General features: G+C 56.4%; 9 protein-coding genes across 16 annotated transcripts in view; 6 read left to right on the top strand and 3 right to left on the bottom strand.

Annotated features, from left to right (window-relative positions):
* LOC128416747 (protein-glutamine gamma-glutamyltransferase E-like) overlaps positions 1-13105 on the top strand; it is a 14301-nt gene extending 1196 nt beyond the window's left edge. The window contains exons 2-13 of the mRNA XM_053394832.1: positions 699-872; positions 1496-1738; positions 3603-3721; positions 5600-5728; positions 5857-6037; positions 6118-6253; positions 7807-7910; positions 7985-8227; positions 10202-10522; positions 11774-11931; positions 12487-12611; positions 12856-13105. Coding sequence (XP_053250807.1) covers positions 699-872; positions 1496-1738; positions 3603-3721; positions 5600-5728; positions 5857-6037; positions 6118-6253; positions 7807-7910; positions 7985-8227; positions 10202-10522; positions 11774-11931; positions 12487-12611; positions 12856-13015 — 2093 coding nt within the window. The 3' untranslated portion in view covers positions 13016-13105. The remainder of the gene's footprint in view (positions 1-698; positions 873-1495; positions 1739-3602; positions 3722-5599; positions 5729-5856; positions 6038-6117; positions 6254-7806; positions 7911-7984; positions 8228-10201; positions 10523-11773; positions 11932-12486; positions 12612-12855) is intronic.
* A 37810-nt stretch (positions 13106-50915) lies between these two features.
* On the top strand, positions 50916-63188 carry LOC128416746 (protein-glutamine gamma-glutamyltransferase 5-like). 2 transcript variants are annotated; one of them, XM_053394831.1, is made up of 13 exons: positions 50916-51020; positions 51633-51809; positions 53172-53423; positions 54212-54330; positions 55001-55129; positions 55966-56143; positions 56922-57060; positions 57436-57539; positions 58094-58333; positions 60456-60803; positions 60898-61058; positions 61418-61551; positions 62927-63188. In XM_053394831.1, exons 1-13 carry the CDS (start codon positions 51011-51013, stop codon positions 63099-63101), a joined length of 2166 nt encoding a protein of 721 aa, XP_053250806.1. In that variant the 5' UTR covers positions 50916-51010; the 3' UTR covers positions 63102-63188. The 2 variants fall into 2 exon arrangements, with proteins under 2 accessions (XP_053250806.1, XP_053250805.1); XM_053394830.1 differs by lacking the exon at positions 50916-51020 and having other exon boundaries at positions 51364-51809.
* A 655-nt stretch (positions 63189-63843) lies between these two features.
* Positions 63844-72289, top strand: LOC128416744 (protein 4.2-like). 3 transcript variants are annotated; one of them, XM_053394827.1, is made up of 13 exons: positions 63869-63976; positions 64761-64943; positions 65969-66202; positions 66376-66494; positions 66675-66797; positions 67567-67744; positions 68050-68188; positions 68285-68388; positions 68783-69025; positions 69189-69521; positions 70290-70453; positions 70984-71117; positions 71825-72040. In XM_053394827.1, exons 1-13 carry the CDS (start codon positions 63967-63969, stop codon positions 71976-71978), a joined length of 2118 nt encoding a protein of 705 aa, XP_053250802.1. In that variant the 5' UTR covers positions 63869-63966; the 3' UTR covers positions 71979-72040. The 3 variants fall into 3 exon arrangements, with proteins under 3 accessions (XP_053250801.1, XP_053250802.1, XP_053250803.1); XM_053394826.1 differs by lacking the exon at positions 70984-71117 and having other exon boundaries at positions 63844-63976; positions 71825-72289; XM_053394828.1 differs by lacking the exons at positions 63869-63976; positions 64761-64943; positions 66376-66494; positions 70984-71117 and having other exon boundaries at positions 66045-66202; positions 71825-72289.
* A 45-nt stretch (positions 72290-72334) lies between these two features.
* Positions 72335-78304, bottom strand: CCNDBP1 (cyclin D1 binding protein 1). The gene is made up of 11 exons (XM_053394829.1): positions 78214-78304; positions 78069-78128; positions 77840-77919; positions 76862-76943; positions 76044-76140; positions 75788-75861; positions 75582-75658; positions 73930-74183; positions 73573-73633; positions 72836-72882; positions 72335-72615 (listed from the first exon to the last, which is right to left on the bottom strand). The coding sequence occupies exons 1-11, from the start codon at positions 78302-78304 to the stop codon at positions 72507-72509; spliced, it is 1032 nt and encodes a 343-aa protein (XP_053250804.1). The 3' UTR covers positions 72335-72506.
* A 1687-nt stretch (positions 78305-79991) lies between these two features.
* Positions 79992-92771, bottom strand: ZNFX1 (zinc finger NFX1-type containing 1). The gene is made up of 13 exons (XM_053394823.1): positions 92671-92771; positions 89812-91608; positions 88443-88562; positions 88058-88206; positions 87319-87462; positions 85651-85756; positions 85282-85523; positions 85016-85155; positions 84244-84398; positions 83818-83963; positions 83599-83709; positions 83026-83121; positions 79992-82913 (listed from the first exon to the last, which is right to left on the bottom strand). Exons 1-13 carry the CDS (start codon positions 92744-92746, stop codon positions 80466-80468), a joined length of 5730 nt encoding a protein of 1909 aa, XP_053250798.1. The 5' UTR covers positions 92747-92771; the 3' UTR covers positions 79992-80465.
* Positions 92772-92985: 214 nt separating this feature from the next.
* Positions 92986-107629, top strand: DDX27 (DEAD-box helicase 27). The gene is made up of 21 exons (XM_053394825.1): positions 92986-93119; positions 93324-93446; positions 93772-93831; positions 94988-95159; positions 95363-95412; positions 95530-95616; positions 97347-97452; positions 97533-97706; positions 97825-97975; positions 103826-103925; positions 104161-104302; positions 104832-104985; positions 105080-105161; positions 105298-105475; positions 105584-105690; positions 105989-106091; positions 106206-106303; positions 106410-106539; positions 106636-106726; positions 107107-107184; positions 107294-107629. The coding sequence occupies exons 1-21, from the start codon at positions 93030-93032 to the stop codon at positions 107310-107312; spliced, it is 2295 nt and encodes a 764-aa protein (XP_053250800.1). The 5' UTR covers positions 92986-93029; the 3' UTR covers positions 107313-107629.
* Positions 107630-109030: 1401 nt separating this feature from the next.
* On the bottom strand, positions 109031-112511 carry SNRPB (small nuclear ribonucleoprotein polypeptides B and B1). The gene is made up of 7 exons (XM_053394822.1): positions 112416-112511; positions 111533-111684; positions 110748-110859; positions 110017-110169; positions 109711-109849; positions 109404-109529; positions 109031-109216 (listed from the first exon to the last, which is right to left on the bottom strand). The coding sequence occupies exons 1-7, from the start codon at positions 112416-112418 to the stop codon at positions 109179-109181; spliced, it is 723 nt and encodes a 240-aa protein (XP_053250797.1). The 5' UTR covers positions 112419-112511; the 3' UTR covers positions 109031-109178.
* A 2259-nt stretch (positions 112512-114770) lies between these two features.
* On the top strand, positions 114771-127522 carry ELMO2 (engulfment and cell motility 2). 5 transcript variants are annotated; one of them, XM_053394817.1, is made up of 21 exons: positions 114772-114927; positions 115333-115373; positions 115587-115659; positions 115854-115904; positions 116095-116276; positions 117718-117817; positions 118766-118917; positions 119007-119085; positions 119356-119391; positions 120131-120181; positions 120458-120580; positions 120666-120800; positions 121417-121521; positions 121613-121721; positions 122285-122421; positions 123392-123555; positions 123650-123762; positions 124592-124699; positions 124927-125009; positions 125127-125204; positions 126735-127522. In XM_053394817.1, the coding sequence occupies exons 1-21, from the start codon at positions 114850-114852 to the stop codon at positions 126933-126935; spliced, it is 2199 nt and encodes a 732-aa protein (XP_053250792.1). In that variant the 5' UTR covers positions 114772-114849; the 3' UTR covers positions 126936-127522. The 5 variants fall into 5 exon arrangements, with proteins under 5 accessions (XP_053250794.1, XP_053250793.1, XP_053250795.1 ...); XM_053394819.1 differs by lacking the exon at positions 115854-115904 and having other exon boundaries at positions 114771-114927; XM_053394818.1 differs by lacking the exon at positions 119356-119391 and having other exon boundaries at positions 114771-114927.
* A 1395-nt stretch (positions 127523-128917) lies between these two features.
* Positions 128918-133122, top strand: SLC35C2 (solute carrier family 35 member C2). Its single transcript, XM_053394816.1, has 9 exons — positions 128918-129052; positions 129151-129292; positions 130155-130218; positions 130309-130381; positions 130471-130639; positions 130738-130821; positions 132046-132221; positions 132481-132610; positions 132736-133122. Exons 1-9 carry the CDS (start codon positions 128942-128944, stop codon positions 132843-132845), a joined length of 1059 nt encoding a protein of 352 aa, XP_053250791.1. The 5' UTR covers positions 128918-128941; the 3' UTR covers positions 132846-133122.
* The last annotated feature ends 382 nt before the right edge of the window (positions 133123-133504 follow it).

Genomic DNA, 133504 nt, shown 5'->3' with positions numbered 1-133504 from the left:
GTGGTGCTGGAAATCCCAAGGACGCAGCAGCAGCAGCCCCCTCCAGCCCCTCGGCTGGGTGGTCAGGATGTGCCTGAGGAGGATTGCAGGGAGCTGCCTTGGAAAGGGAGTCCCTCAGCTCTGCTGAGCTCCTCTGCACTTGGGTGGCAAGGGCTGCCCGCCATCAGGGTGTTTTGTCCTTGTTGCAAATTGTGTGTCTAATGAAGGCAAGGCCTCTTCCTCTTTGATGTCCCTGTCGGGAGACATGCAGCTCCTTCCCTGGCTGGCGCCCACGCCCATGCTGCTTCCTAATCTGTGATGATTGATTGATGTTATACATCCCGCCCCCCTTCATCACTTTCACACACAATCTTGACTTTTCATTTGATGCTGCCCTCTCCCCTTTTCCTTTTCTGTTGCAGTTTTCATATTTTGTGACATTGATTTAATTGGATATTGTAAGGTGGGTTGAAGAAACTTACCTGGAGAATGGGATGTAGGTGTGTTACTAAATAAAATGACGATAGCTGCTCTGGTCAGCATGGATATTGCACCCTGTCGCGGCCACCCAAGAAGCAGAGTCTGCTTAGGAGAAGGCTTGGAGACGTGAAGGTGGACGAGCAGCAGCTGCGTCTGGCTGGGTGGGGGAGAGCAGAGTCAGGCCAGGCTCCACTGGCCCAGGCAGGCCCCTTCCAGACTCACCTTTTGCTGTTCCACAGATCTGACACCAACACAGCTGAGCTGGCAAATCCCGGCCAATGGCCCGGCCCACCACACCAGCCGCTTTGCCTGCTCGGAGCTGGCTGTACGCCGGGGGCAGGGCTTCTTGCTGACCGTCTACTTCAATAGACCCCTTCAGTCCGGGGACAACTTTGCTTTCGTTGTAGAGACAGGTAAGGCCGCCCCCACCACTGTTTCCCCCCATCCTCCTCCATGGCCAGCTGGCATCACTCGCATGGGACCTCTTGGCCTGATCTCTGGCTGCAGGACAAAAAGGCGCCTCCGGGATGGCACCTCTGCTCCCCTTCGGTCCTTGCGCACCTTTGGCCTCTGCACATGGAAGCGGCAGATCTCCTGGGCCTCTTGCCTGCCAAGACCTTTTTGACCGCGGGGTTTCTCTTTCCCACCATCCTACCCCTGCATGCAAACATCTCTCTCCCACAAGAAGCTTGTCCATCTTTAAGGTGCTGCCAAAGACCCCTGGCTTGCCCTGTGTAATGTTATGCCCTCCACAGCGTTCTCTCTGGTGGGAAGCCAAGATGGCACCACCACCACAGGAGCTGTTCTGTGGCGCGGAAGAGACCGGGTCCAGTGCGGGCGCACACACGCACCAACACTCCTGTCCCAGGAGGTCTGTGCAGTGCCTGCGTCCAGAGGTTGGAATCAGGTTGGCCAGCTGGCTAGATCTTCATGCTGACCAAACCCTTCAGGGAGAACGTTGCCGCTTGGGTAGCCTCTCACAGGTATGAGTCACCTCCATTGACAGCTTTGCCTTTGCCTCTGTTCCCTCTGGCAGGGAGAGCCCCTTCGGAGTCCCAGCACACCCGGGCCGTCTTCCCCGTCTCCAGCGCCCTGACTGGAGGGTCCTGGAGTGCCATGCTCAGCTCCATCAATGGCAACTGCGCCAACTTCACCCTGGCCAGCCCCCCCACCGCTGCCATCGGCCGCTACAAGCTGAGCCTGCAGATGATGTGTGGCAACCAGGCCTATGCCCGCTTCCTGGGGCAGTTTGTCCTGCTCTTTAACCCTTGGTGCCAAGGTAAGATGCTCCTCCTGCCTGCCTGCGCAGGCCCTGCTGCCGCCCTTGGGATGGGCCTCTGCCCCACAGGGGTGTTTCTGCTGAGGGTTGACAGGCAGACACTGCAGTTGGTGCCACGTGACTCCCTTCCGCACCACAGCTCTGCGGTTTAGGACTCGTCCCTTAGGACAGCTTCCCAAGCGAGCAGGCAGGGAATCATAGACTCAGAGAATTGTAGGGGGCTTTGGGCTTATTTGTAGCTCAAAGCAGAAGCCGTGCACAGACCTCCTCCCCACCCCAGATGTTGGCATCTGGGCAATGAGATGCCTGACCCAGAAGCCCGACTGGGGCACAGCAATGCTCTACTGACCGGCTGGTGATGCTGCAAGAGTTTGTAATGGTGGTCCTGGAGACAGAGTCCCCCCCCCCCACAGCACATGGGGCCAAGTGTGCTTCACAACAGCAGCAGAAGGAGGAGAAGGAGGCCTCCCCTCTCCCTCCCTCCCTCCCTCCCTCCCTCCCTGCCTCCCAGGGACTCTCCTCCTGTTCTTCTGGTTGCATCACCCAGGGCCTCTGGGCTGCTCATCCATCATCCAGCTGGGCGGTGGAAACTCAGCACTCAGGACTAGCTAAAAATGGGAACGTGGCTGAAAGAAGAAGGGCAAGATCCAGCACAGCTGGGCAGGAGGCCAGATCCCTCTTTGCCCAGAAGAACGTTGGCCCAGTGAGCCTCCCAGAGGCACCTGCAGATCTGACTGCTGCTGCGTCCGACCGAGTCCTGACTTGCCCCTTCTATGTGTCAGCAGAGCAAGCAGCAGCCAGAGCCCTTTGCTACAGCAGCAGCTGCACAGGGGAGCCCCCCATTTCCATGGGCCCCTTTCAATGCCCCCCCACCAAGCAGCGGATCTAGACTAGTGGTTGCACTACCCCACCCCCAAAGGATAGGGAAGGGGGTAACATGGTCCCACTGGCTTTGCAAGGCCTAGCTGACAGCCCTCCCCTCCTAGGACAGATGCTGGGGGGGGTTGCCTCGAGCCAGGCCAAATCCCTGGCCTTGGAGGGCCCTGGAACTTGCCCACGCCAGGCTGGGAGACCCCAGAGGATGCCCGGTTTTTCTTGGAAGGGAGCCAAGGGCTAGGAAATCGCTTGCTGCAAAACGGCCGGCTTGGGAAGCTCCATGGCAGCTCCTTCTTTTGGCCCAAGGAGGCAGGAGCAATGATGGGGCTCAGCAAAAAAGCTCCTTGTGGGGCAGGGACATGGCAGGGAGGGGGCTCCCCTCTCACTGCCCAAGCAGAGCAGAGCAGGATGTGACCCTTTGCCCAGGCTCCTTTGCACTGCTCAGCTGGAAAGCTCTCCCTCTCAGTTGTCAAGACGAGTGTCCCCATCCCCTGGGGCAGGGTCTCTGACCTTCAGGGTCGCAGCCATGGTCTGCAGTGTCTATGCAAGAACCACAAAATAATAAAACTGTATTGTTGGAACAGACCGCAAGGGTCTACTAGTCCAACCCTCTGCAGTGCAGGAGCACAGTCAGAGCATCTGACTACCACCTTCCCAAGGAGTCTGTTCCACTCTTGAATAGCTCTTACCCCCAGAAAGTTCTTCTTAATGTTTTTTCTGGAATCTCCTCTCTTGCAATCCAGCTCTTTCATAAATTTACATTTGCAAGGATGTTCTATTCAGCAAAATAATTATTTTCCAAGCAACTGTTGCCCAGCACACACCAGAGGGAAACTGATTTATATGATCAAGTTCTAATTTTAGAGCAAAGCTGGAGGCCCCCAAAGACATTTGAGGGGGGCATTTACCCCTTGCCACTTGGTTGTTCAAAGTCCAATCCAGCTTTGCTTGAAGCACCCACTGCCAACCTCTTGCCTCCGCCCAACAGGAGACCTTGTCTACATGGCAGATGAAAGCGAGAGGCAAGAATACGTTCTGAACGAAAATGGGATCATCTTCGTGGGAAACGCCAACTATATCGAAGCGCGAGGATGGTACTACGGGCAGGTCAGTGTTAAGGTCTTGCTCCTGGCCTTCAAAGCACCAGCTCTGCTGCTGGCCCTATATCTCTGGGCTATGGGGCTGTGGCCCTATATCTCTGGGATTGGGGCTCCACCGCCCCTGCCAGGGGGACAGCAGCAGTGCCCTTGTAGCCTTAAGATGGAGAGGTGGCCAGGAGAGGAAGTGATGGTAAGGGAGGAGAGGCAGCATTTTCCTCTGCCTGGATCCTCAGAGCGATGGAAACATTCATGGGAGGATAAGCAGGGCAAGTAGTCCTGGGAAATGGGGTCATGGGGAGGTTGAGGAGAGCAGCTTCCTAGGCCATTGCTGTATGGCTGCACAGTCACCGTCGAGTGGGATGGGCCTTAATAGGTAGGAGAAGATATATTAATTGTAATTTATCCATCTAGGCACCCATGTGTGTGGGTTGAACAGGGTTTCAAAATATTCTTCTTCTTTGGCAGTAGCCAAGTAAGATTGTCTTCCATGAACACGGTCTTAACAGTGTGTCCGTAGGTGACTGTGGAGGCCAATTCTGGACCCACACCTCCTTCCACAGTGGGGACGTAGGTTTCTGGGTGGGAGTTGATCATGGTGATGGTTTGCCAAGCGTGCCTTCTTCTTAGCATGTTTCTCCCTTGTGTCCTGAGTTCGAGTGTCTTCAAAGCCCAGGACACCTTTGGTCAAGGCTGTTCTCCAACTGGAGCCCTCGCAGGCCAGTGTTTCCCAGTTGTCAGTGTTTATACTACATTTTTTAAAGATTTGCAGTGAGACAGTCTTTAAACCTCTTTTGTTGACCACCAACATTACGCTTTCCATTTTTAAGCAAAATCACCCCATGCGTGGCAGAAAATTTAAAAACATAGGAATTATAATAAATCAAATCAATTAGGCTGTAGAACCTTGCTTTGAGCAAGTCCAGCTATGAAGTAAGCTGGCTCCCCTTTCTTACCCTGCTTAATAAAGAACCAGGCAACAGCTTGGAAGGTAAGCTTAATAATAAGATTCACTTACTTTAGACAGGCATTGGTTCACAGCAACAGTAAAGACTATGCAACAGTAAAGACTATGCAAGCAAGTCACTTCTATTTACTTTTCTGAGCTGGAGCAAGGGAGGCAGGTCTGCACCCATTGCTGGTCAAAGAAAGAGAGAGAGAGGAGCAGGAAGTACTATATGCTCCTTCTTCTCTGGGAGAGGAGGGGAAATGACATCACACAAAGCCCTCTCTACCAATTGCATTTCTATGGTCTTGGTCCTTAGCTGCCAGCAATAGAGCTCTGTAGTCTTAGCCCCTTCTCCCGCTAGCTAGCAGGAACCTGCACTTTTTAGGTTGGGCTGCCAATTTCACACATGCTGAAGGCTGTCCACATGTTCTGTGACTGTGTGTGTAGCCCAAACTAGAGAGTGCATTGCATGATGGAAGGGAATGGTTCCTGCCACCACCAGGAGCAGAACAAGACAAGACTCTCTTGGGGTCAGCATTCTCGGGTATTCCCTCCCAGTGTCAGGGGCTGAAGGTAGAAAAGAGGGAGGCAGCCACTGAGCCCAGCTCCATCTGTGCCCCATGGCATGGAGATGGTTCTGCTCAGAGGATGCTGGGCTGAGGCCTGAGGTTATCTGTATCACAGAGAATGAGCAGAGGAGCGGCAGAGCTGGCTGCGGAGCGCTGGGGGTCCCCACTTGCCCTGGAACCAGTTGGTACTTCTGCATCTTCATGTGCATAAGAAGACCCTCTGGTTCTAACTTGCCCCGGTCTGAGGGCCCAACTGGAGTGCACCTTGGCTGGGTGCTGATCGGACCCTGGGTGACTGCGCGTATTTGTCTCTGTGTGGATGCTCCTCTGCTTCCTGGCGCTTTAGAGGACCTTCCCTTCTGCCTTGCAGTTCCAAGATAACATGCTCAACCTGGCCCTGATGCTGCTGGACCTGAGCCTCTACCATCGCCAGGACCCAGGTGGGGACACGTCGCGCAGGAGCGACCCTCGCTACGTGGGCCGAGTGATCAGCTCCATGGTAAGCGCAAGCCCTCTGCCACTTGATCCCAGGGGGGTGGGATCCTTCAGGGAGCCTGAAAGCCCTCCCCAGCTCCCAGGCCCCCCTCACCCGCCTGCTCCTCCCCTTCCGCCTCCCTGGCGCTTTAGGTCAACGGGAACGACAACGACAACGGGGTGCTGGAGGGCAAGTGGAGCGAGGAGTTTGCCCACCACGAGAACCCCTCTCGGTGGGACGGCAGCGTGGCCATCCTCAGAAAGTGGGCGCAGGACAACTTCCGGCCGGTCCAGTACGGCCAGTGCTGGGTCTTCGCCGGGGTGGGCGGCACAGGTAGGCTTCTGGTGGCAAATGGGGTCCGGGGCGCCCAGCAGAGCCCAGACCCACCGGCCCCTCTCCCCTCTCTTTCGCAGTCCTGAGGTGCCTGGGCATCCCGACCCGTTTGGTCACCAACTTCAACTCCGCCCACGACGCGGACACCAACTTCAGCATCGACAAATACTACGACCCCTCTGGGAAGAGCATCAAGAGGGGCCAAGACTCCGTTTGGTAAACGCGCCTCTGGTGGGCGGGGAGGAGGGGGGCCCTTCGGATGCTCGATCCCAGGATTCCCTTCATAGAATCACAGAACTGTAGAGCGAGAGGGGACCCTGAGGGTCATCTGTTCCAACCCTCCGCAATGCAGGAATCTCAACTAAAGCGCCCCCCCCCGGGGGGCCAGTCTTGCCAGGCCCTGGAGACAGACAACGGATATCTGGGGTTTCTCTCCATTTCTCACATTTCCAATCTTAAACTCAATTCTCCACCACCTTCATGGGAAGTTTTAAAGGAGGGGTTGGGTAGCCACCTGTCAGAGATGCTTTAGCTGAGATTCTTGCATTGCTGGGGAGTGGGTTGGTCTAGATGACCCTTACGATCCCTTCCAACTCTACACTTCTATGAGTCTATTCATGCCTGTGTTTGGCTCTGGGGATCAGCCCCCTACAGGCAATGGAACTGTCAGAGGAATGCCAGATCTTGGGCCAGGATTCTGGCAAAGCCCAACGTGGCCCTCCTCAGCCTGGGCTCCCGTCCGGGGGGCGGGGACTGTTCTGGCCCAGGGGCCATTTCTCCCTCCCCAGCTCTTCGGGGAAGAGGAGTCACTTTCCCAGGAGAGCTGGAAGGTGGAGGGAGCCAAGGCAAACAGCTGCCCCTTGGGTAATGCTGCTCACCGTCCTGTTTGCAGAGGCAGTTATGACTCAGGGAGCACCTCTTCGCTCATCCAGTCCAAGATCAACAAGGGCAGAGCCCAGGTCACTCGGCTTGGCTAGGCAGCCCATTATCATGCCAGGAGCAGCCATTGGTTTCATTCATCCCCATGTCTTTGCCCTGCTTCTTTGTCTATTTGGGGGACCCTTATGATAGCTAAATATGTCTCCATTATAAAGCAATATTAAAACATGGGAGGGGGAATAAACATCATGTTTACCAATAATCACCAACCAGCCAGGAAATATTCCCCCTAAAGGTCCCAGAGGAGCCATTGCTGACCAGTTTGAGCGGATTTGGCCAGAAGCCCCCGGACAGGACCTCCCTGCCTGCCTTTCTGCCTCTGAGCTCTGGGGAGCGTCGTCTTTGAGGAGCAAACTCCCAGGGGCCAAGATCCCTTCAGCCACCCTAGAACATATGGCATTGTCATTCAAATGGTGTCCACGAACCGCCTCATGTGATAATGTGGGGAAGGGCTTACTTGCCCCCCCCATATTTTATTCAAGTTGGCATCCCTGCCACCTCCCCCCTTGTGAGCTCAGCCCATTGGCTTGCCATCTGTGCATGAGGTTCGTGGGGAGAGCCCTGGCTCTGCCTCCTGCCGCCCCCTCTTCAGGCGAGCCTCCAGCGCCTTCAGGGGAAGGGACACAGCTCAGCAGGGCCAAAGCATCTGCCCCACATGCAGCAGGTGCCCAGTTCAATCCCCAGCACCTCCAGGGCGGGCAGGAGAACCTGGCCTGAAACCCGGGAGAGCTGCTGCCAGGAAGTGTGGACAGTGCTGAGCTAGATGAGCCAGTGGCCTGACTCTGTATGAGGCAGCTTCCTATCTTCTCCTCTGTTCCTTCCCCCTTCAGGGATTACCATGTCTGGAATGAATGCTGGTTCACTCGGAGGGATCTGGGGAATGCCTACTGCGGGTGGCAGGTGGTAGACGGAACCCCCCAGGAGAAAAGCCAAGGTAAGGCCCTCTCCTGCCCCCACCCCACCCTGGTCGCCTTCCAGAGCAGCTGCTGCATCCCGCTTTCCTTCCAGGGATCTACCAATGTGGACCAGCCTCTGTCCTGGCTGTCAAGCAAGGAGACGTGCGGCTGAACTACGACACGGGATTCGTCTTCTCCGAGGTGAATGCCGATATCAACCGATGGGTCCTCTATCCCGACGGGAGGCAAGTCAGGGTCTATTGCGACACGACGTCCATCGGCAGCCACATCAGCACCAAAGCCGTGGGCAGCAACTATCGGGTGGACATCACCAACAACTACAAGTACCCAGAAGGTGAGTCCCCTTCCCTCCTGGACCAGCCCCTTCCGGCTGGCTTCCCCCCTTTCCCCATTTCTGATCTCAGGGGACACACTAGGCGGGGAGAGGCAGAAGCCACCACCGGCCAGGCCAGCAAAGAGGCCACCAAATTAGCATACAGGTGGTCTCTCCAAACTGGGTGGCAGAATGGCAGGTTCAACAGAGTATCAATAAGGGCAAATCAATGCAGGGTGGGACAACTTGTCATCAGCTGTGACCCCCCAGGATGCAAACTTTGCCATTGTACTAGAAAGCAAGACCAAAAGATGATCAACTAGGAAAGGGAGTAAAAGGACAACCACCAAAATCACAATGCCAGTGTTTAAACTCCATTGCAGAATCGCAAATTTGGAAGGGACCTTGAAGGACATCTAGTCTGTCCACACACCCACACACCCCCGCTCCATATGGGAATGAGTGATACAATAAGAACTTAAAACTACCTTGCTGAAGCAGCCCTCCAAAAGGGGGGCACCTAGTCCAAATAGCCAAACAGATGCCCCATGGGAAACCCCCAAGCAGGACCTGAGCACAAGAGCCCTGTCCTCTCCCCTCCTGGGGTTCCCAGCAGCTGGTATTCAGAAGGCCAATCAGGGCCAGTAGGACCACCTTTGTGGAGGGGCTGGATCCTGCCAGTCTGAAGGAGGCCCCAGTTCTTGACCGTGGAGCAAAAGACAAGCAGGAGATGCACAGCAGGTGTGTAAAATTATGAATAGCTGCCAGCAGAGAGAACAGAGGGGAGTCTGTCTGCCTCGTGCCAGCCCACCGCCCTCCCCCAGCAATCCCTTTCCCTTCTAGAACAGAGCAAAGAGAGTCCGTTCTCAGAGGCAGCAATCATAGCAGAGGTGGCGAAACTCCCAGGGAGGAGGGGGTCTGTCAGTGGCCATGACGAGGAGGCGCAAAATGGAGGCAGAATGAGGGGCTGGGAGAGCCCACAGAGGCACCTGCACCCTTGGCCGCTCCCCCCCCCGCCAGAATGCCAGGGAGTGCTTGGGACACCCGCTGGCAGAGGCTCTTCCCCCGTCCCACATGGAAACCTTCCTGCCTGTGCTCTGCCTGCCTTCCCTCAGGATTTCTGGCTGGAAGCAGCATTTGGGAAGGAAGGAAGCACATGCTGTGTGCGCAGAAGGTGCTGCTGCTGGTCCTTGGCACTGGAGAGAACAGCTGGGGGTCCTGAGGCGCCCCCCACGCCCCTCCCCGAGGCCCCCTGTGGGTGCCAGCAGAGTCAACCGCCCTGTGCTGGGCTTTAACTCTGCAGAAGGCAACTTCTGGGGCTCTGCGTCTGACTCCGTGCGGCCCTCTCTGCATTCACAGCACCCCATACGTCCTCAGGCACACCCGCCCTCCCTGCCGCGGTGCAGCTGCTGCCTGGACTCTGGAATGCGCTCCGTGCACATTCTCTTGGGATGAGGAGCCCCAGCCCTTGGCTCCTGGCCCAGCTCCACGTGCTGGAAACCTGCCAGCGCTCCTTGGGCTTCTGCCAGATGATCACTCCCACCCTCACCTGTGTCCGCTGGACATCCTAAAGCAGCCCATGTGGGAGCTCTGGAAGGTGCTCTGTTCTGAGTTAGACCACTAGTCCATCTGAAGAGCATCAGAAGAGGGGCCACCTAGATACTCTCACAATAGGATGAACAAGCTTTTTAATTTTTGGCCAGTCAATTGGTCAACTGCTTTCAACTGCTCAAAGGGCCAGTGCTATTTGTCTCCCACTCGCCCGCCCAGCTAGACTAGGGAGGCTGTGTGCAGCAGGAAGCACCAGCCGAGTCAGGTCATTTCCCGCAACGCCATTCCTGCAGGTGTTCCTTCCATGTGCGCTGGCAGAAAAGGGGCACAGCAGGTGGGCAGTGTGTCAGACTAGACCTAAAGCTCTGGAGGTGAGCTGGAGGCCTGCATTTTGGCAGGGGGGCTTGGAACTGGGGGCTGACCACTCCCTTCCTTTCCTTGCAGGCTCTGCCGAGGAGAGAAACATCTACCGCAAGGCCTGCTCCCAGATGTATGGGTCCACGCCCAGCGAGAGCCGCATGAGCACCACCGACGACGCCTCCGCCTCCGAACTCATCACGCACCCCGGGCTCTTTGGGAAGTTCAAGCTGGCCCAGCCGCCCATCCTTGGCAAGGACATCAACCTCATCCTCACCCTGGCCAACTTGGCCCCGGAGCCCAAGACCATAACCGTCAACCTGAGCGTCTCGAGTGTCCTGTACACCCGGACGGCCATCAGAGAGATCCTGAAGGAAGTGATGACTGTCAGCCTTGGCAACAAGGAAGGTAAGTGGCCTCCCCTGCTCCGTGTCTCAAAGCCCATCCAGGCAGGGAGGGAGAACAGGGGTTGTCTGCTGGGTGGATCTACACAGCTTCTGCTGCCATCCAGGAGTGGAACTGACTGGGCTGCCCTTTGCGGGCACAGGGGCCCCCACCCGCTCCACCTTCTGGCACCCCCACCCCACTCTGCAATGGCCCCCTGGGGCTTCCAGACACAAGGCTCTTGCAAGGCTCCCCCTCGCTCAGGCTCCCACGAGAGGCAGCTGCGGAGAAATGCAGCCCAGCAGTAGAAATGCTGTGCAGGGCTCATCATGAGACCAGGGCCAAGAGCAGGTCTCCGGGCAGGAGCACCCACAGCCCCACTGTCAAAGCCAGAGCCCCCTGGACCAGGTGGGGGGGGTCCTCTGAGGCCCAGGCCTCCAAGCATCACCGTCAGGGAGCCAGCAAAGAAGGAAGCCCAGCTCAGGTGAGTCTGTACCTGCCCTTGGGGTCTGGAGTGGAGCAGGGAAGGGAAGCCAGCACAGGAAGGCAATGGCAGGGGCCAACTGGAGCAGCATGTCTGGAGGGAGCCCCAGCGCATGGGCCATCCCCCCCCCCCCAGCCGAGGAGGGCCAAGGCAGGCTGCTCTCACTTGGCAAGCTGGAGAGCTAAATTGGAGGCCCAGGATTTGTTTGTTTGCTTGTCTTGTCCATTTAAAAGCATTTATAAATCACTTGATGTTTCAAAATATCTAAGCGGTCTGCAGTTTTTTTAAATAAAAAAAAAACTAAGCAGTATCGTTAAATCAAAAATACAGTCTGAACTCTATAAAGCATAGAAGATCTTAGAAAGACAAACGAGATAGGGATTTGAGGTGTTTGGAGCCATAAACAAGGGTCTCGCTTTGTGGGTCAGGCAAAGAGGTCAGTCTTCAGCCGGCTGAGGGAGGTCTGCATCTTCTTTTATGCTCTAAGCTCTGGCCTTCCAGCCAAGGGGGTCCTGGCTGGGAATGTTCTGCCCTTTGGGGTCTCCCAAGGGAGAAGGAGGAGGAGGAGGAGGAGGGATGTCCTCCAAGCTGCTTCCCTCTGGAAGCTGCACCTTCCGCTGCAGAGGCGGCCCTGGAAAAGGGGCGGGAAGAGTTGTGGTCATCGCTGGGCTGAATCCATGGAGCAGGACCTCCCCTCTTGCAAGGAACAAGTTCAGGGGGCGGGAGGCCGGGTGGTGGTGGGTTGCCTCTGAGGAAAGGATCCTGACTCCCCCCACCCCTCTGCCTTTCAGAGAAGCACCTCCCACTGCGGATCACGTACGGCCACTATGGGGCATCCCTGACGGACGACAAGAAGCTCTTGGTCACGGCCTTATGTGACGTTGTGGACGGCGTGAAGCTGCTGGTGGAGAAGGCCATCACCCTGGAGACCCAGAACGTCTCCATCACGGTAAGGAGCCCCTCTGCACTCAAGGGCTGCAGCCAAGAAGGAACGCCCCACTCCCTGTTGGTCCCCCGTCCTGGAGCCGCAGCCCCCCACCCACAAATGATTTTATTTTTTTTATATATTTTTTTACTTTTTTATTTTCAATGTAGAATCATAACAAAAATTACAGACATTAAGTCCAAAATAGTACTATACAAACAAAAAAGAACGAAACATAAAAAAAAGAACGGGGCTGTTGGGTTCCCCCTGCAACTGGATCATGGGGGGGGGAGAGCCCAACCCTTTGCTCCTGCTGAGATCCTGATCCAATTTGGAATGTGGCTGTGAGTATCCTGTTTGCAACGATTCCAAGGCCTAAATAGGTACAACGTTTGACCGTATTTGAAAGAAGGGGGGGCTCTGGAGAGGTGGTGGCTGTGCCTGAGGAGGGGGTCCTGGCTCAGCAAGCCCCCTGGGTCTGTGGCTCTGCTCGGAATGAGGGAGCCCTGCACCTGCCAGGATAAGTGCTGGTGCAGAGTGCCTTCCCAGAGACTGAGCAGCTCCTCTCCTTGGCTGCAGGCCCCTCCAAGCGTTGTAGCCAACAAACCGGCCACCGTGGAGATCTTCTACGCCAACCCTCTCCCAGAGCCAGTGGACAACTGTGTGCTGCTGGTGACACTGATGGGCCAAGCTGTCAAGATCAAGTAAGTTTGGCGGGGGAGGAGCAACCAGCAAGTGGGAGGAGCTTGGCTGGCCCACTCTCCTGCCTGGCAAGGGGAAGGCGAGGAGACGTCCCACCCAAGCTACTCCTCTGAGAAGCCAAGCCAGCTGCAGGTGGAGCCAGTTCAGCCGTGGCCCTGTGGAGGACGTAACCCCTGCAGGCCTCTGGCTGGTCACTCCAGGGCTGCGTCCTTGCATGTGTGTGTGACTCTCTCTCTCTCCCTTCAGTGTGGCAGCGCTGGCACCTGGAGAGAAGTCCAAAATCTTCTTCGAGTTCACCCCACGCAGCGCGGGGGCCATGCAGCTCCACGTCGACTTCTCCTGCAACAAGTTCCAGCACATCAAGGGCTTTGTGCTCATGAACGTGGCCCCGGCCGGGTCCATGTGATCCGGGGCAAGGGCTGTGGTGGTGAAAGGGTGTGTGTGTGACTGTCCTGTTCCTGCACGATGATTAAAAGCTTTTTCCCCAGGCAGAAAAGTGGCAGCATTTCTTCTAGGGGGCTGTGGATGGCTAATGCACATCTCATGGGTGGGGCGGGGACCGTCTCCTGCTCCTTCAGTCATCAAATTATAGAGTTGGAAGGGGCCTCAAGGGTCATCCAGTCCAAGCCCCCGCAATGCCAGAATCTCCACTAAAGCATCCCTGACAGATGGCCAGCCAACCTCTGCTTAGCAGCCTCCAAGGCAGGAGAGGCCACCACCTTCCAGGGCTCTTGCCCTCTTCCTGATGTTGAACTGGAGTCTCCTTTCTTGCCATTTGTATCCCTTGGTTCTGGTCCTCCCCTCTGGAGCAGCAGGAAACAAGCTTGCTCCATCCTCCACATGACCTCTTGTAGGGATCTTTGGGCAGACTGGTATGCTTTGATGTGCTCAGAAACTGGGTCAAATTGCACCACTTGGGCCTCTCCAAGGCACAGAACCACCTCCTAGCAAATGGTCAGCTAAGAAGGCGCGCTAGGTGCATCTTGCAAAATCTGCTTGGTCACGGGGAGGAGGGGGCAGGGGGCATTCACACAGTGACCTCTTCCAGGGCTGGGGTGCTCTTCTTCCTGGCTGAATTGCAGCAGCTTTTGCCAAAGGGCAGGTCACACTAGCTGGGCCCTGGAAGCAGATGAAGAACCTCCAGGAGCCCCACTGGAGGGGCCTCCCTCTGGCTTCCGCTGCCCAGGCGTCAGGAGTGAACCCGGCCCCCTTTGTTCCCAGCGTGGTCTCCCCAGAGGCCAGACAGGCTCCTTGGTCTTGCCTCGCTCCAGCCGCCATCCAACTTCCTCCCCTCTCAGGGCCCTTGCTGGGACCACAATATTGCCACCCCACCCCACCCCACCCCTGATTCAGCCTAAGAGAAGAGGGTCCGCTTGCCTCAACCTTTCCCCCCAGGGCTGCCTGGGCCCAGCTCTACCCCCTGAAGAAGCCACCAACCCTCTCTCCCCCCCTCCTGCCCTAGCTGGCTCTGCCCACAGGCTCGCCCCCACCCTGCCCCAGACCGCTACTCAGAGCTTCCTTCTTGACGGTTGGGCCTGCCCTCCTCCCCTCCCCTCCACCTCATAATGAACATGCCTGAATATAATAACAATAATTAACCATAATAGATGTGGAAATGTGGTGACCCAGCTGACTGGTTCAACTGGATTTCAGCGGTTTTGAATCAGGGGGGTGTTGAAGTCCTGCCTTTAAACTAGGTCAGCCAGGACTGAGTGGGGGCACCTGGCTCTCGCCTTCATCCAGCAGCTGGCTCTACTCGGGAGGAGGGAGAGGAAGAAAAGGCCGGGTCAGAGCCATTCGCTCCCTCAGTCCCAGCTCAGGGAAGAGGGACTTCACGGATACAAAGTGGAAGGTTGAGGATGACAATGAGCATTGGACTAGATGATCCTTGGTGTCTCTTCCGGCTCTAGAATTCTATGACCCCCTCCAACTGGGTGGTTTTTCAAGGGATGGCTGAGCCCCTGCGTGGAGGATCCTCTGTGGCTTGCCACTGGCTACTCCCATGGTCAGAGAAGAGGTTCCTTTGAGTCCTGGCCTTAGGGGGGGTGCTGGCTGAGGAGGTGCTCTCCCTTCAAATCATCCTGGAATTGTAGGGGCCCAGAACTGGACACAGAATTCCAGGTGGCAGGGTGCCAACTTGAATAAAGTAGGGGGGCAGTTAAGCCCTGCATAATCGATCACATGATGCAGTGCACAGACACCATTTGAATGGCAATGCCCATCAACTTTGGGGGCGCCACCCCCCTCAAATATTTTATTGAGGGGACAAAGCCCCTCGGCCCCTAGGAATTGGCTCCTATGCCGGGGGGGGGGGTCTGACCAAGGCAGACTAGAGCAGGATGCTGGACTCGAGTCCCTCCCTCTGATTCCTCCTATTGTGCAGGCAACACAGCACAGAGGGCTGAAGGGGGGGTGGCTGGGGGGGGGTTGAAACAAGCAAGGAGTGGGGCCATTTAGATGAAGCACCAGGACCACTCCAGGGGAGCTATGGTTGCCCCATCAGCAAGACCAGCTTCCCGTCGGAGCCCAGGGCTCTTCTCCAAGTCTCTTGGGCCTCACAGCTCGCTTCCTGACAGGGGCAGCCAGCCCTGGGGGAGCTTCTGCTCTGCCTGCACTGCTGGAGGCAGCCAGTGCTTCTGAATCCCAGTTGCTGGACTGCTCTTGAGCTCAGGTCCTGCTTTGAGGCTTCCCCCTCTGGCATCTGGGTAGCCACTGGGAGACCGGGAGGCCAGACTGGCCTGATCCAGAAGGACTCTCATGTTAAACTTGAGGAAGGAAGGTGGATTGGCCTGGGTTGTCTCCCCCTTTATGATCATCCAAAATCATGGGAAAGCCCCCAGCAAGTCTTCCAAGCCGAGCATCTCCTCACCAGCAGCACGTCCAGCTGCAAACAGGGTCCTCCTGGCTTCCTTGGACCCCGTCTCCTGAGCCTCCGCTCCAAGGGAAGCAGCCATAGCCTCTTTCCCCATCCAGGGAGCCCCATGCGGAAAAGGCACCTCAGGCCGACCTGCCCTTGGACACCTGCCAGTTGTGGGGAAGAGTAATTAGGAAGCTGCTGGAGAGAGGAGCTTGTTCTGCGTGGGTGGCCAACACGCAGCCCGAATGACACCCAGCAGCCCCACCCAGCTGCATCCCATACCTGTGGTTGAAACGGAGCGGGAGAGAACCCCACCCCTGCCGCGGGCTCTGGCGCTGCGGGGGGGGGGCAAAGACCTCTGGGTCTCATCACCCCTCACATCCAATGCCCTTTTATTTATTTATTTTTAAAATATTTATTAAAGTTTTCCATTTTATACAAACAAAGAAAAGAAAAAAACACAAAGAAAAAAGACAATATTAAGAACACATAATTTTCAAAACCTGATTTCCAAACCATCGTTCCTTGACTTCCTCATACCTCCCCTTCTTGTTTTCTAGTTCAAATTATTTATCCAGCAAATCCTAATCTCCTAGCTTCACAATTAATTAACACCTTATTTTCTATTCAACTTCTTAAATTATTATGACTTAAACATTATTCAAACAAAAGAAAAAAGAAAAACATTTCTTCCATATTCTTTTACCATAACAGCTAGAAACCATTTAGTTTCAATCCAACTCCCTTCAAGATTCAGTAATGTTACAGTATTTCTTTAAATAGTCCTTAAATTTCTTCCAATCTTCTTCTGCCGACTCTTCTCCCTGGTCGCGGATTCTGCCAGTCATTTCTGCCAATCCCATACAGTCAATCAGCTTCATCTGCCATTCTTCCAGAGTGGGTAGGTCTTGCGTCTTCCAGTGCTTTGCTAGAAGTATTCTTGCTGCTGTTGTTGCATACATAAAAAAAGTTCTGTCCTTCTTTGGCACCAATTGGCCGACTATGCCCAAGAGAAAGGCCTCTGGTTTCTTCAGGAAGGTATATTTAAATACCTTTTTCATTTCATTATAAATCATCTCCCAGAAAGCCTTAACCTTTGGGCACGTCCTCCAAAGGTGAAATAATGTACCTTCAGTCTCCTTACATTTCCAACATTTATTATCGGGCAAGTGATAAATTTTAGCAAGCTTGACTGGTGTCATGTACCACCTATATATCATTTTCATAATATTCTCTCTTAAGGCATTACATGCCGTGAATTTCATACCGGTGGTCCACAACTGTTCCCAGTCAGCAAACATAATGTTATGACCAATGTCCTGTGCCCATTTAATCATTGCAGATTTAACCGTTTCATCCTGCGTATTCCACTGCAACAGCAAGTTATACATTTTTGACAAAATCTTAGTTTTAGGTTCTAGCACTTCTGTTTCTAATTTAGATTTTTCCACCTGGAAGCCAATTTTTTTGTCCAAATTGTACGCCTCCATTATCTGATAATAATGTAGCCAGTCCTACACTTTATTTTTTAGTTTCTCAAAACTCTGTAGTTTCAACCTGTCTCCTTCTTGTTCTAAAATTTCCCAATATTTCGGCCAATTGGCCTCCATATTGAGCTTTTTCTGAGCTTTCGCTTCCATTGGCGACAACCACCTTGGGGTTTTATTTTCCAATAAATCCTTATATCTAATCCAGACATTAAACAGAGATCTCCTAACAATATGATTTTTAAACGGTTTGTGTGCTTTAACCTTGTCATACCACAAATATGCATGCCACCCAAAAACATTGTTAAAACCTTCTAAGTCTAAAATGTCTGTGTTCTCAAGAAGTAACCACTCTTTCAGCCAGCAAAACGCTGCTGACTCATAATAAAATTTAAAGTCTGGCTTCTGGTTTCTCATCCAATGCCCTTTTAAATGAGTTGTGGGGGTATTGGTTTGTTTTGTTCTTATTTTTATTATGTCAGTGTTGTTTTTTATATTGTAATTTTATGTTGTTGAGATCTATAGATGAAGTGTGGGATACAAATTTATTTAATAATGATCATAACACCTGAGGGGAGAAGAAACCTTCCAGGGGCAGCGTCTTTGGACTGCCCAACGCCTGGGCTGCGCTTGCCATCTCCGCTGCCCCATGTGAGGGCCTGCAGCAGGGGGATCTGCTGCAGCTTGTCCGGCTCTTTAGCCCTGCGGGGCTCAGGGCAAGGACTGCGGGAGGCGGGTGGGAAAAGGGCACCCAAGTTCCTAAGAAAGAGCCTCGGGATCTGTCCCCGCATCTTGAGGCTGAATTGGAAAGGCCTCTCTCTCTCTCTCTCTCTCTCTCTCTCTTTCTCTCTCTCTCTCTCTCTGGTCTCCGCACCGCCCTCTGTTGTGCCGCCTCTTACTTTCCTTCTACTAAAAAGTCCTAAATGCGACAGCCTTTCTGCCTAAAGGAGTTGTTTCACCCCTTGGCTGTTTCAGTTGCCCTTTTCTGTAGCTTTTCCAGCTCCACAATCTCGTTTCTAAGGGGAGGCAGCCAGCACACGCCAAGGGTGCTTGCACTGTGCCATTTTCCATGCCTGCAAGTAGTACATGCCTTCCAAGTGTCCCCATCTTTCAGAAGTCATCCCAGTTTCTGATCTGATCCTGGAATGTCCCTGGTTTTCCTTTTTCCTCCCCTCCATGTCTCAGACAACAATTAAGAATGGTGTGTGTGCAGGTGCAAAAACGGAGTCCAGTTTATACTGAAAATAAAATCCCTGCACCAAATGAAGGAAATGGTGAAGCTGGCATAAAAAGCCCTTCCTATAATTTTGAAGGGAAATGTCAGCAATCCACTTTAAATTGCAATGCTTCACAGCCGGGCATTTAGGAAACATGTGGAGTGTTTCTTCCAGGGGTCAGCAACCTTTTTCAGCAGGGGGCCGGTCCCCTGTCCCTCAGACCATATTTTGAAGAAGAAGAAAATGAACAAATTCCTATGCCCCACAAATAACCCAGAGCTGCATTTTAAATAAAAGGACACATTCTACTCATGTAAAAACACGCTGATTCCCGGACCCTCTGTGGTCCGAATTGAGAAGGCAACTGGGCCACATCTGGCCCACGGGCCTTAGGTTGCCTGTTGTTGTTCTTTAGTCGTTCAGTCATGTCCGACTCTTCGTGACCCCCTGGACCAGAGCAGGCCAGGCACTCCTGTCTTTGTAGGTTGCCTACCCCGGTTTATTCCTTTGTTGTAATCTATTGAAGGTGTTGTGCACGATCCCTTCACTTGCAAATTGTTTCTTTACAAAAATCCTGTGAGGTAGGTTTAGTGGAGAGGTTGTCATTGGCCCAAGGTGACAAATGATGTGTATGTGACGTCTTCATGTGTGGTCAGATCAAACACGGGAGCAGCTTCCTGATAGAACAACAACCAAACAACAACAACAACACCTCACTCATCCGCCTGGGTTGCCCCAGTCACTCTGTGGAGAATGTTGTTTGTTGTTGTTTAGTCGTTTAGTCGTGTCCGACTCTTCGTGACCCCCTGGACCAGAGCACGCCAGGCACTCCTGTCTTCCACTGCCTCCCGCAACCTCTGTGTAGAATAGACTGTCCCTATTTTCACTGCACCAATGTTGGAGGGTCTGGTCTGAGCAGTGTGGGAAGCCCTGAAGGATGGACTCCAGCTGCCAGTCAATCCCTGCTTTGCACAAGCTCTGCTTCGGTGCCCGAAGCTCAGCTGTTAGGCAGGTGTTTGACAAGAGCAGCCCTGCCCAGGAGGCTGCCTAGGGCAGCAGAATCTCAAGAGGTGGGCAGAGGAAGACATGGTTCTCAGCCACATGCCCTCTTCTGGAATCACTTTTGGGGCACACGTACAGCCACCTCCCCAGGCTGCTCTCCAGCGAAACCTGGTCTTCTGGTTTTTGGCAAGGACCAGAATTACACGCAGAGTCTGTGGCAAAAATGGTGGGAGGAGGCCGCCCTGTTGAAAGGCACATGACGTCTAGAAGGCAAGCCCAGCCAGCACAGCTGTAAAAAAATTCCCTGCTGGTGATCATTGGGAAAGAGACTGGAATTAAAACTGGAAACATGAATAGATATCCAGTCTGAAACCATACCGGACCCGGCTAAGCTTTGCAAATGTGCTCGCAGTTTTATTGCTGTACCAATGGCATAGTGAGGCAGGTCCAGCCAGGGGGGGTGACCCTTAAGCCGAGAGCCCCCCCCCCGAGACTCAAGACAGAGGCTTTGCAGCAGAAGGGCCTCCAGGATAGGAAGGGGGCCGAATCTCTAGCACAGCCAAGGGACCCAACCCCTCCCTCTGTTTTTCTGTCTTTCTCTTTTATTTTTATGCTGTGAACCACCCTGGATATATGCATGAAGGGAGACGTACAAATTTAATGAATCATCGTCATCATCATCTCAGCAGAGTCCCTCCTGGAGAGCAACTAGTGGGGGGGGGGGAGTTGCCGTGCCCAAGGGTGGGAGTGGGGGGGCGTCTTGTTGGAGGGCATGTGGTTGTCAATGGGGCTCTTTTCACCCAGCAGGAGCTGAAGGCCAACAGCAGCAGCAACAGGAGGATGGAATGGGGGTGGGAGCTGCCGGGGGGGGGGCAAGTTTCACATGGACAAGAAGGACACTCCTGCCCTGGAGCCCCAAATGAACTTGCGTCAAAAATGCTGCTTGGCTGCAGGCCTGAAAGGAGAGAGCAGCAGGACATGCTTCTGCTCACGCACTTTGCTTCTGGGGAAGAGGAACTTGATGCAGGGCTTGCTTTGAAGGGCCCCCCATTTCTTCCAGGCCTGTAATTCCAGCCCTCACCCCTGGTCCCACAGAACTGGATGGGGCAGGGAGCACCAGAGGGGCATCCTTGGTCTCTGGTCTCCGGTCAAGTCTGGGCAGATGGAAGAATGTAGAGGCAGAATCCGAGAGAGGAAAGGGCGATATTGCAAGGCGGGGGGGGGGGGTGGAGATAAGAGAATAGCAGCTTATCTGATGCAATGTCCTCCCTCCCTCCTGAGCTGGCCAGGGCAGGTTCTTATCGTTGCCTGCTGCTCCTGTTTCTCACACCAGGCCAGGGACTTGCCTTGTTCAGGTAAGAGGATGGGTCACCTGAAGTTCATGCACCACAGACTCTCTCTCTCTCTCTCTCTCTCTCTCTCTCTCTCTCTCTCTCTCTCTCTCTCCATGTCCAGGCAGTCTTGGAAGGGAGCAGGTGGCTCTGTTTGCCTCAAAGCAGACAGGGGGAGCTCCCCCCCCAATTTTTCCTTGGGTGCTTCCAAGGGGAAAGAGGCTCAGGAAGAGCCAGTTGGAGGCTTCAGGTGGCAGGGGCTGGGGGGGGGCTGGGGGGGCTGGAGGCAGGGCTGTGCCTGGGTTGGAGACTGCCCTGCCAGAAGTACTCCTGGTCATAGTTTTTGCAGGGCATGGGGGCCCAGGAGGGGCCTCCTCAGGGGCTCCCTTTGGCACTCAGGTGGATTCATGCAGTCCTTTGCTTCTCTCTGGACGCACCCTGGATGGTGGCCTGGAGGCCCACAAGTCCCCACAAGTGTTTTTGCAGGCAAGGCCTGGCTGAGTTGATGCCTGTCATTCCTCCCTGCTCGATTCCGGCGATGCAGAGAACATGCCACACACCTGGGGCTTCGCCTTCCTGTCAGCTTCTCTCCAGCTCCAGGTGCCAAATACCTCTGCCATGCTGAGACAACAGAGTTCGCTGGTGTGGGGCGGCTGCTCTGCTTATGCTGCAGATTTTTAATTTCTGCATGTTGCATTTCATGCCATCTAATGACCCTTATTTTTTTAAAAAAACTCTGAACCCAAATGAGATTAACCTTTTGTGTTCACAAGACAGCTTCTACTAGAATAAAGTTGTTTGTCCTCAAAGTGCCCCAAGATTATCTGCTGTTGTTTCTCCCCAGCTTTTTAGAAAGCAGGAACAGAGTCATTTGTCATGCCGATGAGCATTGTGGCAACTGCCATGGTGCATTTGCATTGCAAACCACCCTGCTTCTCTCACCAGCCTTTCTGGTTTTGCTGTGGACATTGAACAGCAACGCATGTTGAGAGGGCAGGTTGGCATGACAGCCCAATCTCATTGGACAGGGCACGGCCCAGAAGGGTATCTGATGCCCCTTCACCTGGCCTGGCACCGCCATCCCCCAAGGCCATAGCTCCCCCTGCCCATAATGCTGCCAGGAGGAACCTGGGTGGGGCGATGGGAGTCCCTGAAGGGCCTGTCTCCAGCTTAGCAGCCCCCCGACTTGCAGGGTGGGCTCAGCCTTGGCCAGTGGAAGATCGTGGGCAGCTCATTCCTGGCACTAATCAAGGAGCTGCAGCGCAGGATGAAGGCAGCCAGGAGCGTTGTCTGCAGGCTGATGAGGCAACCCTTGGCAGCTCACCTTCAAATGCATGCTGGCAAGTTATGTGGGCGGCCTCCATGTGGGAACCTGGCTTAACTGGCATCTCCTGTTGGCAAGAGAATCCACCTCTCTATTAACCTAAGTAGGCGGGCAGGCGGGCAGGCGGGCAGCCTCCTCTGTTGTCGCTCACACTTTGCTACAAGGGCAGACAAGCAACACCCAGCAGCAGCAGCAGCAGGCAAGCAGGAGAAGATGCCAAGAGGGCTGCCAGGTGGCTGCCTTTTGCCTGGTGGCTCCATTGACTCCTTCTCCCCCAGGCTGGGAGACTGCTTGGAATGGCTCCATCTGTGAGACCTGTCACTCAAGAGAAGCACAGAGGCAAATTCTCAGGGGCTCCTGCCTCAGCCGGCCGAGGAGAAGCTCTTGCGATGCCTGGCCAAGGTGGGTGGGGAGGCTGAGGTGCTAAGAAGAACTTTGGAAGCAGCCGTATATCAAGTCAGACCATTGGCCCATCTAGCTCAGGACTGCCTACACTGGCTGGCAGCAGCAGCTCTCCAGGATTTCAGGCAGGGGCCCTCTCGGAAGATGCCAGTGGAGACTGAACTGGGGACCTTCTGTTTGGAAGGCAGACGCCCTCCCCAAACTTGCACAGACCCCATGCAGGTCTCCTGCTGGTGGTTCAACGTTGTCTCCTCCTCAAGCAAGACCTTCCATTCCCCTGCAAGTGCTGCTCCTGTTGCTGCGGACACTGACCACAGGCTGGCTCATGAGGGACTGTGCCCACCTGGCCCCAGAGTATCCACTCTTCCAGGGCTTCTGGGGCAAAGGAGGGCCTTTCTCCCCACCTGCTGCTACCTGGGATCCTAGGGCCTTTCCCCTCCAAGGCAGGTGGCCAAGGGGCCAAACATGCTGGCTTCTCCCTAGCTTCCCTGCACACCTGAGGAGTGAAACGTGGCCTGGGGGGGTGGGCAGCAGAGTCTGCAGGGGATGGGGCAAGAGAACCAGGCCAAGGACTTGGGAATGCAGCTGCTGCTTATCACCCCTTTAATTAGAGGCCTGGAAAATTACTGTTTGGCCGTCAGCTGCAGGGCAAAGCAAGACTGAAATTGGCCTTCTCTTCCTCTTCCTCGTGCTTTGCAAAATTCAAAACACCCCCAGGGAGCTTCACCTCTTACCCTCGTCTCCTGTCCTTTCCTTTGGGGGACTGCTGGGAGCAGAAGGGAAGAGGAAGGTCTCTGGCAGAGCAGCAAGGAGGCCTCTCATCTCCCAGCACCATCTCCCCTCTGGCCACCTGGTCCTCCAGGCACTTCCTGCTCATTGCAGGACAAAACACCTCCTTGTTCTGTCCAGGACAGGCCTGCTGGGGCTGAGCTCTCTGAACCAGAGGGAATGCTCCTTAGGCAACAGAGCCTAGAGGTCAAGGCCAGACCGCAGCAGCTCAGGGAGGCTGGGCTGGGCTGGGTGAGGAAGAGATGCCTTTGTCACAGCAGATGGAGCAGGGGGGCTTCCAGGGGCGCTTTCTGTGCACCAGGGGTCCCCATGCTTTGCACTGTGCCAGAGGAAGGAGGTGTTGCTTCCCTCCCTGGTCCAGCTGCCTCCTCCCTGCTAGTTCTTGTCAGCTGTGAGGGGCCACTGTCAAGAGCACAGGCAGAGGGCCTTCTCAGTGGTGGCACCTGCCCTGTGGAATGCCCTGCCATCAGTTGTCAAGGAAATAAACAACTATCTGGCTTTTAGAAGACATCTGAAGGCAGCCCTGTTTAGGGAAGTTTTTAATGTTTGAAGTCTTATTCTGTTTTTAATGTTATGTTGAAAGCTGCCCAGATGGGTGGGGTAGAAATCATCATCATCATCATCATCCTGTTGGATGAGCTTCAGCCACTGGGCTGAGCTAAATGTCTTGTCCAGGCCCTCCAGCGTCACTGACTCACTGCGTAGGGAAGTCTCTTCCAGAAACTGTTCTTCCTTTGCAAAGTTCCCTTTCTGGCCTGAGGGACAGTGTGATCAAAGGAAAAGGGGCTCAGAATTTGCCCAGCATCTTTGGCCTGCTGGACTCAGGCGTGAGCTTGACCGGGTTGCCTTGGAGAGACTCTGGTGCTTTTCCTTCTCCATCATCTGGGAAGGAGGGGGGAGGCTGGTGGGTCAGCAGTGGCACACGACACATCGCTGCTCAAGGCAGCAGGCAGGGCTGATTTGTGCCCAAACAGGGAAAGGAGACTCTTGGCCGGGTTCCTTGCCAATTCCCAACCAGATTCCCTAAACAAGCCAGCCAGGCAGCCTGTCCTGGGTATCCTGCCTCTTCCAGCCAGAGCCCCTCAGCTGCCCTGGGTGCTTGGTCTTCTGCCTCCTACAGCCCCCAAGCTTTGACTTGGGCCTCAGCAAAAAGAGAGACCCTGCCTGGTCTGTGGATCTCCTCATCCTCTCCCCGGCAGCCCATCTCCATCGATGCGTATATCACATATATTCAACTATTGTGTTCCTTATTTGCATATTTGGTTTCTTCCTTTTATATTCTGCCTTTCTTCCACCATGGAGCTGGTGTGTGTGTGTTCATGTGCCATATGTTTGGGGGCTTCCAGGGGGTCCCCCATCCACGCACCAACCCAATTCAGACCGGCTTTCATTGTGGCCTTCAGACCATACCCTGTGAAATATACTCAGAGTCGCAAAGTGATTTCATGCTCTTTATTCAGCTCATAGTGGTGAGGAGGAATGAATGAAAGTCCCCTCAAAGTATCTGCTTTATATACATTATTTACACAATGGGCTGCACATGATCGGCTAATTCCAGAATTCTACTGTAAGGCAATCAGGTTGTGGATTCACTTCTATCTGGAGCATGATTGGGTGGTTCCTGCCAACCAATCATACTGCTGCATTGTTCTAGGACCAATCAGACTGCTGGATTCTGAATCCTATTGTTCTAGGACCAATCAGACTGCTGCCTTTTGGATCCTATTGTTCTAGGACCAATCAGACTGCTGCAGTTTGGATCCTATTCAACTGAGTACATAACACCCCTCCCCTCTAAGTTCCAGTCCTGCCTGGGAGGTCGCATTCATAGTCCTCAAGGTACGCCGGCGGCCTACGTGTGCGTTGCGGCCTGTGGTGTTCCCTGGTCCGGGGTTCAGGTTCTGGCTCGTGTTCCAAGGATGCTGGCTGTGATGGGGCCGTTTGGTCTGGTGCAACCGGCTCGCTCAGTCGTGGTTCTGGTTCCGGTGTCCTTCCGGCCTCACGGGTCCTCTCTGTATTTACTGATTCTGCCTCTCCTGCTGGCCCCTGCTGCTCTATGGGCCTCACTGCCCCAATGTTCCCTTGGGACTCCTCTGACCTGTCCTCCTCCTCCTGGTTTTCTCCCGGGAATCGTAGCCGTATCTGGTCGCAGTGGCGGCGCCAGCATTGCCCCCCATCTGTTAGCACCTCGTACGACACGGGGCCAGTGACCCTGGTGACTGTGGCGGGTACCCATGCTGGGCCTGCCCCAAAATTCTTTGCGTACACTGGGTCCTGGGCCTCGAAGGTCCGGGGGTTCCTGCCTTCCCCCACCACTACCTCATCCTGAGCTCTATCGGGGTGAAGGTGGTCCAATCTGATTGCAAGGCGCCGACCCATTAGTAGTTCAGCGGGGCTCCGGCCAGTCGTTGAGCTGGGGGTGCTGTGCTGTGCTAGAAGGAATGTGGCAAGGCGGTACTCCCAATCCCCTTGCGTCATGCGGCGAAGGGTGTCCTTGGTGGTCCGCACCATGCGTTCTGCTTGGCCATTGGTGGCAGGATGGAATGGCGCCGAATGGATGTGGCGGATGGCGTTCTGCGCTGTGAAGGTTTGGAATTCTCCTGACGTGAATGCAGTCCCGTTGTCTGAGACGAGAGTGTCAGGGAGCCCATGGGTTGCAAACAGCCTGCGTAGTACCCGGATGGCTGCGGACGTAGAAGTGGACGGTACCAGTGCGACTTCCAGCCATTTGGTGTAGGAGTCCACCACTATGAAGAAAGTTTTCCCCTGAAAGGGGCCAGCGAAGTCCACATGCAGGCGTGACCATGGTGCTCGGGCGGACTCCCAGGACTGGACTGGGGCCCTTGGGGGATCTGGGCGGGATTCTTGGCAGGCCTGGCAGTGTTTGACCCAGGCCTCTATCTCTCCGTCGATCCCCGGCCACCACACGTAACTCCTGGCAAGGGCTTTCATTCTTACTACCCCTGGGTGTGTCTCGTGTAGGGCTGTGAGGACCCTTTTGCGGAGGGACTGGGGAACAACGACCCTGCTTCCCCATAACAGGCACCCCTTGTGGGCCGACAGTTCATGTTTGCGGGTTGTGTCGCCGGCGAATTCTGGCCCGGGGCTGCTGCTGGGCCATCCCCTCCACACTCAGTCCAGGACCCGGGAGATGACCCTATCTTTCTTGGAATGGTGTGCAACTTCTTGTGCCTGAATGGGGCGGTCGGGAAGCAGCTCCAGGCTCATAACCTCTTGTGCAGGTGCTGGGTCGGGGCCTGTTTCCGGTAGTGGTAGCCTGCTGAGGGCGTCCGCATGGCCCATCGCCTTCCCAGGGCGGTGAATCAGTGCATACTGGTAGCTGGCAAGGAAAATTGACCACCTGAGGACGCGAGGAGACAGCACTTGGAGGGTCTGCTTTTCGGGGGCAAACAAGCCAAGCAACGGCTTGTGGTCAGTCACCACGGTGAAGGGCCGCCCGTATAAGAAATCATGGAATTTTTTTACTCCCTTCACGATTGCCAGACCCTCCTTGTCGATTTGCGAGTAGTTCCGCTCGGTTGCGTTGAGTGTCTGGGAAAAGTATGCCACCGGTACCTCTCTTCCATCTGGGAGTTGGTGTCCCAGGACAGCGCCAATGCCATAGGGCGAGGCGTCGCATGCTAGCACCATCGGCAGCCTCTCATCAAAGTGTGCCAAGACCGAGTTTGAGACAAGCAAGTCCTTGACTGTCTGGAATGCGGCCTCCTGGTGCTGGCCCCACACCCAAGGGGCCCGCTTGTCCAGGAGTCTGTGTAGGGGCTCCGCTACCGCCGCCTTGTGGGGAAGGAAGGAATGGTAAAAGTTCAATAGTCCCAAGAAGGCCTGAAGTTGTCTTGCTCTTGGGCACTGGGGCATCACAAATGGCCTGTACCTTGTCCCCAGTCGGGTGAACCCCTTCTGCGTCCACCATAAATCCCAGAAAGTCCACCTGAGGCACTCCTAGTAGACATTTTTCCCGCTTCACCTTGAGACCCGCCGTCTGGAAACGGTGCAGAACGGTGCGGAGGCGGTCCTCAAACTCCTCTGGTGTGGGCCCGGCAATCAACACATCATCGAAGAAGGGGGTGACGCCAGGAATCCCTTTAAGGAGAGAGTCCATTAGATTCTGGAATATGCCTGGTGCCATGCTGACACCGAATTGCAGCCGCTTTACCCTAAACGCTCATCTGTGCGTCACAATCGTCTGTGCCTCTGCTGTGGCCTCATCTACTGGCAGCTGTTGATATGCTTGGGCCAAGTCCAGCTTGCCAAAAATTTTCGACCCAGCCAGGGTGGCAAGGACATGGCTGACCACTGGTACTGGGTATGCATGGGCCGTGAGGGCCTTGTTTATGGTACATTTGTAGTCTGCGCAGATGCGGACCAAACCATTAGGCTTGACGGGTGTGACGATTGGGGTTTCCCAGGGGGCATTAGGCTCCAGCACTCCTTGCTCCACGAGCCGGTCCAATTCCTCGTCTATACGGGGTTTCAGGGCGAACGGGACCCGGCGGGCCTTGAGCCTGACCGGTCGTACTGCGGGGTCAAGCTGTAGAGCAATGGGGGGCCCCGTATACTGTCCCAATTTCCTATCGAAAACCCCCGGAAATTCCTTGCATATGGCGTCCACGTCCACTTGTAAGCTGGTGTGGTTCACCCCGGTGATGGCTAGCCCCAGTGGTCCAAACCATGCCAATCCCAGTAAGCTAATGTAGGGGCCCTTGACCACAAGCAAGTCCAGTTGCCGCGTCCGCCCTCAGTATTGCACCCTGAAGGTCCCCACCCCCATTGTGGGGACCTTACGTTTCTGGAAGTCCCGGAGGGTGAATGGGGCCGGCCTGAGTTTGGGACCCCCAGTAGGACACAGTTTCCTTAAGGTCCTTGCCGAGATTATGGATAGAGTTGAACCCGTGTCAAGCTCCATGCGGCATGTGGCCCCCTCTATCTGTACCTCTACATAAATTTTCTCTACGTTGGGGTGAGGCAACTGGTATACCTGGAAGTCCGTGAGCTCCGTCGAGTTGCCTTGGTGTGTTGGGCCCCGGGACCTGGGGCTCTTGGATTGGTCATCTGATGCCTGGCGTCGGGTGGGCCGAGCTCGACACACCCGGGCGATGTGTCCCGATTTTCTGCACTGCCTGCACTCTGCGTTGCGGAAATGGCAGGTCCTCCTCTCGTGACTTTCTCCACAGCTTGCACAGTTCCCTCCTTCTCGTCGAGGCAGCTGTGGTGTGTGGGCTGCTTGAGTGCGCTGCTGTACTCGGTGCACCTCCTCCCTGTTGGATCCTGAGTCGTCGGTGAGGTCTTCGTGGTGGACCCTCGGTTGGGACGGCTGGCTCGGCTGTGCCTCTTGCGTCGACCTCTAGGCAGCTTCCGTTGCCAGGGCCTCCTCCAGAGCGACCTGGAACGTTAGGTTCTTCTTAGCGTAGAGGCGTCGTTGCAGCTTCTCATCCTTCAGGCCACCGATGAGGCGGTCACGAAGCATGTTCTCCAGCTCTGAGAAGTTGCAGAACCGGGCGGCTTGGTGGAGAGAGGTCACAAACCCAGATATGGTTTCTCCAGGGGCTTGCCGCTTTGCGTAGAAGGCATTTCGACGAGCCACCACTGAGGGCTGTGGTGAAAAGTGCCCCTTCAGCTGTTCCATTATTGTTTTGTATGGAACAGTAGCAACGTCTTCAGGCGCAAGGAGAGCCCGGGCGATTTCAAACGTCTCCTCTCCGCAGACGCTGTAGAATATTGCCCTCTTCTTGGCATCTTCTTCATCGGTGACCCCTTTGGCTTCTAGGAGGAAGGTGAAATGGGAGGTGTACTGTCAGCGCTGCCCAAGGTCCCAGCTCACACAAGACCAACGCTGCTTCTTTCTCTAGTATAAAAGTCTTTATTGAAGTTCAGTTTCACTACCAGACGCGCAGCGCGCAACGCTACGTCTATACCTTAGACCGTCGGAGCTCCATCTGAATCTCCTCCCCCCTGACACCAGTTTAAGATTCTAGCCTTACTCCACCTCTTCCTCTGTTCCTTCCTTCTCTGGGTCCGTCTGCTAGTCGGAGTCTCAGCCCTCCTAGATTCCTCTGACGCTGAATCCCCTGACTCTTCCCCCTCCCTCCTTCGGGCTTTCGGACCTGGCTCCCAATCCGGGTTTTCTGCTGTCCCGCGCTCCTCCACATTTGAACTTGGCGCGCGCGCGCAGCCTCCCACTTTCCTTCTGACCGTTACACTTGTGTCACTGCTCCCTCCTTCGGGGAGGCTAGCTGGACCTGGCCTTCCCTCTGTTTCCCCACTTCCCGATGGGGGCGTGGTTATCCCTGACTCATCTTCTCTCCCCGCTGGAGGAGAGGCTGGTCCTGACTCATGTGACTCTTCCCCCCCACTGTGCTCTGGTGGGGGAACTGGTCCTGATCCTCCGCTGCTCCCTTGGGAGTCCCCTCTGGTCCCTTGTTTCTGGAGCGTTCCCCCTGGGACCCCCCTTGCCCTTACCATAGGCGCCCCCTTCTGGGAATCTTCTGATTCGCTGGAGAAGCTCATGGAATCTCTCGGGTCACTGTCATATTCCCCTACGCTCCCCTCTGATTCCTCTCCTCCGCTCTCTATTTGCTCTCTCCCCTGCTCTTCTGCTCCTGAGCCTCTGACATGTACGCTTCCCAGTCTCCAGATGCTGGGTTGAACGGCGAGAAGCTGTTGTCGGTTGCCATTCTGAGTTCCTTGTGTCCCGGAGCTGAAGCCTGGATACACGGTGCGAGGCAGCGGTGCGGCAGGTGGCGGTGCTGCGGTGCTGTGTGTGGCAGTCAGCTCAGCGGGATCCCACCTTCGTCGCCAGTGAAATATACTCAGAGTCGCAAAGTGATTTCATGCTCTTTATTCAGCTCATAGTGGTGAGGAGGAATGAATGAAAGTCCCCTCAAAGTATCTGCTTTATATACATTATTTACACAATGGGCTGCACATGATTGGCTAATTCCAGAATTCTACTGTAAGGCAATCAGGTTGTGGATTCACTTCTATCTGGAGCATGATTGGGTGGTTCCTGCCAACCAATCATACTGCTGCATTGTTCTAGGACCAATCAGACTGCTGCATTCTGAATCCTATTGTTCTAGGACCAATCAGACTGCTGCCTTTTGGATCCTATTGTTCTAGGACCAATCAGACTGCTGCAGTTTGGATCCTATTCAACTCAGTACATAACACCCTGGGAGCATGGTTTTAGAGACGAGTGACTTTTCTAGGATGGAGAGTGATTTACAGAGTGGTTTAAAAACATTGTAATAATGTCATAAAATGTTATAGGACCCATTCAGAGAACCTGACGGCTTAAATGCAGCACATCATTAACCAAGCTTTATGAGGAACAGTTGAGGGAGTTGGGGATGTTTAGCCTGCAGAAGAGAAGACCGAGAGGAGATTGATAGCCATCTCCAAATATCTGAAGGGCTCCACGAGGAAGATGGATCAAGCTTGTTCTCTCCTGTTCTGAGGGAAGGACCTGAACTAATGGAGTCAAATTACAAGAAAGGAGATTCCAGCTAAACATATGCTAGAACTTTCTGGCTGTAAGAGCTGTTCAGCAGTGGAACAGGCTCCCATGGAAGCTGGTGGACTCTCCTTCCATAGAGGTTTTTAAATAGATGGCCATCCATCAGGGATTATTTAGCTGTGATTCCTGAAGTTCAGGAGGTTGGACTAGATGACTCCTGGGTCCCTTCCAACTCTGCGATTCTATGATTTTCCTAAAGCAAAGCATCCCAACAAATAGCAGGAAGCAGCAGCACCAAAGGTGGCAAAGGCTGGTCTTGTGCAGGGTGGGTCAAGCAGGAGTCCCCTTTGCAGGAAGGGAGCCCCACAGAACTGACCTGCCCCAGCAGACACCCCCAGTTGTTGCCAGGAGCTTCTTTCCAGGGGAGAAGGCACCGCCTTGTCTTCCTGCTTACAACAGCCCTCTCAGGCAGGTTCCTGTTACCAGCCCATATTGTTGCAGTTGAGAGCAACCATTGCCTTCATGCCCAATGAGATTTATTTGCGTTAATTTACAGTGGTACCTCGGGTTACATATGCTTCAGGTTACAGACTCCACTAACCCAGAAATAGTACCTCGGGTTAAGAACTTTGCTTCAGGATGAGAACAGAAATCGCGTGGCGGCGGCACGGCAGCAGCGGGAGGCCCCATTAGCTAAAGTGGTGCTTCAGGTTAAGAACAGTTTCAGGTTAAGTACGGACCTCTGGAACGAATTAAGTTCTTAACCCGAGGTACCACTGTATTGCATTTACATTCTAAAATATCAACTAAAATATTTCAACGCATAATCTCCTTCACGTTACATACAATCTCTAGATGTACCATATTGTGGCCTTGAATATAAAGATGGTGGATAGAGTTTAGTAGATTTTTAATAGTCATGCAGCATTCCATGAAGTCTTTTATATGAAAGAACTGAATTCAGGAATCTGGCAACCTGTAATGTTCTATAAGAGTCAATGTCCTGGAGTAGATAGGCTAGATGTAATTCAGGTGGTTTAGCAACAGTTTCCAAAATGATTGAACTCAGAATCCTTGATCGGGGAACAATATATAAAGGACAATTAAACAAGATATGATAAAGGGATTCTATTGATTTGTTGTCACATGCGCATAAAACAGAGGTTTTACCGTTAGAAAATCTATTGCTCAGCACATTTGAGGGGAACACATTAAATCTGGCTCTAACAAAAGCGAATCTATGCGATGCAACCGATAAGGTAGACAGATATCAAGGTATCTGGGACATAAACGTAATGCCCTGATTTATCGGGGAACATGTACCTCCACCTGTAGTAAGATTTTGTTGCAAATCAACCTCCTCCAATCTTTGTTTGATGACCTTTTTTGCTGTAATTAGATCTAAATTTAGTATATCGGAAGGAGAGATTCCATAAGACAACATTTTGGAATGGATTTTTGTTGCCCAAGGGCTGGTAAATTCATCTCTCCAAAGGCACTGAATAAGATGGTAATTGGGCAATTTATGCCAAAGGGACAGCCAGTAATTAAAGGCATGTCTCCACATCAGGATCTCTAAGGAGGGGGTCTTAAGTTCTAAGCGAATAGCCGAGTTGCTTACACAGGAGGGTAGTTTCAAAAGGCGTCTAAGAAAAAGATTTTGCAATGTCACCAGAGGCATGATCACTGTATTGCATTTCTATCCCACCTTTTTCCTCCAAGGAGCTCAAGGTGGTGTATTTGGTTTTCCCCCTCCTCATTTAATCCCACAACAACCTGTGAGGTAGGTTAGGCTGAGATGGGTGACTAGTCCCAGGGTCACCCAGGGAGAGTCACAGCTGAGTGGGGACTTGAACCCTGGTCTCTCCCAGCTCCTAGTTCAACACTCCCTATTGCACCATGCTAGCTCTCAAGCTTTGCTGGTTCTGGCCGAGGGTGACCTTTGCTGGCAGAGCAAGGCTGTCCCTCTGCCCCCAGCTCCCCTGCAATGGCCACTGCTATGTACTAAGCTTGGATCCTAGAACAATAGGCAAGTAGGATCCTAGAATGCAACAACTGATTGGCCTGCAGGAAAAGACCAATCAGGCTCTAGGAGGGAAGCAGAATCAGCCAATCAGATGGGACTCATTGTGTAAATAATGTATATAAAAGCCTGAGTTTTGGGGGTCAGTTCAATCACTGTTTTACAAGCTGCAATAAAGAGCATGAAATCACTACAGGACTCCAAGTATATTTCAGCCACACTAGAGGCGGTGGGGACCTTTCTTTAATCTCACCTCTGCCCAACTCCGTGTTGCTCTGGCAAGACCCTGGGCAGGCAGGAGCCCCAGTTGCCAGCTGCAGGCAAAGGGTCCCTGAGAGGTCTCTTGGGAGAAGTCAGCCCTGCTCCTGAAAGGAGGTGATTTGGGGTCCCGGCTGGCTAGGGCGGAGCCCATGATATTGCCATGAGATTGTGGGTGCAAGACACCCTAAATTCCAGGATTCAGCAAATGTTAGAATTTAATCAATGCCGGCAGCATTAAGACTGGATGCAAGATGCTGGATTTAGCAAGTATTAAAATTAAAATAGCCAGGCGCGCCAAGAAATCACCTGGCAGGCGAGCCATTAGGAAAGCCAAGGAGAGGGAACTCCGTGCCAGATAGCAACTGGGAGGGGCCCCTCCCTTAGCTCCAAGTTTAGCTTGGAAGACAAGGCAGAGTTTAAAAGCAGAGTTCCAGAGTTGGCTGTGAGGTGGGAAAGGTTGCAGTCTGGAAAAAGTCAGCAAGCTGCAGAGTCAGAGCTATGGCTGGTGTCTGTTTTGAATCCAAGGCTGAAGCTCTGGGAGAAACAAGACCCTTTTGAGGTGTTAATACTGTGAGCCCCTCCATTGCAGGCTCAGGTTGTAGATATGTGCAGATAAACCATTTATCATAAAGACTCCACAGTCTCTGCTGTGCCTCATACTCAAAAAGAAACACGGACCATCACCCCTGGCCTCTCACCACTCAGAGGCAACACAATGTTGCTTGGCTTAGACTCGGTTTGCAATGGAAGGTCCGGGGGGCAGCGATGGTGGTCTGTGGTTGGTGGCAGTCAGCGATGGCCCTGAGGCAGAGGCTGCGGGTTGCCTGATGTTTCGTTTCTCTTTGGCGTGATCCTGATCCCTCATCCTGCAGGGCTCCCCACTTAGGTTAGGCTGGCACAAGCAGGCTGCCAGCTTAGCAGGTCTATGAAGAACAGGCACAAGTCCCCCCTCGCCCCCAAAAGACAAGAGCTCGCTAGCCAGCAGAGCATTAATGTGAGAATGTCTGGAGAGCCCATCTAAGTCCAGCATCCTGTTCTCACAGTGGCCAACCAGATGTCCCTTAGGGGAGACCAGCCAGCAGGATTCAAGCACGAGAGCAGTCTCCCTTCCTGTGGCCTCTAGCAACTGGCATTCTGGAGCACTGCTGCCTCTGAGCATGGCCATTGTGGCCATTCTTGACCCATCCCCCTTGTTGTGGCAGAGCTGGCCTTGGCATGGGGAAGGAAGGCTCCTGCGGAGACTGAGCTCTGGAGGACAAGGTGTGTATGTGGGGCAGGGGGAGGTGCTCAGCCTGCCTGAGGATCCCTGGGGAAAGATCCTCCCAAGGTGCGATTAGCAAGCACTTCAAAGAGTCCTGCTAATGAAATAATGTTACATCAGAAACAAGGAAGGGAGAGGAGGGAAGGCTGGAAGGGCAGGAAGCCTTGTTGACAAGCCAGGAGGAGGAAACGGAGCCAAGCAGGGCAGGCCAGAGGGAGGGTGGGCTGCCCAAGGAATTCTGGTTGGCTGACGCAGGCAGGCTCCCGGTTCCCATGTGGCAAAGAGGCCATTGTTAAAGGTAGAGAGAAACCCCCAGATTATGACCCCCTCAGAAGTTCCCTCCTAGCATCTGTGAGAGGCAGGGACTGAACCAAGGCCACCCAGCGAACCCATTCAGGCTTCATGGCTGAGTGGGGATTTGAACCTGACCTAGTACGATGCTTTAACCACTACACCACACGGCCTCAAATCTCTGCCCCAACCTTCTGGCAACAGCAGCTCTCTGGGGTCTCAGGGAGGAGATTCTTCCAGCCCAACCTGCAGAGGCCAGAGGGGTCTCCTGCTTGCAGGTCTCTGCTCTGCTCTGCCAGGCCACCCCTTGGCCTAGGATTTCTGCTGAGCCCCAGATAGGCAGGGTATAAATATATTATTATTATTATTATTATTATTATTATTATTATTATTATTATTAGGCTTTGCTGGCTCAGCCGATCTGGGACACTCAGTGAGAAAGAAATTGTCATCATACACTTTCTCATATATGGACAGTTTTTGAACTACATAGGAAAGTTCCTGAAATTATTATTTTATTATTTATTTATGCTGAGGCTTCCTATCCTGCCTCGTCTTCCAGTCGAGCAAAAAATAAAAACAATATGAGAATTTTGACTAGTTGAGATAGCCAATGGCACCCTGAGGGCTGGACTGTGTCTGTGGGACCCAAATCCATCAGCACCCCTGCAATAGAGAGGCAGATTTAGGGGAACGTGGTCAGTTTGCCCGCACATGACACTGAGTCGAGAGGGCACCACTGAGGGCGCTGGAACAATGAGGGACAAGAAGAAGAAGAAGAAGAAGAGTTTGGATTTGATATCCCGCCTTTCACTCCCTTTAAGGAGTCTCAAAGCGGCTAACATTCTCCTTTCCCTTCCTCCCCCACAACAGACACTCTGTGAGGTGAGTGGGGCTGAGAGACTTCAAAGAAGTATGACTGGCCCAAGGTCACCCAGCAGCTGCATGTGGAGGAGCGGAGACGCGAACCCGGTTACCCAGATTACGTGACTACCGCTCTTAACCACTACACCACACTGGCTCTCAAGAGAGGGCAAGAAGGAGGTGGGACTGAATTTAGGCCTTGCACAGGGCCCAGAGTCCGCCACTGCCCAATGCACCACCCCCAAACAGCCAAAGGTGATGCTTTGGGGAGCAAACCACTGCCCTGAAGCCCAGCTGCCCATGGTTCCACTTTCAGGCATTTCTGAAAGAGCAAGATGGGCAACGGGCTCAGCCTGCCCGCTGTTGAGGTTCAAGTGCTGGTCTTCTGGAGGCGCAGAGGGGTGCCCAGCACCTCCCTTTGCATCCTCATCCAGAGGAGGGCAACCAAAATGGTCAAAGGCCTGGAAACGATGCCTTATGAGGAACGGCTAAGGGAGCTGGGCATGTTTAGCCTGGAGAAGAGGAGGTTAAGGGGTGATATGATAGCCATGTTCAAATATATAAAAGGATGTCACATAGAGGAGGGAGAAAGGTTGTTTTCTGCTGCTCCAGAGAAGCGGACACGGAGCAATGGATCCAAACTACAAGAAAGAAGTTTCCACCTAAACATTAGGAAGAACTTCCTGACAGTAAGAGCTGTTTGACAGTGGAATTTGCTGCCAAGGAGTGTGGTGGAGTCTCCTTCTTTGGAGGTCTTTAAGCAGAGGCTTGACAACCATATGTCAGGAGTGCTCTGATGGTGTTTCCTGCTTGGCAGGGGCTTGGACTCGATGGCCCTTGTGGTCTCTTCCAACTCTATGATTCTATGATTCTATGATCTCCTGGCAGACAGCTTTGCGTGTGCCAGCCAGCCAGCCAGCCAGCCAGGGAGGGTGGCATCTTCTCCAGGGCTGTTTCCCAATATTTCCCTCTGTTTCCTCTGTTGCCTCACCTTTTATGCTTTGCCGCCAGTGAATAAACATCTTCTAAGTGTGCACATTTTTGTGGAGAGTTTCTTCCGGGAACACCCTGCCTTCCCTTCAAAGCTTTGCACCTTGAAGCTGTTAATGGGAGCCAAGGGAGAGTAGCTGAAGGGGAAAGAGAGGGAGGAGACGGGCACAGGAATGGTCTGCCCAGTTGGGCCTCCTCTGGCTTCAGACCTAGAATCAAGGCAAGGCTGGTGAGGCCTTGGTGCTGCATTGTTTATGGCAGTTCACCCAAGAACTGCCCCCGAGGCCCCCGAAACTCCCCCTTTTACCCTGAGGGATGCACACTCATGGAAGAGCCACTGAAACCTATGATGTTTTAATGTGTTGTAAACTGCTTTGAGATCTTTTTCTTAAAAATATAGAAGTCCACAAATGAAATCAATAATTGTTGCTGGCATCCTTCTGTCCGGAGAGACAATGGAGTGTGCTTCTGGGGGTGAAGTCAGACCACCCTGGGGCGCAAGGCTGGGCGATGTGTCTGGAGGTTGTGGGCTGCCCAGACAACCAGACCCTCCCCCCTTGTTCATGTGGTCCAAAGGCAAGCAGAGCAAGACGTCGGGCACCAGCCTGGCTGCAGCAGTTGCTGGAAGGAGGCGTATGAGGCGCCATCCAACATCTTCGGGACTCCAGTCTGGTTCTGTGTGGGATTTACTCCTCAGCCTTTTCTTCTCTCAAAGATATCCCACAAGGCAGCGGAGGTTTAGGATCAGCATCTTCCTTCTCCTAGACGGGCTCCCTTCCCAGGTGGATGAGTCCCATCTGCATTTCACTTTCCTCTACAACATGTGCAGAACCACCTTCTTGGCCACTGGATCCACTCTTGGTCTCGTGGCTCCATCTGCCAGAGCCTGTCTTTGCATGCAGGGGGTGAGACCTCTTGGTGCGGCTGCTGTCACTGCTGGCAGCTTCTAGGAGCCACAGGTGGGAGCTGAGTGCAGGTGGAGACCCAAGGCGGACACACTTTTCCAGAAGGAGCAGGGCATGTCCTGCACCAGAGGTACTACCCCTCCCCTAGCACCCCATACAACCCCCCCCAAAAAAAACCCTATTCAGAGCACGGTTTATTTATTTATTTTATTTGCCTGTCATTTAATTTTGCCCAGAGCGACTTACAACTAATCCCTGGGGAATCTAATGCAGGTTCTTCCTCATGTCAAGGCTGCAGCCCTCTCAGCTTCCTTGACTTGGATGCAGCAAATGTGGCTGGATCCAACCCCGAGGCAACAGCTTAAGAGCCGCCCCAGCCTCCCACCCCCATTGCTGACAGCAGCAGCGGCAGATTTAGGGTGGTGCAGGCGGTTCCCCCCCCCCCAATACACAGGGTGCCAAGCTGAGAGGCTGCAAAATAATAACAAATGAAAAAGGAAATATTGTGGGGGGGGGGCTTTGTCCTTGCTCAGAGCACCATAACCAAAGTGTGCCCCTGACAGTGACCTCCGTCATGTGGGGCTGGGCCTCAGAAGTGCTCTGGGTACAATCAGAGGCAGCCTGTTGTTCTGGATGCGGCCTGGAAGAGCAAAGCGGTAGAGCCTCCTTCTTATTATGTTTAATTGCAGCCCCACTGCTGTAATTTGCCCCATGCAGGGTCCCTCCTGCTGCCACAGGCAGGCTGAGTCAGGTGTTTGTGCCGGGAAGGCTGCCTCCCTCCCCCTCCCAGGCCCACATCCCTCCACCAGGCTGGGCACGCCATGCCCCATGCTGAGCGGCTGCAGCAGTGCAGCAGACAAAAGGGCCACACCTGCCTGCACCTGCCCAGCAGCCCTGATACTTGTGTCACGCAAGAGAGCCAAGGAGCCCCAGACTCCCACCAGAAGGCGGTGTTGGCACCTGGAGACGTGGCTGGCCACCTTTCTCCATGACAGCCAGATGCAGGCCGAGACTGGGGAACACTCCCAATGCTCACAATGCAGAACTCAGCACCCCAGGCCCCCCGAGACACTCCTAGAAGGCAGGCAATCTGGGCCTCTCCTCACACACACAGCTGGACACCCCGCCCGGGACAGAGTTGAGCCACCAGACCAGAGCAAAAGCAGCTGACTGCTGGAAAATTCAGGACAGATCAGAGGAAAGACAGAGTTAAACTATGGAACTCCCTGCCACAAGAGGCAGTGACGGTCATCAACCGGGCAGCCAACTTGAATAAAATATTGGGGGGGGGTAAGCCCCACCCTGCGTAATTGATCACAAGATGCAGCATGCACACACACTATTTGAAAGTGCAACATTCAACAACTTTGGGAGGGAGCCCCCCCATATTTTAAGGGGGGCAAAGGGCCCTCGACCCCTAGGAGTTGGGTGCTATGGTCATGAACAGGGATGGCTTGAAATGAAAGACAGATTCATGGAGAAGAGAGCTCTTGGGATTAGTTGTAAGTCGCTTTGGGTTGCCCTGGGCATAATGAAAGGACACGCAAATTAAATAAATCATGCTCCGCGGAGGTTTGTTGGTTTGTTGTTGTTGCACAGAGTGTTAGGAGAGGCGGGTAGTAGCTCTGGTCGGGAGGCAAAGTTTGTTGCTGGAAAAGCCCCGGAGGGGAGAGTGTTTCTCTTGTGCTCAAATCCCGCTTGCAGCTTCCCCACAGGCATCTGCCTGGCCCCGTGAGAAGAGGATGCTGGACTTAGATGGGCCCGGCAAGGCTCTCCTTATGTTCTCCCCACTCTGCTCTGGGTACCTCCTGGGCTAATGAGGGAGCAAAAGGGGAGCCAGGAGCCATTTGTTCTGCTTCTAGACCAGTTGCTGGGGGAGAAATAAAGGGCTTCTTATTGCCCCAAGGCTTCTTATTGCCCTCTTGCGGCTGCGGAGCAGAGAAAGACAGCTAGAAAGCGAGCGTGCAGGAATCGCCAGGTTGGCACGGCCTCTGCTGCGCAGTTCGCCACTCTCGCCACCGGGAGGCGCGCTGCCTTTTCCCGCGAGTCGCGCTTGCACAGGTCCACCACCAGATGGCGCAGCGGACCGCTGCGAAGCCGGCCAGGTGCGACGGGGCGGTCCCGCTGCGCCGGCCAGCCGGGTCCAAAAAGGCAGGGGAAAGAGCCCCTCGGCGCAGCGACACATTTGCAAAGCGCCCCCGGCAGCGGCCACCCCTGGCTTCACAGCTGTCCGAGTGTCGAAGGAGGTCTCGCTGGAGCTTTGGAAGAGGCACTCGCCGTCGGACGCGAGGAGGCGAGCTGGGGCGTTTGGAGGGCTGGCCGTCCGAGGTCGCTGGCTGCAGGCCGGGGGGGGGGCGGTTCCAGCAACATGGACTTCCCTGGCTCCTGGACAGCCCCCCCCCTCCTTGCTGGTCTTACCCGAGAGAAGAGGCAACTGAGCCACCAACTTGCGGTGAGGGTTGGGAGCTGCTACCCCTTTGATTCTGAAAACTCCAGCCCAGCATGTCACAAAACAGGGGCCAGTTCCTGAGAGCCCCAGAACTCTCAGTCCGTCCGTGTTTTGCAAGAGGGATTAATGGGCATGTCAGAAGTTTAGGTTTCCTGAGCTGAAGTGGATTAAAGGGCTCTCGTTGTTGCTCCAGAGCAAGAAATCAACTTTAAAAAGAGTAGGACACTTTGAAGTTTGGAAAGTAGAATTGTAGAGTGGGAAGGGACCCCCAAAGGTAATCTAGTCCAACCCCCTGCAGTGCAAGGTGGGGAATTGGAATAAAAAGTGTGAGATGAACGACTAACGGGAGGATGTGTAAATTCCCCGCAAGCGGATCAGGATGTGTGCAGGGTGTGTCATCCTTGCCTTTCATCCTGCATGGGCACCTGTCCTTCCCTGAAGAGGGGTCAGGCTGAGTCCCAGCAGCATCTCCAGCTCAGGCCGGGCCAAGAGTCTCACTCGCCAGCAGGCAGCTTCCCATCTTCATCTCATGGAACCACCCTGGGAGCAAGCCAGAACAAAGGTTCAGCAGAGACCCCAGGAAGTCTGACTACTGCAGAAGATTTGTGCAGGCTGATCAGGACGTTTCTTCCTAAGGAGGATGAATGCGGAATAAACAGCTTGTCTGGAGAAGCAAAGTGTGTTGGGGGGGCAGTTTGCAAACAAAGCTGGCTTGGTACTGAGGCCGCCACATTTAATTTTTTCAAAATGGAGGTGAGTGTTGGTGTCAAGGGCTTCAACATCTGTGGTAACTTGGATGGGGTGCTCTACAATCTATTGATAATGTCCCACAGAAAACAGAAAACTGGATTTGGCCCAGCAGGGTCCCCACAGCCCCCCATTCTGCCCCTGACACCATCAGGACCTCCCATGCAGGGCAGCTGCATTATGGCTGACATTCATACTTCGAAGCAGCAATGGGGAGCTTAAAGTGAGCTGCTCTCTACTGCTCCTTTGCTAGGAGCCAGGGGGCTGGCAGGTGGGAGGGGCACCCCTGGCTGATGCAGGAGGAAAGAAGGCTGCTTTCTGCAAGCCTTGGCAGCATGGAGGGCTTCTCCTTTGCCCTGCAGGTGCCTTTCCAATGCTCCTGCTGCCCATTCACTGCTGGGCAGGAGAAAGAAGCCCTTTGCCAGCCCACAGGTGCCTTGCCATTTCCCACAGGCAGGTAGGCGACTGGCAGGTAGGTTGCCCCTCCCACCTGTCAAATTTGGCTCAGGGTGTGGGGGGGAGGGCAAATCAAAATCTGGGCCCCAGAGCCAAAAAGGTTCCCCACCCCTGCTCTGTTTGGACTCGTCAGATGCAAACTCCCAACAAAAAAAAGTTACGTCAGGCATTCCTCAGACTGCAATACCCACCCCAAAAAGAAGCCAAACAGGTCAGTGAAACTGAAATTGTACCCAGGAATGATAATCCATGACAAGGCAGACCTAGAAGGGGAAGTGGCAGAGCAGCACCAGTTGCTCCCAACTACCCAGTAAAGCTGCTCAGCATGAGACTCCTAATCATTTAATAATAATAATTTTATTATTTATACCCCGCCCATCTGGCTGGGTTTCCCCGGTGAGTTCTAGCCCCATGTTGGGCAAAAGATTGCAGGAAGTTGGACTGGGCGACTCTCAGGGTCCCCTCCAACTCCACGATTCGAAGACTCTAAGGTTGGTGTGTGCTCAGAAATGGAGGGAGGATCCAATAGCAACCCAGGAAGAATGGCAGACAAAGTTAACAGAATATATAGAAATGGCAGGATTGACAAACAGAAGAAGAGATCAGGATAAAAAAGTATTCAAAGAAGATTGGAAATGTTTTGCAGACTATTTGGAAACATATTGTAAATATAAGTTAACAGTAAAAGTATAAATTCAGCAGTAAGAAATATTGAGATATAAAGCTGGGAAGAATAAGATATGGGGGAATTAGAATATGTAGTGGAAAAGAAAGCAACAAAATGAACCATGGGAGGAGAGTCACTGTGCATTGTTTTTACTTGAAGTATTGTCATTGTTTCAAGTGTAAAAATTGTAAATGATAAAAAAGGCTCTCATCAGGAACCTGGAGCCATAATCCTGGGCAATGAGCCTTCCCTTCATGGACTGGCACTTGCTGACAGACAGGCCACCCCAACCACCACCGCACTTAGTAGCAGCAACAGGACACAGCAAACAGTAGCATAGAGGGAAGGAGCAGCCCTGCAACAGCCCCAAATGCCCACTCTGCCCCCCCCCGTCTGCTCTGGCAACACTATTTGAGAACCTCTTTATCTCGCCCACAACACCAGAGTCTTGTTCCCTTGGCACATCTTCCTATCTGACCTTCAGCCGCCATCTCCCATCCAGTCCACACAAACAAACAAACAAACAACTGCACACCCAGCTGGCACTGGAAGCGGCAACATAGAAAAATCAGGATATTTAGGCCTCCCAGAAGACTCTGTAGCTGTTGAGGGAACCACATTCAAGCAAGGGGCTTTGGAGGAGGCCTGCAGCAGGAAAGAGGCTCCATGCTCTCGCCTCCACACAGAATCCGAATGAGGGGTTTTTATCAGGCTTCCAGTTCCAGGATGTCTGTGTGAGCATTTTTGTGAAAGGCAAAAGAGCACTAGAAGAGCCTTCTGGATCAGGCCAAAGGGTGCCTATCCTGTTCTCACAGTGGCCAAGCAGATGCAGGCAACAATTGTATTTCGAGGAGTTAGGTGTCATGTCCCTTTCCCTTTAACACCCCCAGTTTGATTCTGGTGTTTCACACACCTGTCGGGAGTTTCCTGGGTTCTTCTGGGTTCTTGCAGGTGCTGGCTGGATGCCGGCTGCAGGTAGTGGGAGACTCTCAGCCGCTCTGTATTAATTCCATCTCAGGGTCCTGGGCTCCTCATGAGTAATGCCAGGTGCACTGGATTACATCAAGGCAGGCTCTAAAAGCCATAGGTGGGAGGGGCCCAGATCAAAGGACCTGACACTGGGAGACCGGCGGTCGGGGTCTTTCTCCTGCTGCTCTACCTGGGGCTCCGGGCAGCTGGAGGGGAGATTGGGTAGCCCCTGTCGGGTATGTTTTATGTTATGCTTTGCATGCCTGCTGTTTATTTGTTAATAAAACTGTTTTGGTTCCCCTTCCACCTCCTCCTTCCTTTTGTCCTGATATCCTTGGAAAGAACTGCTGTATTTGGCAGCACAGAGACCTCAGTGGGAAACCAGCAAGCAGGATCCTAGCACAGGAGCAACTCTCCCTCTGTGGTTTCCAGCAACTGGGATCCAGAAGCATTGCTGCCTCTCACTGGGAGCAGAGCAGAGACATTGGGGCCCCTGAGCTTGAAGGAGCTGGTTTCCAAGGAGAAAGCTCCAGAGCAAACAAAAACCAGAAAACAACAAGGTGCCTGGAAACGGATCTCTAAAGTGCCGGAAAAGAGCAGAGGAAAGCTAAGTGCAGAAAAGCTCTGAGTCATGGCATTTATCACCATTTCTGCATTTCTGCATTTGGTTTCTTCTGACCTCACTGCTTACCATTTCTCCCCTCCACCATGTAGACATGCACCTGCCGCTCAGGAGCTCACAGCCTGAGTCTGAGGAAGTAGACTCTTGTGCACAAAGCATAAAAGGTAAAGGTAAAGGTACCCCTGCCCGTGCGGGCCAGTCGTGTCCGACTCTGGGGTTGCGCGCCCATCTCACTTAAGAGGCCGGGGCCAGCGCTGTCCGGAGACACTTCCAGGTCACGTGGCCAGCGTGACAAGCTGCATCTGGCAAGCCGGCACAGCACACGGAAACGCTGTTTACCTTCCCGCCAGAGCGGTACCTATTTATCTACTTGCACTTTGATGTGCTTTCGAACTGCTAGGTTGGCAGGCGCTGAGACCGAGCAATGGGAGCTCACCCCACCGTGGGGATTCGAACCGCCGACCTGACAATCGGCAAGTCCTAGGCGCTGAGGTTTTACCCACAGCGCCACCCACATATGCCATGCTATTATGGCATGTTATTATAACAAGCCCATGTTCTTGTCTTTAAGGTGCCACAAGGCTCTTTACCATTTCTGCTGCAGCAGACTAACAAAGGCAGCTGCCTCCCAAGGCTGCTCTCCCTAATGTGGCAGCAGGACACAGGCCAAGCCAGCCTCCTCTGCTGAGCTTCTGATGCCCCAGCTGCAGGGCCTCCTGCTGCTGCTGCTCCTCTTTGTGATTTGTCTTCCAACACATCTGAGGAGTACCTGGGTGGTCTCCTTTTCTCACCCCAGATTGGGGGGGGGGGAGGGACAGGACACTTAGCGAAGGAGGATCTTTGCCACCTGTGTCTTCCATTTGCAGCAAAGAGCTGGATACCTGGGGAATGACTGTGCCCTGGAACAGTTTAGAGGGGTGCCTACTGTTCATTGACTGCCCAGGACCAGCTGCAAGATGTCAGTGTTGTTGAGCAACCATTGTGTTCAGAAACTGAGCATGAATGTAAGTGGAACAATTGCCAGGAAGGTCTCAGTAAAGTCACATTTGATTTCAAAAGAGGAAACTTTCCCAAAATGAGGGGATTGGTAAAAAGGAAGCTGAAAGGCAAAGTCTGCAGATTTGAGGAACGTCCCCTCAGTTCCTTCATCCAGGGGGCTTATAAAGTCATTGAACAACAATGAACCAAGGCAGAACCCTGCAGCGCCCCCCTTGTCACTTTTCCCAGGATGACGAGGAACCATTAATGAGTCCTCTTTGGGTTCGGTCAGTCAACCAGCTACAAATCCACCTAACGGTTATCTCGTTCAATCCACATTTTACCAGCTTCTCTACAATAATATCATGGGGGGCTTTGTCTAAAGTCTTACTGAAATCAAGATACACAATGTCCACAGCATTCCCCTGATCCATCAAACAAACAAACAAAAAGAAATGAGATTCATTTGACATGACTTATTTCTGAGAAACCCATGAAGGATCTTAGTAACCACCACATTTCCTTTTGGCTGAAACAAATTGTTCAGGGTTAAAACAAAAAGGGATTGTGAGGAGCTTCAAAAGGACCTCTCAAAACTGAGTGAATGGACAGGAAAATAGCAAATGCAATTCATTATAAGAAGAGTAAAGCAATGCACAATGGGGCAAACCCCCCTAATTTTGCATAGGTGGTTTGGGCCACCAGGGAGCCAAAGGAGTGCCAAAAGGGGAAAAGGAGATTGCAGAGAAACTGAGTGAATTATTTCACCTGTTTTCCAAGCCAAAGATATTGGGCTTGCTCACACCAGAGCATTCTTTAGATGCAAATTACTGTCTCACTATTCAGATTAGACCCATGTTGAACACACCCACACGTAGTTGAACTGGTATATGAAGAGCCCTTTCAGTCTTTCCTGTTCGTTCCAAGAGGCCTTCCCTCTGCTGTTTGTCCTCACCTTCTAATTTATTGATTCTATTATGCCAATTAAACACTGACAGGACATGAACACAGCAGCTGTGCAAGCACCTTGGTTCCTTTTTATAAAAAAATCCACCACCCAAGAAATGTGTAAAAGCACAGTCAGGCAATTTCCTCTCTGCCTTCCCTTCAGCCATGATTCTGTCTCCGTACATCCATGGTTCCACCCATGTGGCTTTGCAGACCCTCAGCCGGGTCTTTCCTCAGAGTGCATTGGTCACGCTCCCTGGAGTGACCTGGTCAGTGAGTCCTGGGTCATGGGCAGACCATTCCCTCGTGAGGTTTGGGCTGAAGGTGGCACATGCCACTCTGCAGGTTGGTCCAGTCTTGGAGGAAGAGGGAATCGGATGGATTCATGAACACTTGGTGGGGGGCATGTTTCCATCTGACAGAGCTGGCACTCCTGCCAAGACTCTTGTCTCACTGTGGAATAAGAAGATGTGTAGAACCATTGACACGGTTGCCCCAAAGTGCCCTCACTGCACTAGGGAGCCTGTAGTCCATGTTGGCACTCCCAGTGACCTGCCTGCAATGAAACAGGAGGATCAGTGGCTAGGGCACAGGTGGCATAAGGCTCAGGTGAGGCTGCACCACCATGCTCACCACCTGGATGTGCTGGCAGCAAAGAAAACCTGCTTTTCCTCTGCCACCATTGCGTCCCTAAGTTGCTCTCTGGCAAAGCTTTTCTGAGAGGTGAATGGGCTTTTGCCGTCTGGCCAAGGGAGTGTTGCCCCGACCCCCTCAAAGACCCGCAGATGCAGAGACAACTTGGCAAAGCTCTTCAGGAACAAAATTGCTCAGATTCAGGTGGACGTGGATGTGCCACATCCAGTGGAAGTGTCTAAAGCATTGCCTTTCCCATCCACACTCGACTGGTTGAGATCATTGCAGCCTGAGGATGTGGACAAGCTGCTCAAAACAGTGTGTCCCACCTGCCCCCTTGGCCATTCATTCATCCCAGGCTGGGTTACAGAATTAAAACTCAAGACTAAAAACAATGTAAAAGAACTTACAAGCACAAAAATAAGGTGGACCTAGAAACACGCAGCTCAAGTCTCCAAAGCCAGGGCAGAGAAGTGTCTCTTCAGCATCCCCGGAAGCTGTACAATGAGGGTGCCAGGCAAGCATCTGTGGGGAGAGAGGGCCACAGCTTAGGGGCTGCTACAGAGAAGACCCTCTCAGGGCCCTCTGCTCCACCCCAACCCCCACCCCGCCTCTGAGGGCAGAGGAACTACCAAGAGATCTCCCTCTGTCAATCTCAGCTCCTGAGAGGGTCTGTAGGGAAACATTTGCGGCCAGAGTGGTTTAACAACTAGCATGAGCACTTTGAATTGAGCTGGGAAAGGAACTGGCAGCCAGTGCAGCTGTTTTGAAACAGGGGTTAACTAGAACCCCAGCCAGTAATTAAAAAGAGCTCATTGCACTAATCCAATCTGGAAGTCCAGAGCGCAGTGGCCAAGTCCTCTCTGTCCAAAAGGGGTCATAGCTGGTGAAGCAGCCAGAGTTGGAAAAAGACCCTCCTGGCCACTGAAGTCACCTGAGCCTCCAGCAACTGGGTCCAATCCAGGAGCACCTGCAGACTGCAAACCGGCTCCTTCCAGGGCAAAGGCCATACAGGAGAGGCCGCCTCCCTCCTTCCTAGGTGAGAGAACGTGGGGCACATAAACATCTCAGTCTTTTCAGGATCCACCTTCAGTTCCTTGGCCCACATCCAACCATCACTTCCTCCAGGCGCTGGTCTAGCACCTCAACCGCCTCCCTGATTCAGATGGAGGAGATAGGGCTGGCTCTCATCTGCATATTGATGACAGTTCACTCCAGCTCTCCTGACAGCAGCTAAATATAGATGTTAAAGAACCTGGGCTCCTAGACCCGTGTCCATCTTGGCTTCTTAGTGTTAGCCACAGGGCGCTGACTGGGAGGGGGGGAACCACTGACCTTGAAGGAGGTGGTGGAGCATTGCCTCCTTAGAAAATGCTCCCTGGACCTAGAACTGCTGGCTTCCCTTTCGGAGGCAAGGCACTCAGGACAATTGGGGGGGGGGAGGGTCCACTTTCAGGCAGGCTTGGAGGAAGCTGATTACTTGGGTCCCTTCTAGTCTGGCTTCAGGTCCGATGAGGGCACTGAAACTGCCTTGGTCACCCTGGCTGATGACATGTGCCAGGAGAAAGATGGATCCTTGATCTCTTGTTGACTTTCAATACTGATGAGCATGGGATCCTTTTGGAGCAGCTTAGGGCGGGGGGGGGGCACTGGGCTTTGGTGGTTCTGCTCCTGCCTCCAAGCCCATTTCCAGACGGTAGCTGTGGGAGCCTGCTGTTGGTTGCCTGGGAGTTGTCCACCTTGTCCCTTGTGCTATTTGCCATCTACTGTATATGCAGCCTTTGGGAGCTGCCATCAGGAGTTTTGGAGTGAAGTCCATCTTGCCAAGCAGACCCTTTGGCAGCAGCCCATCTGCTTGGCATACCTTGCCATGTGGGGCCATTGTCATACGGAGGGCCTGCCCTGATGCTGGAGGTACAGAATCAGCCGAGAACTTCTTTGAACTGTTCTGTCTTGTACTTTTGTTCTCGTTGTATGTTCTCTAGTTAGTAACATTAAATGTTTTTATTTTCTGTTTGGGATTTGTAAGAGATGTCCCAACTTTTATGTTCTGAATAACCTTTCTTCTTAATAAATTTGGAAAAAGGATTTCCCCCTGCTTTTGTCTTTTGTGCCTTTCTGCCGGGGAAGCTGAACCAGTGCTTAATCCTTTAGTCGCCTACCAGAGCCTGTTGGATTTCTGTCTGTGCCACGGTAAAGTAACACAGAGTGGGGCAGCCCTGTAAAACTGAAGAGTAATCTCCTTCCTTAGGTTACTTTTTAGGGGCTGCTCTGAGATAAGGAAGTGGTGGCAGCAAACTACTGTTCTGTTTTTGTGTTCTGAAAAAGCTTTTGCGTACCTGTCTCTCTTCCTGCTGAATTTGGAGGACAGGTTGGAGAGGTAGAGAGCATGCGCAAATGCTACAGCACCTTTTTACATTGGCTCTTAGCACCCTAGATGTATATTTTTAGGACCCACCTTATTTTTGTGGTTGTAGGTTGTTCTAAACTGTTTTAACTTTGTGCCTTAATTGTTGTGAAGTGCCTACGGACATTACACTGAACAGCGGGCAATAAATCATATATTTACATATATATAAGCTCCTTCCCTGCCCTTTTTAGCATACTCAAAAAGAAATGAAAGCAAATTATCAGCGTACACACACACACACACACCCCTCAGATTGCTATCGGGTGCATATTTTTTCTTTGTGGTTGGCTTGTGCTGTTTTCTGGTTTTGGACATAGCAGAGTGACCAAAAGACAAAGCCAGGATTCCTCCATTCAGGAGCAGACTACAGACAGAAAAGAGATGACTGCCTCAGTTGAGGAAGGAGTGGGAATGGAAGGGGAGTAGCAGAAAGTGACAACTGATTCAGTCACCCAAAAACAAATCGCCTGAGACCCACAGGGCAGATGCCACATCTGAACTAACTTGAACAGGAAAGGTGGGTTTTTATGAGGAGGAACTGGGTAGACAGTGGTCCCTCAACGGGGTCAGCCAACGAAGCTGAATGTTGAAAGACAAATGGAAGTACAGAGGTACCTTGGTTTACGAACAGCTTAGTTTATGAACAATTTGGATTAAGAACGCTGCAAACCCGGAAGTAGGTGTTTCGGTTTGTGAACTTTGCCTTGGAAGCAGAACATGTTCCGCTTCCTGTTGAGTGTAAATTGAGTCCCCTGCTGTTATGGGAAAGCATGCCTTGGTTTAAGAACGCTTTTGTTGAAGAATGGACGGATTAAGTTCGTAAACCAAGGCACCACTGTATATTGACATGGAGTGCACAGTGAAACTGTGGAACTCAACGACAAAAGAAGGGCCTGCAGGACCAGGCCAATGGGGGCCCATCTAGTCCAGCACCCTGTTCTCACAGGGGCCAACCAGAGGAGAAGCCTTGCAAGTGCAAGAGGACCTTCCCTCCCATGGTTTCTAGCAAATGCTATTTGGAAGCACTGCTGCCTCCAGCTGCGCAAGGGGAGCAGAGTCCTCCTGGCTAGGAGCCTTGGACAGACCTCTCCTCCCCCCCTTAAAGCCATCCGGGTTGGCGGCCATCCTGTGGCAGGGAGTTCCATAGTTTCACCATGTGCTGCAGAAAATGCTCAGTGGGGTCCAACTGGCTGCCCCACTGAGGGAGACCCCCTTGCAAGGCGCTGAGGGGCCAAAGGAGGCAAGCGGGGGGGCGGCTATGGGGGGGATGGCGCTGTGACACCAAGTCCTTCACTTCCGTCTGCAGAAAGACAGACACAGGCAGAATGACAGGCGGAGCTGCTAATCCACCAGCTCAGGCATTCTCGGCAGACGAGGGAGAAGGAATCCAGAAACCACAGTGGCTCAGCCTTTCTTTCCCAGGCTGGTCCTGGCCTGCCCACCACTAAGCCCAGGGCCGCCGGAGAGGCAGAGAGGGCAACTCGGGGCCACTTCCTGCTCCTCCGGCTGGCGGGAGACGCCTGCGGCTGCGGGGGGGGAGCAGGGGGCCCTGGAGCAGGTTGCAGCATCCGCCTCTTGGCAGGGCTTCTCTCCTCTGCAAGCACCTGCCGGCCCCCCCCCATGACCTTCCCTCTTCCCACACATGGGGAGCCGGCTAGGGCCACATCCTGACACCTGTGGGGAATCCTGGGAACGGTCCTTTGCTAAGGATGCCAGGAACTGTAGCTCTGTGAAGTCAGCGCTCAAACTACGCTTCCCAGGACCTTTCGCGGGTGGCTGTGGCCAGAGAGGGGGCTGCACTGGGCCCTTTCTGGGGAAGAGACCACCCCCCACATTCCACAAGGGCAGAGCACCTGCTTGGCATGCAGAAGGACCCAGGTTCAGTTCCTGGCAGCCTCTCCTGAGAGGCCTGGGAAACCCCAGGGAGCTGCTGCCAGTCGGTGTAGACAGAACTGAGTGGGAAAGGCCAGTGGTCTGACTCAGGGCTTCGCTCCAATTCCCCTTTGCCTGCTCTTTCCAGGCACAGGTCTGCGCTTAAAAGCTCCGTGTCTGAGTGCGCGCTCTCTCTCTCTCTCTTGCTTTCCTTTCTCTTTCGTCAATTCAGCTTTTAAGCCCTTTTTGGCGAATTCAGAGGACTGGCGTCTTCCTTTATTGTTAGGGCCATAACTCAAGGATAGGGCAGGGGACACCCAGCCAGATGAGTGGGGAATGAATGAATGAATAATATCTGAAACCCTTCAGAGTCAGACAGAGATGCTGCCAGTCAATGCCTGCCAGGCGGAGTCCTCCAGGTGCTGCTGAACTACAGCTCCCATCATCCCTGGCCACGACCCACACAGACTGCTGCAAGCAGGGATTCAACACCCCCTGGCGGGCACCGTGTTGGTGACCCCAGCATTGGCCACGCTGAGTGAGATGGGCCAAGAGCAGCAGGTTCCTGCGAAGGACCAGAAGGGCCTCTTTGGACCACTATCCCGCAGAGCCGCTGTGCGAAGGCGACCTCTGGGTGGCGCTGCAGCAGGGACTCCCCCCCCCACCCGCTGGCCCCTGGATGCGAGGCTGTGGGCTGGCTCCTGTCCGAGCCCCTGCAGGGAGGTGGGGTCTGCCCCTGCTGTTCCCCCCGACCAACGGTGACCATGTCCTTTGAGGCCCCGTGCCTGGTGCTTGGGAGCAGCATCTCCGGGTCGGGCTAAGACCCTGCGGAGCCGCTGCTGCTGCCAGCCAGAGCAGGCACTTCCGAGCAAGAGAGAGCCGGAGCCGGACTCGGTGAGAGGCAGCTGCTCCCTCCCTCTGTTCCCACGAGGAAAGCAGAGAGGGCAGGTGGGGCAACGTTTCTCTCAGCAAGTGCCCGTCGCGCCCACACCCGGCCTGCTCCCGGGACGCTGCTGTGCCAAGAAAGTTGGTGACTGAGCAGGAAGGTGAATCGTTCATGCCGTGGCTGCTGCCACACCTCCGCCTCTCTGGCTCCGGCCGGCCGGGAAGGAGGAAGGAAGGCGGCAGCAGCCCGGAGGCATTCCTCAGCAGGCGCTTGGCAGAGCAGCAGCATGGCCGCGAGTGAGTCCTGGCCCGGGGGGCGGTTCTGAGGATGGGGAAGGGGTGAGCCCAGGGGGAGAGGGAGAGGAGGGCAGGCTCCCACTCCGGGTGCCCTGGCCCCTTCTCCTCCCGCTGCTCCTGCGGGGTCCCCTCCCTGGGGATTTCAGGGCTCTGCTCTTCCACAGCTGGAGCCAGCAATGCTTCTCTGGGAGTCCTTCTGGGCTCCAACCCTCTTGCTGGCTTCCCATCATGGGCATCTAGTTGGCCACTAGCTGGACTAAATGGGCCACTTCTGATCCAGCAGCTACAGGGCTCTTCTTAGCATCTTATGGTTGCTAAATGGAGCCTCCATGGACAGAGGCAGTCTAGCTTAGAATTGTGGAGAGCAAGAGTGGGAGATGGTGGCTTTGGAGGTTCTTAAGCAGAGGTTGAATGGCCACCTGCCATGGATACTTTAGTGGAGATTCCTGCATTGCGGGGGTTGGGCTAGATGACCTTTGGGGATCCCTTCCAGCTCTATGGACCTACCTGGGGCTTCCCAGAAGCATTCAGCTGGCCACTGAGAGAACAGAATGAGATGGGCCCCTGGCCTGGCCCAGCAGTCTCCGCTGACGTCCTTTTGCTCTTTGGTAGAACTGCAGCTGGCGTTCATCACTTGGCACAGCACCAAGAACAACCTGCAGCACCGCACAGCGGAGATGGGGGGCCAGCAGGTGATCGCGCGGCGGGGGCAGCCCTTCACCATCACCCTCCACTTCCAGGGTCGAGGCTACCTGCACGGAGACTCCCTGCACCTGATTGCAGAGACAGGTAGGAGCAGGTGGGGAGGGAGAGGAAGGGGCTTGGCCTGGGGTCTCCAATCCATGAGAGGAGAGGAGATACAAGACGATTAGGCACCTGCCCAGGAGGGAAAAGAACTCTTGGGCTCAAATCCTGCTTGCTGGTTTCCCACAGACACTGTTCAGCCACTGGAGGCTGGACTAGGTGGGCCACTGGGGGCTCTTCTTCTGGCCCCCAGCCCTCACCACATCCAGGGCAGCGCCATCCTTCCTCTGAGGAGGCCTACCCAATGGCACAGGACCTGCTGCAAGCCCCGAGGCCTCTTCTGGGTCCTGTGGTCTGCCTCGTCCACAGGGGTCTCTGCACCCCTCCCTGTCTTCCATCTGGACTGCCTGGCAAATGCTGCCTGCCTGTGTGCAACCAAGCCTTATGAGGAACGGTTGAGAGGAGATCTGAGAGCCATCTCCAAATATCTGAAGGGCTGTCACATGAAAGAAGCTTGTTTTCTCCTGCTCTGGATGGTAGGACTTGAACCCAGGCCTTCTAGCTACAAGAAAGGAGATTCCAACATCAGGAAGAACTTTTGACAGTCAACAATCTCCTTCCTTGTCCTCCTTGTGGACTCTCCTTCCTTGGAGGCTTTTAAATAGAGGTTAGATGGTCATTTGCCCTCTAGGATCTGGTTGAGATTCCTGCATTTCAGGGGGCTGGGCCCCCAGGGACCATTTTATGCTTGCAGCCCTGAGTCCAGCCAAGGCCACTGGAGCGTCTGGAGTGGGAAGCCCAGAGTTCTGCCTGCCAGCAGGTGCCAAGGGAGTCCCAGATCCTGGCGGAGACCCAGAGAGATCCTATTGCCAGCAGCAGCAGCAGCTGAAAGGGTCTCGTTTGGCGGCAGCGGGTGCTGCAGACAAAAGCAGGGCCTCTATTTTATGTATTCATTCTTGTATTTATACCCCACCCCCCGTTTCTCCACGGAGCTCAAGGCAGTGTCTGGCCCAAGGTCACACCCAGGGAGCTTCATGGCTTTATGGGGATTTTAACCCTCGTCTCCCAGGTCTTAGTCCTCCTCTAATCCCCACAAGAACAGCCCTGTGAGGACTGAGACAGGCAGTGTCTGGCCCCAAAGGTCACCCCAGGAATGTCATGGTCGGGTCTCTGTTGCTCTAGTGCAGGAGACAGCATGGGGAGGGGCACGGTGGCCCACCAAGGGGCGGCCTCTGTGGGCAAGCCAGTTCCCACCTTCCACGGCAGTGATGATGATGACGGCAGCTCCCTTGCAGTCCAGCTAGGCCAGCTCTTCCTGGCTGCTCAGTGCCCCATTGGGCTGCCTTGACCTGGCCTGACCCCCTGCGAGAGACCCTCCAGCTCCCCTTGACCCCCCTTACTCTGCAGGGCCTCAGCCAGACCAGCAGGCGGGGACACAATCCATCTTCCCAGTGGGGCCAGGACATCCAGACTCGAAGCGCGCCTGGAGAGCCACCGCCAGCGCCGCCAGCGGGCCCCGATCCACGGACGTCGTTGTCTGGCCTCCGGCTGGGGCCCCCATTGGGCGTTACCAGCTGAAGATCCGCGTCGACTCCGACCACACCTCCAAGTTCTACTACCTGGGGGACTTCATCCTGCTCTTCAATGCCTGGTGCCCAGGTAGGGTGTGGGGGGACATTTGGGCGGTTCCTTCAGACCCTGAACTGTGGGGTGGGTTTTAATGGGTGGGAGAGAAGATACTAATTGCAATTTACCCCTCTAGGCGCCCTCTCCAATTGTATTTCTGTGGTCTGGGTCGCTGCCTATCAGCAATGCAGCTCTGAGGACCCTGTTCCTTCTCATGCTTTCTAGCAAGAACAGGCATTTGTTAGCTTGGGCTGCTAATCTCCCCCAACCCTGCCAGGGTCTATTCCTTGCTCAGCGCTGCAGCGGAAGAGTCCTGGGTCTGCATCTGGGGGCTTGGAGCATCTCCCTGGGAGCATTGGGGGGCTTTCCTGGGCATCTCTTCAGTGGGAGGGAGCCTGGCATTCCCCCCGGCAATGGAGGGGAGTGGGGCCAGCACCCCCATGAGGCAAGGGGAGGCAACTGCCCCAGGCAGCAGGACCCACAGGGGCCTGGAGGTGAGGCTGGTCCCAGGAGGGGAAGGTGCCTCTCACAACCCTTCAAAGAATCTCAGAAGAGCCTGCTGGATCAGGCCAAGGGCCCCCTGGCCCACATCCCGTTCTCACAGTGGCCAGCCAGATGCTCCAGTTGGGGAAACCCACAAGCAGAAGCCGAGCACCAGCGCAGCCCCCTCCCCTCCTGCGCATTCAGAAGTGTTGCTGTCACCAGCTGTGGAGGCAGAGCAGAGCTGCCTGGCTAGTGGCCCTCAAGAGCCTCTCTCTCCTCCTTGCCTCCTGGGGGAGGGGCTTCCCTACTCTGACCTGTCCCCCTCCCCTGCCTCTCAGAAGATGACGTTTACCTGGAGAGCGAGCTGGAGAGGGAGGAGTACGTCCTGAACGAGCAGGGCCTCATCTACCAGGGAAACAAGAACTGGATCCGCCCCGTTCCCTGGAACTTTGGGCAGGCAAGTACCTAAGGCGAACCCCGGTGCTGGATCAGGCCAATGACTCTAGTCCCATCCTCACAGGGGCCAACCCAGTGGGAAGCCCAGTCAAGCAGCGTCTGAGACCAACCGCTTCCCCCATTCTTGTTCACCACACTAAGGTAGAGTGGCTGTGGCCATGGAAGCTCCCTTTAGGAAGGCAAAGTGCTGCAGGAGGTGCAGCCTCCCCTAGTCCAGGGCTGACTGAAGCTGGGGCTCCGAAGGCATTACTGGACTTCCAGCTGACCCCTCCATCCCTGACCCCTGGCCTGGCTGGGGCAGCTGGGAGTTGGAGTCCAGCAAGTGCAGGGGGAGAGCCACACCCACAAGCCCCAGCCAGACAAGGCCCTGCCCTCCCTCCCTCCCTCCCTCCCTCCCCCAGTTCTCCCTGGCCCCTGCCCTGAAGAAGAACCTGGCCAGGCCAGGCCAAAGAGCAGCAATGCAGCTGAGCCTGCAATCGTCTGAGTTTGCTTTTCTTAGCTGCCTCAAACCGAGTCAGGCCGTTGCTCCATCTAGCAGAGTATTGCCCACACTGACTGGCAGCAGCAGCGGCTCTCCGGGATTTCAGGCAGGAGTCTCTCCCAGCCCCACCTGGAGCTGGAGACCTTCTGCAAGCTGAGCTGGCCACCATCTTTCTCCTCTTCCTCTGCAGTTTGAGGAGGGCATCGTGGGCATCTGCCTGAAGCTGTTGGACAGGAGCCTGCACTTCTTGCACGACCCCGGCAGGGATTGCTCCTTGCGCAACAGCCCCGTCTACGTCAGCCGGGTGCTGAGCGCCATGGTAAGAGCTGCTGGGACCACCCAGCGCTGTGGAACCCCCCCCTCCTGAGGGCTGTTCCCTGATCTGCTCAGGGTGGGGCTGGTGGGACCTTCTGAGATGGGGGCCCAAAGCATTTGGCTGGACTTGCCCTCAGCCAGGAGACAGTGCAATGCAGCATGCGCAAGAGGCATCACCTTCCCCCTGCCCCACGCCTGCCACCCAGGAATACAGTGTACAGGCTGTTCCAGGTGGGGCTGCCATAGCTTATTCCGCTTATAAATCACTTCCCGAGAAGCACCTTGAAGCTGTTTCACAACACAGCAAAAACAATTAAAAACCCTTTAAAATGATAAACAACTCATGTACACAGACAGTTTTCCTTCCCCCGGAAAGAGCAGGCACGTGGCAGGGGTGCTCCAGGCTCCCGTTTCGACTGCTGCAATGCATTGTGGGTAGGGCTGCCCTTGCAAGGTGCAGCTGCCAGAACATTAACTGGTTGAGGAAAACACTGGTTTAAGACTCTGTTCTGTCTGAAACAAAAGAGGCTGGCTAAAGCCATGTGGCTGGAGCAACCAGCTCAGAGCTCCTCACATGGAGGGAGAGAGAAAAAACACAAAGGTTTGGTGACCCAATTCCTCTCCAAGTGACAGGTGATGACATAGGCTGAGGCTGGCAGGACAGCTGACTCTATGGTTTAACCCCTTCATGAACCAATTAGGCTCAAACACACTAGAGTTCGGTATATGAGGCTGCAAGTTCAAAGTACTTTGGGAGGCTCAGTCCAGTGGCTGTGAGCTTGGCTTTGCCTGGAGGGGCCCTCTGGCGCTCATGGGGCTGCCTGCCCTCCCCCCCTCCAGATCAACAGCAACGATGACAACGGGGTCCTCCTGGGCAACTGGAGCGAGGACTATTCCGGGGGCGTCCGCCCCACCGAGTGGAGTGGCAGCATCGCCATCCTGACCCAGTGGGACCACAGCGGGGGCCGGCCGGTCAAGTATGGGCAGTGCTGGGTCTTTGCAGCCGTGATGTGCACAGGTAGGGATGGGGAGCAATGCATGCTGGGAGCAACTCCCAGGGAAATGTGGAGGCCTCTGCTTCACCTGCAAAGCCAGAAGGGACAGTGCGGAGGGGACTGTCCAGCTACTATTTGTCAAGATCGTTGTGAAATGAGAAGTAGCTGTATTTTGAATAGGAAAGTGATAGGTTGCATTTGGGAACAAGAACTTCCTCACCTAGCAAGGAATTTAAGAAACACAGCATTTTTCCTGACTGAAACCTCGTAGAGAGGTTGGTACTTTAAGGGGAGGTGGACAGAGGGGGGGCAGTTGGAATACACAGGGCAACTTTTAAATACTGTCAGTGAAAGCAGGTGGCCCATCTGGGCCAAAGGGAGAGGCAGGTGTCCCAGTTTTCCTTAGGGGGAAAAACAGGGGGTGGGGCGGCCAAATAGTGGGCTGGAGAAATGGACCCCCGAGTCCCCTCTGATGCAGAGAGAGAGAGAGAGACTTTACTCTTGGGGCCCAGAGACTGGCCCCATGGGAAATGGGGCAGATATGGGGGTCCCTGTAAGAGCCTCACCCCAGCTGCTTTGTCACTGGAAGCTGAAGCTGCTGCTCCTCTCGCTATTAACATGCTCAGAGGCTAGTTACAGGAGCCAAGTACAGGATCCCGGCAGAACTGGCACAGCCATCCCTTCCCCGGTGGGGGGGGGACACAGCAGCACTTGGTTCCCCCAGCAGAAGCTGAAGGGCAGCAGGTGGGGAGGGGTCCCAGCTGCCCAGGACGGCACCCAGCTGCACCCTCCTCTCCCCAGTGCTGCGATGCCTCGGGATCCCTTCACGAGTGGTGACCAACTTTGACTCGGGGCACGAGAAGGACGGGAACCTGATTATCGATGTCTTCTATGACAAGGCCGGGCACCTCCTGCCCACAGAGAGCAAGGACAGCATCTGGTGAGATGGGGCTGCCTCCTGGGGGGCCCTTTCCCCCTCCCCTCCCGACTGCCAAATCCTCTGGGGCCCCTTCTTCTCTGCATCACATGATGGAGGGAGGACCACCCTGACTCAGGGGCTCCTTGCCGGGGAGGGAGTGAGGCAAGGGCTTTTCTTCCCAGGTGGGCCTTTGACCTCAGATCAAAGCCAAGACTGGGCTCTTCTCTGCCCTAAGAGAGATACAGCCCCAAGCGGAGGCGGGGGGGGGGACATCTGTCAGGGATGCTGTGATTCCCCCCTCCCTCGTGATGACCCCAGAGGTGCATCTTACCACAAAGCACACCCCTCCCAGCTAGAGAGACCATCTCTTTGGGCTCTGCTTGTCTTCTGCTGCAGGAACTTCCACGTGTGGAATGAGTGCTGGATGGCGCGCAGAGACCTTCCCCCCGGCTACCATGGCTGGCAGGTCCTGGATGCCACCCCCCAGGAGCGCAGCAACGGTGCGTTTCCCCCGCTCCTCCTTCCAGCCTGGCCTGGGCTTGGCCTGACTGCTTCCCCATCATGCCTCTCTCTGTCTCTGGGGGACCTTGGAGGGCAGCCCCATGAAGACGCTGAGCCAGTGGGTGGAAGCTGTGAAAAAGGCCAATGTCATGCTACAGATCTTTAGGGAAGGAACAGGAAATAAAACTCCCATTATCATAACCTTAGATTATAGAAATCTAAGGTGCGACCACATTTGGAGTACTATGCACAGTTCTGGTCACCAAAACGATATTGTGGAGTTGGAAGAGGGTCAGAAAGGGCGACTGAAATGATCCAGGGGTGGAGCAACTGCCTTATGAGGAAGGAAGCGCAGGGATATGGACGGCTCCTGGCCAGGGTGGCCCTGCTCTGCCTCCACAGCATCTGAATTCCACTTTTGGGAAGCTACAGGTGGGGAGGGGGCTCCTGCGCTCAGGTCCAGTTTGTGGACTCCCAGCTGTGAGAACAGGATGCTGACCTGGATGAGTCCCTGGCCTGATCCAGCCCTGACATTTCCCTTCCCTCCTGGCAGGGCTATACTGCTGTGGGCCAGCGCCTGTCAGCGCCATCCGGGAGGGAGACGTGGACGTGCGCTTCGATGCCCCCTTTGTGTTCTCCATGGTGAATGCTGACCGTGTGGCTTGGCTGCTGGACGGGGCAAGGAAGGAGAAGCTCCAGTGGGACACCAGTGCTGTTGGGAACAACATCAGCACCAAATGCGTTGGGAGCGATGAGCGGGAGGACATCACCAGTGCCTACAAATACCCAGAAGGTAGGGAGATGGAGGAACCCACGGCCACCCAGAAAGGCATCCTGCACCCGGCCAGCTGGCCTGACTCAGAAGCTGTAATCTGGATTCACCATTCCTGCAGGCGGTTACAGAGGAGCAGAACAGATTGTTCTGGCCTGGAGACAGAGCCGGTGGAGAGGCCTCTTGGCCAGCAGGCTCCTAAATTGCAGGGTCCGATTCCCTCATCTGAAGGCTGTGAAATTCTCAGCCAGCATGTCTGATCCTGCTTGTGATGGTGGCAGCAAAGCGCCTTTAGTGGCTGGGGCACAGGGAAAGCAGGAAGCCCAGGTTCCCTGGCTGCTAAGAGGCTGCCACAAGCACCTCGCGGGTGAGCCTGAGGGTTGCTGCACTTTCAAGGCTGGGCTGGGGCTGGGCTTTGCGGCGCACAATTGTTCTTGCGATTGGGTCTTTGAGGGCCTGGGGCCACAGGGAGGAAGCTGCCGCTGCAGGAAACCTCAAGCAGCCGGAGCACCAGCTGGGAGTGGCTTCTACGAGCTCTGCTCTAAAAAACAGCAGCTGCAAAATGCCTGCAAAAAGATCCACGTGAAACCACTGAGTGGGGTCATCTGGAGTCCCTTGTCTGCAATATGCTGACGACACACAGCTGTCCTTTACATCTGCAGGTGGGCAGTGGAAGTGCTGGACTATTGTCTGGTCTTGATAATGGAATGGATGAGCGCCAGCCAACTGAAGTTCACTCCGGATCAGGGTGGTTCCCTAGACTGGATGGCGGGGAGGTGGCCTTGATGGGGTTACACTCCCTCTGAAGGAGTGGGTACGCAACTTGGAGGTACTTCTGGGTCAGGCGGTCTCAGTCGCCCAGAGTGCTTTCTAGCAGCTTCATCTGGTGGCCCAGCTGCACCCTTCTGTGGTCTATGCTCTGGAAACCTCTAGCTTAGATGACCGCAACACATTATGCGTGGGGCTGCCTCTGATGAGAGTTCAGAAACTTCATCTGGTGCAGAATGCGGTGGCCAGGTTGCTCACTGGGGCAAGATGGTTGGAGTATATAATGCCAATCCTGACCCAACTGCTCTGGCTGCCAATTTGTTTCCAGACCCAATTCAAAGTGCTGGTGCTGACCTATAAAGCCTTCAATAACTCAGGATATGACTGACCTGGACCCTGCGATCATCCTCTGAGGCCATTCTTTGTGTGACTCCTTCACGAGAGGTCCAGGGGGTGGAAACATGAGAAAGGGCCTTTTCTGCAGTGGCTCCCTGCTCATAGAATGCTTCCCCCAGGGAGTCCCGCCTGGCGCCTTCATTACATGTCTTTAGGTGTTAGGCAGAAACATTTCTCTTCTCCCGGGCCTTAGGCTGGTTAAACAACCTATGACTTTTTCAAGGTGTTACTGGTTTTTCTGCTTGTTTTTGTTACGTTATGTATTTTGTGTTTTTGTTTCGTATCTTTATGTTGTAAAAACTACCCTGCGATCTTTGGATCTTTGGCAGGCAGCTTATAAATTTAATAAGTAAATAAAGTAACATAAATAAGTTCAGGGCTGCTAACCTGCTGGTTCTGCTCTGCCTCCCTGGTGAGAGACAGGAACACAGTCCCAGTTGCTGGAAGCCGCGGGGGGGAGGGGGCTGCTCTTGTGCTTGGGGGTCCTGCTTGCTGGTTTCCCCTTGGGGCATCTGCTTGGCCCCTGTGAGGAGAGGAGGCTGGACTAGGAGGGCCTCCTGGGGCCTCGTCCTGCAGGGATCATCTTATGCAAACTGCAAGTAGGCTAGCAGAGATCTGGTGCCTCTGATGGCTCCCAAACTCCTCCGCCAGTGTGGTGTAGTGGTTAAGAGCGGTAGACTTGTAATCTGGTGAACTGGGTTCGCGTCTCCGCTCCTCCACATGCAGCTGCTGGGTGACCTTGGGCTAGTCACACTTCTCTGAAGTCTCTCAGCCCCACTCACCTCACAGAGTGTTTGTTGTGGGGAGGAAGGGAAAGGAGAATGTTAGCTGCTTTGAGATTCCTTCGGGTAGTGAATAAAGTGGGATATCAAATCCAAATCCAAACTCTTCCGCCCTTAGCCAAGCTCCGGACCCAGGGGGTGTGTGCCTCACCTCGTGCACTCACTGGCCTTGCCTTGTCCTTCCTCGCTCCCCACAGGCTCCCCGGCAGAGCGCCGTGTGTTCCTGAAGGCCCTCGGCCAGAGGCAGCCGCTCAGCCCCCCAGTGCGATACAGGTCGGGAGTCCTTCCGGTTGCGTTCTCTGTCTCTGTGGAGGACAGGACCCGGGAGCCGCCGCCGGCCATGGCCCAGACCTCTCTGAAGCTCCAGCTGGTGGAGAGTCCTGAGGTGGGCCAGGACATCCAGCTGGTGCTGGCGGCCTGCAACCTGGAGTTTGTCCACAAGGAGCTCAAGCTGAGCCTCAGCGCCCAAGCCGTGCTGCACGATGGCCACCCGAGGCCGCCCTTCTGGCAGGAGACCCTGTACCTCTCCCTCCGCCCCAGGGAAGGTAAGGCGAGTGGTAGGGGGAGCGGGCAGGCCTCCTGAGGCGCTGTCTCTGGGTGAAGGAGTGCCGCCCGCCTCTGACACGGGCCTCTTTGCAGAGAAGGAGCTTCCTTGGACCATCTCCTACCAGCAGTACGGGCAGCAGCTGGGAGAGGATAAGCAGCTTCGCGTCATCGCGCTGGGCGAGGAAAACACTACCTGGCTGAAGACCCTGGCAGAGAAAACCATCACCATGGCCAGCCCCAGCCTGGACATCCACGTAGGCACATCGCCTCTGGGTTGGCGGGGGTGGCACAGTGGGCTGCTCACCTGGGAGATGGGACAGCTACTGTGGGGTCGAGTGCAGGTTTTCCAAAGGCTCCAAAGGAGCCAAGACACATGACCGGCTCCCTCCCTGGCACACACCTTGCAACCCACCTGCCTCCCTCCGATGTGGTTTGGGTGGGCTAAAGCCATGCAAGCTCAGCAAGAAACATCCCAGCCTTCTTCAAAGTGGGGAACAAGCTTGCCCCCCCTCCGCCCAAGTTTCAGGCTAGGCAAAGAGAGGGCTGGGGGGTGGGCACCTGTCCCAAAGAGCCCCCCTCCCTTCTGCTCCTAACCGCTTGGTCCTTGGCACAGGTATTGGCCTCCGTGGTGGTGAACCAGCCCTTCCCGATCCAGGTGGTGTTTGCCAACCCCCTTTCGGAGCCCGTGGGCAACTGCGTCTTGACCATGGAAGGCAGTGGGCTGGTGAAGGGCCAGCCCCAGATACAGTGAGTAAGGGGGCAGGGGGGCAGGAAGGCTGGTTGCAACTCATCCCTCCAGGCGCCCACATGCATGGGGTGAACAGTTTCAAAATCCCATCCTTGGCAGCAAAATTTAAAATCACAGACTGTAAAACTTTGTTCAGGGAAGGAAGTAAAATAAGACTTACTTACTTTATAACCATGCACTGGATCACAGCAACAGCAGTAATAAAAGCTATGCAAGCAAAATACTTACATTTACAGTACAACAAGCTGGCATCTGCCTGGCACAGGGGACATTTGCCCTCTTTGTGGCCAGAGGAAGAGAGAGGAAGAGGAGGTACTCTATGCTCCTCCCTCTCCTAGAGAGGAGGGGAAATGGCATCACACAGAGCCCTCTCTACCAATCGTATTTCTATGGTCTGAGTCTCTGCCTGTCAGCAATACGTCTCGGTGGTCTTAGCTCCTCCTCCTCAGGCGAACTAGCAGGAAGAGGCGTTTGCGAGGTTTGGCTGCTACCCCCTGGGGAGAGGCTTCCACTCCCGCGCTTGATCTCCTGGAGGAAGGGCCGGCCAAGGATGGTTGGGGAGCAAGCCAGTCAATGCACAGTTCTGCGTCTCTGCTCTTTGGCAGATCTTGGGGGCAGGATCCTCCCTGCTCCGGGTGTGTGTGAATGTGCACGCGGCCCCTTCTCCTCCCCGTCCACTATCAGCTCTGGAGCCATTTCTGAGCAGGAGCATCCCCGGAGGCCAGGGGCCCAGCAACACCTTCAGTTGCCTCTCTGGCACCCTGGAGCTACAAACAGCAGAGAGACCTACAAGCAGGAAAATATGTGCCTAAAGAGGCTTTAGAAAAAAAGGAATAAGCAACCATACAAACGGGAAGATTTAGCCTCCTTTCTGATTTACAGGAGCGTAGCGTTGGGGGCCAAAGCCAGTCAGGGAGGGAGATGCTGTATTTTGTCGTGAAGGGGGTGAAGGGGCAGAGAGAGAGAGGAAGGGGGGAGAGAAGGCGACGAAGACCCTCTCCCACAGGGGCCTCCATATATCTTCCTTCTCTTTGGTCAAGAGGTTGGATGGCCACCTGTCAGGGACAGAATCATAGAACTGTAGAGTTGGAAGGGACCCCTGAGGGTCATCTAGCCCAACCCCCTGCAATTCAGGAATCTCAACTGAAGCATCCTTGATGACAGATGATTTATTTATTTTCTCCACTTCAGGGGGTTGGACTAGATGACTCTTAGGTTCCATTCCAGCTTTGCGCTGCTATGGTTTATGCCTCCTTGGCACTGTGAGTGCCCCCCTTCCCCCCCCCCCGGCCATTTGGGGCTCAGAGCTGGTAAGAAAGGAAAGTGTGCCGCCCCTTTGGTCTCCTCCCTGCCAGGCTCCTCTTCTCTTTACAGGTTGGGGCCCCTGGGCCCCCGGAAGCAGACCAGCGTCCGGCTCCAGCTGACGCCCTACAAGAGCGGCCCCCGGCAGCTGCACGTCACGCTCAAGAGCAGCCAGTTCCCCCCAGTCAAGGGCCACAAGCAGCTGCAAGTGGCCCCCCGCTCGGGATGGAGGTGTCGCAGGGACTGACTAAGCCGGGACCCCCGGCAGCGCCTGGAGGGCCACGACTGCTCAGACCCCCTTTGCCCCCTCCTGTAAAAGTCTGCATTCCCATCCGCCGCCTCGCCGGTTCCTTCTGCCGCCGCAGACCCCCGCCGCCCCCCGTCCAGGCAGGGGGCGGGAAGCGCAGGCAGCAGTCCTTCCGGGGAAGACGCCTCGCTCTCCTGCGCCCCAGTCCCGCGCAGACACACCGTCGCTGGTGGAGATAGAGACACTTACCGTAATTATTCAATCAATGTCATAAAAAACTGCGGCTTACAAAGAGAATAAACCAATTAGGCTGTCAATAAAAGCAACTCTTTAGAACATAAAATCGGCAATAAACTAACGCGTGTGCACAGGCTTTCCTGAACCAGAATGTCTTGCGCACCCTGCTCTCCCCAGCGAAGGCGCCTGCCTGAGGTCAAGGGGAAGGGAGTTCCAGAGGGTAAATGCTGCCGCACTAAGCGATCGGCTTTTTAGAAATGCGAAATGCATGGCAGTTTGCGCGGCGCCACCTGCTATTTGTGGCCTGCAGGGAACACACCTGAGCCGCGTCCCGCGAATGGGGAAAACCACACGAAGCGTGAGAAAGCGAACCCAGCAGAAAGCAGCCCGCCCCGTAACGGGCAGCTGCTTGGAAAGGCCCGTCGGAACCGCCCTGCCAGCCGCACGTGGCAGAGATAAGGGCGGCAGGTGACGCCAGCCTGATAAGGAGCCCGGGAGAGGCGAGGGGGCCCCACCCGACGGGCCCGGCAGAGGCAGCCTCGCCATCCTCGGCCCCGACCGTCCGCCCGCCCGCAGCCAGCCCGAGGCAAGAGGAGGAAGGGACAGAGCCCGCGGCCCGCAAAGCGCCATGGGCCAAGGTGAGCGGGGACTCCCTGGGCACTGCCAAGCGGTCCAAACCCGGTGCCACCCCAGAGGCGTCTGCTAGGCTCCTGGCGCAGCATCACAGCGCGGCGCAACGGAGGCTGGCCAGGCGGGCGGGAGCCCCTGGCCTTGAAGGGAGGAGGCCGGCAGGGAGCCACGAAGCGGGGCGAGGGTGCTGGGTGCAAGCTGGGGGCGTCTCAAGCTGGGGGCGTTTAGGCCCGGCTAAAGCGGGGGGAGTGGGAAGGGTACCAAAAGAGCAGGTGGGTCGGAGGGGGCTGACGAGCGCAGCCCGGTCGAAAGGACTCCTCTGCAGCCAAGAGCAGGAGCAGAGCTTTGGGCAGCAACCTCAGGGACAGGAGGAGTTCGGGGACCAGCCCCGTTCTCACGTGCGGCGTGTGCGTTGCTCTGTCACACCCAGCGGCGTCAGGCAAGACCCCCCTCCCGCGCACTTTTGCAACATGGCTTCCCCCCGCCATTCCAAACAGACCTCAGCAGAGCCCCACTTCTCAGGGGTCGTGAGCAGCCCCCTAGGCGTCTTTCAGGGGAGAGAGGGACATTCCTGGCTGCGGCAGCCTAGCGGTCAGTCACTACTGTCCAGACGCCGGCCTCTGGCCCATCTCGAGGAGAGCTCAAAGACCCCCGCAGGGCCTCGTGGCCCCTCTCTTGCCTACCTGCGCCCCCGCTCCTTTGCCAGAAGAGCGGGAGGGGAGCGGAAGCGACCCCCACCCCGCCCTGCGCGCCGCCTGCCCCCTCACCGCCCGCCCTCCTCCCGCCCCGCAGCCCTACAGGTGTCGAGGTGCGACTTGCAGCCGTCGAGGAACAACGCGGCGCACCGCACGGCGGCCGTCAGCACCGAGCGCCTGGTGGTGCGGCGCGGGCAGCCCTTTGCGCTCACCCTCCACTTCCGAGAGCCCGGAGCCCCCCGGAGGTACCTGCGCAAGACCTGCCTGGTCGCCCAGACGGGTAAGCTCCGGAAGAGCCGGAGGCTGAAGACCCGCGGCTCCCCGGCGGCCCCGCCGCACCAGGAGCCCCGGCGCGCCTCTCGCGCTCCTCCGGCTGGGAGGGGAGTGGTTGCCGGCTGGCAGAAGCGGCGGGAGTCCACCAGGAGACGCACCGTCTGCAGCTGCAGAGCAGAGCGGGAGGGGGGAGTTAAGCATCACAGGGGAGAAAAGGAGCGGCAGCCTGGAGGGAATTCCAACCCCACCAAAAAAGTAAGGCGGGTCAGAGATGAAGGCGAGATGAACAACTGAGAGCGTCCCATTAAATTTCTCAATCATTTCAGCGGTCCTGTAAAGGGGCTCCGCTTTGCTGGGCACACGAGGGGTGGGACTTGCACCTTCGCCAGCAGCAGTGCCCCAGCCGGGGGTGGGGACAGAGAGGACACGCCCACGGACCCTTTTTCAGGAAGCTGTGGCTCCTGCATTGCAGCGGGTTGGACTAGATGACTCTCGGGTCCCTTCCAACGCTACGGTTTTGAGGTCAGGGTCCTGGGCCACCTCGCTTAGGACTTTTTAGACTGCTTGCCAGCGATCCTCCAGCGCGTTCAGCGGGTGGTGGGGAGGTCTCTGCCAGCTCCACATGGAGATGCTGTCAGGATTTGAACCCGGGACCTTCTGCTTGCAAAGCAACTAACTCTCCCCCAGAGCTAGAATGCCCTTCTCGGAAGGAATGCAGAAAAGTAATTGTGTCGCACCGTCTCCTAAAACAGCTGGGAGGTGTGTCATATGTTTGCACTAGATGTTTTAACACCCCGGTTAAAATCAGTTTGCCCTGAATGAAGCCCTGAATTTGGCCCTGCGGAGGCTCGCCGTCCACCCCCGTCTGACAGGACTGTCGAGGAGAGCTCAGAGACCCCCGCAGGGCCTCGTGGCCCCTCTCTTGCCTACCTGCGCCCCCGTTCCTTTCTCCAGCCAGCCCCCCAGCAGACCTGTCCCCCGCCCCTCGCTGCCTCGCGTCCCCTTTGGGCCATCTCGCGTTTCTGGCTGCAGGGCAGCGGCCATCCCAGGCGGACGGGTCCCTGGTGCGCTTCCCCATCTCCCGCCGGGGCCGCCAGAGCGGCTGGGAGGCTTTCGTGGACGCCCCCGAGAGCCTCTCTTGGACGCTGACCGTGACTTCGCCCGCCGACGCCGCCATCGGCCGATACTCCCTCCTGCTGCAGCATGGCCGAGGGGCTCCGCGCCCGCTGGGCACCTTCACGCTCCTCTTCAACCCCTGGTGCCAAGGTAGGCAAGACGCGTCGGTGCCAACCAAGGCCAGGATGCCGGAGCCAAGAGGGCAGTGGGTGGGGTCGGAAGGTCTGCTGCCGGGAGGGGGCGGCGCAGGGGGACCCCTGCCAACCAGAGCAGCCCCCTCCCAGGGCTGTGCTGCCACCCCCCTGACGGCCCGTCTCCCGCAGAGGACAGCGTCTTCCTGCCCAACGAGGCGCAGCGCCAGGAATACGTGTGCAATGAGGAGGGCACCGTTTACTGGGGGCTGGAGGAGGCGCCCCAGCAGCAGCCCTGGGACTACGGCCAGGTGAGCGAGAGACCCATCCCCGCTCAGCCCAGGGGTCGGCTGCGCCTGCCGGTTTGGGCCAGGTGGGCGGCCGCACCTGCGGGGCTGCTCCTTACTGCTGCGGAATGGTCGGGATGGTCGGGGGACGCGAGTGGGGCTCCCCCCATCCTCCAGCCCTCAATTCTCCGCCTCCCTTTTCAGTTCGAAGAGGACATCGTGGACCTCAGCCTGGCCCTGCCGGCCATCGGCCTCTTCTGGTTGCAGGACGCGCCCTGCGCCCAGCGCAGCGACCCTCTCCACGTCTGCCGCCTGGTCAGCTCCATGGTAGGTGGGCAAGAGCAGGAGGCAGAGTCGCCCGCAGACCCGGCCGGCTTAGTGGAAGCAGCTGCACATGCTCAGGAACCCTCGGGGCCGGGCCGCTCGCGCCCCCTGCTGGCCACGGGGTGCATTTAGCTGCCATTCCTGCATTGCAGTGGGGTGGACTCGATGACCCTTGGGGGTCCTGCTGGATATTTTTTGATAGGCAGCGGGTCGGATATGTTTTACAATTTATCCTCGCTATTACTCACATGTGTGAGCAGAACGTTTAAAGTTAAAACAATTAGTTAGCGGAGTTCCAAACCCCATCCTTTGCAGCACTAAAGCGGAAACTTCGGGACTCGGCTGTGTAGCCTTATTGCCATTCATCCAGGCTGGGGTAACAGACTGGATTTCCCCCTTTCCCTCTTAATGAAAAGAATAACACAGCAGACTGTAGACCAAGCGTGAAAACAGCATTTACGTGCATAAGTCTTGCGTTCCACTCCAGCAGCAACAGTAACAAAAAGAAGGCCAGGAAAATGCTCCTTGCAAAATGCATAGTTAAAAAGGAAGTCTCAATAAATGTCTGGCTGCCTCGGAAGCAGCGCGGAAAAGAGAACAGTTCTGAGGCAGGAGGAACTCTGAGTCTTAACCCTTTCATACCTGCAACGTTATTTCGACTGTGAATTCCCACAATCCCTTCTAACTCTACATTGTTATGTTGGGGGGGGGGCTGGACAGGCCGCCTTTCTCCTTGTGCTGCTCACTTTTTGCTCTTCCCACCCCCCTCCAGCTGAATAGCAAGACGCACCAAGCGATCCTGGAGGGTGGCTGGACCGGGGACTACAGCGACGGGACGTCCCCTTTCCAGTGGCCGGGCAGCGTCCCCATCCTGCGCCGGTGGCTGGCAGCGCGAGGGCAGCCTGTCCGCTACGGGCAGTGCTGGGTCTTCGCGGGGGTCCTGTGCACAGGTACAGGGTCCTGTTCAGGGATGGGCCCCAGGCGAGGAAGGGGCCCCTGCTGCCTGAGATGGTTGCCCCCCCCCGCCTACTCTGCTAGCTCTGAGGGACTGGACCCCCTCCTGCGGAAAGGGGTTTCGTGTCGAGGGAGCCGGTGTAAATGTCGCCCTCCTAAGGGGGCGTGGGCGAATCTGCCGTTCCCTAAAGCTAAAGGGTTGTGATTCCTGCACGGAAGGGGGTTGGACTGGACGGCCCTGGGGGTCCCTTCCCCCGGGAGCCCTCTCGCCGCCCAGCTCCCGCTGCCTCTCTCTCTGCAGTGCTGCGGAGCCTGGGCATCCCCACCCGCGTGGTCACCAGCTTCGCCTCCGCCCAAGACACGGCCGGCCGCCTGCGCGTGGACGAATACTTCGACGAGAGCGCCGCCCTGATCCCCGGCCTCTCCGAGGCTGCCGTCTGGTGAGGCGCCGGGATACTGGAGTGGGGAGACGGACGGGCTTCGGGGTCCCCCAAGACGCCCCCACCCCTAAGACATTCCCTCCCGGTCTCCCGCAGGCCTTTCCACGCCTGGAACGAGTGCTGGATGGCCCGTCGGGATCTGCCCCCCGGCTACGACGGATGGCAAGCCGTGGATGCCACGCCTCAGGAAGAGGGCAGCTGTAGGTCCCGCGGGCGGGCGGGGGGCTCAAGGGAGAAGGGGCGGGACACTGGCATTGACCCCCGGCCACAATATGGAGAGAGCGGGATGGGGGAGCAGCTTCCACCTAGAGGGGGGTGAGGGATGGGAGAGAGGCCATCAGTCAGGGATGCGTTAGGTGGGACCATTGCATTGCAGGGGGTTGGGCTAGATGACCGTTGGGGTACCCTTCTCTACAGGTCTTCCGTGATTCTGACTAGCTTGCCCTTTTAGCCACACTGTGTAGCCCCCTCGCCTCCACCGCCACAAGCCAGAGGGGGGCTTCTGCTTGGACCACCACCAGAGGCTAAAGCAGGGGTACCTTGGGCCACAGGGGCCACCCCTACCCCACTTGTCGTCCTCCCCTTCCTCTCCAGACTCCTCGTTTTGCGGGCCAGCCCCTGTCCGGGCCATCAAGGAAGGCCGTCTGGACCTGCCCTACGACGTCGCCACCTTCTTCGCAGCCACCAACGCCACCTGCGCTGCCTGGGTGCGACAGGACAACGGGGACTTCCAGCGTGCCTTTTCCTCCACGAAGTTCGTGGGCAACAACCTCAGCACCAAGGCAGTGGGCAGCGACCGGTGCGAGGACCTCACACACCACTACAAGCACCCGGAAGGTAAGTGGGGCAGGCGAGCTCTTGCTTTCTGCTTGGCCCCCCATCCTGGGGTGGGCTCTAAATCTCTGACCCCGCCCCCCCCCATTCTCAGCCAGCCAAGGAAGAAATTTATCACCTGCTTCCCTGAGGAGCAAAGTGGGAATGGCTTCTGGTTTTTTTGCAGGGTCTGCTGCAGAGAGGGCTGTGCTGAACAAGGTCTCTCACGAACAGGAGCGGCTCCAAGACCAGATTGAGGGGGACAGCAGCCCCCCTCAGCCTCCACTCGCCCCTCCGGCCCAGGAAGACGACACAGAACCTCTCCTCTTTGCCCACATCCAGGCCAAGAGCTCCTGGCCGCTGGGGCAAGACGCCCCAGTCTCCGTGTTGGTGGTGAACCGGACTGGGGAGGAGAAGAGCCTGGCACTGGTTCTGGGTGCCCAGCCACTGCAGTATGATGGCAAGGCCCTGGCGCAGTTCTGGAAGGAGGAGTATCACTTCACTCTCCCCAGCGGGCACGGTAAGGTTGCTGGGGAGGATTTGCTGATTGCAATTTATCCCTTTAGGCGCCCACATGTGTGGGCTGAACGGTTTCTCAAAATCCCATCCTTGGCAGCAAAGTTAAAATCACAGGAATTAGGCTAAATCCAACTATGAAGTAAGCTGGCTCTCCCTTTCTTACCCTGATTTAACAAAGAATCAGGGAACAGCCTGGGAAGTACGGTAAGTTTAAAAATAGAATTTACTGAAAATCCTGCATTGGTTAACCTCAACAGTTGCAGCAAAAGCTATGCAAGCAAAATACTTCCGTTTACAGTATAATCAGCTTCTGGCATCTGCCGGAGCTGGAGCAGATAAAGGGCATGTCTGCCCTCTTGGCTGGTCAAAGGAAGAGAGATGAGGGGAAGTGACATCACACAGAGCCCTCTCTACCAAATGTATTTCTATGGTCTCTGCCTATCAGCAAAACAGCTCTGTGGTCTTAACCCCTTCTCATGCTAACTAGAAAGAAGAGGCTTTTCTTAAGATTGGCTGCTACTCTCCTACACAGAGAACCAAAGTTGGAAGGGGTCGAAAGGTGCATCTAGAGAAAGTGCCCTGCAGCCAGTGCTGACCCTCTAGGGCTAGATGGGCCATTGGTCTGGCTCAGGAGGAAGATGCATCCTGCAAACACCCCTCCCATCTAGTCCCAGCGTGCCGGGTTCCTTGAAGAGGCATCACAGCCTGTGATGGACAAGTCCTTGGGTGCCCTCTGTGACTCTCCCTGAGCCCCCGCCTTGTTTTCCAGAGGAAGCCCTGAGCACCACGCTGCCTTACGCAGAATACGGCCCAGCCCTGTGCAACAACTCCCTCTTCCTGAAGCTGACGGCGCTGCTGAGAGACACGGCCTCCCATAGCAACCACCTGGCCTGGCAGGAAATCCGCTTCTGTGCCCCCGGACTCAACATCCAGGTCAGTGGGAGGCCAGAGCAACCCCCCCCCATTTCTCCAGCTAACTGCACAGACACAGCTGAGCCCCACTAACACCTGAAGGCAGAGCAGAGAAATCAACTACTTTCAAATCCCCCCCTCCAGCAGCTCACGGTGGTACACAGGGTTCTTCCTCCCCACTGCACAACCACCCTGTGAGGTAGGTTCGGCTGAGGAACAGCGATTGGCCCAAGGTCACCCAGGGAGCTTCATAGCTGAGTAGGCCTTTGAACCCTGGTCTCTCCCAGGTTGCACCACAGTATCTCAAGAAAGGCCTCCTCCAATGGCTGTTTTGAGGGGGTGAGCCCCCAGTCCCCTTTCCCGACCGTGAGCCCTTCAAGGGGAGGAGGAGGTCCTTGTTTCTTCAGACTTGGGGTGCCACAGCAAAGCAGGCTGGGTAGAGCCCTGCCCCCTCCCCATTAGCAAGCCCAGTGGGTCTATGGCTTCAGCCCACCCCTGCCCCCCAGACCCCCCAGTCCCTGTGCTGCCATTGTCCTGCTTTCTCCATGAAGGTCCCTGAGCGCACAGCCCAGTTCCAGGCCACCCAAGCTGAGATCCAGCTCCACAACCCCCTCCCGGAGCCCCTCCCAGGCTGCCTCGTCTCCGTGTCAGGATGGGGACTCATCCACAAGACCAGGAGCTACAGGTGAAGGGCACTCCTGGGCAAGGTTGCTTTCTTTGGGGTGGGGGTGGGGCTCAAGCCCTCTCCATGAAGGAGAGAAGGCTCCCTGGCAGTCCAGGTGAAGGCAAAGGCACGCACTCCCCATGGCTGGATCAGAGCAAGCGGAGGTGGGACTGTGCCAGCCCAGGCCCTCTTGTCTGCCAGGATTGAGGGGGAAGGGCTCTCTGCTGAGGTGCCAGCTGGATTCACCTGCTTGGCACCTCTGATAACAGACGGCGGGGTGGTGTTTATAGGCTTGGGGGGAAAGGTGAGGAGCTGCTCTTAGAATCATTGAATTGTAGAGTTGGAAGGGACCCCGAGGGCCATCTAGTCCAGCCCCCTGCAATGCAGAAATCTCAGCTCAGCATCCCTGACAGCTGGCCATCCAGCCTCTGTTCAGAAACCTCCCAGGAAGGAGAGTCCCCCACCTCCCCAGGGAGTCCCTTCCACCATCAAACAGGTCCTCCTGTCCAAAGTTCTTCCTGGTGTTGACATGGAATCTCCTTTCTTGGAACTTGAGTCCTGCCCGAGATGCCCCTTGGTGCCCCTTGCCAGTCTACCATTCTGATTCCGTGAATCCATCTGGAGCAGGAGAAAACAAGCTTGCTCCATCCTCCTCCTGAGCTGCCCCTCCGCAGGAGAGCTGGCAACCCCCTTCTGCCCCTAACAGCCCCCTCTCCTCCTCTCTGCAGGCTTGGAGACATCCCAGCTGGCAGCAGCACAGCGCTGAGGATCCCCTTCACGCCGACCCAGGCGGGGCCCCGGAGGCTGACAGTGCATGTAGAGAGCCCCCTGCTCCAGCCCCTCAAGGCCTGCAGGACCATCCAGGTGGGGGCAGCAGCTTAGAGCTTCTCCAAAGCAACAGGACCCCCTCCCCCGCATTACCATTAAATGCACTTGGAGTGACACCCGCAGACCGTGGCTCCTTCTTCATCAGCCCAGCGCCAGCAGAAGGGGGGCTGTGGGGGAGCTCTTTCCAAAAGCAGCAGCTCCCCTGTCCCCAAAGCAAGCTGGCTGCTCTCCTGCACTGCTGTTTAGCAGGTAGAGCCAAAGGACAAGCGGCACCTGTGCAGCTCCCTCCTTCCTCTGCGTTATGTCTCGGCCTGCAATCTCCTTGGGGCAGAGACCTGGCTTCCTCCGGTGCTTTGTGAAGCCCCAGGTGCATGGGTGAGGCGCTAAAAATGATCAGGAGCACACAAGACTTTCTCTAGCGCAGGAGCCTGGCCAGCACAAGCACAGGGGGGACTTTATTGCCCACCCCAGAGCACAGGGGCAGCAGCTATGGGGTCCCGCAGGAGTCCTGCCTCCTCCCTCTTCTGCAGGCAGCCACAGAAGGCACCCATGGGTCCAGCACCCCTCGCACAGGGGGTCCCATCAAAGGAGCCCTTGGGTGAGCTCTTTGATTTTGTCCATGTTGTGGTCAACGGCCCCGGCCAGGAACTGCACCCAGTTCTCTTCCGACGGAGGGCAGACAAAGCTGGCGCTGGGGAGGGAGGAGAGAGGAAAGAGGAAAGAGAGAGATGCAGGTGAGCAATGGGGGGCCACCCTGACAAGGCCCCCAGTCCCAGCATCGAGGGCAATTGTGCTGCGGCAAAAGGCTGGCTATGTCTCTAAGACGGAAACCGTTTCCCCACCAGCTGTGCCCCTCTGCCCGCCCCCCCAGGCGGAAGTGGCAGAGACAGAGGAGAGGCTGCCCTGCTCACCTGGTCAGTTCCAACATCTTCTTTAGCACAGACGCCAACTTTGCAGCCTAGAAGGAAACAAGACGTCAAACCCAGAGCCGCTGCTCCTGGAATTTCACCTTTTCTAGGAAAACCAAGAGTCCAACAGGAGCAGGTGGTTTCTCGTCCGCTGGCCACAAGGTCCGGCAGGCAAGTGCGAGGCCTTCTTAAAAGGGCTTCTCCCTTTGGCACTCCCTGGCTGGCACTGTACGGCCCCTCGGACACAGCCTTGACCTTTCACCCCTGAACAGAGGGAAGGGCTGTCCCAACTCAGGGAGGAGGACCAGGTCGATCTGCCAGCAGCACCTCCACGTAGGGCTGGGGAAGAGGCCCTCTGGCCTCAAACCGCAGAGACTCCCTGGCCAGACAGCGTGGGCCGTCCTTGGTTCAGCGACAGCTTCCTCCATTTCTGCGCAAGAGAGACCACGGCTGCCTTTGCCGAGGGCAGAGAAGGGAAGGGGAGCCCAGCTTGGTAGAGGAGGAAGGGAAGGGCGATCTGCCACGGGGCATCAAGCACCCCCTTCTCCAGGGGGCAGGAGAGGCCCCCTCAGCCCCAGGGGCAACTCTCCGCTTGCACAGTCTTCTCTCCCGCAGGCCATCTTGGGGGTCCCAGGCCCCCCACCCTCATGGGCTGAAGTGGGGAAATAGGATCTCCCAAAAGCTGCAGAGGACCAGAGGCTTCCCCTCAAAAGCTTCACCGTCCCAAATGGGCAACTCACATTCAGCCGCAGAGCCAGCTGGTTCACAGGGGGGTAGGTGCTCAGCACCAACTCGTCCACACTGCAGAATACAACAGGAAGGGAGGAGGGGTCAGGGGAGGGTGCCTTGCCATTTCCTGCCCCCCCCAGCCCCCAACCCAAAAGAGAGGCAGCCTGAGGGAGCACAGCATGCACTGGACTCGGCTGCAAGGCTCCCGGGCGCCCCCTTCCTCAGGCTCATGCAACCCTCTTGGGGGGGGGGCCTTTCCAAGGACAGAGTGGAGCAACCCTGCAGGGAGGGCGTTGGGACTGGTCTTGCTGCCCTGGCCCACCCCCTAGGCCACAGCAATCCCCCCAAGGCTCCCCCAGCTGCCTCACCTGGGGCTGACGTCTCCTGCAATGTCGGCCAGGTCGTCCAACTGCGCCAGCTGCTCAGCCTTGTCAGTCCTTCCGCGGCCTCTGACGGCCCCCTGGACCCTCTTCAGGCAAATCTTGGCGGCCTTCACCAGCCCCAGGCAGGGGCCAAGCAGCTGCCGGTCAGCCGCTGACCAGTAAGTGTCCCTGTTTGCCCGGGAGCCCAAGTCCTCATCCTCCAGGACATCACTGTACGGGTCTCCACCTTCAGTCTGCGCCTGAGCGAAAGGGACATGCCAGTCACACTCTCATCCTGCCCCCCCAGGCAGGGAAGGGGGTGGGCATCCACCGTCCCAGTCACGGGAATACCAGGGGGGCCACCAAGTTGCTAACCTCCCCAGTCGGGCGTTACAAACAAGGAGGGAGGAAATAAGACTGACAGGATTGTGGAGTTGGAAGGGACTCCAGGTGTCATCTAGTCCAGCCCCCTGCAATGCTGCCTGGCAGCTCCCAATGCAGGCGGGGGGGGGGGGGGGCGCTAAGGAAAGTGGGGGGAGGTGGAGGCAACCACAGTGCATCTGGGGACTCCCAGGTCTGCAGCGCAAGAGGGAATCCAGTCAAAACCCGACTAGATCAAGGAACGGTGTTACACCTTGCACCTGCTGCTTAATTATGCCCCCCCCTAACTTTTAGCTATTATATCTCCTTCTGTATCTGAATGGGTTGAGAAAATTTGGACTGTAGTAGCTATGATCAAGCCAAGTTATTATAAATAACACATATAAAGCAGTTTACCCCTTTCTCCCATAAACCTGTTATTCTGGAATAACAAGTTCAGTGCTAACGCCCAACCTCATGCTGCTTTCAACTTGCTGAGTATTTCTGTATGCTCCTTATCTTTGGTTTATTTTGTCAATTAATGAAATGTAAAAAACCCCAAACCTCTATTAGGCCAAAGGCTCCCTCTGACAACCCTTCATATCTCAGGAGAGCAGATTTACAGGAAAGCCAAGCCAGTTTTTCATGGCGGCTGCATGAGCTATTAAGAGCCCAGAGCAGAGCGGTGAAGCCCAGGGGTGGGGGCTCTATCAGGGCAGCCCAGGCAAGGCAGGAGCCCTTATCCAGAGAGGCTGCCTCTAGCCTGCGTGGGGCGGCCAAATGCCCTTATCTGCCCCCAGAAGCCACACAGCAGAAGAGGCAGAGGGGGGATTGGCACATCCAGAGGGGGGGGGCAGTGCCAGGTTTAAGTATGGGCTGAGCAGGCTGCATTATGGGGGGGGGGCTTGGACTTTTGCTAAAATAAAAATTAAGAAACAGGCAGATTTTACTATCTGGGCCCAGTAACAAGAAAGAATGATGTGCTCCATCAGGGGTCAATATGGCTTTCATGAAAGGCATGAGCCCATTTACTCCCCCTGAACAAACACCCCCACCCCAATTTCAGAAGACTTGACATTCCGGCAATCTGCATTCTGACCTGAGCCCACCGTGTGACGCAGCGTCTGAAAAGGCAAATGCAATTTCAGGATACCTAAATGTTGTGCTTAAATCCATTGGTCTGATGCTTCAAACTTAGAGGCTTTCCAGTTGCAGAATAGGGATGGTGATACCCCCTGCTCTCTTGCAAGTGAAGCCGGCGGACAGCCCCCCCCCCGACAGCCCCCCTCCCTGCGCACCTGCTTCATCTCCTCCAGTGCGTCACTGACAATCCCCAGAGCCTGGGTAATGGCCAGGGTCACAGCCGCCTGGTTATCTGTGGGGAGAGAAGAAAGGGAGGAGGAGCAAGGCAAGAAGGGGAAGCAGCAATGGCAGCGCCAGGGGTGGCGTCCCTCGCCCTGCCCCGCCCTGCCCCCAGGCTGCCCTGGGGTGACCCCTGACTCACCTCGAGGCATCCTGAAAACTCGGCTGCAGGCCTCCCAGACGCCTCCCGTCGAGACAAGCTGCTCCTGCGAGAGGCTGCAAGGGAGAGCGGAGAAGCGTCAGGAGGGGGCCCCAGGCCCAGGGGGGCCTCCACTTTTGTGGCAAGGCCCACGGGGGCGGCAGAGGAGGGTGCCCCCCTCTCTGGGGAGAGACGTCCTGCACCTCCTGCCTCCCCCCAGCATTCCCTGGGAAGGTGAGGGCAGGAAGCAGCAGCTCACCTCTGCAGGGGGGTCCGAAGGATGACCTCGATCAGCTGAATCATCCCCTCCACCACCTGCACCGTGGCATCGCGCACTGCTCTGCGCAGGGTGGTCCCTGCAGGGGGCAAAGAGAGCCCCATCACCGCTGCCCTCCTCCAAGGTCTGCCACAGCCTCCTTGGCACTCACGCACAGAGACTGCAGGCAGCCCCCCCAAGACCTCGTATAGAAGGGGGTCCAACCCCCTGCAATGCAGGAATCTCCGCTACAGAACCCGCGACATCCATCTCTGCTTCAAAGCCTCCAAGGAAGGCGAGTCTGAGCTGGATAGCTCAGCTGCCTGGTGCTGATAAGGCCAAGGTGGCAGGTTCGATCCCCGTAAGGGACAGCTGCAGGGGGTTGGGCTGGATGACCCTCAGGGTCCCTTCTAACTCTACGATTCTATGGGAGACGGCTCCACTGCCCAACAGCTCTTCCTGTCAGAAAGGTCTTCTGACTGCTGAGTTGGAATCTCCTTTCTTGTCAACTGAACCCACTGCTTTGGGTCCTGCCCTCCAGAGCCAGAGAAAACCAGCCGGCTTCCCCTTCCGTGGGGCAGCCCTTCAGAGAAGCGAAGACGCCTCCCCTGCTACCTCTCTGTCTTTTATTCCTGCCCTGCAGGGGGCTGGACTGGATGACCCTCGAGGGCCCCATCCAACCCTACAATTCTCGGACTCTTCTTTTCTCGCCAGCACAAGGTGCAGGAGCCCAAGCTAGTGCCTGACCCCTGGCCTGCTCCTCACACGCTGCCCCCCAGAGACCCCCTTGTCCCTGCCTCGCGGGGCCCGATCTTGCTCACCTTGGCCCTTGGGGAGCTGGTAATACACGGAGGCGGCTGCCAGGACAGCGCTGTGCACCCCTTCCGCCAGGCTCTCCTGCTCCTGCAAGGGGACAGCACCCAAAGGTTACCTGGCTCACAAGGCAAAAAAGGCCCTGGGCTCAGACAACTAGGCTGGGCAGGATGGGGGGGGGGGAGGAGAGATCGGGGAGCATCGAGGGAGAATTATTGGAAGCCTGTGAAATTAAAGCAAAGAATGGATCAAATGAGAGGAGAAGGACCCCCCGCCCCCCCCAGTGGCCTCACCAGCTGCTCAGGTGCCTGGAGCGTTGGATGTGCCCTCTGCCCGGGGGCAGGGCAAGCCACCCACTGGGTGGGGTGAGCTGGGGCAGAGCCGCTGCATGGAGCCTGGCCACCACCGCCCCTCAGCTGCCGTTTGGGGGAGCGTGGAGCCTGCAGTGCCCGAGCCACCAAGTCACCCCCAGGAGAGAGACATGGCTTGGGCATGCGGCAGGCCCCGCGGGGTGGCACCCAGTGTGTCCCCCCCCCCGCCACGCCTTTGCTCTAGATTGATTCCAGCAATACAGTGTTGTTCTGTTTGGCATTCATTTTGGGAATAAAAAACTATGTGACATTTAGAAGACGTCTGAAGGCAGCCCTGTTTAGAGAAGTTTTTAATGACTGATATTTCAATGTATTTTTAACTTTCTGTTGGAAGCTGCCCAGAGTGTCTGGGGCAACCCAGTCAGATGGGCGAGGCGGAATAATAATAATAATAATAATAATTTTATATTCCCTGTGGCATTGTTAACTGTCAGGTTAATTCAGACTCCCCCAGCCCCATGCCATTTTGTCACGCCCCCCTTAGTGATGACACCGGGGCGGCCTGCGCCCACCGCACCCCCTTCCTACGCCGCCCACCCCCTCCCCCCCCCGCGTGAGAGATGCCCAGGATGGGAGGGGGAAAGAGGGAGGGGCTCCGGGAAGGCCCAAACCCACCTGGAGGGAAGGCGGCGGGGGTCTCGAGAAGGCCAGGCTCAGCTTGGTGGCTTCCTGCGAGGCGGCCTGGAAGGCTTCCTCTGCGGAGAAGGGCGGGAGGGTGAGGCGGGGGGGGGGGAGCGTCGAGGGGAAAGGCCCCCCCCTGGCCAAGGGGGCAGCCCATCCCGGGGGGGTCCCTGCAGCCTCGCCCCCCCCCGCCCCGAGGGGTCTCCGCGAAGGCGGCACCTACCGAGGGCCTCCCAGAAGCGCCCGGCCTCGAAGCCTCCGGCGCCCTCCCGGCTCTCGCCGCCTGAAAGAGAAGCGTGCCTCTGAGCGCCTGCAGAGCGCCGCCAAGCCCCGCCCCCGCCGCCGCCCGCCCCGGAGGCCGCGCGCACCTCGCAGCTCGCCCAGCGCCGCGCTCAGGGCCTCCCGCACCCGCCGCAGCCCCGCCGGAGACCCGGGACCCTCGCCCGGAGACGCCGCCATCGCCCTGCAGGCCGCGCCCAAGAGGAGCAGGCGCCGCACTTCCGGCTCCCCGGCGCCCGCCAAGCCCAGCCAGGCAGGCAGGAAGGCAACTGGTCGAGCTGCCGCGCGGCTGGAGCCCAGGGCGCCCTCGCCGGCCCCTCGCTTAATGCAGCCCGCCTGCCAAGGATCGTGGCTCTTTCGAGGGACCTTTGGCACCGAGGAAGGGAAGCGGGGAAGGCTGGATCCTGGCAGCCCCGCCCCGCCCCGCTTGGGAGTGATGCTGCCCCAGCCTCGCATCCCCTCGCTCTGAAAAGTCAGGGAAGTTTGGAAGGTCTGAGGGTTTACTGCATTTCTTCTATTTTGTTGGAAGCCGCCCAGAGTGGCTGGGGAAACCCAGCCAGGTGGGCGGGGTATGTATGTATGTATAATAATAATATTATTACTGAATGTTCTCCCTGAGCCACGCGATGGAGCCAAGCCGGCCTTTCCTGGAAGCGGCTGCCGGGCTGCCTTCCGTGCGACCCCTCGCTCCTGCCCCGCACATGGCGGCTCCTACATCCCGCGGCAGGGAACCGGAGCTGTGGGTGAAGAAGCATCGCCACCGCAGCCCTCGACGCTTAGCGGCTCCACTTCCGGAAGTCTCTTCGCCCAGGCAGTTGCGGGGGGGAGGAGGGCGCATGCGCAGGCGCCTCCACGTGCGCCCGGCCGAGCAGAGCCCTTCGCTGCGCGGCTCTGTCCTTGGGATCCCAGCACTGCAGAGCGGGGAGCAGATGCGCGGCGGGCTGGGGTCCCTCCCAGCTCTACCCTTCTGTGCACGCGGAAGTATTGCTAGGCTGCCTTGTTCCCGGGAAATTGGAAGGGGTGAGACCCCCCCCCCCTCCACGAGCCTTGCCTCTCCACGCCGCCAGGCAAAGGCACAGAGTCTCCGCTCCACATCATCAAACCATTCACTCACACAGGCATCTCCCTGCCTTTCACCCCTCAAACCAAATCCTCTGGCGTCAAGAGAAAATGACAGCAACTTGTCTGCAAAGGGAGCTCAGCTCAGGAGCCCGCAACTCCCTGCCAAGCCCTAGGTCTCCAACAGAGGAAAACAGGGCAAGTGTCAATACCAAATGTAGCAATTCCCGGATAAATGTTTCTGTGTACTGGCTCAGTGGGAAAGCTTTAGAAATTCACAAGAAATCACTCGTTGCATCAATCTTCTCAGTTCCAATGATATTTAGGACCCAGGGAAGTGAGGTATTAGGGGAAGGGTGAGAGAGCCCACCATAATCCCTGAGATGTACAGTCACATCCGCAGGAGTCATGACTGGTGAAATCCTGCCCCCAAAATGTTAGACAGATAACCATCTCAATCACACTGCCTACCTGCCCCACAGTGGAATGTAGCCCCATCAAGACAAAGGGGTGTATTTGACTTGACTCAGGGATCTGGAAACTGTAAATGCTTTCCTTTGTACTGTAATTGACAGGGGCATGCCTGGATCTCAGGTTCTACCTGAGACCACACTTTTTTTGTATTATGGGAAACTTTGGAATACGGATGTAACCCATTGATCAAGGCTTCTGGCTGCTTTTTTGCTTCTATCTCCTGGCTGAAGTCTCTTGTGTGATGACCTTTGGCATCATCCAGGACACAAGCCCTTTGCTGGCCCCCACAGAAGGGTGCCGTCCTCCCACAGAAAAGACACTCAGAAGCACAACGGGGGATCCGCTATGACAAATTTATTTGCAGCAGTAAAATCTGGCAGGCAGAGTGTTGTCAGGACAGGGGCGCCATAAGCAGAGTGGGGGGCCTACACTGCCCATTCTCAGCCCCTCCGACACCCAGGGTGATTACGTTTCACAAAAGCAATATACTACTTGATTGTAAAAGCACTTTGACACTTGTCATCTTGCTTCTTTGGAAAAGACAAAGCAGGCGGGAAGCAGAATGTGGCTCCTGGAGCTGCAGGGCAGGTGAGGAGAGACAGCAAGGAGCAACTTCCTGAGCTGCCTTTACCTGCTCATCTTACTGTTTGCTTCATCTCACCCCTGTTGTCGTGTTAAAAGCTCTGCAACTGTTTCATTGAACCAAGTCCACCATGATAGGGTGCCCAAACGTGGTAAAAATATTAATACGTGATAAAAATATTAAAATATTTTATGGAAAGCAGCTCCCGTGAGGGGGGCCGGCCTCCTAGTGCAGGTAATTATTCAAGTTCAAGCGGTTGGTCTCCTCGGACCAGGCAGCGTGGGTTGCCCCGTCCATCTCAGGGGCGAGCCGGTTGCTGGACTCCAGCGTGTGGCGCTCGCCCCCAATGGTCTCCCGGCATTCCGGGCAGCGGGTCGTCTCCATGGCCCCCCCGCACTCGCCAATGACGTAGAAGTGCCCGTTGCGGCACTTGAACCAGTGCCCGCGGGTGGCTCCGCTGACGGCCGCCACAATCTGCTTCCTTTCCTCCTCGGAGATGCCCAGCCCGGCGACGGTGGGCAGGGCGGCCTCCAGCTCCTTCAGCTTGGCCTTCGCCTCGCTCTCGGCCTCGGGGCTGAATCTGCCAGGCCCCTCCAGGACCTTCCGGGCCGCGCTGACCAGCTCCACTGTGCCGGGGGCCCGGCTCGCCTTCTCCCCAGCGGTGCTGCACCTCGCCAGGAGCTCCACCAGGTAGGTCATCCGCCGCAGCTCGGTCCTCAGCTCAGACACCTGCTGCCCGCTGAAGCTGTCGCGGGGCTGGTCTAGCCAGCCAGCCACCTCGGCCAGGCGCCTCCTCACGCCCTCCTGCTCCTGCTGCGCCAACTTTCCTACATTGGCCATCAAGCCTGCCACCTGCGCGTAGAAGCCAAAGAGGGTCTCCACCAGCCCCAGGGTGCTGGCGGAGAGGGAGTCATCCTCCAGCCTCTCCCTCAGCTGCTTGTGCTGCCTGGTCAGGTGGCGCCTCAGGGTGGTCTCCTGCTGGAGCGCCCTCACCAGCTGGAGGGCGCCCGAGGCGATCTCTGCCGAGCTGCCCTGCATGCGCCCCTTCACCACCTCCACCTCTGCCAGGCTCCTCTTCACCAGCGTGCCGTAGCGCAGGCTCTTCCGGACGGGCGTCTGGCAGCTGGGGCACACCTTCAGCCGGACAGCCCCTTCCTCTTCCTCCTCGTCGCCATCCATGTAGCGGTCGAGGCCCAGCGCACTGAAGATGTGCCCACAGTCCTCCAGCTGCACAAAGCGGGCGTCCGGCTCATCCTCGCAGCCAAAGAAGATCTGCGTCAGCTCCTCCGCGTCACAGGTCAGGCACTTCTGCGGGCAGGGCTCCCCACACAGCCCGGCACAAGGGTGCCCGCAAGGGAGGCGCTTGGGGCAGGGCACGTCACAGCGCGGCCGGTCACAGGGCTCGGAGCACAGGCGCCCACACTGGTGGTGCTGGCAGCGCCACTCGCAGGGCTCCATGCAGGGCGAGCAGGGCGCCCCGCACTGCTTGGGGCAGCGGCTGTGGATGCAGCGGTTCTGGCAGGGCTGGCGGCACGGGGGGCAGTCCCTGGTGCAGGGCTGGCGGCACTGGTGGCCGCAAACCAGCGGGCGCTTGCAGGGGCTCCGGCACGGCTGGTGGAAGCGGCCCCCAAAGCATGTGTGGCACGAGCCTGGGCAAGGATGCCCACACTCCAGGATGCTGTCGCACTTCGTATTGCAGCGGATGGGACGCCCGTATGCCATCTCTGACGCTGCTGAACATGGCACCTCCTGGCTGTGCCCACATGGCAGCGTCGCCAGGACCAGCTCTGGGCAGCGCCTCTCGCACTGCTGGCCGCAGGTGAGCCGGCAGGCATGCCCGCACTCCAGGGTTTTCCCGCAGGGCTCCTTGCAGCAGAAATCCTTGGCGGCCATTGAGCAGGGGACCTGTTGCTGGTGGCCGCACCTGGGCACCGTCTTGGGCACCTTCACCTGGCACTTTCCGCAGGGCTCACAGCACAGCCAGGGGCAGCGGTGCCCGTTGTCACACAGCACCTTCTGGCAGGGCTTCAAGCAGCGGAGCTCCTTGTGCTGCGGGTCGTAGGGGTGGCATGCCCGGGGGCAGACATGGCCGCAGCCCAGGCGGGTGTCACAGGGGATGCTGCAGCCCCCCTCGGGCACCTGGCGGAAGTCCTCTGCCTGCACCACGTCCGTCTTGGTCTGCGGGTGGTTCTGGCAGGCCAGGCGCAGCGCCCGGCCCACGTGGCCCTTCTCGCGCAGAGTGTGCAGGATCCTGCTCCAGAGAGGCACCTGGCTGAGCATGCCCATGTTGCCCACACAGTAGAGGCCCTTTTTGGCGCGGGAAAGGGCCACGCAGATGCGGTTGGGGATCTGCAGGAAGCCCACCCGCCCCGCCAGGTTGCTGCGCACCAGGGAGAGCAGGATGATGTCGTTCTCCTCCCCCTGGTACTTGTCCACCACGTGGACCTTGACGCCCTGGAACTCCTTGGCCGGCAGCAAGCGGCGCAGGCAAAAGAGCTGCCCCGTGTAGGTGGTGAGGATGCTGATCTGGGAGGGCTGGTAGCCCTGGCGCAGCAGGTAGCGGCACAGCTCCACCACAAACTGGGCCTCGTGCTGGTTCTGGTGGCTGCGGCCCTCCTGGATCTCCTGCTCGAGGAAGCTGTGCTCCACGAAGAAAAGGTTGGAGGAGACGCCCTGAGCAGAGAGGAGAGGAGGCTGCTGAGCTGGCAAGGCAGAGTCTCCTGGCCAAAGGCTGCCAGCCAGCCAGCCAGCCAGGCGGAGGCGAGGGCAGGGGAGAGATGCTGACCTTGATGTTCTCGTAGCGGAGCACCGAGGGATGGTTCTCCAGGTCCTGGTAGATGTGCGGGGTGAGCAGCTGGGCGATCTCTGGCCTCATGCGGTGCTGCAAAAAGGGCAAGCCGAGGGAGAGGTGATGGAGAGGGGAAGGCAACCGCCCTCACGAAAAGAGGGGCTGCCTCAGGCGGCCACCGCCCTTCTCTGCTTCAAGGTCTGAGGGGGGAACCATGTCTGGCTGCCTCTGGGCCGCCCACCCTAGAGGAGAGTAGCCAGGGGCTGGGGCTCCCCCCAGCCAGGCAGGAAAGGCTCCCAGCTCTTCTCCCCTCTTTCCTCGCTTGTGCGTGAAAGAGAGAAACCCCCATTTGGAGGCTGTCACTGCTTCCCAATCCCAGCTCCTGGAACACCCCCAAGGGGAGCCAGGGCTCTTGCACCCAGATCCCGACTTTGTGGGTTTCCCTTTGGAGATCTGCTGGGCCTCTCGGAGAAGAGGCCGCTGGACCGGCTGAGCCCCCTTTGGCCTGATCCAGCAGCCTCCACAGAGCGAGGGAGGGGAGGGGGCCGGGGGGGGCTGCTTGTGCCTCACCTGGAAAGCGAGGCGGACGAAGGGAAGGCCGACCTTCACCAGCCGCTCAAAGAGAGAAACCTCCAGGTGGAAGTTCCTGGCCAGGTCGTAGACGTTGGCGCTGGGGCGCAGCTGCAAGGAAAGAAGGAAGACGGAGCCCGTGGGGTGGGGGCGGGGGAGAAGGGGTGGGGCCCAAGGCCAGCAGGCCCCGCCCCTCATCTGGCCCACCCACCCACCTACCTGCTGGTGGTCTCCAATGAGGATGAGGTGCTGGCAGGCCCTGCTCAGGGTGGTGATGACGTGGGCCTCAAGGACTTCGGCCGCCTCTTCCACAATGACCACGCGAGGGGCCACCTGCTGCAGGACCTGGCGGTACCGAGCGGCTCCTGGGGTGAGATGGGGGGGTGAGGGGACGCCCTGATCTCTGCCCCCTCTGCCTCCAAGCCAGGCTGCCAGGCTTCTGCCTCCCAGCCCCTCTCCAATTGGAGGAAGCGTGAGGGCAACAGCAGCAACTACCAAGAGTAAGGCCCACGGGCAGCACTGCAGGCGTGTTGTGTTGCAGCTGGGCAAGGAAGCAGGTGAGAGAGGCTCCTCTTCTCTCTCCCCCCATCACAGGTGGGCCCCCCCGGGTGTGTGGGGCAGCTTGCTACACAGCCTCCTCCTCACCTGTGGTCGTCATGCCCACGATCTGGGCTGTCCTGAAGACACAGAGGTCCTGGTGCTGGCGAAGCTCAGCCAGCCTGTCGGCTGCCGCCTGGTACTTCTGTTTGTGCTGCAGCATCTCGCGCTGGATCTCAGCTTGGTGCTTCTGCAACCAGTACCTGTGCGGCACAAAGATCAGGTTCTGCCCTTAGGCAGAAAGACCAGGGGCACCAACATAGGAGGGGGGACACCTGGCTTACTAGTGGCACGTGTGAAAAGGATCACAAGCTGAACACAAGTCAGTTGTGTGATGGAGCAGCAAAATATGTGAATCCACAGAAGTCGAGTGTCCAGATCAAGGGAAGTCATAGTCCCACTCTCTGCTGCCTTGGTCGGACCACGCCTGGAATGCTGTGTCCAATTCTGGGCACCACAATTTTAAAAGGATGATCAAGGGTCAGTAAACCAAGCCTTATGAGGAACTGGGGATGTTTGGCGTGGAACCGAGGAGGCTGAGAGGAGATATGAGACCCGTCTTCAAATATCTCAAGGAGTGAGAAGAGGGAGCAAGCTTATTTTCTGCTGCTCCGGTGGGTAGGACTTGAACCTGTGGCTTCAAGTTGCAAGAAATGAGACTCTGACTCAACATCAGGAATCAACTTCTGAGCATAAGAGTTGTTTGACATTGGAATGGTCTCCTCGACAGCTTGTAGACTCTCCATCCTTGGAGGTTTTTAAGCAGAGGAGGTGTAGGGGGGTGGGCATGGGCGCCAGAGGCCCCTGCAGCAGAAATTACCTGTAGAGCTTCCAGCGGGAGCTGAGGTTCAGCTGCCACACATCCAGGACAGCCTCAGCCTCCTCTTTGGTCATCGCCTGCCATTTTTTCAGTTCCGCCTTTGCTTGTCGCTTCATCTTCTTCTTCCGGCCCGGCTGCAGCTGCAGAGAGAACCCCAAGTGGCCAGGTGAGGAGGAGGCCGGGGCAACCCCTGTCCTGCCCGCCTCAGGGGCAGCGACAGCAGTGCTTTCACCCCCTCCAATGCAACGCACTGTGCCCCCCCATACCTGAAACCCAGCGTTTTCTGCCCCATGTGGGGCTCTCTGCTCCCCTTTCTCCTCATCATCCAACCGCATGGCCAGAAACAGGTCGTCCAGGTTGTGCCTGGGGGGCCTCCTCCTCCGCAGCCGCCCGTCCTCATCGTGGTCCAGCAGCCGCTCGCGCTGAATCAAGTCTGCCTCCTCCACGACCTGCAGCAGCTCTGGCTCTGTCTGTGGGCCTTCCCCCGCCTCCTGGTCCTCCTCAACGCCTGAAGGGCCACACAGAGACCGGTAGGTGGCGGCAGAGAGTGGGCAGGCCCCAGGCTCCTTCCGTGTCTCGAACTCGCCACCTCATCCTTGTCCCACCCAGAAGCTGCCCAAAGGAAAGCCCCTTACCTGCATTTTCTGGCCATCCTGGATCGGCCATGTTTTCAACCGGCGTGGCGCCAAGTCCCAGCCACTCCAGGATCAGAGAGTGCTTTGGATCCATCCAGTCCTCTTCCTGGAGCAAGAAGGAGCAGCTCAGACCGGCTCAGCGGTGGGTGGGCAGGTGCCACAGTCCCAGGGACCCCAAGACAGGAAGGCAAGCAGGAGCCGGGGGCCACGAGAGGGGCGGGGGCAGGCGGGGAACCCTTGCAACCGCCTCGTGCTCCCAGAGAGCCAGGAGGTCTCTCTGCAGCAGGAGCTTCTTCTGGGAAAATCTCCCTCCAGGGCAATGAGTCTTTCATGGGTGCTGACGGTTTAGTGTGGCAACACCTGCCCTTGGGAACTCCCTGCCCCTTGACGTCAATCAGACGCTGCCACTTTGCTCTTTTTGGTGCCTGCTGAAAACTTCCTTTTTAGACAAGCTTAACCTCGACGGTTATAAACTTTCAACATTCTGAATTTTTATGGATTGTTTCTTTGTATATAAACACACACAAATTTCAAGCAGATGCATCTATCGATTGCATGAAATAAATAAATAAATAAATAAATAAATAAATAAATAAATAAGGTGGTTTCTTCCATGACTGGAGTCCCCATCAGCCCCCCCCTTTGAGGGAGGAATTCCTACTCATCAGAGCAGCCAAACAGCTCACACTCTCGCCCCAGACTTTGGCCCCTGCTCTGCTGCTTCCAGCTGAGGGGCTGGAGAAGCCCTTGAGGAGTTGGGGGGCTCCCCCTCTGCTCTCCCAGGGGCCCTTTGTCCCTAAGACGGAGAGATCCTGGTGGGGTGTTGTCAGAGGCTCAGGAGCAGAAGAGCAGGGGAGAGAGCAAATAGAGAGCGGAGGAGAGGAATCAGAGGGGAGCGTAGGGGAATATGACAGTGGCCCGAGAGATTCCATGAGCTTCTCCAGCGAATCAGAGGATTCCCAGGAGGGGGCGCCTATGGTAAGGGCGAGGGGAGTCCCAGGGGGGACGTTCCATAAACAAGGAACCAGAGGGGAGTCCCAAAGGAGTAGCGGAGGATCAGGACCAGTTCCCCCACCAGAGCACAGTGGGGGGGAAGAGTCACATGAGTCAGGACCAGCTTCTCCTCCAGCGGGGAGTGGGGGAACGGAGGGAAGGCCAGGTCCAGCTAGCCTCCCCGAAAGAGGGAGCAGTGACACAAGTGTAACGGTCAGAAGGAAAGTGGGAGGCTGCGCGCGCGCGCCAAGTTCAAATGTGGAGGAGCGCGGGACAGCAGAAAACCCAGATTGGGAGCCAGGTCCTAAAGCCCGAAGGAGGGGGGGAGAAGAGTCGGCGGACTCAGCGTCAGAAGAATCTAGGAGGGCTGAAACTCCGACTAGCAGGAGGACCCAGAGAAAGAAGGAACAGAGGAAGAGGTGGAGTAAGGCTAGAATCTTAAGCTGGTGTCAGGGGGGGAGGAGATTCAGATGGAGCTTCGACGGTCTAAGGTACAGACGTAGCGTTGCGCGCTGCGCGTCTGGAAATGAAACTGAACTTCAATAAAGACTTTTTTACTTGAGGAAGAAGCAGCGTTGGTCTTGTGTGAGCTGGGACCTTGGGCAGCGCTGACAGGTGTCTTCTTGCGGGGCCGCCTTCTGATGCCCCCCCCAGTGCATCCCTCCTGCTCCTTACCAGGCCCCTCACGAGGCTCTCCCAGTGCCGGCTGGAGATGCAGCTCCGCAGGTGCTTCTCGTGCAGAATCCCGTGCAGCCCGCACTCCAGCTGAGCCGCCCCTCGGCTGAGTTCGGACTCGGCCTCCCGCATCTCGCAGGTGATCTGCCCTCGGGAAAAAGAGGCCAGCTCAGCCCCTCCAGCGGACAAAGCCCAGCAAGGGATCAAGACCCAGCAGAGGACAGCTGGGGGCGCCCGGCCGGGCAGCTCCGATCCCCCCCTTCCTCTGCTGGCGCCTCCAACTGCTCTCCCCCAAGGGCGACCTGCTCAGTCCCTCCGCTCCGCCCAACCTCCAGCTCTGGCCCTGGTCTGGGGAGGCAGCGTGGAGCTCCCTTTCAGCACCAAGGCAGCATTTCCACAGGTGCTGAGCTCCAGTGACAAAGCAGCCCTCAGCTCTGGCCGTGGCCTGAGCATCCAAGGCGAAGAGATGTCTGACTGTGTAACAGACTCCCCCAGAAGGGGGGGGGGGACGGTCTCTCCTTCCTTGGAGGTATTTAAACAGAGGCTGGGTGGCCACATGGGAGGGGTTCTTGGGCTGCGATTTCTGCGTTGCAGGGGTTGACTAGATGACTCTTGGGGGTCCCTCCATTTCCCTGTGCTTTGCTGATCTGGCTGTTCTCCTGGGCAAAGTCCAAGCAACCCCCCCCCCCATGAATGACACCCTCCAAACCAGCCCCCCGCCCCCCTCCCTCACACGTACATCACTGTAGGACCACCGGAGGTGGCCAGGCAGGCCTCTCAAGAAGTCGCTTCTGCCCCGCAGCTGCTGCAGGGTGAACGGCTTCAACTTCTCGCTGTTGCTCCTGCCACCAACCCGCACGATACCCGTCGGCTGGAACGCCTGGATTCCTGGGGGGGGGGGGAGACGTAAAAGTCAAGGTGGGATACCTAAGCAGGGGACCCACACCCTCCCGCCACTGCCAGGACAATGGGCAACCACCCGTACAACGACCCCCCCCTGAAAGGCGTCTCAGTAATTCCTGCAATGCAGAGGGTTGGACTGGATGACCCTTGAGGGTCCCTTCCAATTCTGCCAATCTCTATTCTCTCCTCTCCCCCCTGCCCAGGGCAGGCAGACCCCCCACCTTCCAGGAACTGGTCCAGGGCATGGTTGGTGTAGCAGACCACGAGGATGGGGGTCTCTCCGCGGGCGGCCTTGTTTTTCAGCAGGACTTCCATGATCTTCAGCCCAACGTAGGTCTTCCCTGTGGGAAAAGCCCCGTCAAAGCAGGAAGCTCTGTCTGCCAACCCCCAACAGTCATCAGAGGGCCCCCCTGCAGCCTCAGCCTTTCCCCCCACCAGCAATAAAAGGCTAGCAGCTGTGGGGGGGGGTCACAAGCCGCATCCCCCATGCCACTGCCATTCCAAGCAGGATCTGCAGGCAAGCAGCACCCTCCGGGCTTGGCTCGGGTTCAAACCCCATGAGGCAAAGGAAGACACCCGATGCCAGAGTGACGGGGGGGGGGTCGGAAAAGTGGGTCTTGTGGGGTGTCAGGATCCAGCTGGCCAGCCGGCTCCACTTCACACCCACCCCAGTTTCAGGCAGAAATCTGAGCCTCCATCTGGAGAGGCATGATGGTGCAGTGGTTAGAAGAAGAAGAAGAAGAGTTTGGATTTGATATCCCGCCTTTCATTCCCCTTCAGGAGTCTCAAAGCGGCTCACATTCTCCTTTCCCTTCCTCCCCCACAACAAACACTCTGTGAGGTGAGTGGGGCTGAGAGACTTCAGAGAAGTGTGACTGGCCCAAGGTCACCCAGCAGCTGCATGTGGAGGAACGGAGACACGAACCCGGTTCCCCAGATTACGAGTCTACTGCTCTAACCACTACACCACACTGGCTCTCGAGCGTCAGACTAGGACCTGGGAGAGACCGGGGTTCAAATTCCTATGTCGGCCTTGCGCTTCCCTTGGTGTGACCTCGGCAGCCAGTTGCTGCCTCTTGGCCTAGCCTACCCCACAGGGTTGGTGTGCGGATAAAACAGGAAGGAGAATTCTGCATGTTGCACCCTGAGCTCCTTGGAGGAAATTGTCAGTATTTTTCACTCTTGCTATTGCAAAGGGTCACAAGACCGGATGATTTCGTTTGTTATGAATGTGCGAATGGAAGTCAGGCTGATAAACTGCTTTGTTCTTTCTATCTCCAACAGAGAGGATGCGTGAGGAAGCTCACACAACTGTTGCTTTTATTTCTTTGCTGTAAATAAAGATGCTTGATGCTACAATTCCACCACAGCTCTGCTTTTGCTGACTCTGCCAACGTGTGCATGTTATCTTTCAGACGTGTGTCGAAGTTTATATGGGACTCCGCTATCAAGGGACGTAAATGTGATAAATACATACGGTTTCGGGCCCAGGAGAGATCCTGGAACTCCTCTGCGGTGAAAGGCTCCCCCTCCCAACCTCACTTCCTGCAACAGACACCTCTTCCTCGGAGGATGGGACGCCCGACTCACCTGTCCCCGGAGGCCCCTGGATGATGGCCAGCTCCTTGGTCAGGGCAAGTTTCAGGGCTTGCAGCTGGGACTCATCCAGGCCCACGGCTTCCTGGGTCGGCCACTGGGAGGCATCCAGCACGTTGACACGGCCTTCAGGGGCTCCTTCCGCCCCAGCAGGGGGAGGTTTGGCCATCAGGCACCTGAGGTCGTAAAGGCTGCTTCCCGGCTCCCTCCGCAGGTACGCCGGCTCCCTCACCTGGGCCTCGCAGTGGACAATGTACCTCTGGAAGGGGACGTCTTCCTCCCGCAGCTCCTGCAGCCCCTGCAGGACGTGTCGGTAGGCCTCAAAGTAGGCGGTGGTCTCCACCATGATGAAGGAGTCGGAGGGCTGGACCTCGGCCAGCAGGGCCTGGCTGTGGGTGGCGAAGGAGAGGTGGACAAAGCCCTTGCGCAGCTCCTGGGGCTCCCGGTCGGAGACCGTGGCAAAGAGAAAGGTCTCAAAGTTGTCCTTGGACAGGCAGACCAGGGAGCCGTACAGCAGGCGCTTGGAGTTTTCCCACCGGACGGCGCCCAGCGGCGTGGAATCAAAGTGCACCTTGTAGTCAATGCCGGTCCGGGAGCAGAGTGGAGCCAGGATCCGGGCGTCCAGGTACACGCGGATGTCGTCAAACCTCCTCCTGCCCGGGCCGGCCTCCTCGAAGCTCTGGAGGAACTGGAGGATGCCCTCCCTCAGCGGCCGGACAAAGTCCTCCCTCAGGAGGCGAAAGTGGGTGTCCAGGTAAACGGCGGGGCTCTCGTAGGGCTGGCTGATGAGGTTGGGGCGCAGGAAGGGCTTCTGGCCGCGGTTCACCTCCTCGTAGGTGGGGTAGATGGACATGGCGCGGTACTCCCCTTCCTCGCCGGGGGCGGTGGGCTGGAGGAGGGTGCAGCTGTCCACCCGCAAGGTGCCCTCGCGCCGCCGCTCCTGGAGGTGCTGGATGAAGCCCTGCAGCTTCTCCAGACTCTGGTCCAGCTCCACCGGGAAGTCCACCCCCAGGGCCCGGAGGCCGTTGACGGAGCCTGGCAGGACGGACATCAGCAGGGCCACCTTCTGGAGGGAGCTGGCCGGGAAGATGCTGACCAGCTCCTGGACCAGCGCCACTACACTGGCAATGTGCTGGGGGCACTGGTGCCGCACCTCCGGCCGGGCCTCCGTCAGCATGTCGGCCACGTACTGGGGCAGGCAGACCCGGAGGAAGGAGGACTCCTTTACCGTCTCCAGCAGCCGCTGAATGCTCTGGCGGTCCATGCGGGAGAGGCAGGCCTTGCAGAGAACCTGGCACAGCAGCTGTACCAAGTCTGGCCTCATGGCAACTGGGGAGAGCGCCTCCCGCAGGCGGGGGCTGGAAGCCAGCGTGATGGCCACCTCCGAAGGGTCCTTCTCGAGGAGTTCACGGAGGAAGCGGGTGCTGATCATCGGGCCTCGCTGCTGCGGAGAGCCTCCTGGCCCTGCGTGGGGCCGCTGGGTGGGGTCAGCGTTTGGGGGCCCCTCTCTTTGCCTTCCTGGGCCATCCCTGGCCGGCCCTCCCTGGTTCTGTCCCCCAGCCCTCCGCTCCTCCCTCGGATCAGCCCCGGGCCAGACGCCCCCTCTGCGAGGGAAACGGTTCCCCTCTGCCCCCAGCCACCTGGGTGCCCCCTCAGCCAGCCTGCTGGGGTTGCGCGCCCCGTCCTGGTGGGGGGTCCGGCCAGAGCCAGCCCTCCTCTCTGCAGCTCTGCCAGGGCCCCCCTCACGCGGCCCACTTGCGTTCTGCTGGAAGGCTCCTCCACCTTGAGGCTCTGCAGAAGGAAAAGAGGGAAGTTGGAGAGTCTCTGGGCAGAAGCCCAAGCTGTGCTTCGCCTGGGTGCTGCCCCCTTCTGCCCCCTCCCCCTCAGGGGATAACTTTGGCTTCGCCCCTCCAAAGTTAGGCAGGGGCTGAATTCTCCCCCCAGGGGCAGCATCCAGAGGGATCTGGGAGGGAAATGGGCGGCTCCCTCCTCCTCCTCCCATTTGGCGGCTCCTCCCCCAGAAACGATGGACCGGGGGCGGGGCGGGGACGGAGAGCCGGGCCGGGCGGGGCGGCCCAACCTCCCGTTGCCAAGAGCCGGAACCGCAGGGGACGCTGGACCAGATCCAGCCGCCAAAGCTAAAGCAATTGCTCGGCTCCTTTTTTCGCTTTCTCATCCCGGTGCGGCAGAAGGGAGAAGACCGGGGCTCTCCGCTCACGCCGAACCTGACGAAGGCGGAGACGCCTCCCCCCCCCGCCCTGCGAGGCGCAGAAGCCCCTCTTTGGACTCCGGAGCGGGGTGGACCCTCCTTCCTCGGAGGCTTGAAACCGGAGGCTGGACGCCATCCGTCAGGGATCCTCCGAGTTAGATGACCCCTGGGGATCCCCTCCCTCTTCCCAGTTTGAGCAGAGCCTCCGACCCCTGTCCCGGAAAGCTGCGCTTCTCCTCCGCTCTGGCCGGCCAGCCGCTTTCAAGGACTGATGTTTCAATGTACAGCGGTACCTCGGGTTAAGTGCTTAATTCGTTCCGGAGGTCCATTCTTAACCTGAAACTGTTCTTAACCTGAAGCACCACTTTAGCTAATGGGGCCTCCTGCTGCTGCCGCACCGCCGGAGCCCGATTTCTGTTCTCATCCTGAAGCAAAGTTCTTAACCCGAAGCACTATTTCTGGCTTAGTGGAGTCTGTAACCTGAAGCGTATGTAACCCGAGGTACCACTGTATTTTTAATCTTTTGTTGGAAGCCGCCCAGAGTGGCTGGGGAATCCCAGCCAGATGGGCGGGGTAGAAATAATAAATTCTTCTTCTTATAATTCTTCTTCTTCTTATTATTCTTATTAAATTGTGGCTGTCACCTCTGCCTCTGCCTCCCGCTCCTCCGCCTCTTCGCGGCCGCCGCGGCTGCCCCCTTCCTCGCCCGCGCCCGTCCATGGCTCTGCTCCGCTCGGCGCTCCGCTCCGTCCCGTCGAGGCGCCTCCGGGCTCTGCGCCTCCGCCTCCTCCGCCGCCGCCTTTTCGGCTCAGTTCCGACTTTCGCTTTCCCCTTCCCGGCTGGCTCCGCCCCCGCTTTCGCTTTCGCTTCTCTCCCGCCCCGCCCCGCCCCGGAACCCCTGCGCCCCGGTCGCCGTCCCCGGCGGAAGGGAAAGGGAGCCGGACGGGCGGAGCTCTGCGTGGGCGCACCCGGCGCCTGCACTTCCGGTCCCTCAGACACCACGATGGAGCTCGGAGAAGGATGGCGGGCGAGGCTGGGCGGGCCCGGCGGCGAGGAGGCCGAGGAAGAGGAGGAGAGCGGCTCCGAGACCGAGGTAGGCGAGGGGGCGGCGGGGAGGGAGGGAGAGCCGGGCAGCGCCTGCCCCGCTCGTCGTCCTCCTCTCCGGCGGGGCCTTGCTCTCCCTCCCTCCCTCTTTTCTCCCTCTCCCCCTTTCTCTCTCTCTTTCTCCCTCTTTCTCTCCCTTCCTCCCTCGCTCCGTCTTTTCTCCGCTCACCTCTCTTCTCTCGCCTCCCCCTAGGAGGTGTCTGTGGGCCGAGGCGGTCGCGGCGGAGACTTCGCGGCAGGCTTTGCGTTCGCCGAGGCGTCGGCGGGGCCCAGCGGAGGCCCCTGGGCGGAGGTGCTGAGGCAGCTGAAGGGGAAGGTGAGAGCGGGGGGGGGGGGCTCCGCAGGGGCACATACTCTGCGCCATCACTCCCCCCTCCAAAAAAACTCCCACCACCACCTTCTGGCCTGATCCAGCAGGGCAGCTTCTCCGAAGCCACTGCCAATTCTTCTTCATCCTCCTCTGGAGCAAAAAAGGTTCCCGAACCTTCTCTCTGTCCCCCTGCTCCTCTTATCTGAGACCTGCAAAGTCCAGATGGGAAGGTTGCTCCGTGCCTCAGGGTTCCCATGAGGTCATCCTGCTGGAGCTTCTGATCTTTGGGGTTCCACTCCTGCACTCACCTTGTTTGTTTTCTCTTATGCAGAGATCCGCTACCAGCCTGGACGAGAAGATTGCAACTGTAAGAAAGAAAAGAAAAGCCCAGGTTAGAAATTCCCACCTGTTTGGGGTCTTCTGGGTTCCTGTATCTGCGTGGATAAGGGCAGCAATTTGCCCTCGACGTTGCAGGGGCACATCATGTGATGCATCATGTTACACGTCATGTGCCAGTACTCGAGCGCTGAGTGCGGAATGGGGAGCGCAGAGCTGGGCTCCATGCTTGGCCTCCTCTTCCCCACGCGACCTCAGGCAGGGAGGAGGAGGCTGCAAGGCAGGGCTGCCAGCTCCACACTCTTGCCCACACAACATCGGCAGGGAGGAGGAGGAGGGCCACAGGATTTTGGGGCAGCTCAGTCCCCTCCTTGAAAAATTTGGGGGTGCTGAATACCCCTCAGTCCCCACCACTTGTTGCACCTGTGTGTGGATATTGTGCTGCCTTCCAAAAGTAGTGTCCTCCAAAACAAAGTGTCTAACTGGTCTATTTCATGTGCAGGGGAACCGCTGTGACTGCAGAATGACTTATCTCAGCACAACAGAACTTCCCATTTTCAGGACCCCAAAGTCAGGGCAGGTGGCTATTCATAACACCATACATTTGGAAGAGGCCTGGAAGGTCTTCTAGCCCAATCCTCTGCTTAATGCAAGATCAGCTTCTGGATGGGGCAGCATGTGTAACCCATGAAAGAGCTGTGTGGGCTTTGCCTTTTGCATGAGGTGCCTGCAGTGTGATTGCATCTTTGTAGAGACCCTTGGAGAATCTTCAAGCAGTTTTTCTGGTTCAGTGGACCATTATTTAATCGTGGAATCTTAGAGAAGGAAGTTTAGAAGCAGGCTTACAATGGCAGAAACAATTCCCTAACGTATTTGACGCTAATGGATTTGTGTCACGTAAAGTGGTGCTTTATGTTCTGGCTGCAAGAAAGATGAGAAAAAGAAACAATATTGCAAAAAGTTGCGCTGGAGATTCAGAGGTCTAATGGAAGTTAAGCTAGGTATGAGCTAGCAGGTGATGCAAACTCTGACACCCTTTCTTTATATGCTTGATGCTTTGGAGTACATAGTTGTTGTACGCTGTTTGTTACAGTTTGGCAAATTGTAATGAAATTGTTACGGTCTTTGGTCAAGACAATAAACTCTTTGGCCATAGAGAAGGAGGCTGGGCAGTAAAAAACAATGTCCCATTTGGGGGGGGTCTTTTCCAGGAAAAGCAAGCTAAACGAGGGCCAGCAAAAGAAGATGCTGGGGAGGCTACACAGGAGAATGTAGACAAGGTGGATGCTGGAGGAAGTGAGGAGGAAGATGCAAAGGAGGAGGAGGAGGAGGAGTTGGAGTCTGAGTACTCTTCGGCAGACGAGAGCATCTTCACAAAAGCTGGTAACCATGGCGATGGATGTGCTGTGCAGGCACTGGGGCAGAAGAGAGCAAGTGTGCGTCTTCTGTGCCTTACAGTGGGGCAGCTGACATGCTTTTTGCAGCTAGCTGCATGAATCAAGGTTTTAGTAGGAGGCGCTGCTCTCTGATTTGTAAGGTGTTCTGATCATCTTTTGGTCGGGGGCGGGTCATGTCGTTTTTTACAGATACACTCAAGGTGAAGCAGCGACGGAAAAGGAAGCGAGGTGGAGAGGAGGTGAGCCTTTGGATGCTGGTGGTGCTGGGTGAGAAGGAGTACCTGCAGAAACAGGGGTCCTTCCCTCATGTTGTGAGTCTGTGTTCCAGGCTTTCTCTTTCTGATCCTCCTTTCTAGGAACCCGAGCAGTTCTTTGAAGATGCTTCACAGTACGATGACAGCCTGTCGTTCCAAGATATGAACCTCTCCCGGCCCTTGCTGAAGGTAGCCAGATCCTGCTTTCTTTCAGAGGGAGATGGCGAAGGTGGTTGCCTAGTCTCTTTTGGATGGGCAAAACCTCAGCCCACACTGAGTCATCACATTTGACAGCTTTTGTGGCCCCAGGAGTAAATTAGGCAAACGTGCCTTGCCTAATTCAAACAAAATAACAAAAGAAACAGATCTGTGAAAATGCAGGCTTGTTTGGTATCTCTTATTGGAAGTACAGCAAAATAAAAAACAAAAAACTACTATTTAGCAGCAAAGAAAACATTAGGATGTTCATCATACAGTGGAACCTCGGTTTTTGAGCATCTTGGAAGCTGAACGTTTCGGAAGCTGAATGCCAAAAACCCGGAAGTGATTGCTTCTGTTTTCAAACATGTCCGCTGTGTGTTTTTCTTTTTTCTCAATGGATTTTGCCGACCTCCCATTGCTTCTTGGTTTTCGAACGTTTTCACCGAGGTTCCACTGTACTGTTAACAGGGCTCGAGGCTTCTGGGTAAATGGACCTTAAATGAGCCTGTAGTTGGAGAATGGAAGAAGAAAGTTCTTGTTTATTTATATTTAAATTTATATGCCAGCCTTTACCCGAAGATCACAGGGCGGTTCACAACATAAAAATACAAAATGAGACCACAAAATACATAAGAAAACCAAACCAAACCCATCACTCTCCTCCCACAAACACATTTAAAAAGCTGTAGAAGCTTAATCAGTCAAAGGCCTGGTTGAAGAAAAATTGTTTTTGCCTGGCGCTTAAAGATATGTAATGAAGGCATTGGGCAAGCTTCTCTGGGGAGAGCTTTTCACAAATGAGGAGCCACAGCAGAAAAGGTTTTGCCCGCCCTCTGGACCTCATGGAGGAGGCATCAGAAGAAGGGTCTCAGGTGGTGATCACAGGGTCAGGGTCACTTCATGGGGGGAGAGGGGGTCCTTGTCAGTTGTCAGTCAGTCCAGTTTATTTGCTAAAAAAGGGTTAGTAAGGTGGACATTTAACCTGCTTTCACTTTAAGATGAGCATAAGAATGTCGTTTTTAAATTAAAATTAAAATCAATAGTCCTTTTTCAATATTTGTATTGAACAGCTTAGACCAAACTCTGTCTATCAAGTCGAAAGCTGAAGGTAGATCTGTAAATGCTACAAGAAGATACTGTGTTGACCTTTTGTGCATGCACACTTTGCCGTCAAAGCAGCTGTCTAGATTGGTTCCCGCTGTTTCAGTAGGATATTTCGTTTCGCTCAGTCCACACAATTCAATGCTCCGAAATCTAGTTGAATTCTTCTCCATTATTACATGACTCAACTGTCCAAAGCTGTAAGAAGAAATTCTACCACATTCTGTAATTGGTTCCATTAGTATAAAAAAAAACACTTTCCTAAAAATTTTGATTATTTTCTAAAGATTCTGATTTTGATTATTTTCTAAAGATTCTGAAACCAGCCACCAGAATCAAGTATTTCACTTTCTGGGGCTGTAATAATAATTATTTACTGTATTTTTCCATGTATAAGACTATATTCCCCCCCCCTATTTTTTCAAGTTTAAAATTGGGGGTCGTCTTATACATGGATAGTGCATATAGGGGAGTTCTTTATTTGGAGTCCCCAAAAATAGGGGGCGTGTTATACACGGAAAAATACGGTATTAGATTGCAGAAAAGTTAAGCATTGGCATAGTTGTAGGGCAGAGACCTGCTCACACTGGCTTCTTCCCAATGGCTCTGATTGGCAGGCAATAACCGCCCTGGGCTTCAAGCAGCCGACCCCCATCCAGAAGGCCTGCATCCCTGTGGGGCTCCTGGGGAAGGACATCTGCGCATGTGCGGCTACAGGGACAGGTAAGCCCCGGGTTCAAGGGAGTGGGGGTGGGGCAAGGCTTGGGGTGGGCCAGGAGGCTGATCTACGTCTTTGTCTTCAGGGAAGACAGCGGCCTTCATTCTGCCTGTGCTGGAGCGCCTGATCTACAAGCCCCGCCAAGCCCCAGTGACGCGGGTGCTGGTTCTGGTGCCCACCCGGGAGCTGGGCATTCAGGTGCACTCTGTCACGAAGCAGCTGGCGCAGTTCACCAGTGTCACCGCCTGCCTGGCCGTGGGTGAGTGAGCAGGACCCAGAGATGGAGAGGGCTCCTTGGGGGGGGGGGCGTGACTTTGTTTGCACCCATCCTGCCCACCAGGGGAGCTCATGCCCCCGCCCGGTTTGTGTCCTTGCAGGGGGCCTGGACTTGAAGACCCAGGAGGCGGCGCTGCGCTCGGGCCCCGACATCCTCATCGCGACCCCTGGACGCCTCATTGACCACCTGCACAACTGCCCCTCCTTCCACCTGGACAGCGTTGAGGTCCTCATCCTGGACGAGGCTGACAGGTGAGGGGAATCTCTGGGCACAGGCGGGGGGGGGGAAGAGGCCCTCAGAACACCAAGAGGCCTGGCTGCAGGATCAGGCCAAAGGAAGCCCCCCCAGGCCAGCATCCTTCTCTCACAGCGGTCCATCAGAGGCCTGCCTAGGGAACCCCAGAAGCAGGACCTGAGCACAAGAGCAATGCTCTCCCCATTTGTGAACCCCCAAACCCCATATTCAGAGGTAGGCTGCCCTGGGCACTGGAGGAAGAACAGAGCTGTCATAGAACAGTAGAGTTGGAAGGTACTAACAAGGGCCATCTAGTTCACCCCCCTGCAATGCAGGAATCTCAGCTCAAGCATCCCTGACAGCTGGCCACCCAACCTCTGCATAAAAACCTCCAAGGAAGAAGAGTCCACCACCTCTCGTGGGAGACCGCTTCACTGTCGAACAGCTCTTACGGTCAGAGAGTTTTTCCTTATGTCTATAGTCAGAATCTCCTTTCTTGTCGTTTGAAGCCATGGGTTCAAGTCTTCCCATCCAGAGCGAGAGAAAACAAGGCTGTTCTTGTTAGGATATTTCCGTTCCACCTTAAAAGGGAGCAGGATGTTTGTATAACAGCCTGCGTAAGTTCCTGTCTCACAGGATGTTTATGTTGTAAGTTCCTTTCGTTTTCTGCTGCCTGTTTTGCCTGAGCAGTCGGAGCAGACGGTCATGCCTTCTTTGTTCTGACCAACGCCAAATAAACTGTAAATATGCATGTTCTGCTCTCATGCTGTGCAACTTCTGTTGTGTGAATTCTGCTGATAGAGTGTGCACTAAGCCTGAGGCTTAGTGTCGCTGAATTGCTGATATTGCCTGACTACGGGAGGTCGATGGATCGTCCGGCACCGAGCTTGGGGGCTCAGATGGATTCTATCTCCCTGGCAGTATCCCAACAATAGGTTTCGGGCCCAGATTCACGGCACTTGCAGGAGAGTAAGACTGCGACAGACTGCTGAGGTATGTGTGGGGAAAGCGAAAGCAAAGGCTTTTCGTTGCTGCGGCAAGAGCTTTTTGATGTCCGGCTGGCCTAATTGGCCTGGGAACCGAGCCAAGCAGGCTTCGTGATTTATGGGTGCCAAGATAAGGAGTCTCTGAAGTGAAGAAGACTCACGGCTGGCGTTAAGAGGTGGAATGGAGTTTTTCCAAGCCTCTGAAGCTGCTGAGTGCCCAAAATTAAATCGGGACAATTATCAGGGCTGGGCAAAATGGTGTGAGAGTTTGCTGCGTCAGTTTGGAGTCTGGCATACTGTCTGTGAAGCCCCTCCAGTTCCTCTGACAGGGAGATGGCAGGCTCAGAATTCGAGAGCCATAGACGTAATAGTCTTGTCCGTCTCTCTGGAGGAAATAAAGACGCTTGCTGGAAATCTCACGGCACGTGACATGTGGGATGCTTTGAAAAAGGCCCACCAGCCAATAATCCCAGCCCAGTGTTTGAATGCATCGGAGGTCCTGGCTGTTTCCCAGAATGCTAGTGAATGCAGAGATGCCGAGGGCACCGGTTGCAAGCTGCAGGGGGAGCTGACTGTGATGTCATCCCAGGCAGCATTCCAGCCTCCAGAGGGAGCCAAGGAGTCGGCAGCTGAGAGCTCTGTTTCTCGTGAGAACCAAGGTCAGAGCCTTTGCAGAGGCCGGAAGACCAGACGTAAACAGAGCAAGATGCTTGCAGGTGGCCAGGAGCGGGGGGGCACGTTGCAACAGCCCACGCCAGTGGAAAACAAGGCTATGTTTGCTGGCACAGCTCCACCAAAGGCTAAAGGCACGCCTGATGGCCAGGAGCAGGGGGGCAAGTTGCAAAAGCCCACGCCAGTGGAAAACAAAGCTATGTTTGCTGGCACAGCTCCACCAAAGGCTAAAGGCAAGCTGCAAAAGCCCACGCTGGTGGAAAACAAGGTTTTGTTTGCCAGCAAATCTGCTTCGAAGGGGAAGGCCAGGTTTATTGTTGACTCTGCGGCCACGCGCCATCTCACCAAAGACCGCCATCTGTTTGTCTCCTTCACACCTCAAGATGGAGAGGTCCAGCTGGCTGATGGAAGGACTTTGCAAGCTACAGGAGTTGGGACTGTGAAACTTGAAAGTCTGCATACTACGATTAGTAATGTTCTTTTTGTTCCAGGAGCTGTGGACAATTTGATAAGCGTACCACAGCTGACTGGGCGTGGTTTTGAGGTATCCTTCAAGAAGACTATCTGTGTCATCAGAAAAGGCAAAGAGGACATGTGGCATGCAAAGTTGATGGATGGTTTGTTCTGTCTAACTTATGATGACAATGGTGTTGCTATGTCTAATGCTGATACTTGTTGTGTTGCACAAACTAACAAGGTTCTTCATGCAGGTTGCATTCATGATGCACATCGAAGGTTTTGTCACCTCTCTTGGCAAGCGCTAGCCAAGATGCCTGGGTTGGTTGAAGGTTTGGACATCAAACCTTGCAAATTTCACATGAAATGTGTATCTTGTGCAGAGAACAAGGTGAAGGTTGCTCCAAAAGGCAAGGAGTCTAGCAGGCAGGCTTCCAAACCCTACCAGCTAGTTCATGCAGACCTGGTAGGTCCTCTAGCGCCCTCTTTAGGAGGAGCAAGGTACTTCATGGTTCTAATTGATTCTTTTTCCAGGTACATTCATGTGTTTATGCTCGAGCAGAAATCGCAAGCATTTCCTAAGTTCAAGGCATTCTGTGCTTGGTTGGAGAATGCTCACGGTAAACGTATTGGCTGTCTGTTTACTGATCGAGGCGGGGAATTCACTTCTCAGCAGTTTGAAGCTTTCCTGACTGAGAAGGGAATCCAGCATGACTTGTCAACGCCTAGATCGCCATGGATGAATGGGCTTGCGGAGAGAGCAAATCAAACGTTGCTGCAAGGGATAAAAACCTTGTTGCATGATGCCAATCTCCCTGAGAAGTTTTGGGGGGAGGCTCTGGCGAATTTTGTTTATTCTTTTAACAGGAGACTGTCATCACCTATTGGCTGCACTCCCTATGAGAAAATGTTTGGTAAGCAACCTAATGTCAAACACATGAGAATCTTTGGTTCTGACATGTGGGTACACACCCCACAAAGCAACAAGCTTGGGAAGCGTGGGGCACATGGTCTGTTCATGGGGTACGAAAAAGGTGCATACAGGGTATGGATGACTAACTCTAAATCCATAAAGTTCACAAGGAGTGTTGAGTACAATCCTAAGTGGGGGGAAAATGTGGGAATTTTCCAGAGTTACCCAGAGGAGGATGAAGGTGATGTGAAGAAAGCAGATCATGCTGAGAAAGCTGAGGAAACTGAGGATGATGATGATGATGATGATGATCAGAATTCGGATTCCAGTTCAGTGGGCGGCGCTGCTGCTGCTGTCAGTGACAGTGATGACACAGCAGACTACAAGAGCGCAAAGGCCTCAGTCAGACCATCTGATGAGTCTGACAATGAACTGGAAGAACCACTGTTCACCATTGGTCACTTTTCTCCTAAGAAGGAGGAGATGAGTCCAGAAGACTTGCGTCTGGTTCGCAGGTCTGAAAGGGCGACCAAAGGCAAACCTCCAAAGAGATTTGCTGATGAGTTTGCTAAGATGGCAACTGCTGTTCTTAGTAGCTCAGAGAAGGTGTGGGAACCTTCAAGCTTCAAAGAGGTCCAGGAGTTAACCTCTAAAGATGCTGAGCCTTGGCTTAATGCCATGAAGGCTGAAGTTGATTCCTTAAACAGGAACCAGACTTGGGAACTGGTACCGGTAGTCCCAGGAATGAGACTGGTTGGCAGCAAATGGGTCTTCAAGGCCAAGACAGACCAGAATGGCAAGGTTGTCAGACACAAAGCCAGATTGGTTGCCAGAGGTTTTTCACAGGTACCAGGGCAGGATTACCACGAGACCTACTCACCCACGGTCAAATATGAGAGCATTCGGCTGATGCTCAAGATCGCTGCGGAGGAGAAAATGCATGTTTCCCATCATGACATTAATACAGCTTTTTTGTACGGAATTTTGAACGAGCAGCTGTACATGCTTCCACCTGACGGGATGCAGATACAGAAGGGAATGGTCTGTAAACTGCGGAAATCCTTGTATGGTCTCAAGCAGAGTGCCAGGTGTTGGAACACAAAACTCACTGAAACGTTGCTTTCTCTAGGTTTTCACCAGGGCAAAGCTGATCCGTGTGTGTTTGTCAAGGAGGAGGGGCAAAACAAACTGTATTGTTTATGTTTTGTTGATGATCTTCTGATGTTTTGGAAGAATCAGGCTTTTTACCAAAGCACCCTAGCTCAGCTGAAGGAGCACTTTGACATGAAGGATCTTGGTGAGGTATCCAACTATCTTTCTCTGCAGGTGGAGAGGGACCAAGCAGGTAATTTTCTGGTACACCAAACACAGAAAATTGCTGATGTATTAACCAGGTTGAATTTGGTTGATGCAAACCCAGCAGACACACCGATGGTGACAGGTTACCAGGTAGACAGTACTGCTGAAGCGTTTTCTGACACAACGCTGTACAGATGCATTCTAGGCAAGCTGAATTTCATTGCCAGATGTTCAAGACCTGACATTGCTGTAAGCACTAACCTGCTTAGCAGACATGCTAACAATCCTACTGTTCAGGATTGGAAAGCTCTGAAGCGCATAGCCCGGTATTTGAAAGGGACTATGCACTACAGGCTGAGGTTCACCAGTCAGAAGACTGGAGGTCTTGAAATCTTTGCAGATGCAAGTTTTGGAAGTGACACCACGGATGGTACAAGCACTTCTGGAGTATGCTACATGTACAACCACTGCCTGTTTGACTGGTTGTGCAAAAAGCAGACGACAGTTAGCCTAAGTTCCTGTGAAGCAGAACTCAATGCTCTGTCATTTTCACTCATGGATTGTGAATGGTTGATGCAACTGTTTAAGGACATTGGGGTTTCTGTGAAATGTCCTATACAAGTGTATCAAGACAATAGATCTTGTTTGGCTTTGCTGAACTCGGAGAGTTGCAAGCAAAGGACCAAGTACTTGCAGATTAAACTACATCGTGCAAGAGAGTGTATTCAGAAAGGACTCATTCAGGTGTCCTACATGCCAGGAAATGAAATTCCTGCTGATCTGTTGTCTAAGGTTGTTAACAGAGAACAACTGAAGGTTTACGCACAAAGGTTGCAATTGGGTTGAACCACAGGTACTACAGGTTACACGGAAAGGGGGAGGATGTTAGGATATTTCCGTTCCACCTTAAAAGGGAGCAGGATGTTTGTATAACAGCCTGCGTAAGTTCCTGTCTCACAGGATGTTTATGTTGTAAGTTCCTTTCGTTTTCTGCTGCCTGTTTTGCCTGAGCAGTCGGAGCAGACGGTCATGCCTTCTTTGTTCTGACCAACGCCAAATAAACTGTAAATATGCATGTTCTGCTCTCATGCTGTGCAACTTCTGTTGTGTGAATTCTGCTGATAGAGTGTGCACTAAGCCTGAGGCTTAGTGTCGCTGAATTGCTGATATTGCCTGACTACGGGAGGTCGATGGATCGTCCGGCACCGAGCTTGGGGGCTCAGATGGATTCTATCTCCCTGGCAGTATCCCAATCTCTGCCATGTGACAGCCCTTAAGATATTTGAAGACCGTCATGTCACCTTTCAGTACTATGAGGAAGGGGAAGAAAAGCATCTCCCTCTTTTCTTTCTTCACCCTGTGTGTTATTTTGCACACCTCTTATTTTCTGCTCCCCTTTCCCTTGCAGCCATTCCTTGCAGGGTGCTGCCCCATCCCCTGGCATCTCGGCCTTTTGGCGCAGGCTGGCTGGGTTGTCAGTTTTTGTGCCTCACCCCCACCCTCTGCCCTATTTGCTCACCTGCCTCTCCCTCTCCCCACAGGATGCTGGATGAGTACTTTGAGGAGCAGATGAAGGAGATCATCCGGCTGTGTTCCCAACATCGCCAGACCATGCTCTTTTCTGCCACCATGACAGACGAGGTACCGAGGGAGACCCAGAGAGGCGACTGGGGAGGGTGCGGTTGTGACAATGCGCTGGGCGGATAGGAAGTGGCCACAGGAATCTTGTAATGTATTTGAATCTTGGTGCTCTGCTGCAGAACAGTGACCCCCCTGTGATCTCCCTTGGACCGGGATGTCCTGCTTCTCTTTGGAGGAGTGGAGCGTTAGGGGGACCTTCCTGGCAGGGCTGACAAAGCTTCCCCCTCTCTGGCAGGTGAAAGACTTGGCCTCCGTTTCCTTGAAGAACCCTGTCCGGGTCTTTGTGAACAGCAACACAGATGTGGCCCCGTTTCTGCGCCAGGAGTTTGTCCGCATCCGGCCCAGCCGTGAGGGAGACCGGGAGGCGATTGTGGCAGGTGGGAGCCTGGAGTGGGGGTCCAGCAGCCCTCAGGGGCAGCTTCTGACCCCATAGCACATAGCCATAATGGTTGCTCTGCCGGATATGAGTTGCTGGGAGAGTCGCTCTTGTGCTCAGATCCTGTTTGCCTCTTTTTGGCTGCCATGAGAAGAGGAAGCTGGACTAGATGGGCTGTTGGCCTGATCCATCAGGCTTTTGAGAACATCAGAAGAGCCTGCAGGATTAGGCCAAAGGCCCATCTAGCCCAGCACCCAAACAAATGCCCCAGTGAGGAAGCCCCCCCAAGCCCGATTTGAGCACAAAAGCCCTCTCCCCTCCTGTGGTTCCCAGCTGCTGGAATTCAGAAGCACTGCAGATACAACTGTGGAGGCCGAGCGTGGCCATCCTGGCTAAAAGCCACCGAAAGCCCTCTCCTCCCCCATGCTATTTTAAAGCATCCTAGGTTGGTGGTCGTCACCTCCTCCTGTGGGAGTGAGTTCCACAGGCCATCTGTGAGTTTTGTGTCCTCCCATCCCTCTCCTCCTCAGCCCTGCTGACTCGGACATTCCTGGACCACGTGATGCTCTTCACGCAGACCAAGAAGCAAGCGCACCGCCTGCACATCCTTCTGGGCCTGATGGGCCTCCGTGTCGGGGAGCTGCATGGCGACCTCTCGCAGGCGCAGCGCCTGGAAGGGCTCCGGTAGGCAGGGTTGGGAGTGGGGAGGAGGGGTGTGTGCAAGAGAGGCCGGCTGCTCCTGACGCTCCCTCTCTGCGGGCGCTGCCGTTGTCTGCAGGCGCTTCAAGGACGAGCAGATTGATGTGCTGGTGGCCACAGACGTTGCGGCACGAGGACTGGACATTGAAGGTGTCAAAACGGTCAGTGTCTCTCCCCTCTCTGTTCCCCAGCTTGGCTCCTGCTCAGCTTCTCACTGGGAGAGCGGGATGCCGGACCAGGTGGGCCCTTGCCCCAGTCCCGCAGGTGCTCTCCTGAGGCTCTCCTGTCTCGCCACAGGTGATCAACTTCACTATGCCCAACACCACCAAGCATTACGTGCACCGCGTGGGGCGCACAGCACGCGCAGGGCGGGCCGGCCGCTCCGTCTCCCTGGTGGGCGAGGAGGAGCGCAAGATGCTGAAGGAGATTGTGAAAGCCGCCAAGGCGCCCGTCAAGGCCAGGGTCCTTCCCCAGGGTAAGCATGGTGGCAGCAGGGCGGGGTTGGGCAGCAGGGCATGGGGACGGGCACCCTTAGGCCAGGGGTGGCGCTGTGGGAGGCTGAGCAGCTGCCCTTTGCCCCCAGATGTGATTCTGCGCTTCCGGGAGAAGATTGAGAAGCTGGAGTCGGACGTCTACGCTGTGCTGCGCCTGGAGCGCGAGGAGAGGGAGCTGCAGCACTCGGAGGCCCAGGTGAGGAGGAGGCCTTAGGGGTGCCTGGGCTCATGGAAGCACTTATCTTTGCAAAAGGAAGCAAGCAAGTTCCTGCAGAGCAATTTGGTTTGAGTGCCTTCCTTCTTTGCCCCTCCGGGATTCCTCTTTAGTTGGCTCCTTTTGTGGTAACTTCCCCCGTGGGACACAGCCCCGCCAGGTGGATGAGGGAACATGGGGCAGCCCTGGTTTGGCTTCCTACCGAGGTTCCTGGGCATTGAGGCTGTGCCCAAAGAGGGGCTCTCCCAACAGCAGCCCCTTGACTTTGCTCTCCTCCTAGATCAACACTGCCAAGCGGAAACTGGAGACAAGTGCTCAGGAAGGGGCGGAGGGCGCTGCCCGCAGCTGGTTCCAGAGCCGCGAGGAGAGAAAAAAGGAGAAGCGTAAGGGCCTGGCCGGGAGAGCGGGAGGGGGCGGGGGGGCCTTGGCCACAAAAGGGGGTTCTTTCCTTGCCTGGCTTCTCACCTTCTGCCTCTGGGATCTCGCCTCTCCCCCAGTTGCCAAGGCCCTGCAGGAGTTTGACTTGGCGCTGCGAGGCACCAAGAAGCGGAAGAAGTTCATGAAGGAGTCTCAGAAGAAGGCGGCCCAGCTGACGGTGAGCAGTGGCTGAGTGTGTGTGTATGGGGGGGTGGTTGTTTTGAGGGGCTAGTGAGTGAGTTTGGGGGGGAGCACTGCTAGCCCCCTTTGTGCTTTCCCTGCAGCCGGAAGAGCGGTCCCAGTTCGAGATCCTGAAGTCCCAGATGTATGCCGAGCGTCTGGCCAAGAGGAATCGCCGGCCCAAGCGTGCCAGGGCCATCCCCGAGGAGGCTCCGTCCGCAGCGGCCAAGGGAGGTAAGCAACAGCTCCACTTCTCGGGGGGGGGGGCTGCCAGGCTGCAGGTCGCCTTGGCTTCAACCTGGGATCTCCCTCTCTGCCACGTTCCTCAAGGGCCCAGGCAGCAGCACAAGAAGAAGACGTCCGTGTTTGATGAGGAGCTCACCAACACCAGCCGGAGAGCCCTGAAGCAGTATCGGGCGGGGTGAGTATTGTGCGCCCCCCATCATCCCTTTCCTTCACGGTCCTGGTGATCCTCTTGCCAGGGCTAGGAGTGACCTCTCCAGTCCACAGATGAGGAACAAAGGCGATCTTTGATGTGCAGAGCGCCCCAAGCAAGAAAGTTGTTGGGGGCTTGGGAGCCAGAGTGCAAGGGGCTCCTGCTTTCCCAAAAGTACCAAGCAGTTGGCATCGAAACCAGCTGCTAAAATGGGCCAGAAGTTCCCCAGCTAGAATAATCTACTCCAACCCCCTTCAGTAAAGGAATTGCGCCCACCTCTTTGGGGGGACAGGCTTGTGCCAGCCCCGCCCCCTCTGTCAGCAGAGGCCCTGCCTGGCCGTGATCCTGACATCTCTTTCCTGCAGGCCCTCGTTCGAAGACCGCAAGCGCCTGGGTCTTGGCTCAAGAAGGAAAGGAGGGAATTTCAGAGCAGCCAGCTCCAGGTGAGGCTCCTGTGCTCCCTGCCTTTTCCACCCATGTCTCTCCCTCCGGCTCTCTTCTGCCTCTTCCACCAGAGGACTGACGCGCTTTCTGCTTCCTGTCCTTGTGCAGGTACAAGAGGAAGAAGTGAGGCAGCTCTCCTGGGCTGCCTTCGTGGGTTTCTGGATGGCGGAGGCCCTTTTGAGGCTTGGAATCCAAGTGAGTCTTCCTGGAGGCAGCAGCACCAGCCACATCCGGGCAGCTGGAGGCAGCTTTGGCCTGGGAAGGACAAGCCAGACCGCTTCCCACTGTTGCGGCCTGAAAATCGGAATTCACCAGTGCCTTGCTTGCCTGCATATTGCAGCCCCATTTGCTTTCTAACATTTCTCACCGAGGAAGAAACTGTTCATGTTCTGAAAAACTGTAGATTATTCTACATGTTTATCATTAAAAATGACTTTTTCGACACACTACAGGTCTCATTGACACTTTCTAAAAAAAAAGGGTGTGGGTGATGGTAGAGAACCTCTGTGTGGAATTTGGAAAGTGTACCACTCAAGTGTGCTGTGAAATATGAAGTCAAAAATTCCCAGTGTCAGGACAGAACAGTGTAATAAGATGGCAGAAATCTTGCTATAAATCATGATTTATTTACAGCTCAATTATTTGCATTTATAATTGCATTTATAATTGCCCAGAATGGGACAAAACAAGAAAAATACGTACCGTATTTTTCGCTCTATAGGACACACTTTTCCCCCCTCCAAAAATTAAGGGGAAATGTGTGTGTGCGTCCTATGGAGCGAATGCAGGCTCCTTGGCTTCAGCGATAGCAACGCAAAGCCTCTGAAGCGCAGAGGGAGCGCTCCCTCCATGCTCCGGAGGCTTCGGGTTCCCCCTGCCGCTTCGCTGAAGGGGCGCTGAGCAGAGGGGGAGATATTTTTTTTCTTGTTCTCCCCCTCTAAAACAAGGTGCGTCCTAAAGAGTGAAAAAATACAGTATCATGCCTCTAATGCTGTGAGGGAGAAATTCTTTTTTCTTTTTTCTTCACAATAAGCTTTTTCTGTGCAGCCTGGGCAGGAGCCGTGAACAATGTTATAGTTAATTGTTGTAGCTTGTTTTCCCTTACCACACCCCACTGCTCTGCTCACAATTGTGAAGGATATTCTTATGTTATGAATGGTCCGTGTCACCATCAAGAAAACTCTGGATTGTCCATAGATCAAGCGACTTTTAAGTTCTTAACCTAGCTCCTGGTTGTCATCCTAGCCAGATGTTTCACTGATAATCAGTCGGTCCATCATTGGAAAAATAAGACTTTAGTCTTGCCCCAAAATGGCACGTAGACATTCCATTTGGCGACTGTAACACTGCCCACAGCCCATGCCGTTTGGGGATTTTTCTGTCTAAATAGCAAGCAAGTTCTCAACTGGGGCTTTTCCTGCCTGCCTCCTAGCAGCAGATTAGCAAAAGTTCAACCTCATCCTCTTCAGGAATGTTTGAGCAGTTTGATGCCTTGGCAGCAACCACAGGGACACGGCTGCAACGTCCCCCTCCCCCAGGCTTTGCCGTGAGCTCCCTGCACTGAACCTAAGATGAGGGGCAAGAAACTGGTGACTAGCTTCTGAATAGCTCTTGCTGGAAGCCACAGGAGGGGAGAGGGCTGCTTTTGTGCTCAGGTCCCGCTTGCGGGTTTCCCACTGGGGCATCTGGTCAGCCATTGTGAGAAGAGGATGCTGGACCAGATGAGCCACTGGCCTCATCCAGCAGGCTCTTCTTAAGTTCCTGAGCCCAGGGGAAGAGCCCTCCAGGAAGCCTAGACTTGTTTGCTTTGCTCAATCTCAGAATAAATTTGCACCACCACAGCAGGAAATTTCCCAGTGTTTATTAGAAAGGGCAACATGACAACCCCCAAAATATAAAACATACACACAACCCCCCCACCCCACCATTCCCTCAGGGTGAACAAGACAGAAGTCCAAAGGCTCAAATTCTGCTCCCTTCACAGCGTCCCCTCTCAGGGCCTGGGTGGGCGCATGCCAGGAGGAGGGGGACCTAGAAAGGACAGAACAGAGGCAATCAGCTTTGCAGCTCCGGCCCCAGGAGGCAGCAGTGCTCTTGCGCCCCAAGGACAACCTTGCCCTTCCCTTCCCCTTAGTTCCAGTGAGATTTCCATTCACAGGAGGCCGACAGGCAGCCGGAAAGCACTCTGGCTTTGGCTTCACCCGCACCCTTGACTCACCTCTCATGCCAGGGGGAGGAGGCCTCATGCCAGGAGGGGGCATGCCCATCGGGGAGCCTCGGCCAGGCGGCATGCCCATCGGGGGGCCCATGGGGGGCCGCATGCCAGGGGGAGGCCCCATCATCCCTGCAGTGAAAAGGAAGCCACTTCAGTCCCCTTGACTCCGCAGACCACCCCTCCCCCAAGTCCCAAAGTGAACCTCAGAGTAATCCTGCTTTGACACCAACTCTTCACAGTGCTCAGTTACTGTCATTTCATCCCAGGTTCTGCCAGTCTGGGTGGGGGAGGCAACCGGGTTGCTGCTTACCTGGAGGTGGGGTCCCTCTGCCCATAGGTGGAGGGGGGCCTCCGCGGCCGGGCGCATACTGAGTGGGGGCTCCTGCAATACTGGCTGTTGCGGCAGCCGCTGCAGCAGCAACTGTCCCTCGGCTCTGAGGAGTCATCACCTGGGAGGGGAGAAGAGGCTTTTAGAGATCTCCTGCAAGTGAGATCCCAAGCTAGAGGGATCCATTGCTGTTCCCTCCCCTGCCAACATCCAATGCCAATGTCCTTGAGCTGCCCCAGACTCCTCCCCCCTCAAGCCATTTATTGGGAGGACGTGCCTCCTGCTTACCTGCTGGGATGGGCCACCAACACCACGCACGGGGCCAGCCAGGCCTGCGGGTGCCTGGGGCATGGGAGCTCCTGCGGGGACGCCCCTTCCAGCAGCTCTGCCAACACCAGGTCCTCCAGCGGCTCCAGCCAGGGGCACGCGAGCGATGCCAGTCTGAAAGAGCCAAACAGTAACTGAAGCAGGACAATTTTCCAGTGGTGGGGGTGAGGTTCTTAACAAAAAACCTACCATGCTCAGCAGTGAGTCAGGACACCGCTTGCATAATAATATTTTTTTTAATCTGGGGACGGACTGACACATACACTTATCTGCTTCACCTTTGTCTTCCCAACCCCAAAAACTGACTTTTCTCCCAGCACTCCCCTGAAACTCCAGTTTCTTTCTTCCAAGTACCACACCAAGGAGTATTTGGCTGCCCTACTCCTCTCCGCCGCCATTAATCCCCATCCTCTCTGATTGATTTCTTACCCCTCCCTGGTACTCTCCATGTTGATTTTTGATTCTGTGCTATTCCTGATATGTAGAAGAAGCAGACATTTCAAAATAAATATATACTGACATGTCCTTTAGTTCCAGAAGCAGACTGTAAATATTTTAGAGCAAACCCCAAAAGCCAGACTTAGTCGATGCATTGCAATTTTAAAGGGGTGCTGTCAGGACCCCTCTACTAAGCTATTCTGGGAAAGGACAAGGTCACAAGCAAACATCTCCCCTAATCTGGCTCCGCTTACATCTTTTGGGGGTGGCCCCTCGACTGTCATGGAGACCAGATTCTCTCCTCGCAGCAACACCAGGCCCAGCACTCGCTTCTCTTCCCGCTCAGGCTGCTTGGAGTTCTTGGGCCTAGAAGGAAGGAAGGAAGAAGCAACCCAAAGCTGTGTCACAAGCATCTCTGCCCCTTACACCTACTTTTACAGGGGGTGACCTGTTGGCCCCTCAGAGAGGTGGGTGACATGCCACATTGGAGGGGGGTCAAAGGGGGAGAGAGAGACCGAATGGGGGCCCCAGGCTATGGCAGAAGCACCACCGTCCCTGGGGTCCTATGGGCAGAAAGCAAGGCTTGCCCTTCCCCAAGGAGGACCAGGCAGGGGGAGACCCCGGCCGCCTTCAGGGCTCCTTTGGTGACGTGATCTTGCGCCCCTGACAGAACTGTCCAGATTGTGCCCCCTAACCACTGACAAATGAGCTCTTCTTTCTGCCTCTCCTCCACGCCCCCATTCAATTCACTCTATTTAAAACCTTTTATGAGGCAAGAATCAATATTTCTATTTATAGACATATTTATGGGCACATTTTAAGCCAGTTTAGCAGCGTGCCCCCAGCCTGTGCCCCTGGCGGGGGCCCACCTCTCCAACCCTGAGCTATAGCCCTGGTTGCAGATGCCCCTCCTTCCACCTGACTGGTTTGTGCCTCAGGAGGTGTCATGAGGGGCTGGGTCGGGGGCCCCTCCTGGGCCGGCCTCTGCTTGGGGGTGTTGCTGAGGGGGCCCCCTAGCCCCTCCCCCCCGGCCGCTCACTTGATCTTCCTGAACTCGTCGCAGTCGCAGAGGATGAGGTTCATGTGCTTGTCGAAGGCCTTGAAGGTGCCGATGAAGACGCGGCCGTCCTGCAGGATGCAGCGCATGCGGTAGTCGATGTGCTGGAGCATCTTGCTGCTCTTGCCCACCGTCTGCGGGGGAGGGGAGAGTTGGGGGGGAGAAGTTTGATAGGTATTTTGAGGTCTTAGATATATGGTAACCGCACGTACATAGATCAGCACAGGAAGACCGATCTGAAGCCATTTTGATTTCTAAACTGAGCAAATGTTTTCTCTGCAAGGTCAAGGGAAAATGGAAAAGCCTCCTCATTGTCTTTTCCTTCACAAATCCTGTCTTAAGGGTATGTCTGTGTTTGAATAGGGTGTGAGCCTGTGACCTGGCCCAGAACTAAGTATTTATCATTACAAAAGACTGGCCAGGCTCCCCAGGGTATCCAATCAAGTGACCATTAACAGGTAACCTGCCAGACAGGAGGTAAATAAGGACAGGAGAAAAACAACATTCAAATCTCTGCTTAGACCGCCTTTTCTGTGATGTAGGTATGATGTTTCTGGGGGTGGTCTTTGACTCCAAGGTGGGCAATTTAAAATGTCTATATAAGGGCAGGCACACCTTTGTTCTGGGTCCTCCTCCTCTCCTGCGTGTGGTGAGGGGAGCCCCCTGCTGCAACAGATCGATAAAGATCAGGCTTACGTGCTGCTTTGCTTCTCCATATTCTCTGCTTGGCCTCTGTTATTCTCTCCTACCCACCTAAGGCTCTATACGGGCTCTTGTGTCCCCCATAAGGGAAAAGGGGCAATTTTTGATTACAACAGAAGGAGGGGAAGGGGCCCCAAGCCCACCCCCCCCTCACCCCCCTCACCATGGTGGCGTCGGCGTCGGTCCTCCTTCCCTGCGCGGCTCCCTCTGCCTTCCTTCCTTCCCGCCGCCTCACGAACCAAAGACGCGCCTCGCGCTGCCTGAGCGGAACCGGAAGCGCCCGCCGACCGGACGTTCCCCGCCATTCTTCCGGCGCCCGCCCCCGCCCCTCGGAGGCGGGGCTCGTTGCCCGGGCGACCGCCGGAGGAGGGCGGAGCTGCTCGGTCTCCATGGCAGCCGGCGCCGGGCGACGAGGCCCCGCCTCCCGGGCTGGAGAGAGACGGAGTGGAGCGGGCGCCAATGGGGGACGAGGCGCGCTCCTGAGTGGCGGGTGTCGCTGGCCAATGGGGCTGCGCGGCCGGGCGGGAGGGGCGGGACGCAGCCGGGTCCGCGGCCGGAGGGAGAGCGGCGGCGTCGGCGGCGGCGGAGCGGAGGGTCCCGGGCAGCCGGGTGAGCGCGGGGCGGGGAGGGCGGCCGGCCTCGGCTCCGGGGCGGAGCGGCGACTCTCGGGGCTCCGTTTCCTCCGCCCCCTCTGTCTGTTGGTCACGCGGGGGGGGGAGGGGCCCGGCGACTTCAAAGGGAGTCTCTCCCCCGGACGCCGCTCTGTGCGGGGGGGGGGACACGGGCGCCCCCTGCTGGGCCTGCGCGAGACCGGCCGGCCCCCTCCGGCCCCCCATCTCCGGACAGAGGCCCTCGCGGGCCGCCGCCTGCTCTCCTGCTCCGGAGAGGCCCGCGGGGGGGGGGCGTCTGGAGGCTGGCGGGAGGGAGGGAGGGAGGGGGCGGCGACCCCCTCCTTTGGCCGGGAGGAGCTGCTCGGCTTCTTCCCCCAACTGGGCGCCCGGCAAGCATCTCCCCCCCCCCGCTGGGACCTTCCCATAAGCCGCAGCTGTAGGGGGACTCCTGCTCTTGCCCCCAGTGGGGCAGCTGCGCCTCCCTGGCCCATCTGGGCCCCCATCTCTGCTCCCCCCTCCCAGGCAGGCAGGGGCTGGGGGTGGGAGGGCCTGGGGGGCGAGAGCGCCTGGTCCTGCGGGAGAGGAGGGGGCAGCCCCCCCCCGAAATGCCCCCGGGCTTCCTGTCGCCTGGCTCTTCTGCAGAAGGAGGCTGGTTCCTCTTCCCTTCCCAGAAGGAGGCGGCTTCCTCATGGGCTGCTGCTGCTTTTGCTCTACCACAACCTGGCTGGGGAGCCACAACTCCGGACTTGCCTGGGGTGGGCAGCACCCTGGGGCGCTGCAGAGTGGCAGTTGGGGGAGAGGCAAAGAAGGGACTTGGGGTGTGGAGCTGCCTGGTGGGCTTGGCAGCATATGGGGTTTGCCATGCCTGATGGAAGCCTCTGCCCAAGCATTCAGGGCGGGACGTTGGAGAAACACACCCTTCTTTTAAAAAGAGCCAGCAGAATGCGTGCATGTGGGCATCCGGAAGAGATGCAGCGCTAGCTAAATCTCGGGTTCGATCTGCAGTGCCCTTTATTTCAGGGGTCCATCCCTGGGAGACCCAGCTCCCTGGGCTCACTAACATGAAATAGTTTAGCGCCTTCATCTTCACCTCTCTTAAAAACTAAAGGGCAGATCATAATGGTCAACTGTGATGCCCTTAAAATATATTCAACTTTTCTTGGAAAAACAGGTTGGATGTATTGTGTATGTTGCAGCCTGCTTTATTCCCCCCTCCAAAAAAAAAAAGACCTGTTCAAAAACTTGCACAGCCCATAATGACCCACATCTCCTGGCAAAAGTAAGAGTCGGTCACATAAAGCTACTGAACCCTAGAGCTGCAGCAGCAGCAGCAGCAGCCAGGAGAGGGTTAAGTGCGCCTGGCCTTGAATAGGAGGCTGGTGGTGAAGGGGAGGCAGGCAGAGGCACCAGCTGCTCTGGCCCCTGCGAGGCAAAGAGGTGCTGAGCCCGTGTCCTCCCTGGCATCCCTTGGGAGGGGGCCTGGCTGGCTGCTGTGGTCAGGAGAGGGGCCCCTCACTCGCCTGCGCTTCCTCTGGGGCAACTCCTTGGCAACAGAGCAGAGCTGGGGCATCTGGGTCACCCTGCCCTGCTTCCTTGCCAGGCTGCCCTCCCAGTGGCTTCCCAGCTCTAGGAAGGTGGGGCCGGGCAGTCTTTGGGAGCAGGCCAGAATTGGCCAGGACAGCAGGAGGTGGTGCTGGGTGCCTCTGAGAGCAGTGCCCCTCCTTGCCAGGTCTTTGTTGGAAGCCGGGGGGTGGGGGGCAAAGAGCTTGCCTAGCCAGGGGGCTGGCTCTGCTTGCCAGGGCTTTGGGCCTTTGTCTTTGGGCCTGTGCAGAGGCTGGTGCTGCTGGGTCCTCAGAGTGCCTGCTTGAGGGGGCATCTCTCGGGCAGAATCCCTCTGCACTGGAGCTGACTTGCCTTTCCCCTCTGGCTAGGTTTGGGAGGCCCATTCCTTGCCCCCACCTGTGAGGTGGCCGTCAGCCAGGAGGGATGCCACCCCCGTCGGACATTGTCAAGGTGGCTGTGGAGTGGCCGGGGGCCAACGCTCAGCTGCTGGAGATTGACCAGGTGACAGGCGCAGGCTGCTGGATCGGGCCGGGGGGAGGGGGGCAGGGACCACATCTAGCATCCTGTTCTCACAGTGGCCAACCAGCACCTGGCTGCCTCCAACTGGGGGTGGGCTGGGGCAGAGCTGAGCCCATGTGGCTGGTAGCCATTGAGAGCCCTGCCCTCCTCCCAGAATGGGTCTGACCCTCTTGGAAAGCCCTGGTGGCCAAGCAGCTTCCTGTGGGAGGGAGTTCTCTGCTAAGAAGGGCTTTCTTTTCTCTGCCCTGACTCCTTCAACTGTCAGCTTCCTGGGGTGTCCAGGCCTTCTAGTGCTGAATGGTGGGTGGGCCGGGGGGGGGGGCTGCTGATCACCTGCCGTCCAGAAGAGAGTTACAGGCTTCTCTTTCTTCCCCCTGCCTCTCTCAGAAGCGGCCTCTGGCGTCCATCATCAAGGAGGTCTGTGACGGGTGAGTGGGAGCCACATCTGGCTTCATGGGGCCACGCTAGCCTCTCCCCCCCCAACTCCAGCCAGCTGCTTGCTTGGGGCTCTGGAGCTGCTGGATCCCTTCCTCTGAGCCCCCTCAGTTGCTCTTCCAGCTCCTGGGTGTGGCTCACCTGCCCCCCCCCGCTAGCTTGCTTCCTGAGGGAGGAGGCTGACATGGTCCTTCCCCCCCCCTTAGGTGGTCGCTGCCCAACCCAGAGTACTACACGCTGCGCTACGCAGATGGGGCCCAGCTGTACATTACAGAGCAGGTGCGTGGGGGCTGGTTCCTAACCCCCCATCTAAAAAAGCAGGGAGCGGGCCATGGGGTGCCATGCAGCTCCTTGCAACTCTGATCAGGATGGGGGCCTTGGAGGAAACCCACAGAAGCAGACCAGGAGCCCCGCTGGGGGGCCTCCGCTCCTCTCCCAGTCGTGCTAAGCAGCCCCCCCTTCTTGCCTTGCAGACCCGCTGTGACATCAAGAATGGGACCATCCTCCAGCTGGCGGTTTCTCCAGTAGGTCTGGGCTGCCTCTGGGGGGTGGGGGGGTTCTTTATCCCCCTCTGAGGATATGGAGCCTGCTGGCTGGCTTTGGGCTCATGGCACGAGGCCCCCTCCTCTTGTTCTCTCTCTCCTGCCCGGCTGAGGGGAGCCCCCTGGAGGGGTTTGGGGTTTGCAAGGGGCTAGCTGTTGCCCTGCCCCCCAGTCCAGGGCCGCCCGACAGCTGATGGACCGGACGCAGTCGCACAGCATGGAGGCTCGGCTGGAGGCCATGAAGGAGCTGGCCAAGCTCTCTGCGGACGTGACCTTTGCCACAGAGTTCATCAACATGGACGGCATCTCGGTGCTCACTCGCCTCGTGGAGAGCGGCACCAAGCTCCTCTCCCAGTAAGTGGGCATCCAGCACCAGCAGCGCTCACTTCCCTGAGGGGCTGTCCTTTAATGTTGACAGTTCTGGCCTTCTCTTTGCTCCAGCACTGCAGCTATTTGCAGCCCCCCGGCCTCTTCTGGAGCAGGGCACTCTTGGTTGGGGGGGGCAGCTGCCCCAGGGCTGCCAAGAGGGCAGGGGAGGCAGCAGAGACTTGGGCGCCACCTCCTTGGCAGCCTTCTCTTTGCTCTTCCGCAGGACCTGGCTTGGGTGCTCTTTCTCTCCTCCTGGCATGGGAGGGGGCAGCCGGGATTTGATGCTGGTCCCTGGGACACCCAGGGGCGCAAAGAGGGAAAAGGCCACTGGCTAGAAGACAATCCTCCCAGGCCTGGGTCTTCTCCCCATTACTTAGTCTTGTAATGTAAGAACATAAGACCCCCCCCCACTGGATCACGCCCAAGGGGGCCCACCAAGTCCAGCAGCCTGTTCTCAGAGTGGCCAACCAGGTGCCCACCTGCGGTTATCGGCAACTGGGATTCAGAAGCATGGCTGTCTCTGACTGGCAAAGCCGAGCCACCCAGCGTCCTCTTCTCCTCCAGGACTTGGTGTGATCCACTCTGAAAGCCTTCTAAGGCGATGGCCATCAGTTTAGTTGCACTGTGCGAAGAAGGACTTTGTGTTCTCAGTCCTGAATCTTCCAGCGTTCAGTTGCGTGGGATATCCATAAGCCCTGGCCTTAGAAGACAGGGAGGAAAACGTTTCTCTCTCCACTTTCTCAATGCCATGCATGATTTTACAAACTTCCATTGTGTTGCCTCCTACATTTTCTCTAACAGGCCCAAACGCTGCCACCCTTTCCTTAGCCAAGCCTTCCTAGATGTGTAACTTGGTTCGGCTTTTTAAACTTGATTTTATCTGCATTTTGGCAATGGCATCCTGCCTGCTGTTTTCAAAGTCTGTTTTCATTGCTGTTTGTAATGAATATTTTATGGTATTATATATACCATTTAATATGGTTTTTTAAAACTGCTGAATAGTTAATTCAATATCCACGTTGGCTTTTAGTGGGCAAGCGCAGGGAGGCCGTGAGCCTCTTAGTGGCCTGAGCAAATCCTCCTCTGTCACTGCCAGGCTCTGAGTGCCCGGCCTGCTTTGCCCTTCCCTTTTCTGCTCTGGTTCTCCAGACGGCAGAGCACGGAGGGAGTGCAAATTCCTGCCTCTGGCCTCTGTGGGTTGCAGGTGCTGAGGACACCAGGAGGCCCCAGAAGCAGGCGGCTGCCTTTCCCATTGCCCACTAAGTGCTGACGTGAGACCGCCAAGACGGTGCCCGGTTGCAGCTCTGCGTCGCCCAGCAGAGTGACTCTCTGGAGGGGCTGCCTTGCCCAGCCATGAGTGGAGAGCGAGGGAGCCCTGCGGGTGCCTCCCCCCCTACTGATCTGCCATCCCCTGTGCCCCCTGCAGCTACAGTGAGATGCTGGCATTCACCCTGACAGCCTTCCTGGAGCTCATGGACCACGGCATCATCTCCTGGGACATGGTGTCCATCAGTTTCATCAAACAGGTACAGCCTCCATGAGTGCAGGTGGCAGGGCTGGGCGATTGCTGCTTTTCAACATCTCACCCACTAAGCATCACAATGTACCAGTATATTGCCCTGTCTGAAATAAGGATGGAGCTATGCAGAGCCCTCGGCTGGCTTCACAGTTTCCCCCTCATTGTGATTTTTGCTGGCTCCTGCTCTTGGGATTCGCTGCCCTTGCATGAGGCCGGGGAGAGCTCAGCTGGCAGAGTTAACAGGGGCTGCAGGAACTGAGAGAAGCCTTGGCTGGCTTCGTGGTTTTTCCTGCATCGTGATTTTTGCATAGCAACCGTGATTCGCGATATATTGCCAGGTCAAAAACAATGAAACTGATACAGTAGTACCTCGGTTCTCAAACTTAATCCGTTCCATAAGTCCGTTCCAAAACCAAAGCGTTCCAAAACCAAGGTGCGTTTTCCCATAGAAGGTAATGCAGAATGAATTAATCTGTTCCAGACTTTTAAAAACAACCCCCGAAACAATAACTTAACATGAATTTTACTGTCTAATGAGACCATTGATCCATAAAATGAAAGCAATAAATAATGTACTGCAGTCACACAGTCAGTAGCTGAACTGGGTTCCAGACAAAAAAAGAGCCACAAAAACAAAACACAAAATAAATAGCAAAAACAGACAGACTTCAGTGAAGCACTCAAAACGGAAGTGTAACACTCAAAATGGAGCACGTTTGGCTTCCAAAAAAAAAGTTTGCAAAACGGAACGCTTCCGGGTATGCTGTGTTTGGGTTCCAAATTGTTTGAGTACTAAGGCGTTTGAGAACCAAGGTACCACTGTATCACAAAATGGACTTCAAACCAGTTTAAGCAACAGTCCTAGCAGGCGGCACAGGAGAAGGGGGGCTCCCTGGGCAGGGCAGTGGGCATGCATGCCTCTGGCGCTCAGCGGCCTCCGCCTCCCCCCCCCCAGATCGCGGGCTACGTGAGCCAGCCGACGGTGGACGTCTCCATCCTGCAGCGCTCCTTGGCCATTCTGGAGAGCATGGTGCTCAACAGCCAGAGCCTCTACCAGAAGATTGCCGAGGAGATCAGCGTGGGGCAGCTCATTGCCCACCTGCAAGTGTGAGTGGCGCCTCCAGCACCGCACATCCTGTCAGGGTGGGAGGAGGTGGGGAGCCGCCTGCCGCTCACCCCCCCTTGTGCCCCTGCAGCTCAAACCAGGAGATCCAGACGTATGCCATTGCCTTGATCAACGCCCTCTTTCTGAAGGCCCCGGAGGACAAGAGGCAGGTGGGTGGCCGGGCAAGGGGGTGCCATGGGGAGGGAGGGGAGGGCACCAGCCATTGCACTCCTTCGCTGATGGGGGGCAGGGGGGAGGAAGGCTTCCTCCCCAGGTGGTGACTGGCCGGTCTGTGGATGTGCTGCGTGGCACTGCGTCTCTGTGTCTGCCCGTCCCCCCGTCCCCCCCTGCCTGCCCGCCCGCCCTCCCTGCGAGGGTCTCTGTGTGCTGACTCTTCTGCCGGCTTCTCTTTGTGTCTTTCTGCTTCCTGTTGTCCGCAGGAGAAGCTCCTTAACCCGCTAGACCTGCCTTGCACTGTAAGTAAATCCCTCAGCCCAAGAGGCTCCTCTCTAAGAGCACTGGTGTTTTCTCTCTTCAGAGCCAGAAAGCGGGGTGGAAATGTCTTGGGAATAAATAGAGAGAGAGAGACCCCCGTACCCTTCCTCTGCCTCCACCTCAGAGGCAGCCCTGCTCCGTCTCCGTCTGTCTCCGTCTCTGCCTGTGTCTGTCTCTCTCACACACGTCTATCTGGCTTGCACACCTTGCATGTGTCCACAGGGAGGGGAGATTGTGGCCACCTTCTCCTCCCTGGTTCTTTGGCTGCTGAGGCCTTTTTGCCCTCCTGGACAAGCTGGGCTGCAGCTCCTGGCTCATCTGCTGAGGGCAAAACCAGGGTGGTTCTTTTTCTTCTCCGCTCCGCCCCCTGCCACCGCTTGGGTCTCTTGTTGTTGCATCCTGTGGGGGGTGTGCTCTGTAGGTGCACAGGGACGGGCCCAGAGGGAGTGCAGGTGGCCTGGGCTCCTTGGCGGGGTTGCTGAGGGGGGAGGGCTTTGGGGTGCAGCTTTCCTCCAGCTGCTGCAGCTGCTTTGGGTGATGGACAGCCAGAGGACTCTCCAAGGGTGGGAGCAGCCCCTTTGCTGAATGGCTGCGTTTCCTGTGCTTGGAGCAGGCTGCCACGGCACTGCTAGGCTGCTCAGCACCCTTCTCCCCCCCCCCAGGAGGTGGGGCACGGTTGGAGTTTCCTCTCTCTCTCTCTCTTCTGTCAACCCCCAACAGGAGATGGCCAACGCCTTTGCTCAGAAGCACCTGCGCTCCATCATCCTGGCAGTGAGTAGGACCAGGCTTCAGCCTTGACATAGCCGTGCCTCTGGGCAACCATCTCAGCCTCGTCTCAGGGCGCCCAGTCTTTGTGGTCCCCCATTGCACGGTCTCTGGCCTGCAGGCTGTGGGTGTTTCTGGGTGCAGAGGGTGGGGGCTCCTGTTCCCCCCAACCAGGCGTGTCCCCCGCTGGTCAGGGGCCAGAAGGGGGACCTGGCCCTGCTCGCGCAGGGAGGGGTTGGCAGGTGAGCCTCTTCCACCTCCTCCCTCCCTCTCCTCCCGCAGCACGTCATCCGGGGCAACCGCCCCATCAAGACGGAGATGGCCCATCAGCTGTACGTGCTGCAGGTCCTGACCTTCAACCTCCTGGAGGAGAGAATGATGACCAAAATGGACCCCAGCGACCAGGTGATTGGCAGGACTGTGGCCCCCTCCATGTGAGCGGCAGCCTCCGCGCTGGGCTCACGCTCTGCCCTCTCTCCTCGCTCGCCAGGCCCAGAGGGACATCATCTTTGAGCTGCGCAGGATCGCCTTTGACGCCGAGTCGGAGAGCAACAGCCTGCCTGGGGGCGGGACAGAGAAGAGGAGAGCCATGTACACCAAGGACTACAAGATGCTGGGCTTCTTGGTAGGCAGCCCCCCAAGACCCTCAGGCCGGGGGTGGGGCATCTCCTCATTCAGCAGCCTGTTCTCCCCACGGCCAGACCAGAGCCCAAGAGCAGCGCTTTCCCCTCCTGCCGTTCCAGCAACGGATACTTGATTCGATTTCATATTTATGGTCCACTTTTCCAGCCACAAATGGGGAGCTCAAAGCAGCTCACAAGCATCACAATAACATTAGGAAACAACTGACATTGCAGTCGCTATTCTGTCAAACGCAATAACATGTAAGTAAAGCAAACAACAACAAATTCATCAAAATGATTAATACAATTAAGTAAATTTATAGTATTTCAAAATGCCAGGAAATATCAGAAATCGTTCATCAAAACTATTAATGCGATTCAAAATTCCCAAACTTGGGTCTCCAGCTGTTTTTGGACTACAGTTCCCATTATTGCTGGCCACTGGTCCTGCCAGCAAGTTTGCTAGCCCTCTCTTGAAGCTATCCTGTGGGAGGGAGTTCCACAGCTGAATTTTCTGCTTCCTTTTCGCTGCCTTGAATCCCTCAGCAGTGGGGACCCTGTGGGGGCAGCTCCTTCCTTCTGCTGCTGATGGCAGGCGCTGGTTTTTCTTCCGCGTAGAACCACATCAACCCTGCCCTGGACTTCACCCAGACCCCGCCGGGGATGCTGGCCTTGGACAACATGCTCTACCTGGCCAAGTGCCACCAGGACACCTACATCCGGGTAAGTGGGGAGGGTGCCCCACGCCCCCTGCGAAGGCCGAGGCCCCTGGACCAGCCCCACCCCCTCACTCTGCTCCCTTCCTGCCCCACAGATCGTCCTGGAGAACAGCAGCCGGGAGGATAAGCACGAGTGTCCCTTTGGGCGCAGCGCCATTGAGCTCACCAAGATGCTGTGCGAGATCCTGCAGGTCGGGGAGCTGCGTAAGTGAAGTCGGGCGAGGAGGGAGGGGGAGCACCCACAGAGTCTTCTCTCTGGAGCCCTTGTGCCAGAGGGGACTCTCTCCTCCGCCCAAAAAGCCCCTGGGCGGGCTGAGCCAGTCCGAGGAAGAGGGTCTGCCTGTTCCATACGACAGTATGGCAGCGGAGCGGCCTCCCCGGGAAGATGGCGGACACTCCTTCTCTGGAGGTTTCCTTGCAGAGGTTGGGGGGCATCTGCTGGGGGCTACTTGGCTCTGGGGACTGGACTCGTTGACCCTCGGGGTCCCTTCCGTTATTCCATGCCTGGATTGTGGGCTCTGCTCCACAAAGGGAAAATTCGCTTCTCTGGCTGCACCCGATAGTTGCCACTGGCGACATGTGACCCCCTGAAGCTGCCTGTGCAGGAAAGTGGCCCCTGGATGGAAAGGGCCCCCTCCAACCAGGGAATTCACGTTGCTTGACTGTGGCCACGATGCTCCTCCCACGTGTTTGGCTTCCTCTTGCTCCCTGGCGCTCCCCCGAGGTGCCATCCTGGCTGTTCTGACCTCCCCCCCCTCCCCCCCCAGCCAACGAGGGCCGCAACGACTACCACCCCATGTTTTTCACCCACGACCGCGCCTTCGAGGAGCTCTTTGCCATCTGCATCCAGCTGCTCAACAAGACCTGGAAGGAGATGCGGGCCACGGCGGAGGACTTCAACAAGGTGGGGTGGCCGTGGGGCAGAGGCAGGGGTGGGGGGTGGAGGGGGCAGCTGCTCTTCCGGCCCAGCTGGGTTATCTCCCCTCCCTCCTCCTCCATAAGAACAGAATGCCCCACTGGTCTGGCCCAGGTGAGGGAACACACTTTTAGCAAGGAATAGCAAGGAAACCAAGAGACTAGCAAGCAAAAGCACCTTGTAAGGACCCAGTTGATTAAAACTATTGCACAATAGGGCAGCATTGCCAGCGAGCAAAGACTGCTTCAAAGGACATTTGAACAAAGCTTTTATGTATCAAAAGAGGTTACAGGTCAAGGAGTGTCAAAAGTCCAGCTCTGCTCTGTTTTCATCTTTTGTACTTGTCTTCTGGCCTTCAGTAAGGAAAGGCCTGTTGACATTCCCTTATCTTCCTTCCGTGTCCCTGGAACGCTTCAAGGAGAAGCTTGCTTGCCCTCCCGACTCTAAATATACCTCCTTGGCCAGCTGCTGGTGCCCTTCTAGTAATACCAATAAGCTTCCCACTCTCCAGGGTCAGAGAAGCATGGAAATGCCCTGCAGGAGGGAGGCCTGTTGGATCTGCAAAAGGCAGGAACACGAGAATCCCATCCCTTGTGGATACATTGACACATCATCCTATAAAAGCGTGAAACAAGTCTAGCCCAGCATCCTGTTCTCTCAGTGGCCAGCCACATTGCCCATGATGGGAGGCCCATGAGCAGGATCTGAGCGCGAGAGAACTTTTTCCCACCTCAGGTTTCCAGCGAGGGCCATCAAGAAGCATTCCTGCTACTGACCAGGGAGGCAAAGCAGAGCCACTGTGGTCAGTGGCCTCAATAGCCCTTTCAGAGCCACCCAGGCCACCCCTGCCTCCTGCAGGAGGAAGTTCCACAGGTTAACGATGCTCTGCGTGAAGAAGCCCTTCCTCCCCCCCCCCCCCGTTCTCCCTGCCAGGCATAATTTTGCCCCCCTCTCCCAGGTGATGCAGGTGGTGCGGGAGCAGATCATGCGGGCGCTGCCCTCGAAGCCCAGCTCCCTGGACCAGTTCAAGAGCAAACTGCGCAGCCTCAGCTACTCGGAGATCCTGCGCCTGCGCCAGTCGGAGCGCATGAGCCAGGACGACTTCCACTCCCCGCCCATCATGTGAGTGGCCGCTTGGGGGGGGGTCAGGGCTGGGGGTGGCGCCTGGCAGGGACAGTGGGGGGTGCTCACCGGCTGCTGTGTGGCCGCCCCCCAGGGAGCTGCGGGAGAAGATCCAGCCCGAGATCCTGGAGCTCATCAAGCAGCAGCGCCTGAACCGCCTCTGCGAGGGGAGCAGCTTCCGCAAGATTGGGAACCGGCGGAGGCAAGGTGAGGGCAGCGGGGAGGAGAGGGCGGGGGGGGGGGAATCCTGGCCACGGCTGGCTCTGCAGGAGGGGAGGGTTGCTCTTGCCTTTGGGTCCCGCTTGGGGGCTTCCCTCTGGGACATTTGGTCAGCTCCTGTGAGCTAATCTTATGTATGTCCTTATAGAACCTCCAGCTCCAGAGGCAGTCTACCTTGAGTCCTAGATTCTAGGTTTAGAGAGGTTTTTAATGACTGATGTTTTAATGCATTTTTAATCTTTTGTCGGAAGCTGCCCAGAGTGGCTGGAAAAACCCAGCCAGGTGGGTGGGGTAGAAATAAATCATAATCATAATTAGGCATTTGGGCCCCGTGGCTTGATGCCCCCCCTTGGGGTCTTTCATTCTTTCCAAACCTTTCCAAACAGATGGTTTTCTCCTCCAGCATAAATCAGAATTTTTTCAGGGGTGCCTCTTCACTTGCCAAGTATGTCCGGATTCAAAGGTATTCCACAGCTCACCATGGGAGCTTCCTGGGACTGTCCTAGGACGGAGCCATTGAGCCCAGCGCCCTTGCCTTTTCGTCTGGGAGACGGAGATTTCCATCCCTTCTCACAAACAAAAAAAGGCATTCACCGGCGACTGTGGGTCGTGCCCTTTTGATCTCCTTGAAAGGTATGGGGCTACATGCCCCTTACCCCCCATTAATCTCCGTCTGGGACCCCTCCTGGGCGCTAGAGCACCCGAGAGGGCAGCTTGCCAGGTTTGCTGCAAAACAGGAAGTCCACTTCTCCGTGATTTCAGAGAAGCGGCCTCCCTGCCTTCTTATGGGCCGTGTGCTGTTGTTGTCGCCCCACAGAGCGGTTCTGGTTCTGCCGCCTGGCTCTGAACCACAAAGTGCTTCACTACGGGGACCTGGAGGACAACGCCCAGGGGGAGGTCACCTTTGAGGCGCTGCAGGAGAAGAGTGAGTGCCGTGCCAGGTGGGGGGGGGTAGGCGAGGCACTGGGCAGGGGCTCAATGACCAGCCCTCTGGGCAAGGGCAGCCAGCAGCCCCTGGGGGGCTTTCGCTGTGATTCCTGCCTCGCAGGACCCCCAGGGGTACCTCCTCCCAACTCTCTGGTTCTGTGGAAGAGGGAAGGGGGTTTCCCGCTGTTCTTCCCAGCCTGACCAGCAGCCCCTCTCTCTCGCCAGTTCCCGTTGCAGACATCAAGGCCGTCGTCACTGGGAAGGACTGTCCGCACATGAAGGAGAAGGGGGCTCTGAAGCAGAACAAGGTAGCTGGCTGGGAAGGGGAGTGAGGAAGACCCGGGGGGCGGGGGGTGTCCTTGGCAGGGGGTGGGGACTGGCCTCCTTGGCTCACCAGCCCCTGCTCTCCCTCTTCCCATCCGCAGGAGGCTCTGGAGTTGGCCTTTTCCATCCTGTACAATCCGGATGAGACCCTGAACTTCATAGCCCCCAACAAATATGAGGTGAGTCAGGAGCGAGGGGACGCTGCCTTCCTCCTGACGGATGGCCCTGCTCCCGCAATGCGCTTCCTCCTTCTGGCTGCAGTTCCGAGAGTCATTGAATTGTAGAGCTGGAAGGCACCCCAAGGGCCATCTAGTCCAGCCCCGCCATTCAGGAATCTCGGCTCAAGCATCCCTGACAGATGACCGTCCAACCTCTGCTCAGAGACCTCCCAGGAAGGAGATTCCCCCACCTCCCGAAGGGAGACCCTTCCACAGTCTAACGGCTCTTACTGCCAGAAAGTTCTTCCTGGTGTTTCACTGGAATCTCCTTTCTTGTAACTGGAAGGCATGGGTTCGAGTCCTGCCCTCCAGAGCAGGAGAAAACATGGGGCAGCCCTTGAGAGATTTGACGACAGCTCTCCTATCTCCTGTCACTTCCTCTAGGGAAAGGGCTGTTCTCTCTGAAGGAAGCCCAGGCCACTTGGGGCTTTGGGGCTTTCACAAAACCAGGGGAGAGCGTTTGTGGGTGAAGCAGAGACTGTCTCCTTCCTCTTGGGCCCAGAAAATCGAGAGGAGGACTGAAAGGGGGTGGGGGCCCTGCCTTTTACCCAGGAGGCTTTCTGGTGCCCCTCCGCCCAGCTAGGGAAGCCAGCCCTGGTCTCCACGTGGAGATTCTTAGAACAATCTCTGTGTCCGGCTGCCCCATCTGGGCTGCTCTTTCTCCATTTCCCCAGCTGCTGCGCTGCACCTCTGCTTTCTTCAGCCCCCGCCCTTAACTCTTTCCTCTCCATCAACCTCAGCTCCTTTTTTCAAACTTGCAGGGCTGACCATGTAGCTGCACACCAGCTTCCTTCCTGCCTCCCTCTCTCTCTCTCTCGCCTGCCTCTGCAAAGCTGCTCAGTCTCTGGAGAGTCGGGGGGGGGGAGAGACATGAACCACCCCACCATGGAAAATGGAAGGGAGCTCAGTGGCTGAGGAGAGAGGGACGTGGCAGGTTGAGGAGCCTGATTTTCTTGTTTGGTTTTGTTTTGAAATAATGTGTATTGCTTTCCAAAACGAAAGGTTATGCAAAATTCTGCAAATTGCAGTGTTATCAGGCAGGGTCTGGTGGCAATATACAGGCCATGTACAGCTATGGATCACGGTCAGGTAAAAACAAGGCACGAAATAAAAGCCAAAGAAATTAAACGGCAGGTCCGTGAGTCCATGGAAGGTGGCATAATGGCATAGACAAGGCGAGGGGACAAGACCTGGACCCCCTTAACTCAAGGGGAAGGAAGGAAGGTTATTAGATGCCATTATATGGGAAGATCTTTTTGGATGAGGCCCCTGAGTCCGGCATCCTCTTCTCACAGGGGAGAGGACTCCCTGGGAGGTTTGTGAGCACATGACCCTCGGGGTCCCTTCCAACCCCACGATTCTGTGATGAAGGAAGCGGGGGCAGGTGCCCCCCCCCGCAACATGTCAGGGGGCATGAGGAGGGGCAGCCAGGCCACCCCCACCCCCGTGGTCTGTCCTGGGGTCTCAGGTCCCTACTCCCCTCCCCCGCAGTACTGCATCTGGATTGACGGCCTGAACGCCCTCCTGGGGAAGGAGATGGGCAGCGACCTGACCAAGAGTGACCTGGACACGCTGCTCAGCATGGAGATGAAGCTGCGCCTGCTGGACCTGGAGAACATCCCCATCCCGGAGGTGCCCCCGCCCGTCCCCAAGGAGCCCAGCAGCTACGACTTTGTCTACCACTACGGATGACGCCCCTCGGCAGCAGAGGCAGGGCCAAGGGGGGGGGCAGCCTCCGGGCCCCTCCAGCGCATGCCCAGGACCTCTTCTTCTTGCTGCGGAAGGAGGGATCCTGCTGGGCAGTCGCGTTTGGGTTGTTTTTTTTTAATGCTACAAGACTCTCCCCTCTATGGCAGCTGTTCTCCACCCTGCAGCAGGGGGCAGCCAGAGCCCGGCTACTCCAGAATCAGCCGGCTGCGCTGGAGGGCTGAGCGTGCTCTGAAGCCCCCCCCCCCGTGGCATTCCCTGCAGAGCCGTCCTTCGTGTGCCTTTGCCTGATGTGCTTGGCCTGAGGCCGCTGGGGCTCTTGCCCTCCCCGGGAAGGGGGCATGGCAGATGGGGGCTGGCAGCAGAGCCTCATCCACGACTGTCTCTGGGGCCTGCCTTGTAGGGGGCTGGGCGAGACGACCCTGGGGACCCTTTCCAACTCTACCATTACATGATTCTCTTACTTTCCAGGCAGGCAGGGGCTCCATCCTGTGAGCCCAGCGGTGGCAAATGCAGCCCCTGGTACAGCACCTGCCCCTCATCTAGGCCCCCCTGGGTGGAAGAGCACTGAGACACCCACCCACCCACCCTGACCCAAGAAAGGCTGCCAGTCTAGCTGCTTTGACCTGGCAGTGGGGCACAGGGCACAGGCTGGACCTGGCATGCCCCCCCCCCCGATCTTTGCATTAAAGGCTGTTTTCCTCCTTTTTGCCGGTTCCTGTTTCCTTCTTGCACAGACCAGGCTGTGGGAGGGAAGACTCTGCCCAGGCTGAAGCAGAAGCGGACTGTTCCCTGGGAGGGAGAAAGGGCTTCCTGCTTCTTGTGGGTGCCAGCGCCTCTCCCCACCCCCCACCCCAGGCAGAAGTGAGAGCTGCCTGGGGAAGATGGTGCCAAAATCCTGGATTCCAGAGGAGTGCAAGTGAGTGGGCAGCAACACGCCCCATTTCCCCTCTGAAAACTGGCAGTAAACACCGGAGGCTCTGCTCATGCAGGTCTTATTTTGAGCAGAATATGGGTGCTTGTGAGGCTTCCTGCAATTTTGGAAGACTGGGGACACGGACCCCCCTTGCGAGGGCAGCCCAACCCTTCTCTGCCTGCTTGGCAGGGGGCTGTGTCTTGCCTCCCCACATCGAAGGCTTCAGCTTAAACCCTGTGGGCACAATCATCCCTGCTGTCCCCCTGCTCCCTTTTTGGAGTAGCTGGTTGGATTCCAGCCAAATTTGGGCCACTTCATGAAGGGGGGGCGGGCGGGCAGGTCTAGCTGGCCAGGGGCCCATGGATGCCTTGCGGGGCTGGACTCCCACCCCTAACTGGTGAGGATTCTGGGAGACACTTGGACCGGGGGCCCATCCTTGGATGTTTGGGGAGACCCTGGAAGAGCTGTTGCGGCAAGGATGCTGCAGAGCTTTCCCAAGAGCAAGCCGTGCCAGGCTCAAGGCCGCTCGGGATCTGCCCGCTGGGTGCCTCCGGGAAAGGTGGTTGGTGCAGCGGCGCAGTGACAAGGGGATCAGGCCTCCCAGCCAGCCAGGTGCCCCTCATGGGCGTACCAAGTGGGACCGGGGGGGGGGCAGCAGCCCCACTCGGCCCCCGGCGGGCCCTGCCTGCAAGTGAGCGGCAGCAATCAGAGTCAGGACCCGGGTTCGAATTCACCCCCGGCCCATGACGGCCACGGGGAGGAACCTTCGCCAGCGACTGCTTCGGCCTCGCCTACCTCGCAGGGATGGGGGATCAGAGGAGGAGGGGGAGAACCAGGCAATCGGACCTTGAGCTCCTTGGGCCAGAAGCGGGGCAAGAAATGCAACGCCGTCCGCGAAGGAAGCCGGGGGCGCTGCGCCTCCCCAGGGTGCAGTGACGGCAGGCGCCGCCAGGAGGCGCTCGTCCTCGCCGGCGGAGAAGGCGGAAGGGGCCGCTCTGGCGCGGCGAGTCTACGTGGTCCGGCCGGGAAGGGGCGGGGCCTGTGGCGGAAGCGGCTGTCGGGAGGGCGCGTCGGGATGCGGCCCCCGGGGGGCGGCGCGGGGTCGGCGGCGCTGGCGGCGGGGCTGGTGCTGCTCTACTACGCCTTCTCCATCGGCATCACCTTCTACAACAAGTGGATCATGAAGGTGGGCGGGGGGGGAGGGGAGGGGAGGGGGAGGACGAGGCCCCGCCCCCGCCCCGCCCCCCGGCTCACCCCCCTCTCCCCCCTCTCCCCCCCCCGCAGAGCTTCGGCTTCCCGCTCTTCATGACGCTGCTGCACCTGCTGGTCATCTTCGCGCTCTCGGGCCTGACGCGCCGCTGCGCCCGGAGACCCGCCCGGCCGCTGCTGCCCTGGGCCGCCTACCTGCGCCAGGTGGGCCCCGCAGGTGAGGCCGCGGGAAAGGCCGGGGGCCGCTCCCTCTCTGCCTGCCTCTGCTCCTGGGAAGTCAGGGTTTACGTATCAGCTCAACAAGCTCTAGCTTAGAGCCCCCCAAAAAATGTAAAGGGAAAAAACACTGGATGTACATTTCCAAAAGCATAAGATAAAAAACAAATAAAATAAAACCGATATACAGCAACAGTGTTTTGTGTTGTGTAGGTTCCCATTTGTTATGTGCAAATGGCTTTAGATACCTATTAGGTCCGTAAATTATCATCTAGGATATATTCAACACAAAAAACAATGACAATGGACAGCTGGACATTACCTTCAGTAGCTTAGGGCCTCATCAAACCTCAATCCGGCCCTGGGGGACCTTTAGCCTTGAATTTCTGCACAGGCAGGCAGGCAGGACCAGAAGCATCAAGGCGAAGGGGCAGGACACACCTCTCCATGCCGTCTTTCTCGGTTTGTGAAAATACAGCTGCTCCTGTGGTGAGCAGCAGTTGGTTCTTCTCCTCTCCTGATCCTCACACTTGGAGTCCACAGGGAAAGGGACCCAGGAAAGAGAAGAAAAAATGCGGAATGTACAATTTGTTCTTCCATATTTTACCGCCGGAAGAGGTGGTGGTTGGGCCAGTAGCTCAGTCACAGGGGAGGAAGGTGGCTACTAGTTGAGATGCCTGACTGAGGAGCCTCCATGTGCAGAGGGAGTCTATCCCCGAATGCTAGTCGCTTGGGGGCAAAGGAGAAGGGCTGTGGCCATCCTCCTCGTCTTGGGGGCTTCCTGGACACGTCTTGGCTGACTAGCTGTGGGTGGGACAGTCAAGCTGACCTCTTGTTTGGTCCTCTTTCTCTTTGCCTCTCAGCTCTGTCGACGGCCCTGGACGTGGGGCTCAGCAACTGGAGCTTCCTCTACATCACCGTCTCGCTGTGAGTATGGGGTGGGGGGGGTCTTGTGAAGACGCTGCCCGTCTCTCTTGCCTGCCTGCCTGACGGCCTCCTTCCTCCCTGGCCTTGCAGCTACACCATGACCAAGTCCTCGGCCGTCCTCTTCATCTTGTTCTTCTCTCTGGTCTTCAAGCTGGAGGAGCCGGTGAGCGCCCAGCCCCCCCAAGGCTGAGCGGGAGGGGATCATTGGGCCTGCGGGCACCAGCCAACCTGCACTGTTCTTCTTCCCACCAGAGGGCGGCGCTGGTGCTGGTGGTGCTGCTCATTGCGGGGGGGCTCTTCCTCTTCACCTACAAGGCAACGCAGTTTGACATGGAGGGCTTTGCCATGGTGCTGGGTGCCTCCTTCCTGGGCGGAATCCGCTGGACGCTGACACAGATACTTCTGCAGAAGGACGAGCTGGGTATGTGCCCCTCTGGGGCGGGTGTTGAGGGGGGGCAGGCGACACCATGCTCCGTTTCCTCCTCCTTGATGGGCTCCCCCTTCTCACCCTCCTGGCAGGACTCCAGAATCCCATAGACACCATGTTCCACCTGCAGCCAGCCATGTTCCTGGGCCTCTTCCCCCTCTTCGCTGCATTTGAGGGTAAGTTGTCTGGGTGAGACGGGGGCAGAAATGACACCTGAGTGGGAAGCTGAGGGAGCAGCAAAGCAGGGGATCCAGGTGGAAATCTTCTCCCAGGGGAGCAGTTCCCCAAAAGGGTGCTTGTCTGGGGATTGCTTACTCTAGGGCAGTGGTTCCCAACCTTTCTTTGGCCATGCCGCACCTAAGCATCTCTAAAATCCTCCCCCCCCCCCACATAACATATAATTCTTATTATTCAAAAAGTGAACTAATCACGTGGAGGAAGCCTAAAAGGCCACTAACTGTTAATAACTCATTCTCAAATTGCCCCCCTTAAAAATCAAATTGCCCCCCTGTGGGTTTTGTGCCCCACATTGGGAACCATGGATCAAGGGCATTTACTGGGGGCCAAGCATGGTTTAGGTTCCTTCTCCAAAGCTGCTGGCTGGTATGTTCAGAGCTCCAGTCATGTGGAAGGAGGGAGGGAGAGATTCTGGGGAGAAATGGGGAAATGTATAATAGTCTTTTGTCAGGCGTGGACAGAATGCGCTGGGTGGTATCGATGGTCATAGACCCAGGGAAGTGAATGGATGTGGCTAGACAGCGCCCTGTGATGCCAGGCATGGCGCATCGTGCATAAGTGGAAGAGAACAATGAGCAGGGGGAAAAGCCACGTCCGTCAGGCTATTTTCGGCTGGTTCTTTAGTTCTCAGCAAACAGAAATTACAAATTTAGAGCTGGAGCTACAAGACAAAAGCATCTCAGTTGATAGGAAATTTTAAAAACCACCAACATTTAAAATCAAAACTGTCACCACTGTAGAAACCCAAAGAAATGCTGTATTTGGACTTGGGAATTATTTGTTTGCCTCAGTGCAGTCTTGCGGTCACCAGAGCAGCTCCTCTTCCTGTAGAAAAAGCTCATAGTGGACCCCTCAGCCCCCCCCCCCGCAGGTGGTCAGGCAACTTTCCTCTTCATTTGCAAAGAATATTTTCCCTGGTTGCAGGGGGAGAGAAACCCTTGGAGTGTTTGTCAATCTGTTGCTGAGTTTCTGCCTGCTCAAAGGTGGGTTGGCCTTCCCAGAACAGGGCTGAGCTTCCCTCGGCCCCTGGCTTAGCAGGAGGAGCACTGAGGGCCCCTAGGGCTGAGCACCCTCCCTTGGAAGTCCAACCCATGGCACTTGCTTCCAGGTAAAGGGCCCTGAAGGTACCTGAGCCCTCTCTCTCTTTCTCTCTCCCCCCCCAGGCCTGCCCTTGTCTGCGTCGGAGAAGCTCTTCCGTTTCCACGAGGTGGACCTTCTGCTGGGCCTCTTGGGCAAGCTGGCCTTGGGGGGGCTGCTGGCCTTTGGGCTGGGCTTCTCCGAGTTCCTCCTGGTGTCGAAAACCTCCAGCCTCACCTTGTCCATCTCTGGCATTTTCAAGGTATTGGGTGGCCTTTCCTCCTCTGGCCCTTCCTTGCCCAGCCAGCCAACCCATGGCCCCAGTCGCCTCTTGCTTGGCCCCGGGTGGGAGCCCATGAGTCTTTGGGGTGGGGTCTTCCCTTTGTCCCATGGAGGCCTGAGGGGCTTCTGTGCCCCAGTGAGAAGTACTCAGTCCACCCCCTTCCCAATGTGAGACTTTCGATTGGCTTCTGGGGCCGCCAGTCCTGGCGGCTGTGACTCACCCCTGCTCTTGTCCTCAGGAGGTCTGCACTCTTCTGCTGGCCACGCACCTCATGGGAGACCACCTGAGCCTCTTGAACTGGCTGGGCTTCGTCGTCTGCCTCCTGGGGCTCTCCCTCCACGTTGCGCTGAAGGCTCTCAGTGCCACAGGTAATGTTGGGGGTGGTGGGGTCTTGGGACTTGGGCTTCCTGCATAGCCAAGGTTTGGGGTGGGGGCCGGAGAAGCCCTGCTGCCTGTTGGGGGCCGGCTGACCAGTGCCTCCTTCTCTGCGCAGGGCAAAAGGGCGCCAGGCAGCCCAAGGAGTCTTGCTCCAGCCCGGACTTGGAGTTGCTGCTGCTCCACCACCAGGAGGAAGAGGACCCTGCGGGATTCCCCCAGCGCTGAAACACGCCAGCAGCTCAGCCAAGAGAGCCCAAGGCAGGGGGAGCCGGCTACCCCGGAGGGCTTCAAATGGGGGGGCTTGGGGCCCCTTAGAAGGGAAGAGGCTGAAGCACTTGGGCCCTGGTGCTATGGGAAAGATCTCGGGGGTGGGGGAGCCGCAGGAAGCTTGGCAGGTGCAGGCGCTGCGTTGGGTCTCCGTGGCTCAGAGAGGGAGCTTGGGGGAGGCTGTAAAGTGAGACGGACTGTGCCATCCTGTGAGCCTTCATGGATGGCGACATTGTGCCCTCTGGCCTGCGTGCCCCTCAGGGTCAGAGGCAGTGCCACGTGAATGTGTTAAGAAGCAAAAAGGCTGTTGGGGTTGGAGGACCAGCTGGTTCTTGGGGAGACGTGTTGGGACCAAAGTGGGCTGAGGCCAGAGCAGCAGCCGAGATGCTCTTGCAGCAGTCCCTGGAGTTTGGAAGGGGGGGCATCATGGTGGTTTCAGAACTAGGCACTTCTGAGATGGTACTCAGAGCTCCAGCTACTGGAGGAAGCAGTAGAAACCTGCCACGAACCTGGGCAGGGTGTGGGCAGAGAGAGAGTTGGGCATAGGACCAGAAGGTGTCCTTGCGGAAAGCAGGCTGGGAGCTGGAGCCCTGAATGCGGAATGCCCTGGACCAGTC

The sequence above is a fragment of the Podarcis raffonei genome, chromosome 6, assembly GCF_027172205.1.
Source record: "Podarcis raffonei isolate rPodRaf1 chromosome 6, rPodRaf1.pri, whole genome shotgun sequence".
Taxonomy (NCBI): Eukaryota; Metazoa; Chordata; class Lepidosauria; order Squamata; family Lacertidae; genus Podarcis; species Podarcis raffonei.
The sequence above is the reverse complement of the archived record's forward strand: the minus strand, read 5'-3'. Positions and strand labels throughout refer to the sequence as shown.

Coding starts and splice junctions, on each gene's coding strand:
- SLC35C2 (XM_053394816.1), top strand. CDS start 128,942: ATGCGGCCCCCGGGGGGCGGCGCGGGGTCGGCGGCGCTGGCGGCGGGG. Junction 129,053..129,150: donor ACAACAAGTGGATCATGAAG/GTGGGCGGGGGG, acceptor CCCCCCCCGCAG/AGCTTCGGCTTCCCGCTCTT. Junction 130,640..130,737: donor TCTGCAGAAGGACGAGCTGG/GTATGTGCCCCT, acceptor CCCTCCTGGCAG/GACTCCAGAATCCCATAGAC.
- LOC128416746 (XM_053394830.1), top strand. CDS start 51,572: ATGAGATGGGCCCCTGGCCTGGCCCAGCAGTCTCCGCTGACGTCCTTT. Junction 54,331..55,000: donor TTCCCTGGAACTTTGGGCAG/GCAAGTACCTAA, acceptor CTTCCTCTGCAG/TTTGAGGAGGGCATCGTGGG. Junction 57,540..58,093: donor CCCCCAGGAGCGCAGCAACG/GTGCGTTTCCCC, acceptor CCCTCCTGGCAG/GGCTATACTGCTGTGGGCCA.
- SNRPB (XM_053394822.1), bottom strand. Junction 110,860..111,532: donor GACGAGTTCAGGAAGATCAA/GTGAGCGGCCGG, acceptor CCTTCCTTCTAG/GCCCAAGAACTCCAAGCAGC. Junction 109,850..110,016: donor TTGGTGGCCCATCCCAGCAG/GTAAGCAGGAGG, acceptor CTCCCCTCCCAG/GTGATGACTCCTCAGAGCCG.
- LOC128416744 (XM_053394826.1), top strand. Junction 66,495..66,674: donor AGCCCTGGGACTACGGCCAG/GTGAGCGAGAGA, acceptor CTCCCTTTTCAG/TTCGAAGAGGACATCGTGGA. Junction 68,189..68,284: donor CTCTCCGAGGCTGCCGTCTG/GTGAGGCGCCGG, acceptor GGTCTCCCGCAG/GCCTTTCCACGCCTGGAACG.
- ELMO2 (XM_053394817.1), top strand. CDS start 114,850: ATGCCACCCCCGTCGGACATTGTCAAGGTGGCTGTGGAGTGGCCGGGG. Junction 119,086..119,355: donor CCCCGGAGGACAAGAGGCAG/GTGGGTGGCCGG, acceptor TGTTGTCCGCAG/GAGAAGCTCCTTAACCCGCT. Junction 121,722..122,284: donor CCTGCAGGTCGGGGAGCTGC/GTAAGTGAAGTC, acceptor CTCCCCCCCCAG/CCAACGAGGGCCGCAACGAC.
- DDX27 (XM_053394825.1), top strand. CDS start 93,030: ATGGAGCTCGGAGAAGGATGGCGGGCGAGGCTGGGCGGGCCCGGCGGC. Junction 93,832..94,987: donor GAAAGAAAAGAAAAGCCCAG/GTTAGAAATTCC, acceptor GGTCTTTTCCAG/GAAAAGCAAGCTAAACGAGG. Junction 104,303..104,831: donor CCGGGAGGCGATTGTGGCAG/GTGGGAGCCTGG, acceptor TCTCCTCCTCAG/CCCTGCTGACTCGGACATTC.
- ZNFX1 (XM_053394823.1), bottom strand. CDS start 92,746: ATGGACGGGCGCGGGCGAGGAAGGGGGCAGCCGCGGCGGCCGCGAAGA. Junction 91,609..92,670: donor AGCGGGAGGCAGAGGCAGAG/GTGACAGCCACA, acceptor TTCCTTCTGCAG/AGCCTCAAGGTGGAGGAGCC. Junction 88,563..89,811: donor CCAGGGGCCTCCGGGGACAG/GTGAGTCGGGCG, acceptor CTTTTCCCACAG/GGAAGACCTACGTTGGGCTG.
- CCNDBP1 (XM_053394829.1), bottom strand. CDS start 78,304: ATGGCGGCGTCTCCGGGCGAGGGTCCCGGGTCTCCGGCGGGGCTGCGG. Junction 78,129..78,213: donor GGCGCTGGGCGAGCTGCGAG/GTGCGCGCGGCC, acceptor CTTCTCTTTCAG/GCGGCGAGAGCCGGGAGGGC. Junction 74,184..75,581: donor CACTGGAGGAGATGAAGCAG/GTGCGCAGGGAG, acceptor CCTTTCGCTCAG/GCGCAGACTGAAGGTGGAGA.